Genomic DNA, 144,179 nt, shown 5'->3' with positions numbered 1-144,179 from the left:
GAACTAATTTGATGACAGCAGAGTGAACTGACGTTGATATAAAGTAGGTTGAAAATGCTTCACAGATAGCATGCTTAAAGTGACTGTTTCTTCTCGAAGAATAATAAGCATATATTGTTAGCTTTGAATTAATTTCTCAATAATAAATTAGAGTATTTAATTTGTGTGTATTTAACTGTGGCTGAAATGGAATATTTCACATCTTACTATGACACCTTCACTTTTTTGTTGAGAAGCAATCTAGGATTGATCACAGACTACTTCTTCGACATTCCAGATTCATAAAAGCATTTTCATTTCACTTTTGTTTGGGAAGAACAGTGATAAATGGCAATTTTTACATCTTAGACTAATATAAATAAACATCAAGATAGATAGTTACAGATTTTTCCCCGTGCAGAAATTTAATTCTTGCCAGTGAGAAGCAGGTCGCCTGTAGAGGTTAAGTGGGACTATTTCTATTCTAAGGAAATTTGTTTGATGAAAAACATTCTGCTTCACTGTCCTTTTTCCCACTCCCTCTGACCACCTTGCAGATGTTTCTTGATGATTATCAGAAAAAAAATAATTTTAACAAATGCATAATTAGAAGTAATCCTGCATAAACCTTTTCTACTTCTAAACTTTCTCTTCAAATGTGAGAAGACAGGGAATTGCATTCAGCCATTTAAAAGAGATTTTTAAAAGTATTCACACAGTATAAAACATTGGTTATGCCATTTATGGGGCTGAGCAAATCCAAGAGAGCAAATACTCAGTGCGTGAATATACAAAGGGATTGCTGGTTTGTTTGTTTGTTTGTTTTACATACACCTCTGTCTGTCAGTGTCTCTGTTTCTCTCTCTCTCTCTCTCTCTCTCTCTCTCTCTCTCTCTCTCTCTCTCTCTCTCTCTCTCTCTCTCTTTGTGCCTCTCACTGGCTCTGTGTGTTTTTTCCTTTGCATATTTTTTCTCCCTAAGAGAGAGTTTAGAGCCAATTTATTTGCATATGTCTTCATTACACATTTGACAGTGGTCACGTATGTTTATAATTCCTTCTGATTACTCTTTTTTCACATCTTCATCTACCTCCCTCCCATTTCCAACGTTCCTCTTTTCTATCACTGTTTTCTCCAAATTCACAAATTTACGTTTTGCTTTGTAACTCACTGGAGCCTGTTGGACTCACAAGTGGATGTAAAACTGACAGCAATGACTGTTCAAAGATGGCATTTGTGCCCCATCTAAGATGCAATACACCTTACATCCATACAACCTGTCCCCTTTCACAGTGATTCTTGAACCTTACACTGCATGGTATATTCCCCTTGTTTGGGGCTGAGCACTCATTTGTCACACATTCTCAACAAGCTGTGCATCTCTTTCTTCCTTCATCACCATTCACTGTGAAAGGTGGCTTCACTAATTAATCTGTGAGAAGCATTTGTCTATAGTTATGCAAACAAATATTTGGAAGGCAATTTGACATGATGCTACTTTAGATAAACAATGGTATTAAGTTTCCCTTGAAGGTCTGTGATCTCCGCTGTCACTGATTTTTCATCAGGGTTATATTACCAGCTAAGGATTAACTCCTGGAACAAACAAACAAGTACATTAAAAGCCATCATAAGGCAACCTATTAAAAGATACTTTGCTTGTAAAATAGAGTTTGAAGATCGATACTTGAAGGTCTGAGGAAAAATTCCTCCTAGTGATTTTTCTTATTCATTATCTTGTTTTTGAAATTTACTATTGACACTGAGGTTTCTCTATGCTATGAAGAAGGCTATAGTATAGATATGGTATGGAATAGATGACTAAAGCTTGATGTGGTAAAATGAAGCACATGCTCAGATTGTTAGGACAGGTTTCTAATAAGATAAGGCATTGATTGATATTTGAGTTGAAAATGCACACAATAATCTCTCATTGGTTTAGATTTTCAGAGGATATCTACCAGCAAAGAAAAACTGGTAGAATTCTAAATTATTTTGGAATACTGCCCTTTCAAAGAACATGAAGATTGTTATGAAAGGTGTTGCAGTGATACCCCTAGGCAGTTTCCTACTTCGAACTATAACACTGTATCATGTAAATTTTTTTTTGTGTTCCTGTGTAGAATGATTTCCATCCAGCAGCGTGCCTGTTCTGGCTAGGGATAACATCTGAAGAGCTTCTAGGTCCATGTGATCCAGCTGGAATGCAGACACATCCTGGATTAAAGTATGATCTGGGTCGAATACAGACACTCCCTTAGTACACACCTTTAATCCCAAGCAATCAAAATAAGACGTGCATAGAAGGAAGCAGAGATGGAAGGAGTGTGGGAGTGTGGGACCAGGAGCAGAGGATGTATGGTGATGTAAGGAGGATAAATAAATAAATTATCTTTAAAAATATTCCAAAAATGAAGTATAACTGAGGGGTAGACAAAGTGACAAATCAGAGAAACATTTGGCAGAATGAATCAGAGATAGGATATACGCAGCTCTCAGGTAAACAGGACAATAGAGGCTATTTAATATCAAGACAGAAAGAGAGCATGAGATTTTTAAGAATATTAAAAAAAAAAACAAGGACAGTTGTACAGACACATGTTTCTGAGAGTACAAACAAGAAATAGGTGAAGATAATAAGGAAATAGAAGATTAAAACACATTTCCAGAGTTACTTTGAGGCCATGCTGAGAAATTCTGTTTGAAGCCAAGTGAAGGCCAGTTTAAATCAGTTAGCTTGAAAAACAGTTTGGGCCACAAAATCTGAGCTGAAAGAGCCAGTAAGAATTCAGAAGGATCTAGAAAAGCCTGGGAATGGTGCTTATATCTTGTGCTCACTTGAGGAACTAAAAGCACCTTTTACATTCCCAATCAGAAATTGCCATACTTTTGCCAAATTTAACTTACAAAATAGTGAGTTAAGTCAGAATTATCCCATAGAGAGCAGAATGTCAGGGATTTTGTTGAAGATATATGAACTTGACTCAAGGCAGGCAAAAGTGGATAGGTTTGGGTAGGCATGTATAGGAGAAATAAATCACATTACACTTAGAAAAAATAAAAGGAAGATGGAATTTAAAAATGAAAAGTACTTGCTTCTATTAGATCATAAGTCAGGACTTCAATCTCCTATTTTTGTATTCTTTACTTAAAAAAGCAATCAGTTTCATACTTTGCTTCTTTTAACACTTAGGCTGTTTGGACTATTATACACAATATTTTATGACTAATATTCTATAACACATAAACTGATATATGAAAAAATTTGATGGATATAATTGAATGAATATATTGAAACTAATATTTAATGTAGTGATAAATTATAACGTACCTTGGCAGTCATCATACATGTTTTAAAACTTAATTATAATAAAATAGTAAATTATTGAGAACAGCTTTACAATAGTTTAATGATAAATATTAAATTCTGTGCCCTTGTTTTATGTTTATCATGTCATTTGGAACCTATCATAAAATAAAACACCTACCTTCAATAATGCTCCAAATATCCCATATTCATCTTGTATGTTATGTATTGATAATATATTTTTATATTCAATAATGATCTTTTCAATTGAAATCTACCTAATTTAGAGCAATAGACTTGGAACATGAGTATAAAAATAAACTTCAGAGAATTAGATACTTTGACTATTTATAAAATTAATCATTAGAAAACTTAAAAAACGTTTTTTAGTCTCTGCAGTGTCAATGAATAGTACCTCCTGCTCTTAGCAATAGTTTTATACATGTTTAGCTTTGAAATTGAAAGAAGATATTAAGTGGAATATCTATTATAGAGAAAAGAAATCCAATTATCCTTTGAGTTTCTTCATTTGCATATACAATTTATATCCATTCCTGTTTCAAATTAATGCTATGATTGAAAGGCAAATTACTTTGTATTATTCATTGCATAAATATTTTATAGAGAAATATTTATATGATGATATATCTTGTCATAGAATAAATAGTTCAAACCAATCCATATTAAAGACATTTTGTAGGTTTGGGATTGACAACTTCATTAATGTACATCCATCACTGTGAATGGCAACTTAAATGCCATGGCATGAGTTCACAAATTACTGTGATCTTTGTTATAAGAATTAACATTGAAGAGGGAACTGACAGCTTTCTCTATAGAAAATCTAATGCTATGAGATGCTGCTAATTAGCCTCTGATTTTGGTTAATGTTTACTTCTGTTTTATTAATGAGGGTCTTATATAATGGAATAAATTTTTAAAACCTTACAAAAGTGATATCTATTTTAGGAAACAAAGTAATTCAAATGAAAAAGAAAAGGATTTTTAATTCAAGCAAATTTGTGCAGAGGCCTTAAAAGTAATACTGTGTATGATTAATATTCATTATCTTTGAATTCTCCAAGAAAATGATAATAAATATGTATCAATTAAATACTGAAAAAAATAAAATCTTCATGATGACTTTTTAAGACAAACTAGAACAAAGGATGCTTGATAACATGGACTCTTTCTAAGGGTTGTTTTTGTGAAGAAATATTTAGACCAGCAAGAGAAAGATGGGGCAGAAATGTGTAAAAACCGTGCACGGTGAAAAGAGATGTTAAATGCTTACTGCTGGACATTGTAGGGCACGAACTCCCATTAATACAGTAACTCACATATCTAAACAAGACCTGTATAAGATCAAATAAGTAAAAATTCTGCATTAGATCACTGAGAGGACACCAGGACCCTCCCTCTTTCAGAAGAGTTATTTACAGTTAATAGCTTATTAAGCTGAGAGGTTCATTCTACTCTATGGAAATGAGCAGTTGTTTGTTCCCCAAATATCAGTGGCTTATCTCATAAATATGCAACTAAGGGCAAAACAATTGGACTCAGAAATCCTTTCCTCTTTAATTTTATTTTTATCAGAGTGGCTAATGTTTAATTAGGATGACCATAAAGTCCATTGTCCAAGCCAGGACAATTTTGATAAAGAAAGAGATGCTGTTTTTAATGGACCTAGAACAACATGCATGATACATGCCTGTTTTCTTCTGACAGATCAGGACATATGAACACCTGTTGATTTTTCTTGTGGGAGAGTTGTTTGTTTCCTGGAATGTACTCTGCAGGATACTGAAAGAGAAAAGTAAATACAAACCCAGCCACAAACCTTTGAACTACAGAGTGTCTCATCTGCTACAACAATGGTGGCACAAAGCTTGTGGGAATACCCTGTGAATATCTTATTTCTCATAAAGCCCACTCCTTGAGAAGAAACCCATACCTTACACTACATGGACAATTCGTCATCAGAGGATAGATAGGCCAGAGAACTTAGAACTACTGATCCAAAATGTATTAATACAAGAATTCATATTGATGGTATGATATAATCATAGAATAGTGCTGTGGTAGTTTGAATTGGTATGGCCCCAATAGATTCATATGTTCAAATCCTTGATACATAGAAAGGGGCACAACTAAGAGGTGTGACCTTGTTAAAGAATTTGTGACTTTGTTGGAGGAAGCTTGTTATTGTAGGGGATGGCTTTAAGGTCTCCTATGCTCAGGCTATGCTCAGTGTGGTACACAGGCTCCTCCCGCCTTCAGATCAAGTTGTAGTACTCCTTCTTCAGCACCATATCTGTCCATACACTGCCATGCTTCACTCCATGATGATAATGGACTAAACCTCTGAGACTGTATTCCTGCCCCAATGAAATGGTTTCCTTTATGAGAGTTGCCTTGGTCATGATATCCCTTTAAAGCATTAATCCTAAGGCAAGAGCCTAGTTCAGTCATCAGCAAAGACACTTCTACTAGTAACATATGCAGAAATGTACAGCTAGTTATGTAGAGAGAGAGTCCAAGTTGTAGGTTTTCTTCAAATTTCTTACCTAAGTGCTCAGAGAATGCTTCAAGAGAGGTAGAGAGGTAGAAAGAGTTCTATGAATAAAACTACAGGAAAAATTACCTTTAATAAATACTGTCAAGCAAATTAAACATATAGACAACATGCCTGAATTTGGACTATTTCCCCACAAAATAAAATTACAAAAAAATGAATAAGCTAATTTTATATAATATTTGAAACAATAAACTACCAGAATAAAGCATATTAGAAATCATCCCTAACACTGATTGTTTTTACTAGGCAGGATTCCAAAACACAGGATCAAAAGTAAAATTATAAAATGTTGTTATAAGTAATAAAATGTTCATAACACCAAAAAAAAAAAAAAAAAAAGAAAACCTCATAGTGAATAGACAAACAGTGGATGTGATAAAACAGTTTCTAATTACACTGTATATAGAAAATACCAACATAATATAAGAAATAAATATCAAATAATCTTGAAGTATGTAAATCAGAAGTTAATTACAAATTACTCAGCTACTCTAATGGTCACAGAACTATAAAGTCAACTTGAATGAGCTACCTTCTCCCATTAATAAAAGTGTTTATTATAAAGAAAATATGAATTGAAATATTTTGTCAATGATTTACATACAAGAAAATATGTTATTGTGGTTATAAATTTGTACAAGTATTTGAATATTGAATTCCCTTATAATTAGTAAATACTGTTTTTGACATTTTGTATAAAAAGTTAAAATGGATACATTAAAGAGATATCTGTACACAAAAGTATATTAGAGGATTATTCACACATATTCACGCATATGAGATCTGAAGGAAGAAGAAAATGTGTTCAAAACAAAGACAAAATATGAAAAGCTGCGGGGTCAAAATTGCACTATGGATTATAGCATATAGGAAAGTAACTGAAGAAACTACTCTTTAAAGTGTATGTAGTAAAATGTTAAAGGGCTTTGAAGCCTGCAAAAGAGAATCAAGTTTTCTTTGTTTAAAAGAAAAAAATGCTATCTTCTGTTTTTCCTAAGAGGTCGATTTTCTACCACCAAATGGAGTGGATATTTTTTTTGTCATTTCATTTTTTAATTGGAGGCCAATCCTGATAGATTTCACTAACAAGCCCCTTTCACTGGCAATTACAATGTATGTAGTTAATTGATGGCATTTGGGGGAAGGTAAGAAGAGAGGGTTAGGTATTTGTAGTCTGATAGGTCTATAGGTAGACCCATTCACCCTGGCATATAACAGTACTGCTATAATGACTTCCAATAACCCTTTATTCTTTTTCCTTTTGGCTTATGTGGTGATAGACCTAATGTTCCTAGCCCAGCATTCTGACCCATTCTTTCCAGTTTCTCTGTATTCTGGCCAGACCATTGTGTAAGCAACATTTCCCCAAACAAATGTCTCTTTTCAATTTGAGTATGCCAGCCATTTCCCATTAGGACTTTAAATAATAAAATTCAGTAAAGTATACTAAGTAGGTGAATGCCAATATCATGTCTTTGTTAATGGAAGAGCAGTGTGAGAATAGAGGTGGGAGATATTGGGAAGAGGTGCAGGCTAAGGACAGAAACCTATTCTAGAGTTCAGGTGAGATGTAGTGAGGGTTTATTTAATACAGGAGGTGGGGTGGAATAAGAATTAGAGAAGAATGCAGAATATAAGCCTTAGGTGATAGCATGGCTGACAGTGCTGACGAGACTATCCCTAAACTAGGAAGAAGTCAAACTTGGGCAATAGAAAAATAAAATATTTTAATATTTATCATTTTCTTATATGTTAAATGATGAAACTTGATTATCTTACCATTTAAAAGATATCCTCAAAATGTAAGCTACAGATGAATAATTTTTACACTTTTTTTCTACTGGAGTTAATTTTATTTTTTACTTAGTCATCTCTTGGGCAAAATTATCCATAAGGTCATAGATTTGATATTCAACCTACAACATTTTCTAATATCCTTTAGCATGAAATGGAATCATATAGTTACAACGTTTGTATTATTAAATTAATCTTTCATATCACTGGTGTTATAACAGTGACAAAGTGAGAAATTATAAATTCTGTCATTTTGATGTTCTCTTCCCACTTTGAAACTTCCTGGTTTATATCAGATATTAAGCTTAGCACTTTGGGGGGCCTAAGTATGCCCTGGCTGACATTTAACTGTGTTAAACTCTTCAGCTATTAAGGTGCCTTTTATTTGACAGAGTATTATCCTATATTTAACTTTACTTTGTGAGTCCCTGAAAGAACTGTACCCTGTTAGAAAAAAAACGTGAAGTAATCTAACTTACAGTTTAGGAGTAATTGATATACCTGCCAAATTTTCCTGTATAGCCTAGGTTTTGCCATGCAACAAGATGATGGACACAAACATGTAGGACACAATTATTTTAGTGCTGTTCCTTGACAAAACTAAGGTGGGGAAGGAAGGGAAAATAGTGACTACTTGTCTTGCTTTTTTATTAATGCACAATAAATATTTTATTAAATATGGTTAAGACAAAAATGATTAAACCAGTGATCCTACAACATCAAGCCATGGAGATACTAACACCCACTAAGAACAAAAAGAAGATTTTAAATCTGAGGTGATGAAAAAGATATAAGTCTTGAAGGCAGAAAATAAATTAGCACACAACAAGAAAATTTGCTCAACCATGTTCATAGCAGCCTTATTCATAATAGCCAGAACATGGAAACAGCCTAAGTGTCCCTCAGTAGAAGAGTGGATAAAGAAACTGTGGTACATATACACTATGGAATACTACTCAGCTATTAAAAACAAGGAATTCCCGAAATTTGTGGATAAATGGATTGAGCTAGAAATGATCATAATGAGTGAGTTAACCCAGAAGCAGAAAGAATCAAATGGTATATACTCACTTATATCTGCATACTAGCCCAAGGGGCATGTCCCACGAAAGCCTTCACTTACCAGGAAACTGGGACAGAAGGGAAGGCATCCTATGGGGACTCTAAATGAGAGACGCATGGGAGAACAGCAAAATAAAAGGATCCAGAGGGTCCTAGAAATCTACAAGTAGAACAATATGATAGGCAGATTTGGGCCCAGGGGTCCCGCTCAAACTAAGGCACCAGCCAAGGACAATACAGGAGGTAAACTTTAAACCCCTTCCCAGATCTAGCCAATGGTCAGAATATTCTCCACAGTTGAGTGGAGAGTGTGATACGACTTTCTCACGTACTCTGGTGCCTCACATTTGACCATGTCCCCTGGAGGGGGAGACCTGGTGGCACTCAGAGGAAGGACAGCAAGTAGCCAAGAAGAGACTTGATACCCTATGAGAATATATAGGGGGACGTAATCCCCCTCAAGAACAGTCATAGGGGAGGGGAATAATGGGAAAATGGGGGAGGGGGAGGAATGGGAGGATACAAGGGATGGGATAAACATTGAGATGTAACAAGAATAAATTAATAAAAAAAAAATTTCTCAAAGAAATACTGGCCAATGCATTCAAATAGATAAAGGAATTGAATAAACCCTACAAAAAATTACAGGAAAATTTAATCAAACAGGAAAAAGAACTGAATAAAACAATTCAAGACCTAAAAAAGGAATTAGAAGCAACAACAAAAAACATCTGAGACAATCTTGGAGTTAGAAAATGTATGTAAGAGAGCAGGAAGTGCAGACATAAGCAACACCAACAAATACAAGAGATAGAAGAGAGAATCTCAAGTAGAGAAGATAAAGTTGAAGTTATTGATACATCAGTTACAAAAAAGTTAAAAGGAAAACTTCCTGAAACAAAACATGGAAGATATATGGGACACTACAAAAAGGTCAAATCTAAGAATAATAGGAATAGAAAAAGTAGATCCCATGCTCCATACCCCAGAAAAAAATTTCAATAAAGTCACAGAAGGAAACTTCCCTAACCTAAAGAAAGCAATGCCATAAATGTACAAGAAGCTTATGGAACTCCAAATGGTTTACACACACACACACAAAAGACAACTGTCCCACCAAATAATAATCAAAACACATATTTACAGGAAAAGAATAGAATTTTAAAATCTGCAAGACCAAATGGCCACGTCAAATATAAAGGCAAACACCACAATGACACCTCACTTTTTAACAGAGATTATGAAAGCCAGAGGTGCCTTAACTGATGTCATGCAGTCACTAAGAGACCACAGATATCAACAAAGACCATAATGCATCAGTGATGAAAACTGCATGACACTGGTATAGAAACAGTTGGATTAAATGAATAAAATCAAAGACCCAGATATAAAGCCACACCTATGGAAAATTGATTTTTGACAAAGAAGCCAAAATTATACATTAGAAAATAGATAGCACCTTCAGTCTTCAAATTGTGCTGGTCTAACTGGATGTCTACATGTAGAAAAGTACAAATAAACCCTTATTTAATACCCTGCACAAAAATGAAGTCCATTTGGATTAAAGATCTCAATATAAAACCAGACACACTGAATCTGTTAGAAGAAAAATGAGAAAGAGCCATGACGTCATTGGCACAGGAGACAACTTTCTGAATAAAACAACAGTTTAGGCTCTAAGATCAACAATTAATAAATGGGACCTCACAAAACTGAAAAGCTTCTGTAAAGAAAAGGACACTGTCAACAGAAAAAAAAAATGACAGCCTACATACTGGGAAAAGATCTTCACTAACCCTAGATCTAATCCAAGCCTAATATCCAAAATACATAAATTATGCCAGAAATAAAATTCCACCAAACCAAACAATCCATGTAAAAAGTGAAGAACATAATTACATAGAGACTTCTCATCATAGGATAGCAAATGGCTGAGAAACACTTAAAGAAATGGTCAAAGTCCCTAGTCATCAGGGAAATGAATATCAAAATAACTCTAACATTCCATATTATATCTATTAGCATGGCTAAAATTAAAAACTAAAGTATCAGCATGTACTGGTAAGGATAGACAGAAAGTAGAAGACTTTGTCATTGCTCGTGGGTATGTAAACTTGTCTAATCACTTTGGAAATAAGTCTGTTTCTTTCTTAGAAAATTGGGAACAGTTCTACGTCAAGATCCAGCTATACTACTCCTGGGTAAATACCCAAAAGATGCTCCAATATACACAAGGAAATTTGTTCAACTATGTTCATTGCAACTTCCTTAATAATAGAATCTGGAAAAAACTAGATGTCCCACAACTGAAGAAACTGGTACATTTACACATTTGAATGCTACCTAGCTATTAAAAACCAGAAAATTGTGAAATTTGCAGGCAAATATATAGAACTAGAAAAGATTTTACTGAGTGTGTAACCTAGACCCAGAAAGACATGAGTGATATAAGTGGATATAAGTCTCTTATAAGTGGATATTAGTCACATAATACAGGCTTACCACACTACAATACAGAGAACTAAATAAACTAAATAAGAAAGAAGACCCTAACAATAATGCTTAATTCTCATTCAGAAGGACAAATAGAATAGACTCTGGAAGGAGTTGAAGAGAAGCAACAGGACAGGAGCCTACCAAAGAGGTCCTCTGAAAGACTCCACCCAGCTGTCGATTCAAGCAGATGCTGAGACTCAGTCAAATATTTGGTCATAACACAGGGAATCTCATGGAAGAATTGGGAGATATAAAGACCTGAGGGAGACAGGAGCTTCACAAGGAGATTAATGGAGCAAAAAATCTGGGTAGTGGAAGGGGTCCTGGTGAAACATCCAAGAACCATGCATGGTTCCTCTTTTAAGGTCTTCTGTTAAGATGTAATATGTAGGCAGCACAGTCTCCTTGTGGGTCTCATACTATGCAGAGCAGAGACTAATTCTGACATGTACAGTGGTGCCCACCAGCTGGTGACTTCCCTTTGGTAAGGTGACCTTTCCAGGCCACAGAAGAAGAGAATACAGCAGTCCAGATGAGACTTGATAGGTTGAGATCAGATGTTAGGGGAGCAGGGCTTCCCCTTTCTGAGGACTAGAGGATGGAGGGAAGATGTATGATGGAGGGAGGATGAGAATGGGAGGTGACAAGGGGGAGGACTTCAGTCAGGAAGTAAAGTGAACCAAATAAAAAAAGCTTAAAAAGCACAAAAAATGGTAGATGAACAAATTCTATGGGCTTAATACAACAATAGAAGATTTTCAATGACTGATGCTTTCAAAAGTCCTTTAAGAACATAGTACAAGCTAGGAAACAGTGGGGAACTGCTGGCAGAGGTGATTAGCATGGTGTCTAGGGAGAACTGTGGCAGAAAGTGGCTTTCAACAGGCACTTCAAGGGGCTGAGAGCCGCAAGTGACTGAGAGTGGAGACCTGTGCCCTGCCTCAGTGGTGGGCTAAAAACAGCAGGGAGAAATGGAAGGACCAAAAGCAAGCAGTGGCTACCAGCTGGACAACTCAGCGGACCACTTTCTAAAACACAAGCTTGGGGCTTCCCCAGTCTAAACAAATAAGGAAGATAAAAAGAAATCCCTCCCCAAATTTCTCCCAAGCATGGCGGGTATTCTCATGGGATTGGGAATCACAAACTCTGAGCACACTGTACTCTTTAGAGAGCTGGAACAGAGTGTCTCTCCCACAGAACAAAGGATTAACAAAACAGAAGCCACCTTGCATCTGACACCCAAACCACAGGTCTACTGTGTGGTAGACTCCTCAGAGGGAAAACAAGTAATGAGAGGAGCCCTACAAAACCATGGATCCTAGGTGGCAAAGCTTGGACAACTATAGATACAGGAAGACAGACTCTGAGAAGCCAGCATAGAAAGCTGCTGCCTCTCAAAGGTACGCATCCCTGTAACTACCCGGTCAGAAAGCCCAAGCCCTCTAAGCATATACCTAAAGGAATGAATAAAAGGTCAAATAATAAAACTCAGGTCATTATGGCTCCATCAGAAAGCTCAGAAACCAACAAATACCCTATTACAGCAGAGTCACAGGAAAATGACCTCAAAACCATGCTTATTCAATTATTTGAGAACTATAAAGAAGAAATGTATAAATTCGGCCAAGAATTCCAGGAAAAGAAAAACAAATGAACTGAGGCCATCCAGGAGAAACAAGAATTCACAAGCAAACAGGTGAAGGAATTAAATAAAACAGTTCAAGACAAGAAAACAGAATTAGACAATATTAAGAAATCATAAATTGAGAAAAACTGTGAAATGGAACCATCAAAGAAGGAAGCATGAATCCAACAGACAAGTATAACCAACAGAATCCAACACATGGAGGAGACACTATCAGGGGCTGAAGATACAATAAAAGAAATTGACACATCTGTCAAAGAAAACATTAAAACACAAAAATTGCTGACATACATCATCTAAGATGCCATGAGAAGGCATAACCTCAGGATTATAGGAGTAGATGAAAAGGAAGGTGCAAGACCCCAAGGACCAAAAATGTCTTCAAGCAAATCATAGAAGAAAATTTCCCCAATCATCCAAAAGAAATAACCTTGAACATACAAGAGGCCTATAGAGCACCAAATATGCTAGACCAGAAAAGAAATTCCTCCTGTCACATAATAATCAAAACATTATCTGCAGAATAAAGAAAAGATATTAAAGGCAGCTAGGGGAAAAGGCCAAATGACATATAAAGTCAGACTCATCAGAATTACACCTGAATTTTCAAAAGAGACCCTGAAGCCAGAAGGGCCTGGACTGAGGTCATACAGACTCTAAGAGACCACAGATGCCAACCCAGACTACTATATCCAGCAAACCTTTCAATCACCACAGACAGAGAAAACAAAATATTCCATGAAAAAAACAAATTTAAACAGTATCTAAACACTAACCCCACTCTATAGAAGCTTGTCATCACAATGAAGTCAACTACACCCAAGAAAATACAGCATATAGCTAATCTTACATCAGTAAAACTAAAACAGAGACTGCCACACACAATCACCACTTACTCCACAATACAAGGATCCAATAACCATTGATCACTCATATCTCTCAACACCAATGGCCTCAACTACATAGTAAAAAGGCACAGGCAAACAAAATGGATGTAAAAACAAGATCCATCAATATGCTTCATTCAAGAAACACATCTCAACAACAAAGATAGACATTATGTGAGAGTAAAGGACTGGAAAAATTCAAAGCAAATGGACTCAGGAAACAATAAGAAGTAGCCATTCTAATATCTGATAAAGTAGACCTTAAATTAAAATTGATCAAGAAAGATTGAGATGTATACTTTGCCATAATCAAAGGAAAAATCCACCAAGAGGACATCACTATCCTGAATATCTATGCCTCAATTATTAGGCCACTTGCATTTTTAAAATAAATACTTTTAAAGTGTAAATCACTTATTGATTCCAACACAATAATAGTTGAAGACCTCAACAGGCACTACCACCAATGGATAGATCCGCAAAGCAAAAATTAAATAGAGAAATAACCAAGTTAACAGCAGTCATGAATCAAATGGACCTACCAGACATTCATAGAACTTTTTACCCAAATAGAAAAGAATATGACTTCTTCTATGTGCCACATGGGACCTTCTGCAAAATATATCATATAATTGGCCACAAAACAAGCCTCAATAGTTACAAAAAATTCAAATAATCCCCTGTATCTTATCAGACCAACCATGGCCTAAAGCTGAACATCAACAGAAATAGAATTAACAAAAAGCCTACAAACACATGGAAACTGAACAATGTTCTACTCAATGACAACTGGGTCAGGGATAATATAAAAAAGAAAATCAAAGAATTCCTAGAGTTCAATTAAACTGAAGGCACAACACATCCAAACCTTAGGGACGCAATGAAAGAAGTGCTAATAGGAAAATTCATAACATTAGGTGACTTCATAAAGAAATTAGAGATATCACATACATGCAACTTAATGGAACACCTGAAAACTTTACAAAAAAAAAAAAAAAGAATCTGACACACCAAAGAGTAGTAGATGGCTGGAAATAAACAAACTCAGGGCTCAAATCAATAAATTAGAAACAAAGAAAACAACACAAAGATTAAACGAAACCAAGAGCTGGTTCTTTGAGAAAATCAACAGGATAGATAAACACTTAGCCAAACGGAATAAAAGGCAAAGATAGAGTACCCAAATTAACAAACTGGTAAATTGAAATGGAGAAATAATGGGTAACAAGGAAATCCAAAGAACCATTAGGTCGTACTTCAAAAACCTACATGCCATAAGAAAATCTGAAGGATATGGACAATTTCTTTGATAAATTCTACTTTCCAAAGTTGAATCAAGATCAGGCAAACAAATTAAACATTCCTATATCCCCTAAGGAAGTAGAAGCAGTCATCAAAAGTCTCCAAACCAAAAAGAGTCCTGGGCCAGATGGATTCAGTGCAAAAATACTCAATAAAATTCTGGCAAACAAAATCCAAGATCACACCAGAAATCTCATCCACCATAACCAAGTAGGCTACATACCAGGCATTCATATAAACAAACTGAAGGAAAAGAGCCAGATGATCATCTCTGTAGGTGCGGAAAGAGCATTCGATAAAATCCAACACCCTTTAATGTTAAAAATCTTAGAGAGATCAGAGAAACAAGGCACATACCTAAACATAGTAAAAGCAACATACAGCAAGCCCATAGCCAATATCAGACTAAATGGGAAGAAACTTAAGTCAATCCCACTGAAATCAGGGACACAAAAAGGCTGCCCACTGTCTCCATTTCTCTTCAATAGAGTACTTGAAGTCCTGGATAGAGCAGTAAGACAGCTAAAGGAGATCAAATAGATACATATAGGAAAGGAAGTAGTTAAAGTTTTACTGTTTGCAGAAGATATGATAATATGCATCAGCAGTCCTTGAAATTCTAACAACGAACTTCTACAGCTGATAAACAACTTCAACAAAGTGGCAGAATACAAAATTAACATGAAAAATCAGTAGCCCTCCTGTAGGGCAGAGGAAGAAATTAGGGAAACCACTCCCTTCACAATGGCTTCAAAAATATAAAATATCTGGGTGTAAATCTATCCAAGCAAGTGAAAGACCTATATGAAAAAAACTCAAGTCTCTGCAGAAGGTAATTGAAGAAGATATCAGAAAACGGAAAGATCTCCTATCCTCATGGATTGGGAGAATCAACGTAGTAAAAATGGGCATCCTACCAAAAGCATCCTACAGAGTCAATGCAGTCTCTATCAAAATAACAACACAATATTTTATTGAACTGGAAAGATCAACTCTCAACTTCATATGAAAAAACAAAAAAACCAACCCTCCCCCCAGGATAGCTAAATCTACTCTATACAATAAAAGATCTGCCAGAGGATGTCCATCCCTGACCTCAAGCTGTAATACAGAGAAACAGCAATAAAAACTGGATGGTATTAACATAGAAATTGGCCAATTGACCAATGGAATTGAATTGAAGTCCCAGATATACATCCACACACATATGGTCATTTGATTTTTGACAAAGAAGTCAAAATCTTACAATGGAAAAAAGACAGCATCTTCAACAGGTGGTGCTGGTCCATCTGGATGTCTACATGTAAAAAAAAAAATGTAAATAGATCCATATTTATCACCCTGTATGAAACTAATGTCAAAGTGGAAACATAAAACCAGAAATGCTAAATCTGTTAGAATAACGAGTGAGTAAGACCCTAGAACTCATTGGCACAGGAGACAACTTCCTGAACAGAACACCAACAGCTCAGGCTCTAAGGTCAACAATTAAAAAATGGGACTGTATAAAGCTGAGAACCTTTTGCAAGGCAGAAGACACTATCAAAAGAACAAAGCCACAGCCTACAGACTGGGAAAAAAATCTTTGCCAACCCCACATCTGACAAAAGGCTAATATCTAATATATATAAAGAACTCAAGAAATTAAACAATACCAAAACAAATAACCCAATTAAAAAATCGGGTACAGATCTAAACAGAAAATTCTCAATAGAGGAATATCAAATGGCTGAGAAACACTTAAAGAAATATTCAGCATTCCTAGGTATCAGGGAAATGCAAATCAAAATGTTGCGATTCCATCTTACACCTAAGTTAATGGCAAAGATCAAAAACTTGAATGATAGCACATGCTGGCAAGGAAGTGGAGAGTGGGGAACATTCCTCCACTGCTGGTGAGAGTGCAAACTTGTTCAACCACACTGGAAAGGAATATGGTGCTTCCTCAGAAAATTGGGAATAGTTCTACCAAAGACCCATCTACACCACTCTTGGGCATATATCTGAAAGATGCCCACCACACAACAAAGACATTTGTGCAATTATGTTATAGCAGCTGTATTTGCAATAACCAGAACCTGGAAAAAAACACAATATGTCCCTCAACTGAAGAACAGATAAAGACACGGTGGTACATCTACACATTGCAATACTATTGAGCTATTAAAAACAAGGAAATCTTGAAAATTGCAGGCAAATGGATGGAATTAGGAATGATCATTCTAAGTGAGATAACCCAGACCCAAAAAGATACGCATAGTATATACTCACTTATATGTGGATTCTATACCAATGAAGACATTCTTGGAGAGAATCCACCCAGTGGGGACAGGGACAGTTACAGAGAAAGGAAGCAGGACACTAGACAGAGTCACAAGAGTATAGGGTGGCCCTATCAGGCCACAGAGGAAGAGGTCATATATACTACAAGGAACACTGGATAAACTAAGGGCAGACATTATGGGAGTAAGCCTCCCCTTTCTAAGGACTAGGGGTGGGAGAGAAAGGGGACAAGACAGGGGATGGGACTGGGAGTTAATAAGGGAGGGAGGAGCTACAATTGGGATGTAAAGAATTTAAACTGCAGAACAAGCAGGTAATTTATATTCCTAATCCTACTACATTGGAATAGCTCTGAGACTGACAGAGATGCCAATGTAAAGGCATAGAGAGGCCTCATGTTGGCCACAGATTCCTTGTGACTTAGTTTTATAGGCCACTCTAAGTAAGGCATGAAAGAAGATTTGTAGATGCCTTAAGTTGATTCATACAATGAACAGAAACTAGCTTTAATTTTTCTCTATATCTTACACATTTCATATAATTATAATGTTAGAACTGTATAATACTTGTGATAAATTGTGTTTTCAGAACAAAATAACTGGACATTGATGCTGGATCAAACCTGACAGGGTTCATTCCTTTCAGCACAATGGATGCTGATATCTTGCATTCTCCTAGCTCCATCCCCGGATGACTCTCTTGCTGTTACCCATAAGATTTTTATAGGTTGAGGATAACATTGTAGAAAACTTCTGATCCAATTTGGACTACCATTTCAATCTCTCACTAAGCCTGGTATCTCTCAACATTTTGAAACTGGACCACAAATGCAATACATGACTTGGTTAACCATTTTCTCCTTTTTGTGCCTCTTCCAAGATATTATTTGCCCCAATTCAGCCTAAAGAAACCTTAAGAGAACAATACACTATTCCCTCTAAATGAGGTCATATAGGTTTCTGTTTGTTCTCTTGGTCTACAAATGTTTATTGTTATCGGGAGGTGGTCATAAATCATTATTGCTCTTATACAGAAAAAAAAAAACTATGTGAAACTGAGGTCTGTCTCTTTTCCTTTATCTTGCATGCATAGGTAAGGAGGTAGGAGCTGAAAAGAAGAAAGGGAGATATAAGAACATAGAGGGAGGATAGAATAAAAGCTAGATGATTGAACCCAGTCCTTAACTCAAGGCCTTAATTGTTACTCATAATGAAGTCATTGTACAGAATTTAGTATATTGATACAAAACATGGGCATGTCAAATACTTGTCAGATTTTAGTGCAAGAATATATATCCTAAGTCTAACAGATATAAAAAATCTCTACCAATATATGAGTTAAAAATAGTTGAATAAGATCTTCAAAAGCCTCAGAGAAACAAAGAATATGGCATTTAAATTTGTTTTTATAATGATAATTTTCTTTGAGAACAAGACAAGTTAACTCATGACAACACCCAGCAGACCTACAAGAAGATAATGAGCATCAAAGAGGCTCCTTATTGGAGATGGCTTCAAATGTGGCAAACCAGCCACTGGCAAAATGTCCTGTTCCTGCTACAAAGAGAATGTGCCTAAAAATGGGCAGTGTAGATGCAGGCAGAGTCAAAGGCTGTACTCTGCCAAGACAGCGTAAAAAGTCCTCAGTAGTTCTGTTCCTGCAAATGAGTCTGGCAGTGATATTGGACCAGAAAAGTGAAAATGAGGCTCCAATATTATAGAGAGAGTGTTGGGTGACTTTTCAGGCAGTAAACCAGCTAAGTCAATTTGTACATTTTGCAAGCTGCTAACCCACTTTGCTGGTTCACTCAGGAATTTAAGTTTTATTCCTTCTCAAGTCTTTGAGTTTGGCAGGATACTAGAATTTTACAATCAAGTTTAGTTGGCTAGGGGATAAGATCTTTTTATTTTTATTTTTATTTTATTTTTTTATTTTTTTTTTATTAATTTATTCTTGTTACATCTCAATGTTTATCCCATCCCTTGTATCCTCCCATTCCTCCCCCCCCCCCCCATTTTCCCATTATTCCCCTCCCCTATGACTGTTCCTGAGGGGGATTACGTCCCCCTATATATTCTCATAGGGTATCAAGTCTCTTCTTGGCTACTTGCTGTCCTTCCTCTGAGTGCTACCAGGTCTCCCCCTCCAGGGGACATGGTCAAATGTGAGGCACCAGAACACGTGAGAAAGTCGTATCACACTCTCCACTCAACTGTGGAGAATATTCTGACCATTGGCTAGATCTGGGAAGGGGTTTAAAGTTTACCTCCTGTATTGTCCTTGGCTGGTGCCTTAGTTTGAGCGGGACCCCTGGGCCCAAATCTGCCTATCATATTGTTCTACTTGTAGATTTTTAGGACCCTCTGGATCCTTTTATTTTGCTGTTCTCCCATGCGTCTCTCATTTAGAGTCCCAATAGGATGCCTTCCCCTCTGTCCCAGTTTCCTGGTAAGTGAAGGCTTTTGTGGGACATGCCCCTTGGGCTAGTATGCAGATATAAGTGAGTATATACCATTTGATTCTTTCTGCTTCTGGGTTAACTCACTCATTATGATCATTTCTAGCTCAATCCATTTATCCACAAATTTCGGGAATTCCTTGTTTTTAATAGCTGAGTAGTATTCCATAGTGTATATGTACCACAGTTTCTTTATCCACTCTTCTACTGAGGGACACTTAGGCTGTTTCCATGTTCTGGCTATTATGAATAAGGCTGCTATGAACATGGTTGAGCAAATTTTCTTGTTGTGTGCTGGAGCATCTTCTGGGTATATTCCAAGGAGTGGAATAGCTGGGTCTTGAGGAAGCCCTATTCCCATTTTTCTGAGATAGCACCAGATAGATTTCCAAAGTGGCTGTACTAGTTTGCATTCCCACCAGCAATGAAGGAGTGTTCCTGTCTCCCCACATCCTCGCCAGCATGTGGTGTCGCTTGAATTTTTGATCTTAGCCATTCTGATGGGTGTAAGATGGAATCTCAGAGTTGTTTTGATTTGCATTTCCCTGATGACTAAGGAGGTTGAGCATTTCTTTAAGTGTTTCTCAGCCATTTGATACTCCTCTGTTGAGAATTCTCTGTTTAGTTCCAAGCCCCATTTCTCAATTGGGTTATTCGGTTTGGTGGTGTTTAATTTCTTGAGTTCTTTATATATTTTGGATATTAGACTTTTGTCAAATGTAGGGTTGGTGAAGATCTTTTCCCAGTCTGTAGGTTGTCGCCTTATTCTCTTGGCAGTGTCTCCTGCCTTACAGAAGCTTCTCAGCCTCATGAAGTCCCATTTATTAATGGTTGACATTAAGGCCTGGGCCGTTGGTGTTCTGTTCAGGAAGTTGTCTCCTATGCCAATATGTTCCAGGCTCTTCCCTACTTTTTCTTCTAAGTGAGTTAGTGTCTCTGGTTTTATGTTGAGGTATTTAATCCACTTGGATTTGAGTTTTGTGCAAGGTGACAAATATGGGTCCAGTTGTATTTTTTACACATAGACCTCCAGTTAGACCAGCACCATTTGTTGAAGATGCTATCCTTTTTCCATTGAATGGACTTGGCTTCTTTGTCGAAAATCAAGTGACCATATGTGTGTGGATTCATATCTGGGTCTTCGAATTCAATCCACTGATCAACTAGCCTGTTGCTGTGCCAGCGCCATGCTTTTAAAATACCAACTCTAATAAAATCTGTACCAGGTTTTAGTCAGTATATGATATAGTCATTTGTATGTAGTTTTTACATTATCTAATTAAATTATAAGTGGCATATAATATGACATATAATATGAGTTTTTAATAATTCATCATATTTAGATTATTTCAATTGTAATATTTGTTTAAGAAAGTTCATTTTCATGGGACAGTAGATAATATTGTAGTCTATGCATCAACTAATAGTTATCTGGAATAACTGAGAATAACAGGATATAATAAACAAATTTTACTCACAGGAACCTACAATACCTGAGCATTCCTCCCAGAGTTGTCAAACATGTGTCATGATACTGATTCAGAAGGAAACTAAAAGGAAGAATTTGGAATTTTCATGTAAGCAGTTTCATTTTCATAACATAGTACATATTTTCAGAGTAAACATTCCTATTGAAATGTGTGAGAAAAGTTATTGCAAATATTATGATTTAAATGTCAGCAATTGATTCCATGTTAAAGCATGAAACTCCATGAAATATCTCAGAATACCTGTATGAACAAGTAAGAGTGTGGAAATGATAAGCTAAGCTTCCAAGATAAATAGGCTTCCATGACCAATATTATCATATAAACTAGTCAAACATAATATTATTTCAAATGATAATTACACATGACATTTCCCTATCTCAGAATTTAATATACTAGAAGTCACTTACTACCATTGACACTAATTGCAAAAGTTCTTCCCATGAGTGACAATCAATTCTTCAATTCACCTTCAATCAGTACCAGTGTGTCCACATAACAAATTTATAGTAAGGTATATGTATATCATAGTATATATAAACTTTTACATGTTTTACAGATTTACATAGTATGGCAAACGTCATGAAAATACTTTCTTACTGTGATCTTGAGCACCAGAGAATTTGGAGGATAGAAATACAATTATATACATACAGAGGCATGAAACCAGATTAGTATCTAGTTAGCATATAAAGCTTTTAGCCAGGAACAATGGTGCATGTCTGTAATCCCAGTGCTCGGGGAGACAAAGGCAGAGGCGGGAGGTCTCTCTGCATTTGAGGACATCCTAGTCTACAAAGTGAATCTAGTACAGCCCAGGCTGCACTATAAACCCTGTGTTGGGTAAAAAAAAAAAAAAAAAAAAAAAAAAAGAAGAAGAAAGAAAAGAAAAGGCTTTCATCATTTCCTGGTACCCAATATTACAAATTATATACACTCAGTTCTCCATAAATAGCTAGTGTGAAAGAAATAGAAGACTAAATTTGAAATATTGTTGGTGCAAAATATAACATCTCCTCAAAAAGAAATAAGCAAGGAAACATTGTGGGTGAAATAGGAGAACTGTGGTCCAGAACATGAGTTTTACTTGCTTGGTTAACTTGTACCAATCTGGAATCAGTGTCATGAAACTAAAGGTTACAGAAAAAGAGAAAGTTGTAAATCAAAGAATGTAGTCCTTAGATTGATGGAGACCACAGCTTGAAGTGTAATAGCATAGCAGGTAAAAGTTTCCTCCAGAATATATTTGCTATGTGATAATGGTTTGAACTTTGACATTGACTGGAGCTCATAGTCTTCTGAAGCTATATTACAGTTTTTGACATGAACAGAAAAAGGATGCATAAACAAACACGGAGGTTGACGATGCTTGATAACTGTTAGATTAGAGTTCACCACAATTTGATCTTCACTTTTCTTCCCTCCAAACCCTCTCCAGCAACAAGGAGAGTGGATGAAGTTGCTGCAGGAAAAGAAAAGAAAGGCTAAAATTATTTAATTGTACTTTAATCTAAAATTATAAAGATTATTTTTACAATATAAAATATGAATTGAGAAGGAAATTTATTAGGGATCATATTGGGAAATTTTGGGGGGAAATGGAAGGTGAATGTAATCAAGTTCATTATATATGTATGTATTAAATTAAGAAGAATAACTAAACATTATTAATAAAAAGTGAAAAAAGAATTGCTATAATTTGACTCTGTTATTCAGTATTTCAACTCTCCACATTCAACAATTTAGAAACAGTAGGGGACTTATTTATTCTTTAACATGGTATGATATTTTTCCTTTGTAGGAACTCAAGTTTAGACAGGCAAAGAATTGCTCCTGATATTGCTTTCAATATCAATGTTTGATCATTACACCATGAGCAGTTAATAGTGAAAAAGCAATCACAATCCTATGGTAGCCACTTTAAAAGAGACAAAAACAATTTTCTCTTTCTTACTTGAAAGTTCTTTTTAACAGTATTGCCTTTGCTATTTATTTGTACTAACTCAGGCCACATTTAGTATGGCTACACACTCCTATTTAAAACAACAACAACAAAAAAAACCATTGTATTTATTGCTAAAACCCCCTTTTTACTGTTCATGAATTTAAGTGTACTATTGAGCCCAAAAGTACACTTTAAAGCATACCCACTATTTACATGCCATGTTCAGGCCCTAATGCTTAAAGGAAAGAGGCAAGTGTTTGTTATTTCTATTAGAAGGAGGGGCTCATGTATTTCTGTGAGGAGTAGTAGACTTCAGAGTAAGTTACAATTTAAAATTTCCTACTGAGTTAATAGCAGGTAGCTAAAGTTCAGAACAGTAGCAGTAATTATTCTCCCCAAAGCAGAGAATTTTCTGGATGCATGTACATTGGAATTACACATAACCATCCTTCCTTTGTGTTTCTAAATACATGCAATTTAGTGTTTCTTCTAAAATAACCAAGCACCCTACCATAATCAGGATTTTAAGTTGAGATTTTATGAGAAAATTCACTAAAATGATACAATTATCCTTTCAGTTCATCAATATTCAGTGTCTCCCAACTTAGTGGTTTTTGTTCTCAGTTGAACTACACAGAGCTAAAATGAATCACAATTTGATGGTTCAGATATTATACATTCAATGGTACCAACTGTCAAACAATAAAGACTCTTCCTAAATTGGTTAAGGATTATAGTAACATATATTACATACATTGCAAGAAGATCTTAAGTAATGTTTTGTGACATAAATTTTTAGTAGCCTTGGTCATTTGGTAATAATGTTTTCACCCTGTGTTCCTTGGTCAAGCAGCATGATCAAACTCCCATTGGCCCTTTATGTCTCTCATTTAGTTTTGTATTCCACACAGTGTCAAGGCCTCTGCTACACTACCACTTTGTCCTCACCATTTGTTACTTTATTAAAGGACAGAATATTCCTTTTTCTTGGTTTTTATTTCATTAGGATATAGGTGACCATATGACATGTCTCAAGATCTTATAACCTACGTGATATTATAAGACACTATTTTTCTACTGTTATTTACCATTCACATATTATTGAAGGATATTATATGTTGATAGGGAGTGAAGGAGAATTCAGAATAGAGAACTAACAAGCAAATAAGGGCCATGGAGTATTGAACACATACAACTATTATTCTGGTTTTACACAAAGCATAACCATTTATTCTTTTTTCATGCAACATTAATCTCTGACTGATGATGCTAGACTTCCTTTGTGAGTAGAGCTAGGTTTGTTGATGGATTTTGCATACATTGTATGAGATGCTCTTTGGTTTCTGAGCATGAGGAGGCAATAATAGGATTATGGTATCTTCTTAAGATCACTTATAGGCTGGCCACGGTGGCACATTCCTTAGATCTCAGCACTCAGGAGACAGAACCATGTGAATATTTGTGAGTTCTAGGCTATCCTGGTCTGCAAAGAAAATGATCACTTAGAGAATAAAAATCTTTAAAAGAAGAAAAAGAGGAAGGAGCAGGTAGAGGAATCGAAGTACAATGTGAGTTTGCAGAATAAAGTGAAACTTAAGCATGACATTTGTCCACTTGTGTAATATGTTTTTCTGTCTTGCATCTTGCATAGTATTGATCTCTCCCTTGCCTCATGAAACAAAATATTGCAACACATGGAAAAAATAAGATTTATTATTTTAAATTAAATATTAGGTGTTTTTAAAAAATTAATTTAAATATGACAGCACTAACTTTATTTATTTTTATTACATTTTTTATTAATTTATTCATATTACATCTCGATTGTTAGCCCTTCCCCTGTTCCCTCCCATTCTTCCCTCCCTCCCACTTCCCCCCTTCTCCCCTCCCCTATGTCTGTGACTGAGGGAGACTTCCTCCCCCTATATATGCTCTTAGAATATCAAGTCTCTTCTTGGTAACTTGCTATCCTTCCTCTGAGTGCTGCCAGGCCTCCCCATTCAAGGGATGTGGTCAGAAAATGGGCACCAGAGTTGAGTTAAATTTAGTTCAGTTCTTTCTTAAATTCACTTAACCTTCTCACTGCAATGTTAATTTTTACTTTTTTATATAAGAATATGAGCTAGGGCTTCTTTTTAAAGTATAATTTTGGTTATTTTAAAAATGCGTATTGACAAAAAAGAGGATTAAAATTGCTAATTATGTAATTTAAAAAACAGAGAATAAGGAAAAGAAAAACCTGTCCAGCTGTTAGTGAATTATAGTTAGTAGTAGTCTAGTGTTTGCTGAGATCTCACTTAAAAGAGACTAAATATGCATTTTTACTACATGTGGTTTTAGTCAGTGTGATATAATTTTCAGTTCCTTTGATTAATGAGTACATCCTCAGTTCTCACGTGTTGCCTATTTGTTCAGAAGCCATAGAGTCCCTCTGACTTAACTGGCTTAAAAACACTTTTTGACTTATTTAATTAGCTTCTCTGGAGCTGCTAATAACCATACAGCCTTGACTGTGAACCATGTAATTATCTTGACATTAATTCTCTCCCTGGGATAGCGTACTCTTGAGGTCATCATTACTCCACTGCAGTGTCTGGTTAGTAATTTTTACAACAGTAATAAAACTAGTACTGAAAGACATTCATGAATATTATGCCTTACGGTTTTCCAGGAGAAATTGGTTTGCCTTTTGCTCTCACAACAATAACAACTAGATGCTGCATTTTATAGACTAGCTACAGAACAGGGAGGGAAAGAATCTAACCATTTTATGAAAGTTTAATCAATGACAATCTGGACAAGTCTGTGCAAAGTAATATTTTACTCTTAATTGTTTGTTTGTTTGCTATTTTGTTTTTCATGATACATACATATTTGCCTCATTTTTGTTACCAAGAAGTAAAACTATGACAAATATTAAATTAAATCATTTATTAGCAAAGAAAAATTAATTTTGAAAAACATACTGTACGTTTCAAGGAAAATTTAAGTGTGTGTGTGTGTGTATTTAAAATGAGAAAGACAGCAAGAATAAATGACTGTGGCAGACAGATAATACACCAGAGAGTTCTTTCAATTCAAATTTGTATATTAATTATGTTTTCAGGGAAAATAACCCTTTATTGGATGAAATAACATTCAAATAACACTAACAAAATGTTTCTGAATGAATATCACTAGTTTTGAAACAGATCAATTATGCTCACCATGTTGAACTTGTCATCCTGTGCTCAAACTTGGAGGAGTCATCACATTCATACTAATTACACACAACTTCAGAGTATCAGAAAAGACCATGCATAACTGTATTCTTTTTCTTCATTTGACACAAGAATATCTTCCTCAAGCCTCACTATCAAATTGGCTAGAAGTAACAATATACCTAGAAAACATCCGTTAATGGTTCCTTCCAACAGTAGTGGTCATGGCTTTCATCATGCGTATATCTTTTATAAATATCTCAAATTGCTTTAGAAGTATTGAGAGAAAAAGATGCTACAGTTACAGGAATTCGACTCACAAACCTACCTTAATAGTACCGTGTGAGATACACATGTGTAACCTCACTAAAACTTTTCATTGTCACTTTCCACTTGCCTGTCTGTTCTTGATTTGTCGACCTTAATCCTTAGAAATTATTCACCCTCCAATCTATTTTTTTCAAGCATTGTTATCTTGATTCAGCCTGCCACTTTGCAAACATATAACTTGGTAATTTCAATAGTTATAATCCTGCAACTCCTCTCTCTCCCTCTTTTGATTCTTCTCCCATTCTTCCTCCCAATCTTCTCCTCATGTTGCGATTATTCTCCTATAATAAATATATAATCTATTTTTTTTAACTCTAGCTGGGTAACACTTTGGAAATCCTGAGAAATATATTTTAAATTCAGAATCCGCTCATCACAAATCTGGAGATAAGGCATTTCACAGTTTAAAAGAATATTGATGAATTTCTAAACAATTATAATGCAGTGCTTCTACTTGTAAGGTTTATCTCTTGCATATAGTATATATTTCTTTTCTAATGGATATTGCAATAAAATGTGACAATTATTTAAAGTAAAATAGAAAAATGCCATGAGTTTCTCTTAATAACAGAATCAATGAGGTGTTTGAGAACACAAAATTAATAGAAGCAATATAGTCTTCACTGTTTATGCCAAATTATACATTGAATATTCTGAAATAACACATTGATATATCTCATAAAAAGAATGAAATTGAGAAATTATTGATATGCATATTATACTTTTTAACAATTCTGTAGAATAGAGTTTAAAAGCTAATTAATGAGAATATTTTATATTATTTTAAAAACAGTAAATGACAATATTTAAAACAAAATAAACTCCAAAAGCAAGAAAAACCTCATTTCATTTAGTTCTCAATATACAACATTTACACATCAGTTATGGTAATATCTTATCACCCTGTTTACTGTAACTTATGTTAGAAATACTCAAATTTGCCCAACATGTATAGATTATGTGTAAACAATATTTTCTGATACCATAGCTATGGCCATTTTGATAATTTGAACGGTAATGGGACTCACAAGCTTATATATTTGAATGTTTGGTTACCAGATCATGAAATTGTTCAGAAAGATTCGGCTCAGCTATGTGGCTATATTGGAGTAGGTGTGGCCTTGTTAGAGGAGGAGTGTGACTGGAGATGGTCTTTGAAGTTTCAAAAGTCTAGGCCAGGGCATCTCTATGCCTGCCTGCCTGCCTGCTTGCCTGCCTGGGGGATTATGATGCAAACTCTCAGCCCCATGAATGCCTGCCCACCATCATGTTTCCTGCTATCATGATAAGGGATTAATTATCTGAAACTTTAACCAAGCTCCCAGTTAAAGACTTTCTTTAATAAGAGTTGCCTTGGCTGTGGTGTCTCTTCATAGCAATAAAACATTAACTAGAACAGTTTTTCAAGTACAATTCTAAACTAACCTACAATGAACTTTCTTTTTTTAAAGTTACAGTGTTTTAATGTGTCCACAGTTTATAAGTGGCAAAAGTGATGTCACAGTAATAGCAAAACTTAAAATAGGAAAATTTGCTGGGGATACAGTCCATTAATGCAATAGAAATTAAATGATTTTCCCAGACAACAGTCAAAATACACGGAGTAAAGGTTTACGTGACAGTAACAATTGAGTATGGGAAGAATAATGAGATAAATATTTTAGGAGGCACTAGAGAAAAGACTAGGCTCAATAGACCAATATGAATTGAAATAAAATCATAATAAGAATAAAAAGAAGAGGAAGGCTAATAAAAGGAAGAATAGTAACTTATGAAACAGAAAGAAGAATAAAAATAAAAACAAGAAAGAAGGAAAAAAAGAAGCCAATCAGGAACAGTCTCATATGATGTTCTAAAAACAAAATAAGCTTTGAAAACATTTTGATTTTTTTTTTTGTGTATTGGAATCAGTCCAGCCAAGTATTTTATTTCAGGCTGTGAGAGTTTAAAATATGAGTTCAAACTCAGGAAAGACCTGGTTAAACTGTAAAATGACTTGGTTTTAATGATTTCTAAAAATAGCTTTAAATGTATATATGTATAGCATAAACTATTTATATATGTATGCTGTAAATTTTGTTTATATGTCTTTGAATAAGGAGATGAGATGAGGGCCCTTTCCAGACCTTTCTAGCTCTTTCTGCTCCCATTGGCTTGTTCTACTCACCTGTTCTGGCCTAAACGCCTCTCCACAAGACTGATTAAAACTAGCTTCTCTTTGTTTCTGACTGAATTGCTCTGCTGCCTAAAATTAAATTCTGGTAATATGTTTTAACCTTCTGGATCCTTCTCCTTCTTTGGCTCATTCTCTCTACACCTGTGTTTACATTGTTCTTCTCTTTGAAAAGCTGTTCCAGCAAGAATCTCAATGTAAAGTTCCTCTCTCCCTCTGCACTATTCATTTGTTAAAAAATTATTTATTAATTAATTCATATTACATCTCAATTGTTATCGCATCGCTTCTATTCTCCCATTCCTCCCTCCCTCCTTCCCACTTTCTACCATTTCCCCTCTTCTATGACTGTGACTGAGGGGGACCTCCCCACCTGTATATGATCATAGGGTATAAAGTCTCTTCTTGGTAGCCTGCTATCCTTCCTCTGAGTGCCACCAGGCCTCCCCATCAAGGGGATGTGGTCAAATATGGGGCACCAGAGTTCATGAGAAAGTCAGTTCCCACTCTTCACTCATCTGTAGAGAATGACCTGTTCCTTGGCTAGATCTGTGTAGGAGTTCAATGTTTACTGCACATATTGTCCTCGATTGGTGTCAAGGTTTGTGCAGAACCCCTGGGCCAAGTTCGGCTAGTCATAATGTTCTACTTGTAGGATTCTAGGACCGTCTGGATCCTTCTTTTTCCCCATTCTCCCATACTTCTCTCACCTAGAGTTCCAAAAGGATGTGCTCTCCTCTATCCCACTTTTCTGGTAGGTGCAGACTTTCATGGGACATGTACCTTGGGCTAGTGTCTAGCAATAAGTGAGTTTATACCACTTGACGCTTTCTGCTTCTGAGTTAACTCACTCATTGTGATCATATGTAGTTCAATCCATTAGTCCACAAATTTCGGGAATTCCTTGTTTCTAATAGCTGAGTAGTATTCCATAGTGTAAATGTACCACAGTTTCTTTATCCATTCTTCTACTGAGGGACACTTAGGCTGTTTCCATGTAATGGCTATTATGAATAAGGCTGCTACGAACATGGTTGAGCAAATTTTCTTGTTGTGTGCTGCTGCATCTTCTAGGCATATTCCAAGGAGTAGAATAGCTGGGTTTTAAGGAAGCCCTCTTCCCAATTTTCTTAGATAGCACCAGATAGATTTCCAAAGTGGTTGTACTAGTTTGCACTCTCAACAGCAATGAAGGAGTGTTTCTCTTTCTCTTCATCCTTGCCAGCATGTGGTATAGCTAAGTTGTCGATCTTAGCCATTCTGATGGGTGTAAGATGGAATCTCAGAGTCATTTTGATTCACATTTCTCTGATGACTAAAGACTTTGTGCATTTCTTTCAGTGTTTCTCAGCTATTCAAAAATTCCTCTGTTGAGGATTCTCTGTTTAGTTCTGAGCCCCATTTCTCAATTGGGTTATTTGGTTTGGTGGTGTTTAATTTCTTGAGTTCTTTATATATTTTGGATATTAGACCTTTGTCAGATGTAGGGTTGGTAAAGATCTTTCCCAGTCTGTAAGTTGTCGTTTTGTTCTGTTGACAATGTCTCCTGCTTTACAGAAGCTTCTCAGCCTTATGGGGCCCCATTTATTAATTGTTGACCTTAAAGACTGGGCTGTTGGTGTTCTGTTCAGGAAGTTGACTCCTTTGCCAACGTGTTCCAGACTCTTCCCTACTTTTTTTTCTAACCGGTTTAGTGTCTCTGGTTTTATGTTGATGTCTTTAATCCACTTGGATTTGAGTTTTGTGCAAGGTGACAAATATGGGTCCAATTGCATTTTTCTATATGTAGACATCCAGTTAGACAAGCACCATTTGTTGAATAAGCTATCCTTTTTCCATTGAATGGATTTGGCTTCTTTGTCAAAAATCAAGTGCTGTGCCAGTACCATGTTGTTCTAATTACTGTTGCTGTATAGTACAGCTTGAGATCGGGTATGGAGATTCCTCTGGAGGATCTTTTATTGAATAGGAATGTTTTTGCTATTATGGGTTTTTTGTTTCTCCATATGAAGTTGAGAATTGATCATTCAATGTCTTTAAAATATTTTGTAGGTATTTTGATAGGGATTGCTTTGAATCTGTAGATTACTTTTGGTAAGATGGCCATTTTTACTATGTTAATTCTCCTGATCCATGAACAAGGGAGATCCCTCCATCCTCTCATGTTGTCTTCAATTTTTTTCTTCAGATATTTAAAGTTTTTTCAAACAAGTCCTTCACTTGCTTGGTTAGAGTTGCTCCTAAATATGTTATATTACTGTGGCTATAATGAAGGGTGTAGTTTTCCCAATTTCGTCCTCTGCATATTTGTCATTTGTATACAGGAACACTACTGACTTTTTTGAGTTAATTTATATCCAGCCAATTTGCTGAAGGTGTTTATCAGCTCTAGGAGTTCTATGGTGGAATTTTGGGGTTCACTTATATATACTAACATATCATCTGGAAATAAGGATAGTTTGACTTCCTTCTTTCCCATTTGGATCCCGTTGATCTCCTTTTGTTGTCTTATTGCTCTGTCTAGAACTTCAAGAACTATATTAAAATGATATGGAGAAAGTGGGCAGCCTTGTCTGGTCCCCAGTTTTAGAGGAATTTCCTTGAGTATCTCTCTATCTCTCCATTTAATTTGATGTTGGCTACTGTCTTCCTGTATATAGCCTTTATTATGTGTAGGTATGTGCCTTGAATTCCTGATCTCTCCAGAACATTCATGGGTGTTGGAGTTTGTCAAATGCTTTTTCTGAATCTAAGGAGATGATCATGTGGTTTTTTCTTTCAGTTTGTTATATGGTGGATTACATTCCCTGCACTGTTCCTAAGTCAACTCTCTGACCTGTCCTGTTCCCCGGAGAGTTCTGCATGTCCTATCTCTGACTCATTTTGTCTCATCTTTCTCTGATTTGTTGCTTTGTCAGCCTCTTAGTTAGAAGTCACTTTAAAATAAGGTTGCTTCCTTCTAAAAACTAATCTTGCTTTCATTATTTGGGATTAATGGTCTGTACTGACCACATGTTTGCATTCTAGCTGGATCACATAGACTTAGAAGGTATTTGGAGGTAATCCCTTCGCAGAGCAGGCATGTTGCTGGACGAAAATTCCTCTACAGTATACACTGTAAACTTAATAACTCCATCTTGTAGACTATGCATTACCCTTCATGCTAGTCCGTGTATGATGAGATCATTTACATATATTCCCTTACAGACTATCATGCATACATAGTATATCCTAGAAGAGATATCTCCTGCAGGTTCATCCATTTATACTGTGTTCAACTTTGATGAAGGTATATTACTAAAGAAACCAAGAGCCAAAAAAAATCTATTAATACTGCCTCTGTCAATTTCATAGATGTATAAATGGGACAATGTATAAAGAAGTAATAATTTCTGACTGATATTTTAGCTCATGTGGGGACATATAGTGTGATTAAAATGTAAAACAAAGTATCTCATGTTCTTCAGTCATTAAACAAGTATAACAAGCTAAGATGAAAGACAATGACCTTTAGCTCGGATGAGTCTTTTATTTGCTTCAGGTTTCATTTCCTGATGTTTAATGAGGAAACCTTAAACTAATGAAAGAGTGAAATTGTTTCAAGGCTAAGCAATTCCTTTTTATTAAGTCAATTAACATAAGAGCCCCTTGACTTAGTTTTATAAAATTAGAATTTTTAATATAAGTCAACCTGTACTTAAATCAATAACATAAACAGTTTATATCAATATATGCAACAGCAAAGCATAAATTCTTTCCATATCAGAATAAACTAAATTTAATCAATAAATATGAATTACTAACAGCCTTAAATGATGAATAACTAATTTACTTAGTGATTTAATAATTTAGGATGTCATGAATTTAATATATTGATTTAGTTCATCTTTAGACATCAAAACTAAAAAGGGTCTTGTATTCAGTAATCTGTGTTTATTACATGTCTATAGTCTTGATTTTTTTCTCCTTAAAGTGAGGATTAAAACTTTTAGATATTTTCTGAGGATTACCATCCTTATGTACTTATCCTCTCCCAAAGTCATTAGCATAATTTTGGTTCTAAAGATATACATTTACCCTTAAGGAATGCTTATGCTATAAAAATAAGAATAGTGATGATGATTTTGTATTATCATCACAAAACAACATCATAATGAAATAAAAATAAAGTTTATATTAATGTGCCAAACTTGACTTGGACCATTTATTAAAACTTAAACAACACAATACTAAAATTATAAGTTGTGCCAAAATACTAAGAATGTAACATTTATATAAAACCTGATTGTGTCATGGTTCTTATTGCTATAGATAATCTACTGTATATATTTGTAACAATATAAATGTATTTGGTTTTTTGACTTTTTTTATTAATTTATTCTTGTTACATCTCAATGGTTATCCCATCCCTTGTATTTGTAAAAAAAAAAAATTTAAAAACCTTAAAATTAAAATTAAATTAAAACCTTAAAAACACAATGACATAAAAATTGTTCTTTATCTATCTTTAAATTCCAGTTGAGTGTTACTTCCATAATAGAAACTAAGAAATTATTCACAGTCCATTTTACAAATATTGAGTCATGTTGGGAAGAAATGGCTAGTGAAATAATTTTCAGTGAAAAGATACTTTTGTAGTGATCATAAACACAGGGAGTTTGTATATTTAGTGCTTGTTTGTCAGGTTGAGACAAACTTTTGAAATTTGAGGTGACTTTTATCATTTATGTCAGCTTAGTGATTCATTCAGCCAGAATAATGCCTGAGCCACCTAAAAATAACAAGCATAGCATAATATAATAATAGAATTTACAATAAAGCAAGTTTTACTTTTTATCAAATTGTAAGAAGATATTAACTGGTTTTAATGTTGTTCCATATTTCACTAAATATTTCATTAATAAAAATGTTAAAATACCAAAAAAATGTATTCTATTGCCATTTTAATATTTGCAGTATTATATTTTCCGGTTTTGTGATTAATTTCTCAGTGGGTTCCATAAATGAGTCCTAGTATAAATGTATGCCAAGTCTTGAAGTCCTTCCAATTTTTTTTTTCTAAATACAGCTTGGAAATCTCTTTATTAATGTTTCCAGTTGCTAAGCAACATCCACTCTTTCCTGGTTGCCATGGTGACCTTTAAATACAAGAGGACACATAGCCATTTATTTAGACCAGTAATTTTTTTTCCTTAAAATATGTCCTGCTTTTCTTATTCAACACTTTCTACAATGTAATAACAGGAGTCAGCATCTAAGTAGATATAAGTAAATGTTAAAAAATCATAATTCTTGTTTTATTTGAAATGTGATCAACCCTTGGAAGAATATAGCATAGAAGCCCTGACAAAATATTATATTCAAGACAGACTGTGATTGGTATATGAAGTAAAGACTATGTAACAAATAGTAAAAAAGCCAACCAAAATCATTTTTTCTTTTAAAATACTAGACTTTATATTTTATAATTTCCAGTGATCATCATTTAAAAATCACATCTTGAAATGTTATCTTAAAAGATGGCCATAAATCAGTAAAAAGATATGCCATTATTTTTAATATAATTAAATCTTTGGATGAGAAGTAAACACTTTGGTGGTAGGATCATCCTAAGTAACAATTAATACTTATATTTGTTTGTATTTCCCAATAATAATAAAACTATGTGAAATACTAAATATAAAATATCAGCATTCTCCGGCAATATTGTTTTATTGATGATAAGCATTTCAACAAATTTCTATTATAATTAAATATGGATAAAAATTGCCATTCTGAACAATTTTTGAGAGTCTGATAACTAAAAATATAAAGTAGATTCAGATTTATTATATTTTAATTTACTGGGCTATTTTTTCAGAAAACTAAATATAAGTACTTGTCTTTATTCATAATATTCTCTTCAGAATATAGTAAAATGAATCTGTCCCTTTTCTTTCTTTTCATTAATACTACATAATATGCCTATCACATCAATGTGATATGATTCAGTTTTTTTTTTGACAATGTAATTTTATTTTTTTAAATTTTTTTCCATCTTTTTTTTAAATTAATTTATTCTTGTTACATCTCAATGTTTATCCCATCCCTTGTATCCTCCCATTCTTCCCTCCCTCCCATTTTTCCATTATTTTCCTCCCCTATGACTGTTCCTGAGGGGGATTACCTCCCCCTGTATATTCTCACAGGGTATCAAGTCTCTTCTTGGCTACCTGCTGTCCTTCCTCTGAGTGCCACCAGGGGACATGGTCAAATGTGAGGCACCAGAGTATGTGAGAAAGTCATATCCCACTCTCCACTCAACTGTGGAGAATGTTCTGTCCATTGGCTAGATCTGGGATTCAGTTTTACTTATGCCTCATTTGATGACTTACCATGGCTTGCTAGGGAGATCACTAACTTGTAATATATGTGTATCAGAAACAAAACTTTCTTCCAAATCTGCTGCAATTTTTTTCCAAACTGTTTGCTTTCCAGTTTTCACTTAAATTATATCATTTGCCATGTTTAGGTGTGTATAACAACAATAATGATGATTTGACAACTTAAATTATAAACGTTAAATCTTCCTATGTTATCATGTTTTTTTCATTTATGTCTTTTAGAATTTCATACCTAAGGGCTTTGTATGCATTTTCACTCACCCTTCTCCTTTTGCAAACCTCTGATTTGAAAAAGAGAAACATTCCCCCGTTCCACGTTAACATGTCTGTTGGTGTCTTCCTTGTTGAGCTCATATGTAATGAGACATATTGGTGATATCACGGACGTACTTTCTCAGACACACTTTAGAAATGAAATCTCACACTGGATTTTGTGTACTTCACTGTTCTGCCTGAGCTTTACATACAGGGATTGTGCTAAAAATGTAGCATATGGGTCTGGGTACAATGGCTCTCAGAGACTGAAGGTTAGTTCCTTCTGCTGGAGATACCGTACACCTTTAGAAAATGACAAAAAGGATGAGACCCAGATCAGATGTATGACTTTCTCACTCAGATTTATCTTTCATGGTACCAAGAGGCATCATATCCTTGTAATGATGGACATCAAACAAGAATTCTACACAGATGCGATGACTATGAAATAAAGCCATGACCCAGAAGAGCACTGTGTCCATAAGGATGCAATAATAGGACATATACCTTGATAGTTACCAGAATCCAAGTAGACTTGAGAAGCCTACTTGCTCATTGTGAATGATATTTTTGATATGTACTTGGAATCAGTTTGCCAGTATTTTATTAAATATATTTACATCATTTTTCATGATATAAATTGGTCTGAAATTCTCTTTCTTTGTTGGGTCTTTGTGTGGTTATCAAGGTAACAGTGGTCTCATAAAATGACTTTGCTAATGCTCCTTCTGTTTCTATGTTGTGGAATAGTTTGAAGAGAATTGGTACTAGTTCTTCTTTGAAGGTCTGGTAGAATTCTGTGCTGAATAAATCTAGACCTTGGCTCTTTTGTTGTTGTTGTTGTTGGGAGAGTTTTGATGACAGCTTCTATTTCCTTAGGAGATATAGACTATGTAATTTGTTCACATGATCTTGATTCAATTTTGGTAATTGGTAGCTATCAAGAAAATTGTCTATTTTATTTAGATTTTCAAATTTTATGGCCTATCCTCTTTTGAAGTAAGACTTAATGATTCTTTGGAATTCCTTGGTGTCTGTCATGTCCCCATTTTCATTTCTGGTTCTATTGATTTGAGTATTCTCCCTCTTTCTTTTAGTTAGTTTGGCTAAAGATTTGTCTATCTTGTTTATTTTCTCAAAGAACTAGCCCTTGATTGCTCTCTTTGTTTCTAATTTATTGATTTCAGCCATGAGTTTCAATATTTCCAGCCATCTAATCTTATTGGGCTATTCTGCTTCTTTTTGTTCTAGAGCGTTCTTCTGTTAAGTGAATATTATGGGATCTCTCCAATTTCTTCATGAATGTGTTTATTGCTTGTTTTTACCATTTTACTCAATGGACTACTGGCTACATAATTGTGATTAAGATCTGAATGTGATAATAGAATTGAAATAGCTTAGGTTTCATAACATAATTAGCAAAGGATTTATTTTTTCAAGCCAAGCAATGTAACTTATAAAAAGTTCTGAGCTTTATACACATACAAACACACAAATGTATATATACACACATATGTATAAATACATATGCATTTTCATTTATAAGTGTATATGCATTTAAATTTCTGTATAAACAGGAATGTATATACTAATACTGTTGATTTCAGTGTGAATTTTTACATTAAATAATCAGTGTCATAGTATACACTTAATAAATGTCACTGCTAGATTCTTCCATGCTCCTATAATGTATTTCTACTCATCACTGTATAGGAGATAGGTTAGTTAGACTCTCAATGCATAATCCTTAAATGTGACATCATAAAATATAAGCAAATGAGATACAGTGTGTATTAAGTGGTTTCTTTCATAGTCAAAGGGATGTATTTTCAACATGCAAAAAAAGAAAGGAAAACATATGTGAAAACGTGATTCCCTAAATATTTAAATATATCTTTAAAGCTGTCTTCATGTAGATAAAATTATTTAGAAAAGATTATATTCATGCAGATAAAGTTATATTTATCTAGAAAAATTATACTTATGTATATATAATTTCAAGTTTTACAATATGTTTTTTCCTTAGGTAATTCAAATTATACTGTGAAAATTTTGTTTAAGTCCATTTATATCAAGAAATTTAAATACAATTCAAGTAAGGAAGACTAGGCCTTTGACATTAGTTTTATTTATATCTGTATCTTATGAGTTTAAATCTTGGTTCATTTTAAGGAATTTTTGTATATTTTATATTGTGTGTATATAAGTGTTGAACCATCTTCTATATGTGTGCCAGCTGCATGACTGATGTCCCTAGAGATGATAAGTTTTGTAACTCCTTAGCAGTGGATTGGCAAATTCTTGTAAGTCACTCTGTATGTGATGATAATGTAACCAGGTACTATGCAAGACAAAAGGTATTCTTAATCACTGAGTCATCTCTACAAACACTAAGTCTATATTCTGACTTATGATATGGGTTTAATTCTATGATATGTGTTTTGTTTATTCCTATGCATATTGGCACATGTTTGTGCACATGTAGAAATGAGAAATAAGTGCCAGGGCAGTTATAGTGCTCTTCAAGGAGTCCCTCTAAAGTAATGCTTTTCTCTGTACCTTTAGCTCATATTTTATTAATAGGCTGGCATCTTCTTGTAAGTCTGTCATGGGTGTATGAAGGGTTAAAATGGCACTGCATCCAAATTTCTGTGTAGTTCATGGAATTTGGACAATAACTGCTCTGGCTACACCAAAACATGCTTAATTAGTACGTCATAGGTCTATCCCTTAATTGTATAATTTCAGTTTAGCTTAAGGAATTATTTGGTTAACAACCTTATGCTACTTTCTAACTTATGCTATCTTTTTTTTTTAAATACTATTTGTATTTTAGTAGGCTTACAAGATGTGTTACCTGCCTGTGGTTTCTGGTAACAGATACTCTCATCCCTCAGTTAAAACAATGTTCAAGCATATCTAAACTTAGCGTAATGTTCTATTATTCTTCATTAATTCTGGGCTAGAAATCGATATTCTTCTGGATATGATATACATCATTGCTACAACTAACTAATGTTTTAACAAACAAAGGCTTATATAAAGTTTCTAAACTGAAAATGTAAAAGGTACCTTAGAGAAGATTCCAGTGTATAAATTTGACTTCCAAAAAATACACTATTGAATAATACTATATGATTATTTTGTGAGAAGATATTCACAGGATATTATGATTAAAAGATTAATTATGCCACAATTTTTTGAAAAAATTAGATCTGTTAACACACAAAGCAAAAATGAACATGAGGTAGAAATATTGTTCCAGACTAAATAAAACTATTTCTCACACACACTGACAAGTGAAGGAGAAACTACAGGAAATAATTCAATGTAACATCTGTCTGATCAATGTTTCCAAAGTAATGAATCAGCTCTCATAGGAAATTTATAGAGCCCATATCTGTGAGCATTTGGCACATACTAGCTCATTGGTTTTCCATCACCAAATTGGGCATTACTACATAACTCAGAGCACATATTTGGATTAAATTAAGGGAATTTTATTACCTTGGTATTCATAAGAATCTATAACAAAGGAAGGATTTGACAAAACTTTGTGGTGTGATATCTCCAACTAATTAGCACCTTAGCTATCTTTAAAACTAGGTAATAATAAATAATGTTGCGTTAAAGGTACCAGTGGTTTGGTTTCAGATTTAAAATGAGTTATCATTTAATTACTTGCAAAATGATGCCATTTAATTACTGAGACTGCCATTTAACCAAGATAAGTTTTCACATTGACAAGGAGTATAAAAAGAAGAGAGTCAATATTTCAAGACTTCCCATCTTGGCACAAAGACTGAGTCAATAAGAGACCCTGGAAAAAAGGTATGTGTTTGAATTAAGACATTATTCAAAATTGTGAAAAACTGTTATGTAAGGATTATTTTGGGGGAAATGTTTAAATAATCATTTGCATAATTTTAAATATTGACAACATAATAGTTTGATAAATTTACAAAGTAGAAAAATGACTGATACTTTAAAAAGTCTGTTCTGTGTTTCCTGAACATAATGTGAGAAAAACACATATTTTTACAATATATTTTGTTTTTCTTCTTCCTAATTCTCTGATTCTTTACACCATATTACACACCCAGTGTTATACTCTTTCTCTCTTCATATCACTCTCTCTCTCTCTCTCAGTAAAAAAGACAAAACATAAAATGAAAAGCAAAATGAACAAACAAAATCCAACAAGACAAAAATACCAAAGCAAAACAAAATGAAATAAGAATATTCTTACAATCCAAACAAAATATAGATTTTGTGTTTTCACAATATTTCTGAATATGTATGGTTTAAATACTCAATAAGTCTTTATTGAAATTTTTTTTTTTTTTTTACCCAGCAAGAATCAATTCCAAGTAGCTTCTCTGTTAGGGTTGTGACTTTTGGACTTCTTCTTCTTAGTGCTGGGATTAATTTTGATTGGAACATTTGCATATCTAATCCATGCTGTCAGGCCTTGTGAGTTCAAGTGTGCAGGAGGACTTAGTTGTCCTCTCTTATCCCTCCTCCCAAGACCCAGATGTGTAAGTGGAAGAAGAGACAAAAAGTTTATGAGCCCCCGTGGTGGTGGACCACTTCAAGAAAACAGTGTTCCATTCATATTAGTGCTTATAGCCATGTGAACTCACAGTTACCATTACAATATAACTATATCTATTAGCAGGGCAATATTTGCAAAACAAAAGAATTATGAAAAGTTTAATATTATAACCAGGGAAAAATGAAAGACACTATAAATATGAAAAGGAAATTTAAGTCTAGAGGAAAGATTCATTAAATTGGTCCTAATGATTCGTGCTGGCTGAAAACATGAGTCAGTTGTTTTTGATCCAACAAAATTAATTACATTTTTTATAAGATATATTTTACATACTAGTAAGATCAATGATTTATAATAACAAAACATAATTTACAACATATTTACATGTATAATAAATATTATAAATAAGCTCAAATAATATTTTAAATAGAATAAATTCAAAGAAAGTGAAACCATAAGTTTGGTTTCTTTGGAAAGGTGGATTGAAGCAATAGTAAATGTAAAATGGCAAAATGTATAAGTAATAGAAGGTAACATAAATTAACTATACATATATATATATATATGTGGATCTTACATGTTATTTTTTGAAATTACTTTACTCAACTTAGTTTAGTAATTTATAAATTAAGCTTAAGTAGATGAGATATAATATTTAATAAAAATGTGAAACATTCATTATGTTATTAGACAATGAATACAGATGTTTATAAGGTAATTTCATTTTCAGTCTTTTAAGATTTAGCATGTTATATCTCACAAAATGATTTAATATTTTATTTACAAATTTATTTTTGTGAGTACAGATGTTTTTTCTTAGCTGTATGTCTTAAAACTTGTGTGGAACTAGTGCTTATGGAGTCAAGAAGGGGGTGTTGGATCCCCTGGAACTGAGGAATGAGGAACATTGTTAATTGCCAAATGGGTACTAGAAATTGCATCCAGACTCTTCTTGAACAGTCAGTAGTCTGAATTTCTGAGCAGTCTCTGGCTTGTAAATCATTTTAGGTAATTTTATGCAGCAAGGAGAGTTGGAAGATATTGAAAATTAAGACAAATATAAGTAAAGAATAATATGTAGGTAAAACACAGAGCTAGCACTAGAAATCTAGATATACAATAGAAAGCAAGATTACGAAAAGAAATGAGATTCTCTAAAACACAGCTAGTAGAGATAAATCAACAAAGATAGGAAGTAAATTAGGAAGAAAGAAGTACACATGAGAAGAAAGCAAAGATGAACATTACAGGTTTTTCTTAAACTTGTTGTTTATCTCATCAGACATACAGGACATAAAGTGTTAATTTGAGAGAAAAATTGGACCTGTTCATCAAGGATATAATTAAGAGAAATAAGTGGAGCCTTATTATCACAAAAATAAAAATATTGTATTTTAGTAACTCTTGTAACTCATTAGTTGAAGCACTGAATCAAATATTCAACAATAAAAATTCTAATAAAGTATGCATTAAGATAAACTGGCTGTCATGGGAGCTGCCCCTTGGGCTAGTATGCAGACAGTTGAGTGGAGAGTGGGATATGACTTTCTCACATACTCTGGTGCCTCACATTCGACCATGTCCCCTGTAGGAGGAGACCTGGTGGCTCTCAGAGGAAGGACAGCAGGTTGCCAAGAAGAGACTTGATACCCTATGAGCATATACAGGGGGAGGTAACCCCCCTCAGGAACAGTCATAGAGGAGGGGAATAATGGGAAAATGGGAGGGACGGAAGAATGGGAGGATACAAGGGATGGGATAAACATTGAGATGTAACAAGAATAAATTAATAAAAAAAAAAGATAAACTGGCTGACAATATTTTGGCAGTATACGCTTCTATTCTGTAATGAATATGTAAATAGTTAATATATATCTTATACAATTTATATAGAGAAGATGAGACCTAACATAATTTATATTGTATCTTATTATAGTCTAGTAATAAAATCATCTCAAAGTCATTGAATACAACACAGAAAACCTTTTTGGTCTATAGACTTAAATTGGTCAAGCTATATATATGAATAAGTATTAATCTTACTTTTATTGAAAAAATTCTAAATCGTATAAGTTTCAGGATCCCCTGTGTTCACACACACACACACACACACACACACACACACACACACACACACACATATATATATATATATATATATATATTAAGTGTAACTCTCTAATATGACTGTATGGATATGGGTAATTTAATTTATAAGTACTTTCCACATGAAGGGATATGTCAAGTAGGCAAAAATCACATCCTGAAAGTGCAATATATGTTTAAGTTTTGGAGCTTATCATGCAAATATGGTGATTTGTTACACACTATAAGACAGCACAGCTGGCTACAGAATGATGTATTATGAGAGTGCCATCCAAGTACCAAATATTAAAAGTGATTCAATTCACATATAATCACAGGGTCTTGCACATTGTTGATGCACTGCAGCAGGATATTAAAAATGGGAGAAACAAGGGATTTTTTTGTAAATCCTATATTGACTAAAGTAAACAATAGACCTGTCTGTGAAAGAGGATTGGAACTTATCAAAGAAAATATATACATTTAGCTGAAGCCAGATTTTCTGTAGGACTAAAGCAGGAGCTACAAGTGCAGCCACAGTTTTATACTTGCTTAGCATCAGGTGACTTTTGTTTTCACTCTCTAAATTTTGGCTATCTGTGCTTTATTTAAAAAAAGGAATGATGATCTTAGCCATTCTGATGGGTGTAAGATGGAATCTCAGAGTTGTTTTGATTTGCATTTCCCTGATGACTAAGGAGGTTGAGCATTTCTTTAAGTGTTTCTCAGCCATTTGATACTCCTCTGTTGAGAATTCTCTGTTTAGTTCCAAGCCCCATTTCTCAATTGGGTTATTCGGTTTGGTGGTGTTTAATTTCTTGAGTTCTTTATATATTCTGGATATGCTGGCGAGGATGTGGGGAGAGAGGAACACTCCTTCATTGCTGGTGGGAATGCAAACTAGTACAGCCACTTTGGAAATCTATCTGGTGCTATCTCAGAAAAATGGGAATAGGGCTTCCTCAAGACCCAGCTATCCCACTCCTTGGAATATACCCAGAAGATGCTCCAGCACACAACAAGAAAATTTGCTCAACCAAGTTCATAGCAGCCTTATTCATAATAGCCAGAACATGGAAACAGCCTAAGTGTCCCTCAGTAGAAGAGTGGATAAAGAAACTGTGGTACATATACACTATGGAATACTACTCAGCTATTAAAAACAAGGAATTCCCGAAATTTGTGGATAAATGGATTGAGCTAGAAATGATCATAATGAGTGAGTTAACCCAGAAGCAGAAAGAATCAAATGGTATATACTCACTTATATCTGCATACTAGCCCAAGGGGCATGTCCCACGAAAGCCTTCACTTACCAGGAAACTGGGACAGAGGGGAAGGCATCCTATTGGGACTCTAAATGAGAGACGCATGGAAGAATAGCAAAATAAAAGAATACAGATGGTCCTAGAAATCTACAAGTAGAACAATATGATAGGCAGATTTGGGCCCAGGGGTCCCGCTCAAACTAAGGCACCAGCCAAGGACAATACAGGAGGTAAACTTTAAACCCCTTCCCAGACCTAGCCAATGGTCAGAATATTCTCCACAGTTGAGTGGAGAATGTGATACGACTTTCTCACGTACTCTGGTGCCTCACATTTGACCATGTCCCCTGGAGGGGGAGACCTGGTGGCACTCAGAAGAAGGACAGCAAGTAGCCAAGAAGAGACTTGATACCCTATGAGAATATACAGGGGGACGTAATCCCTCTCAGGAACAGTCATAGGGGAGGGGAATAATGAGAAAAAGGGGGGGGGGAGAAATGGGAGGATACAAGGGATGGGATAAACATTGAGATGTAACAAGAATAAATTAATAATAAAAAAAAATGGGACCAGCAACACCATGGAAACACATAAAGAAAAAAAAAAAAAAAGGAATGATGATTTGAAAGCACTATTTTATTGGTATTATTTTATGCTTTAATATGTAATGTTTTAATTTCCTAGAGAAATCCTAATCAGTCCCCTTTCAAAATGTAATAAGAACATAATTTTTCAGAGGCAGGTTTTGGATGAGAGCATGCAGCAATATTAAACATGAAACTATATCTGTTATATATGTGCACATTTGAAAGCACAAAAAAGAAAAATAATTTACCAGAGCATTAATAGACACTGCATTTACATTTCCGAAATCTAAAATACTGCAATGTCACAGTATGTTTTGAAATTGTAACTGGGATGTCTCCACAAGTTTGAGTTAGAGAAGTGAATACAGTGAGAATGTATGAGCATCTTCATCATTAAATCCTAATAGAAATTGCTATTTATTAATTATTTCTTTTCCAAAAACAAATATAGTAGGAAGATAAGCAATCTTATCTGAAATAAGATTGGTTTCATATCTATTTGTTTGAACAATTATTTCTTTTCATATAATCCATTCCTTTTTTCATTTATAACATGAGACTCATAACCTTTGCCTTCATTGAAAATGCATAGCTTATTGTGATTTCATATATACACTTTTTGGTGGTGTATTTTTTGTTTGTTTGGTTGGTTGGTTGGTTGGTTTTGTTTTGGTTTGTTTTCAGGTTTTAGAGACAGCGTTTCTCTGTGTAGCCTTGGGTGTCTTGGAGGATTTTTGTAGACCAATTGACCTCTAATTCACAACAATCCGCATGCTTCTGCCTCCCTGATTGCCTGGATTAAAGGGATGATTGCAGGTTGTGCTCCAGTAAGTAGAGAATAGAACCTGCATTTCCGACAGCTTCATAGGCAGTGCAGGTAGCAATTGGTCTGTGGACCACATTCGTCATAGCAAGGTGTTGTGTCGTAGTTATCATTACCGTGAACAGAAATACACCTGTTCTCACTGGTATTGTTCTTCATGTCCTCTAGTTGTTCCTTGTAAATGTTGTCCATTTTCTCCAACGTGCAAGAATAACCATTCTCCAGATATCTATTTATCAACCTATTGAAATTTATGCTATCTGTTGTGTCTCAAATAAAAGATGGCAAAACGTACATAAAAAATAAATAAAGGAATGATTAAAGGTGTGCACCAATACATTGGCTCATATACACCTTTTTTGAATGTTCCTTTTATGTAGCTGTTAAACCACTCCTTTGATATGTATATAATCAATAATCACATACTATATTCCATGTTTTATGATGATTTGTATCATGAAAATGAACAATGTAAAATATTAATTCTATTAAACCAGTAATTATCTGTATAAATTAAGTATAATGTATTAATATAAGGCAAAACACAGATATAATAGTGCAACAGAAAATTATAAATTAGAGAAAATGTAATATTTATAAACACTAGTGTGAAATGCCATAAAATTTAAACAAATGTCACTATTAAATATTTTATTAAACTTTTAATGTTTCTGACAATGTAATTTGTTCATATTAGCTCTTTGGTCCTCCTCTTACTACATGCCATATCCATAGTCGATCCTTGCCATCCCTCCATACTTCAAAATAATGTACGCTTTAAAAATAAAATAAACAACAAACACCCACTGACTTCAATCTGTGCTGCTCATATACTCAGCGTGAGTAGAGCCAGCAACTGCAGCAAAATAATACATGGCAACAGTAGTCAATACCTCCTCAGTGAGAGTTGTGGGCTAATGAGGCCTGCCACCATCCATGATCAAATACTGACTGACTCTTGCTCAAGTCATATGGAAAAAAAGCACAGTTACTGTGAGTTCAAATGCATGGGAGTCATGCCATATACAGAATATATTATTTCAGTCCAGTCCTTCCTGATCTTTGGCTTTTGCAGTATTTCACATCTCTTCCACTATAGACTTCTACTTCTCAGTGTATACAATGAAGAGTGAGGTTATTTAGTCACAAAGCAAGTAATGTTATTAAAGTTGAGGTAGAAAGGTATAAATGAGTCAGAGTTGATGGTTTTATACAAGTTCTTTAAAAGATTCATTGAAAGAGAAATATCAAATAGGGGATAATGGAGAACAAGAGGAATAAAAATAAAATTTAGAGAACTATAAAATATAAAAAATTATCTAAAGAAACTGAAAATAGTGAGAAATTTTAAAGTAACTATAGTAAAATTAGGACAGAGACAAAGATTGTAAACTATATCTCACCCATCTAAGATATATATTATTTTAGACATTTAGGAAAACTAATGCTGATATCCAACTATATATATTTATACCATACTTAATTTTCATATTAAGATAATAATTAGTTTATGATCTAATATACCTATCTCATAAGAATTAAAACACAATCATTCATTTCTAGACTATGGGTCAAATTTCTTTGAGCATTGCTTTCTCTTTTACTCATATCTTATAACTTACCTACACATTTAATAACACAGAATCAATAGAAGTTAATAATTGAGTATACTGAATGAATGCTTTATACTATTTTGTTGGGAAAGATCATCTGTGGAATGCTAAGAAAATAAACGATGGTAAATTTTTGAAAAAAAAAAACCTCTAAAATAATTGTGAAAGAATAAACTTATTTTAACATCTTTTTAAAAAGGATGTTTAGAGAAGAACTGGAGTTTGAAATCTGATGTGAACAAATTTTAACATTCTCTAACAGATGCTGGAAAGTGTCAAAACAGTAGAAAGGAAAGCTGCAGTTCTGAAGATAAAATTCTATCATTATTATTTTTCAGGCATCGTCTCTTAAGATGTGCCAATCTGAATTTCCTTGGACATGATCTCTAAACTTTCCTCCTCATCATACAATAATTGCAGGACAAATTACTGAGAAACCTGCAACTGTATCTAATAAGAAATACACAATTAAAGTATGAATAACATTCATAAAATAATGAAATCAACACTATGTTGATTTTGATGGACTGGAGTTACGGAAGGGTCCAGTTAAAACCATTGTTTATGTGGTCCACTTGGAAAACTAAGGCACTCTTCCCTTCTATGAAAATTTTGTGCACAGAATAGATTAAAAGAAGTTTATAATTCCTTGGTTATAGTTAAAGGAACACTATATGTCCCAGAATACCATAACTTAATAACTGTTGTTCCTGTAACTCTTGTTAATATTTTCAACCGATTACTACAAGGGTGATGTAGTTCATTGATCATTTTATGTATCTTATCCTTCCAAGCATCATGGATTCAGTTCATGCTAATTGGTTGAGACAGACCACAAATTCAACCCGCATATATAAATTTTTCACAGAATAATTTAAATGTTTTGTTCAACAAAAATATCCTTTAAAATGTATTGTCAACTTCTAGGAAAATCTAAACATCATGGAAAATCAAGCATTTTTTCAAACAAATTTTGTCAGAAAGAATCACTAACGCAATACTAAATTCTAAAGATTATTATTATTTTAATGAAGGGAGAAAGAACGAAGATTGCAATAGCACTCAGGAAACTGTTTCTAATATGTATATTTAGGGGAAATTACTCAGTCCTGATCTAGTAAATGCTTTTGTAACAGGGAAGACCATTGTGGAAATCCTTTGTGTGGCCAAGGAATATGAGAATTATAAAAGAGAAGAATAAAGACGTATGTAATCTTCCAAATATTGCTAAAAGATTTGCCAGTAAAGAGATATAAATCAATGGGTTTATTTGAAAGATTACTTTGGTATATAAAGTTTGCAACACAGGAAGAATATAGATTTTAACTTTTCAAGTCTGGTATTGATTAGTTTCAGATTGTACAACCGCTTTGGAAAGCTATCTGGCATTTTCTCAGAAAAATGGGAATAGGGCTTCCTCAAGACGCGGCTATCCCACTCCTTGGAATAAACCCAGAAAATGTCCTACCACACAACAGGGACATATGCTCAACCATGTTCTTAGCTGCTTTACACATAATAGCCAGAACATGGAAACAGCCTAAGTGTCCCTCAGTAGGAAGTAATCTCTTATAGGCATGTTTGTATGTTAATGACCTATAAAATTTATGATGTTAAATTATGGCTTAATTTTCCTACATTGTTTCTTGTTTTTCTTTTTGTTTTTGAGATAGGGCTTCTTTTCATGAATATTTTATTCATTATAAGTTTTAAAGAAAGATTGGTATGCAGAAAAGTTTGTTCCAACTTGCATTTTCACTCATATTTGAATACAAAGGGGAAACACTGCACCTAAGTGAGCATCCAATGTATTCCATTTTTCAAATTATGGAATCTCTGTAACCAGTTTTGATTGACAGTGATTTAATTGGAAGATGGTTGGCAAATTATTGCAAATACTTATACTTAAATTTCCCTTCTTTTTAATGAGGAACTAATGCTATTCTCTCTTTGTAGTTAACTTCTTGTTTAAATGTTCCTCAGGGCTTTAAAAACAGATGGTGGCACCTGTCTAAGCTGGTATGAATATTAACATTAAGAACATAGTTTGCCACTATTTAAAAGTTTTAGTGAAGTTGATATCTATTTCTCATACACTCAATTAAAGAAATTCCAGAAAGCTATTTTAAAAAGACATTGAAAAGTCTGAAATTAATATTTCTGCATTTTGCTTCTTGAATGACCTACAGAAAAAAAATGATTTAGAAAGGCTTAGTGAGATAGCTGGCAAAATTAAGAAAGAAGTGTTAAAACGTGTAACGGTTGCCCACTAGTGGAATGGCATTAGATTATTAGAGATATGTCCTTAAGAGATTTACCTGATTCTGAACTCTTTTATTAGTCTAAACTTGGTGGCTGAACAAATGAGCAGTTTTGCATCACTATGAATTTGTGTGATGATGGAGAATGGTAATTCAATGAACAGGAAATGTTAGACTTCTAACTAGAACTTTTGATTCTCTTTCAACATTCTTGCCGTTAGTGACCTATCTAATGAAAACTATGTTACACAGGTGCTTAATTTTCTATTTTTCAACTAGAAGCTTTGTGAGTTTGTGTTAATGAATGTTAATGAAATATAAAATCATTTTCTTGAAATATAGCAAGTAAACAATTTAGATATATTTCACTCCATTAAAGTATACAAATAGTGAGAGAATTTAAAATAATTTCACTTAGGCTGTTTCCATGTTCTGGCTATTATCGTACTCTGGTGCCTCACATTTGACCATGTCCCCTGGAGGGGGAGACCTGGTAGCACTCAGAGGAAGGACAGCAAGTAGCCAAGAAGAGACTTGATACCCTATGAGAATATATAGGGGGACGTAATCCCCCTCAGGAACAGTCATAGAGAAGGGGAATAATGGGAAAATGGGGGGGGGGGAGGAATGGGAGGATACAAGGGATAGGATAAACATTGAGACGTAACAAGAATAAATTAATAAAAATAAAATAAAATAAAATAAAATAATTTCACTTCAAATCTGAATGAAATTCCAACTTGAGGACTTTTGAACAATGCTCAAAACTATGATGCTAACCATTATCGCTTATAAACAATTCTGTTTTTGTGTTTGACAAATATATCAATTAAATTGAATAGTCTTTATTTTATGGTTTCAGAGCACTATTTATACATTTATTATATTACAAAAATGGGTTAGTAATAAAATTCAGTGATAATTGAAGGCCTACAGAAGTTTAGAACCCTAGAAACAATACGAAACCTTTTAAAATAAACTTTTGTTATGATATATTTATTATATTTTGCATATTATTGAATATGTTGTGTTCATATCCACTAGTACCATGGATACTCACTGCAGTATGTGGAAATTATAGTTTTTATGATACTTAAAATTATATGATTTTATACAATAAGTAAATAAGTCCTTTGCATTTGGATATCTATATATATCCCAATACATAAATACATATCAACTGTTTTTTTTTGGGTGGGGGTTCATTTTTCAACCAGGTAAAAGGAAACACACTAAACATTCCCACTTGTTCAACTATGTAAAAGGATTTTTTAGTCTGGAAACATCTAGCCTCTGTATAATCTATCCAGGCCTAGAATGCTTTCAGCCTCTAAGACTTACTCCTGAGTAAGCTCATCCTTTCTAGTTCTTTCTGATCTTTCCCTGGCTGGATCAACTAGTAGTTCTGGCTCAAACTGCTTTATCATGGCTGCTCCACTGATTATTCTAAATGATCAGCTCTCCTCTCAACAATGTGCAATAACGTCTACTCAATTGATGAGCAAGCCCAGTTTTTATTTGTTGCTAAGAAAAAAACACACTTTGGGGAATTCTCTCAATGTTGTCTTATTTATTTAATTATAAAAGAGTTCAGATTAATATCAAATGTTAGTTTAAGTCAACATTTTGAACTGCCCTTATCACATTTATCTATTTACTGTGATTTTATTCTCCTCTTTTGATTATCTTATATTTTTTTCATTTATCCACTTTATTCTTTGAAATTAACACAACATGAAATATGCTGATATTTATCCTTTGTACAATCATAATTTTCTAATCTAAGCATCTCGTATAATTTGATGTTTATGAGCTCCTTCTGATGATCTTTTGCAATGTTTATTCTACATAGTTTTTATTTTGTACTACCGTTAATTGATGAAATAAGACATATTTGAAAAACAGTCAAATACATCTTCATAAATATTTTAGTAGATTTACTAATTCAAGTAGAGTACATTGAGAGTGTTTTCTTTATGTTTAGTACTACTTGTTTATGTAAAAAAAACCATATATTATCCTCAATATATATATATATTTTCTATTCCCAAAAGAATGCCTAATGTCAAATAATTCCAATATTAAGTTACTTCAAACAACATTTCATTTTTTACACTGTTCTTCATGGTGTTTGGTGTTGGCAGAAAGACTGCTTTTCAATCCACATCTGTTGTTCAGCAGTATGCCTCATCTGCTGGCTTCAGCACGGTTGGGATGACTCTCTAAGTGCCTCTCATCCTTTTCCTAATTTGAGAAAGCTTGCGGGTGAATGCATTCTCCCAGGTGAGATGACAGGTGGGAAGTAAAACACTCAAAGTCATATACATGTTAAAATCACAAGTGGTACCCTGCTAACTTCTGGCTAATTTTACTGACAAAAAAGTTAAATTTTAATTTCAGTAGCAGAATGAAAGAATATAAATCCAGTTATTATGGAGAAGAATTAGCTAAATGACATTCTGAAATATAGTTTATAAATTCAAAAGATTGTAGAAATATTCTTATATTACCTAAAAGTTGTTGCTCTATTTTTGTTTTATATGTTTGGATGTCTGGTAAGTTAGTGATATACTATGTCTCCAGCACATATGGCCGAGAACTCAATAACTGTGACTGTCAGTAAAATCGAGGCAGTCCTTCTTCATCAGAGGTCGAGTCTGAGGAACTTTTGTTATTGTTTGTAACTATTCCATAGTGATTGGATTTTTTATACATTTTCTACAGTATGAATGTTTTTGATGCATTAATATATGTGCACATTTATGTATTACACACACAACACAAACATGTAACACACATATATGTATATATATATATATATATCACAATTGGTATATAAAGATAAGTATATATACTGTGCACAGAGTATAATATATGCAAAGTATTATATATATATATATATATATATATATATATATATATATATATATGATACATTTCTCTTGTTAGATCCAGATAAATTCATTCCTCTAAATTATTGACAAAAAACTTTGTACTTTCATCTGGATGTTTCCTATATACATTAAAATGTAGCAAATTATAATGCATATACAACAACATACAAAAATAATATGTCATATATATGACACACACACACATATATATATGTTATCACTTATAATTACTACTATACATATTGTCATATATATTCTGTGTTATGTGAATGAAACAATTTATTATATGTGTAAATTTTATTATACCTAGTTTATATGCCATAAAGTATATATTTCCTAAACATAAAACAGTTGATATGTGACTTAGTAATTTACGGTTACACACTAAACCTAATTAGTAAGACATGCTTATAGTTTTCACTCTTGATATCCTGATACCTTGAACAACATTTTGCATGCAGTATTACCATATAATCACAATTATTTAATATATTAGTACAAAAACTAAAAATTGTCATAATACAAAGACGTCTTCTTTTGAATAACCAGTGTGATTATAATTGCTAACTCCTAAGCAGAAATTTGAAGAGTAGCAATGACTCCTGAATTGTGTTATGCAACTTTGCAAAATTTTTCTCTTTTATTCTTTTTCCTTTTCCTTTTTTTCTTTTCTTTTCTCTCTCTCTCTCTCTCTCTCTCTCTCTCTCTCTCTCTCTCTCTCTCTCTCTCTCTCTCTCTCTCTTTTGAGTTAGAGTTTGTATGTCTAGCTTTGGCTGTCCTAGACTAGATATTTAGAATCTGCTGGTCTTGTAGTTACAAAGATCCACCTGCCTCTCTCTCCCTGACTTCTGGGAATTAAAGGCATGTGCCTCCATGCCTGGCTAAATGTTCCTCTTTTTCAACTGTAATCATACTACTGGCTTTGAAGGGTGTCATGGATAAATAAAATAAAAAAGTATTCATTATTCATTGGGTATAATTTTTTTATATATGGTATTTATAACATTACATATTTACTTGTGTTATTTCAAGAATGTAAGCATCATATCAGAAAAGATAATCAAGATGTAAATAAAATTCATTCATTTTCAAACATTTGTTGCTACTTTAGTTCAGCTGCCCTCATACGGGTCTCCTACTAAGAGGAATGGGAACTGGCTCTGACATGGACTCTGTTGCCTGCTTTTTAATACCTTTCCCCTGGTGGGTTACCTTCTAAGGCAACAAGGGAAGAGGATGCTCTCAGTCCTGTTGCAACTTGTTATGCTAGAGTGGATGCATTGGTGTTGAGGGGGTGTCTCCCTTTCTCTGAGTAGTAGTGGACGGGAGATGTGGAAAACAAGGACGGAGGGTGGGACTGGGAGGAGAGGAGGAAGGAGGCCATGACTGGGATATAAAGTGAATATTTAATAAAAAAAAGAAACTAATAAAAATTGAAATCACAAACAGTGAGAAAGACTAAAATTCATTGTACATACTTATTTTTAAAGTAATAAAATATAATTAAATTTAAAATTATCTCACATAAATATCAAATTTATAAGATAAAGTATTAACAGAGCTGTTTTAGAAAACAACTTACGGCACTACTTATAAAACCAGTGGCATCCAGTAATTACAACACTAACAGGAATAGTTGTATCAATCAATTTTACACCCTAAATAGGAAGACTTGAAATAAAATAATCCCACTCCATGGAAAAATGAATTTAAATATTATTAGAAACCTGTCACTGTAAAATTACTTGCCCAATGAAACCCCTCTGAACTCGGTGAACTGAACTGCACAAACTCAACCGAACCAAGTACACTCAACTAAACTGCACCAAACTGCTTGTGCACAGAACTCAACTCTACATTCTGTCTTCTAGAATAACTCTCTGCAGAATTCAACTCTCCTTTTTTCTCTGCTGCATTGTCTTCTCTCTGAACTCTCTACCGTTCTCTTGTCTACTGAATTGTCTTATGTACTCTCTCTCTCTCTTCTGTACCATACACTACTGTCAACTGACTGACTTCTAGCTTGATGTACCTCTCTTAATCAGCTTGTCTTGGGAGAGTTGGGCATATCTTTTCTCTGAGTCAATCAGTTAAATCTTTCTCTGGTTTGTCACTTTACCTTTCTCTCAATTAGATGATACTTTCAAAGTTGATGCTTCCTTCTGAAAACCAACTTTACACTCATTGTTTAGGACTAAATGTGTGTACTAATCATGTGTCTGTATTCAAGTTATATCATCTTGAAATCCAAGGACTGTTTTCATTCCATCTAGATAATAGAGACCTATCTACAAGGTCGTTGGATATAATCTTTTGACAAAGTAGCTGTGTTGCTGGATTAAAATTCCTCTACATAAAATTATTACAAAATGAAGTATCATTATAATACATCTACACAAATGAAAGGAACATTTCTAAGTATTTTTCTAATTAATTTATAATTATTAATTAATGAATTTATTTAATTTATATATCAAGATAATTTTAGTATTACTTTTTCTGAGCAATTCTTGACATAAACACCATAGAATATATGCAAAAGACAAGGATAATTCCCTGAAAAAAAGAATTAAAGACTGAAATTGTGCTTAGCCAATATGGTTCTTTCTGCACCTGTTACTCTTATTATTATTTAACTAAAACTAATTATCAGAACATTTTATCATTCACATGGATGAGCAGTGTTCAGTTGGTCTGCTTTTAGTCACCAATTCTAATGCTGTTAGTAGGATCTGTGGTCTTGGTATTAGATGGTATGGATACCACATCGTTCTCAAGAAAAGTGAATCAGTTGGAAATTCTCTGGAAGTTAGGAGGCAGAACTGATCACATCAAGCAGTAAAGTGAAATGGCAAAGCATGATCTTCTAGATGCATGAGGTTTTTTTTTCATTTCTCTCTTTTGTTCTCTTTTTCCAAACCCTTTCAACTTCATGTCCTTTTTAAGACTGAATAAGTTATCATATTACTGAGAAAATTATATATGCTTGTACATTATATGTGATTTTAATATTTTTAAAATTCTATATAGCTTTATTGACAGAAAAATATTATTACTCATTTAATTTTTCTTTCCATGAAATTCCAGGGAACAGACCATGCATACATAATGAAATGTTACCTCATTGGATTACTAAAACTTTATGTAGAATGAATCCTTTTTTTTAGACTCATGCAAATGCATAGAAATTAGTAATAAAGTAATGTATTGATACAAATAACTTTAAGCATGAATTTTTAAAAAAGAACATTAAGCAACATATTTCTATAGGTGAAAGAGTAATAATGTATAATCTTAGTCGATGCATTAAAAGGCATTTCAAGTAAAATTTAACTACAACAATGTTAAAGATTTAGCCTACTTTTATGGTTTCTTTACTGTAACCCTTGAATAAACATGGAAAATCATGAATTTATTATAATTCTTTGTAATGTTTTATTCTACTATATGTGTATACATGTCTGTATGCATGTGTGTATTTGTGTGTCTCTGTGTATTTGTGTGTATCTGAGTGTGTATCTTCATGATACTTTTCATATTTAGCTAATGACTTACAACAAATTTGAAATAAAAAGCTCTTAAATATATTCAGATATGCTCCATGGGGAGTCTCATAGTAATTAAAACTATTTTCACTATTGAAATAAATATGTATATATATGTATATATTTTGAAAATGGATTTAAATTTCAGATACTTTGTAATTTTTCATTATTTTATTTCACATTCTTATTGTATGTATGCCTTAAAAGTGGTTTGTTTTCTTTTGAAGAAGAAACTCCAAAATTTCTATATAGAGAAATGCAATTCTCATAAAAGACTATGATATAATAGGATGTTGGTTTAGTTTAATATAAAAAGAAAGAATTTTAAGGATATATATTGTATTTGAATGAATAAGTATATAATTATATACCTAAAGATAAACAGATACTATAGAGAAAATAAAATAATATTAAATTGGCTAAAGTTGATCAGAAAATAAATTAAATCAATGGCTAATCACACAGTTATAAAGCATCTTAATCTAAATTAGAAAATTTGTCTTGAGAAGTAACATAAAAGCTCACATTAAACTCAACATTTTAGATAAATAACATACTTCCTTGATATGTATTACTATATTAAGTAATAAGTGCAAATTGTCACCAGCATAGAAGAACAGGCAAAGTAAAAATGCCTTTGGGTCTGTATGCTACTTTGAGGGGAATGAAAATGACTAAAACCCTGAAATTGAATATATTTTTAAAATACTCCAATATCTAAAACTTAGAGGTTGTCAGATGGAACTAAAGGCAAGATTACTTCATTATCTTTGAAACCTAGAGACAGATCATAATTTTCTAAAAGCATTCAAAGTCAAAATATTCTTTTTCAAAAAGATTAATGATTTGACTGAAGACATGAACAACTTTGAGGATATGGTGCCTTTTTGTTTGTCCCTAAAGCAAAAATCTATAGTGTGTTAGAAGCTAAAAATTCTTGGAAACACAAAAATAATCACATTTTAGACTTAATGTATTTTGTCAAATTTTATTAATTCATAATTCATTTTTTCACATTTACTGTTTTATTTTTTAAGATTATATTTACATTATTTTGCCTTTCCCTTTTTCTCCTTACAAACCCTTTATGATATTTGATTTTGCTCTTTCAAATTCATGGCTTTTTTCATCATTAAACACTATTACATACATGTATATGTATTTATTTAGAAATATATTCATAATATTACCTGTTCTGTCTATGTAATGTAGCTTCTGTCCTGAATTTTGGTCTAAGAATTTGGCATTGGATAACCACTAATCTATTCCTTGGAAAACACCAGTTTTCAGGTTCTTAGCTTCCCTCAGACTGTATTTATTTGTGCTTTATTGTGGTCTCTTGTTATTTCTCTTAACCACTTTTCCTTGTCCATTGTTGTGGTCTTTGTTCACCTCATGGTTAGACATTATTTTGGTAAGACTTTATTGGTGTAGTTTCTGGAATTTTTACAGATAAAATTTCACAGAAAAAAAAAAAAGATTTTTTTTTTCCTCTTACAATCTTCTTTCACTGTGTTCCAAATTAATCTGTTTTAGTTGTGAGGTTTCTTTGTATATGTACCACTTTGGATGCTACCCATGACTCTGCATTTTGGGAGGCTGAGTATTCTATAATTGTATTCATCGTTTGTTTGTTTGTTGTTACAAATTTATTAGTTTACCTTACATCCTTGTCATAGCCCCATCTCTCCTCTCTTACCAGTTCCAACACCTCTCCTACTTCCCCTTCCCCTATTCCTTGAAAAAGCGGATTCCCCCTTTCGCAACCATTCCAGCTTATAAAATTGCATCAGGACTGACATGATTCTCTTTCCCCCTACACTGGCAAGGCAGTCCTGTCTGAGAGAAACAATTGAAGGGCAGGCCATAGACTCCGTGTCAGTGACAGCCTCCATTCTCCTTCTAATGGACTCTCATGAATCCTGAGTTGCACATTAACTACATCTATGTAGAGGTCTATGTGCAGTCCATGCAAGGTCATTGGTTGGTGTTTCAGGATACACAGGACCATCTGGGATTTGGATAGTTGGTTCAGTTTGCCTTCTTATAGAGTTGGTGTAATGTCTAGGTTCTTTTCATCCTCCTCCCTACATTTTCACTAGACTCTATGCTTAGCTTCTGTTTTGAAGCACCAATGGGTCAAGCCACTCAGAGGAAAACTCTGACATGCTGCTGTTTGGAAGCCTAGAAGAGTCTACTTAACAGTGCTAGGTGTTGTCTCTTTTCCATGGTGTAGGTCTTGTGTTTGGCTAGGCAGTGTTAAGACATTCCCTCCATCTCTGTTCTATCTTTATCCCTCAGTGACTTGTAGACAGGTGAGTTTTGGAACAAAGCTTTGTGGATGAATTGTTGTTCTCCTAACTCCACTAGGAATCTTTGCTAGTTAGAGAGGGTACTCTTGAGTCTCCATGGTCACTGCTACTGGAAGTCTCATATAGTTCTCATATCCTCCCAGAGACTTATTCTGAATTATTTCTCCAGCTTGTGACAGAGAATTTTCTACAGATGTTAATTCTCTCTCTGTCTCTGTCTCTGTCTCTCTGTCTCTGTCTCTGTCTCTGTGTCTGTCTCTCTCTCTCTCTCTCTCTCTCTCTCTCTCTCTCTCTCTCTCTCTCTTTCTGCAGGCCTTCTGTCCTCCTGTTTCCACTCTTAAATTTCACTCAGATGCAGAAATTAAACAGAGTCTTCATCTGTTTTCAAGACAGATTTTTTTTTCCACTTTTTAATGAGGAATGAGGACTACATTTATCTATAGATATAAAGGAAAATGTTTACAGTATGATAAGGCTCAAACTCTTTTAGAAAAATTAAGTGTTGATTGTAGATTCTTCCTCCAAGAACCATGACTTCAATATCTGTGACAGGGCTCCAAGTTACCAACATTATGAGCCTCATGTTAAGTGAGATTTGAGTACATTTAGAGAGTTGTTGGTTACTGGCCATGTAAGTATGAAATTAGTACAACATTATGGATATTTCATCATGCTAGGCATTGAGGAGGTTCATAGACATCATACATAAGTAAGAATGCTAATTATTTCCCTCCTATGAAAGTTTGCATTGTACCTTCTGGTACTATAAATGTTATGTCTGTTGGAGGAAAAATAAAATTCAGTTAAATCTAGGGATCCCCTGGACTCTGCATCTGAAATGCTTGGTGTCTGTAGCTCAGGAAACTTAACCTTCCACCTCTGGGGAGCAACCAAAACCAATAACAGTTGTTTCTAATATATTAAGTGTCCCTTATACAATACTGAACAATATTGAAATAAGGAATTCTTATTTGTTTTGTTAGGGTTTTTGATAGGTGTTAGAGAGCATTATCAGCCCAAATCATAACTCATTTAAGTATATGAATATCTTTACACAGAGTTACAGGTAATTTAGTTTTTTAGGAAAATATTAAATACATGACTCTGTATAACTTTTTTAGAAATCCTCACTATTATTCTCCTTCACCTGCAATAAATAAACATTGCCCTTTTTTTTTAATGTTCCAGATCAGATAATTGGTACCATTTTATTATACACTCTATTGTCCCTCCAGATCTCTGCCCTGACAATTTTTTCTTTGCTTTTTTTTTTCAATTATTCCAATCACCTGGCAGATGATGTCTTAATAAAAAGACTCAAGTTTAATCATCCTCGTTAGGGTCCTACTATTTAGCTTTTTAGGTCTGTGTATTATAGTATGGTTATTCTGTATAATTTGGCTTTTATCCATTTTTTAAGTGAGTATATACTATGCATAGCTTTTGGAGTCTGTGTTAGAATGATCTTTTCTAGTTCAATCCATTTGCCTGAAATTTTCAAGTTTTCCTTGCTTTTAATAGCTGAGTAGTATTTCTTTTTGTAAATGTACCAGGTTCGTTAACCATTCTTTTGTTAAAGGACATCTAGGTTGTTTCTAGATCCTGGCTATTAAGAATAAATCTGTGAACACAGTTGAGCAAATTTCCCTGTTCTATGCTGGAAGATCTTTCCAGAGTATGCCCAGGATTGGTATAGTTGCATCCTGAGATAAAACTATTCCCAATTTTTGGCTAACACACCAGGTTTATTTATTTATTTTATTTTTATTTTTATTTCTTTTTTCTTTTTTAATTTTTTACCATTTTATTATTTTATTCATATTACATCTCGATTGTTAACCCTTCCCCTGTTTCCTCCCATTCTTCCCTCCCTCCCACTTCCCCCCTTCTCCCCTCTCCTATGTCTGTGATTGAGGGAGACCTCCTCCCCCTATATATGCTCTTAGAATATCAAGTCTCTTCTTGGTAACTTGCTATCCTTCCTCTGGGTGCCGCCAGGCCTCCCCATCAGGGGACGTGGTCAGAAAAGGGGCACCAGAGTTCGTGTGAGAGTCAGATCTCACTCTCCACTTAACGGTGGAGAATATCATGATCGTCAGCTAGGTCTTCGTAGGGGTTCGAAGTTTAATGCCTATTTTCTCCTTGGCAGGTGCCTTAGTTTCAGGAGGACCCCAGGACCCAGATCTGCCTGTCATAAAGTTCTTCTTGTAGGTTTCCAGGACCCTGTGGGTCCTACTATTTCCTTATTCTTCCAATGTACTCTTGCCTAAAGTCTCAATAGGATGTCCTCTCCTCTGACCCACTTTCTTGGTAAGTAAAGTTTTTCATGGTACGTATCCCTTGGACTAGTGTTTTGATATAAGTGAGTATATACCATTTGTCTCTTCTCAGCAGAGGAATATCAAATGGCTGAGAAACACTTAAAGAAATGCTCGTCCTCGTTAGTCATCAGAGAAATGCAAATCAAAACGACACTGAGATTCCATCTTATACCTATCAGAATGGCTAAGATCAAAAACTCAAATGACACCACGTGTTGGCGAGGATGTGGGGAGAGAGGAACAATCCTTCATTGCTGGTGGATATGCAAACTAATACAACCACTTTGGAAAGCTCTCTGGTGCTTTCTCAGAAAAATGGGAATAGGGCTTCCTCAAGACCCAGCTATCCCACTCCTTGGATTATACCCAGAAAATGCCCTACCACACAACAGGGACATATGCTCAAGCATGTTCATAGCTGCTTTATACATAATAGCCAGAACATGGAAACAGCCTAAGTGTCCCTCAGTAGAAGAATGGACTAAGAAACTGTGGTACATTTACACTATGGAATACTACTCAGCTATTAAAAACTAAGAATTCCTGAAATTTGTGGACAAATGGATTGATCTAGAAATGATCATAATGAGTGAGTTCACCCAGAAGCAAAAAGAGACAAATGGTATATACTCATTCTTTTTTTTTAAATAATATGTTTAGTAATTTTTTAAATTTAATTTTATTTAATTTTATTAATTTATTCTTGTTACATCTCAATGGTTATCCCATCCTTTGTATCCTCCCATTCTTCCCTCCCTCCCATTGTCCCCTTATTCCCCTCCCCTATGACTGTTTATTTTCAAAATGGTTGTGGAAGTTTGCTGTTCCATCAGCAATGGATTATTGTACCCCTTTCTCCACATCATTGCCAGTATGTGTGGTTATTTGAGCTTTCCCTCTTAGCCACTATGATAGGTTTAAGATGGAATCTCAGAGTAATTTTGATTTGCATTTCCCTGATGACTAACGAGGACGAGCATTTCTTTAAGTGTTTCTCAGCTTTCAATATTCCTCTTCTGTGAATTCTCTATTTAGCTCTGTACCTAATTTTTTAGGGATTATTTGGCTTGTCGGTGTTTAATTTCATGAGTGCTTATATATTTTGGATATTAGCCCTTTTATCAAATGTAGGTTTGTGAAGGCATTTTCTCAGTCTGTAGGCTATCATCAGTCTCATGAGGTCCCAAATATTAAATGTTGATGATGGAGTCTGTGCTGTTGGTGTTCTGTTCAGGAAGTTGTCTCCTGTCCCAATGAGCTCAGGGTTCTTCCCCACTTTTTTTTTTTTTTTTTGTCTAACAGATTTAGTGTGTGGTTTTATGTTGATGTCTTTAATCTACTTGGAATTTGTTTTGTGCCTGGTGGTAAATAATGGTCTACTTGCATTTTCTACATGTAGACATCAAGTTAGACCAGCACCATTTGTTAAAAGATGCTATCTCTCTTCCACTGTATGGTTTGGTTTCTTTGTCAAAAATCAAGTGTCCATATGTGTATGCATTTATTTTGGATCTTCAATTAAATTATGTTCATCCAGCTGTCTGTTTCTATGCAATACCATGCTGTTTTATGACTGTTGGTCTATAGTACAGCTTGAATTTAGGGATTGAGACACCTCCAGAAGATCTTTTATTTTACAGGACTTTCTTAAGCTATTCAGTTTTCTTTTCCATATAAAGTTGGCAATTATAATACAGGGAGTCTTATGGAAGACTTATAGAAACACTTGGAGGGGACAGGAACTTTATAAGGTAACCAGTGGAGCCAACAAGTCTCAGACTGGTGAGGAGTAGGTAGTAAATATGGTACATAAACAAGGGACAATGCATGTGAGGACTCAGACTGACCCACTGCTCAGATGTAGTTAATAGGCTGCAGTCTCTGTGTGAGTCCCATAATATCTGGAGTAGGGCTACCTTTGATGATGCCAACTTTTTGATCACTTCCCCCAAGTAGGGCACAATTTCCACTCAACACAGGAAAAGGATGCAGGCAGTCCAGATGAGACTAACTGGTTGAGGTCAGAAGTTAGGGAAGAATGGCTCCCCCTTTCTGAGGACTAGGGGAGGGTGGAAGATGAATGAGGAATGGAAGGGGAGGGAGAGACAAAGGAGGTGTCTACAATAGGGATGTACAGTGAATAAAATTTTTAAAACTTCTAAGTTTTATACTAAAATAATAATTTCTCAATTTTAGTGTCAGTAGAATAATTATCTGCATAAGGCAATTCAGCTCTATGTGATTGATGTTTGTGGGCATTATGTATACAGCCTGTAAATATGAGTATGCATAGACACATTTGGAAAGAAATCTCTGATAGCTATTGCAATTTTTTTTGCCATACAATTTCAAAGCAATTTACTAAAATGTCTATGTAGAGTATTCTGTGAGGGCAAACCTCTACCTGAGGCAGAAAACATTTTGAGGGAATATCAGGCAGCTCAAGAATAATTTCTGTGGCAAACATGTTTCAGACTATTATATAAGATGCATAAAGATGACTCCATACTCTAGTGACTTTTAATCAAAAGTCTAATATCCATCTGCAATAAGGAAGAATCATTAAATCTTGTCAACTTCCAAAATAAAACATGTCTATTACCTTTGCAAATTATTTAATCGCTCAACAATTTTCCATTGCCAATTATGTATTATGTATGGATGCTAATTTTTTGCTATTGATATTTTCTTTAAAAATAGAATATATTAGTAAATATTTTATGTAATTTAGTCAAATATAAGCTTTTTAATTGCTTAATATAATAAGGACCAACTTCTATATCACATTAATGTGGCACAATAAGAACTTTATGGCAGAAAATATTGAAATCAATCATGAAATATCTACATAACAGCAACTCTTAGAAATAAAGATCTATTTAGAATACAGGTTTGCCTTAGTCCAACTATTATAAATAGAATTAGTAAGAGAGTAGGTTCTCTGGAAAACAGTGTCAGCAGAGAAATGATTTCTATGGAGCAAGAAGGAAATATAGCTCAATGTTGATTCTGAAACCAGTGTTGGTACCAACTTCTCAAATCTGATTCCATCAGTATATTTTAGGCATATTTATGTATTGTAGAGGTTTGGAAAGGGTTCCCTTCTCCCAATAATTCAAATTTCATGTGCAGAATAAAGCTTAAGGCATAATTACATCAGAACTGTTTTCAAAGTATATGTGTCCATTTTCATAAAAATTGCCTTTATAACTTAAGGCTAGTTGAGAATCCAGTGTGGTCCTAGTCAAATGAATAGTTTACAAGTCACCGAGCTATAAAGTGCATATGCCATCTCCCCAAAGGATGGGTTCTATTAACTGAAAATCAATGCACAAGATAAAAGGAAGAATATTCTAAGATAAGCATAATATTCTGGAAAATTCAGGTGTAGCCTGGCCATACATAGAGTACAGACAACCAGACAATTAATTACCTTCACTTCATGCCTCCTGTGGCAGAAACAGGTGTTCATCTCTTCCCTTGAAGAAACAACTCTTTGTATTTAATATTGCAAGTTTTCTTGGTGATATCCATTATCAAAAGACCTCATGCACTCTATATAACAAATTTTTCTTAAAAAAAAAAAATAAACATTAACAAACAATTGCTTCTTAACTCAGAGTAAAATAGCATATTATAATATTTTTTTGAATTTTATTCCTTTTACTGAAGATAAATTTTTGCATACAACATATCCTGATTAAAGTTTCTCCTCTCTCTATTCATTCCTGTACTTTCCTATACAAATTCACTCCCTTTCTGTTTTTTCCTAGAAAAAAAAAATTTCTAAGAGATAACAACCAAACATGACAAAATGAAATATAAAGTAAAGCAAAAGCCAGCACATTGAGGCTGGACTAGAAATTCTATTTTAAAAGACTAACAGCCATCTTAGTACAAGTATTATAATTTAAAATTATTTTTAATTTTTTATTATTTATTTATTTATTCATTCATTTATTCACTTTACATATTGGTCCGGTCACAGCTCCATCCTTAGTCACCACTTCCCAGTTCCATCCTGCCTCTCTCTCCTCCACTCCCTCTCACCTATTCCTCAGAAAAACAGACCTTCCTTTTCCAATCACCCTTCATCAAGTCATATCAGGTCTGAGCTTGTCCTCTTCCCCTCTGGCCTGGCAGGGCCTCCCCTTCTGGCCTGCCAGGAGGAAATTATTAAAAAATCCTGCAAGAGAAACCATGTCACAGAGAGCCCCTGTCTTCTTAATAGAGGACTCACTCACATGAATCTCCAGCTGCTCATCAGCTACATCTTTGTAGGTCCTTGGGTCCTAGGTCTTTGGTTGGGGTCTCAGCAGGCCCCTCTAGGTGCTGGTTAGTTGGCTCCATTGGTCTTCTTGTGACTCTCCTGTCACCTCCACATCCTTTGCTCCTCTTCACTTTTCCACTAGACTCCCTATGCTTCACTCAATGTTTGGCTATGAGTCTTAGCATCTGTTTCGAGGTGTCGCTGGATCAAACCTCTCAGAGGACAACTCTGCTAGGCTCCTGTCTACAAGACAAATTTGGCTTATGAATATTGATGCCAAAATACTCAATAAAATACTCATAAAGCAAATCCAAGAACACATCAAATATAATATCCACTATGATGAAGTAGGCTTTAAGATAATTTTAAGATATAATATTACAGTATCAACCTATGTGTAATGTATACAATATCTATTTTTATGTCTGTCATCTATTATTCCCTTCTACATTTTAAAAGTCAATAAGGATTGTCTATGTGTTTTTACATTAATACATTAAGTACTTTATTAGGTTAGAATTATACTGTCTAACCATCTGTTATGGCTAATAAATACTGTTAAGAAAAATATAAATTAGTTTGTCAGAAAACAAACAAACAGAAAACAAACAAAACAGCTGTGTGGGAACATTCTCTCAGTATATCCAGAACTAAAAGCCTATGAGTTTAATAGTAGTAATCATGTCTTTAAATAGGGTCACAGTTCAACAGTTTTGTTTATTCAGATATCTTACTTAGTTAATTGCATGTTATCATGAAACTATATCAACCCCTGTCCACTAAAAGGAACACAGACACCATAGTCTTTAATTTTTAAAGGGTGAATGTAAATAAATTCATTATGAATTTTAATGATGTTATATTTTAGAAATTAAAAATAATTTGATATTGTTATTTTAAAAACTCAGTTTATTTCAACCTGTGTAAATTTTTTTCCTCAAAAAACCTACACAATAATTTTAGACAGCAGAATCATTAGGTGGTAGGGGAACACATCCATCCTTCTTGCCTTGAGGCCCACTCCAGGCCTTGTTCTATTTAAACCTGGTAGATTCTATTATGATGTGTGAAGGAAAAGACCTATAAGTTTGCAGCAACTCCATAGTGCCAAATCACCCTACCAATCCAGCTGTCTTTAGTACTGCTGAAAAAAAAAATACTTAAATGGACTCACTTATTTCTGTCATTTGAAGTTATTTTACTTGATATTTTTTAAAGAATATAAGAAATAAAATTAAGATTCAGTCTAATTGGTCTTAATGGTTTAATTTACAGAGAAACCAAGGCTAGACTCAGATATCTCTGTTTTCCTTTATCTTACATTCTTAGGTTTGGTGATAGGTGTAGAAAAAAAAAGAAGGAGGAATATAGAAATATATAAAGAAGATATAACAAAAGGTCAAAAGATAGATTAGTGAATGTACTCCTCACTTAATACCTTAATTTACACCCACTGGGTTAATTTTAATTCACTGGTATAGAATTTCATATATAGATGCAAAATGACTTTACTTTTAGATACAGTAGTATAGAATTCAAATGTAAGTTTATCTTCACAAACAACATATATATATGTATATATATACATATATATATATATATTTCTACTGTACTATGAGGTATTATACCCATATATTTAAATATTTGAAAGTGCTATTTCAGGCTGCTTAGGATAAATAAGTCATACAAGTTAATTGTTAGTTGATCACATCGTTGTCCTATCAATTACTAGTCTATATTTATTTTTATCACAAGAATATACATCTTAGGTGCAACAGATAAACATGATCTATAGAAAGATAAGGTAAAATAGTTAGATAGGGTCTTCTAAAACCTCAGAGACATACAGAACATGGCATTTAAAAATGTTTTTATTATTTTTAAGATGTACTGAAAATAAGACAGATTAACTCTTGGCAACACCCAGCCTACCCGAAAGAAGATGATGAGCATCCAAAAACCTCCTTTTTAGATAGATTCAAATGTGACAAAAAAGCCACTGGGCAAAATGTTGTCATTTCTACCACAGACAGAATTCTGCCTACAAAAGGGCAAGCTTGGATGCTGGCGTAATCAATGGACAAAATGCAAAGACAGGGTAAGCAAGTTTTAATAGTTCCTACCTCACAAATCCATCAGTCAGATATACTGAGACAGAAAGCTGAAGTTCATGTTCTAGTATTATAGAGAGTTTGGGTGACTGTTCAGGCAGCAAATAGTCTCTGTCATTTTTTTTTTTTTTTTTCATTTTGGAAGCTGCCAAACTGCACTCCTTGTATACTCCAGTATTTAATTTCATTCCTTCTCAAATCTCTGATGAGGTTGAAGGCCAGATAGTTTAGTTTTACAACGGACCTTAATTGTTTAATGGTTAAGATTTTTAAGGTCTAGATAGATGTTTTAAGTTGAGAATGACAATGTGTGATGGAGATTGAGTCACATTCCGAATTTTAGACTCGTCAAGGTAGAAAAGATGTTGTCTTCAAGGCTGTAAAATACAAATAGCCAAAACACTAAGTATGTAACATTTATATAATTTCCTACTGTATAATGTTTCTTCTTGCTATAAATAAATGTGTAAGTATATAAAGGTATATGTAAAAATAAAAATGTTTAATAATAAAAAAGACTCAGTCCAATTGAAAGGGGAAAGGATATAAAGATCTGAAAGCTCACTTGTCACAATTTAGAGTTAATATTCTCACCATTTTATTTAGTCTACTTCATGTGTAGAGTAGTGCAATGTGCTACTAGTTTTGATACAATTCTGAGTATATGAAAAACTATTCTGAAGATTCTCAAGAATTATAGAAGATTAATATGTTGTTTAAGAAACAATCATCATGAAAGTGTAAGGTAAGAAAAAAATCCCTGACAAAGCGTTATGAGACAAAGAATATCCACTGAGCTTGTTTTGTGTTGGTCATGTATTGCTAGGAATGGAACTGTTCTTAACGCTGGTTACTAGTGAGACTGTTAGAGAGAATTAAGTGTTCATTTGTGAGCTGTTATCAACTGGAGACAGCTTCTGTGGTAGAAATATGGGCTTGTGTCCAATCCTCTCTCAGTGCTGGGGCTTTCATAGTCCCACACATCTAGAGGCCCCATGCATCCTGAAACACTGGCAGTTAGTTCATCTGTGCATCTATGTGCCTGTGTGTAGAAGGCCTAGTTCTTGTTCCGATGGCATTCTCCATGCCCTGTCTCTGACAATCTTTCTGCCTTCATGAGGTTCCCTGATCACTGAAGGAATACAATTGTTGGAGATATCCCATTTAGAGCTAAGGGTTCCAAGGTCTCTCACTCTGTGCACATTGACTAGCTCTGGATCTCTGTATTTGCTCCCATTCACTGCAGAAGGAAGTTATTTTTCTGACACTATGGTAAAATCCCATAACAAAAAGTAACTAAAACAAAATTATTTTTTATTCTTATTAGTCTAGAAGAATTGAGATCTGTAACATTGGGAAGGCATGACAGCAAGTATCAGGGATAGTGGCAGGAGATGGCTGCTGAAATGTTACATCTTAACATATAATCTTGATTCTAAGCCAATGCACTGGTAGTGCTGGGTGCCTGTAATCTCTCAAGCCTACCATTAGTAATGTACTTCCTCCAGCAATGTTAGATCATCTGAGTCTCCCTAAACAGCACCAGCAACTTGGGACAATACTTGAGCTACAAAGATGCATATTCCACTCAAACTACCACAGTCCTGCCTCCACTTTGATTGAACATAGATGCTCTTTTTTTTTTTTTCAGATAATATATTCTGATCCCTCTACACCTGCCAATTAGTTCCCATGTCCTTTCCCATCTGGGTCTACTCCCTTCTGTTGCTTAGAAAATAACAGGCTTTGAAGAGATAGCAACAAAAGAAAATACAATAATATAAAGCAAAACCTATCATGTCAAAGTGTGACAGGCAAACCAACAGAGGAAGAGATCCATAAGAGAAGGCACAAGAATCAGAAAACAACTTACTTGCACACTTAGGATTACTATAAAAATCATAAACAGAAATCTGTAATACATATGTAGAGGATCTATGCTTACTCCTCAGTAACAGTGAGTTCACATGAACACTGCCCAGGTAATGGAGAGGGTTTTGTTCTCCAGATGTCCTCCATTATTTCTGGCTCTGGCTTTTGTTCCCATTAAAAGCCTCTTGTGTGCAGATTTTCCTGACCTCTTAGATGCTATTTGTCAGAGACTGCATATTTACAGCTGTCTTCCAAGATGTGTGTGTGTGTGTGTGTGTGTGTGTGTGTGTGTGTGTGTGTGTCTAGCTGTGGGTTTCTGTCCCTGTATTACACTCCACTTAATGTTCATATGTATACTTCCAGAGAACTGAATATTTGGTGTTCAACAAGCAATTAAGGAGCTGTTCCCTGGAAAAGACTGACTCTCCTTTTCCTGACACACTCTCATCAATACACACAAAATAAAATTTAAATTTAAAAAAAAAGTGGCACCTAACTCTGTGAATCCAGAGGATTTTGGTCTCATTTATTAGTCAATAATTTCAGAAATAAATATAGAGAAGATTAAAACATGAATAGATATAGTGACATAAAAGCAGAATTAGTCTTACCAAGGCAGAAAAAAAGTCAACTTAGCCACCACATGCCTGAACTCTAGGCTGTTCATGAGTTAATATTTTGCATATATATTAAGTGTTTGGGGGAATTAGGAGAACTTTTTCTGGAGTTGGAGAAGGATAAATTGAATAATAAAACATTAATCTTTAAGAAAAGAAATAATTAAATATCAGGAAGTATATTTAAAACTTTAATTGGAATAACATTATTAGTAAGAACTGTGGCTGAAAGTTTGGCACTGCAGGTAACTCTTTCAGAGACCAACTGAATTCATTGGGGAACTTCATGTAACCTGTTTCTAAACACAGCCATAAAGCCTCCCATTACATTTACACTGTAATGCCAGCTGTCTCCTACCAGTGTATGTTATTTAAAGTGGGATAGAAATTTTATGGATTTATAGAAAGAATACTGTGTACAATATGAGTAAAAAAAATTATAGAAAACCTTCCTCTTGTTGCTGATATAAACATATTTGTTATTGGTGCTATGTACCAAATTGCTAACATGATTGATACTTTCACATGAGTATTGTCCATTATTGATTTTTATCTTTACATTACTATTAACCTTCTACACTATACTAAGTGTAATACCTTTAAATAAATATACATACTTATTATTGAAAATTCTGGGTTTTTTTATTAATTTATTCTTGTTACATCTCAGTGGTTATCCCTTCCCTTATATCCTCCCATTCTTTCCTCCCTCCCATTTTCCCCTTATTCCCCTCTCCTATGACTGTTCCTGAGGGGTATTTCCTGCCCCTGTATATGCTTATAGGGTATCAAGTCTCTTCTTGGCAACCCACTGTCCTTCCGCTGAGTACCACCAGGTCTCCCCCTCCAGGGGACATGGTCAAATGTGAGGCACCAGAGTACGTGAGAAAGTCATATCCCACTCTCCACTCAACTCTGGAGAATGTTCTGACCATTGGCTAGATCTGGGTAGGGGTTTAGAATATGTGTCTAATTATTATGCTTAGATTGGCAGCCTCATTCTTAGTCACCTATTTTGAATATTTTTTGGTTTTCATTCATAACAGTTGTAGCAATGCTTAACTTATCCCTAAGTTGTTTCTCCATCTCATTTTATGAATTATGAATTTGTCTCATCGTTTATTTTTAGGTACGATGCTTGATTAATTTTCTAAGATGAACGATCCATTATCGTCTCACAAGTTTCATAGTCCTATGTGTCCTACTATGTAAGAACAAGCAAGTACTGCAAAAAAGTTATTATAGGGGTATTTTAAACATATTGTTCATGTAAATATATATATATACATATATATGTGTATATATACACATATATACACATGTCATACTTTAGGAATAAGCATGAACTGTATTCCAACGGACCATGTGTTTGAATCTTCACTTCTGGCCGAATGGAAATACATATAGAATAAATTTAGGAAGTAGGCTATCGCTGGAGAAAGGTGGTCGCCAAGGGATAGAGACTTAGAGTTAGAGCCCACAATTACTTCTGTTCAAGGTCCATTTGTTTTCTTAGCTGTATGATGTAAGAAGCAGCTTCCAAAAACTCCCTCAGTACTCCTCCACTATAATAGATTCCACCCTCAAAATATGAGCCAAAACTTCTCTAAGTTAAGCTACTTTTTAAAAAATATTTTAAGATGGCAGGAAATGTTTATAGCTGCAAAATAAGTTTAATTTTTGAAACATTAGAATAAGATTCAAATTGAAGATTATTCTTCACACACATTGTATATATATTTCTGCTCTAGTATGAGCTATTATACCCATGTAACTCAATTATAATACAAGGTTTACTTCCAACAGTTTGACAGTGCTAATGGAGGCTATTTATGACGAGTAAGTAAAACAAGTTCATTGTTACTTGATCAAGTCAATGTCTTATCAATTACTAGTATATTTTTATGACAAGAATATACATCCTAAGGGTAACAGAAAGATATGATTCTATACAAAGTATAGAAAGATACGGTAAATTAGATAAAGTCTTCAAAAACCTCAGAGACATACAGAATTTTACATTTAAAGATGTTTTTATTATTTCAAAGAATCATTGATGATGAGACAAGTTAACACCTGGTACTGCCCAGCCTACCTCAAAGAAGGTAATGAGCATCAAAGAACCTCCTTATGGAGATGGCTTCAATTGTGGCTAACAAGCCACTGGGCAAAATGTCCTCCTTTCTATCACAGACAGAATTCTGCCTAACAATGGGCAAGCATGGATGCAGGCAGAGTTGAGATCAAAACTCTGCCAAGACAGGGTAAGCAAGTCCTAAGTAGTTCCTGTCTCACAAATATGTCTGTCAAGTATATTGCTCCAGAAGGCTGAAGTAGATGCTCCAATGTTATAGAGAGTTTTATGTGACTGTTCATACAGCAAATTGTCTCTGTAATTTTTTTTTTCATTTTGGAAGCTCCTACCCTGCACTCCCTGTATACTCAGGCAATTAATTTCATTCCTTCTCAAGTCTCTGATGGGGTGAAGACCAGAGAGTTTAGTTTTACAATTAAGCTTAGTTATTTAGGGGTTAAATTGGTTTTAGGTCTCGATAGATGTTTTAAGTTGATAATGACAACATATGATAGTTATTGATTTATATTCAGAATTTTAGGTGCACAAAGATAGGAAAGATATTCTCTTCAAGGATAACAAATAAAAATATCCAAAACACCATGAAGGTATCATTTATATAATTCCTGATTTTGTCATACTTTTTCTTGCTTTAGGTAGTTTATTGTATATATGGGTAATAATATAAATACATGCAAATAAAATAAATTAAAACAACAATAATAAAACATAAAAATGATTTTATCACAGCAATGAGATAAGTAACTAATAAAATTGTTAAAATAATTTGTATTAATATTTCATAATCATTTTGTGATTTCAGTGTATTTGTATGGATAATTTTCAAGAAATCTCAAATTAAGATTTCATTGCCCTTCAGGTTAGTAAGAGTACATGTGTAGCCTTTACTTTTGAACAGCGAAATATTCACATATACTCTGTGTTCACATTTTATTTTCTAGGACATCATGAATAATTCACTATTGTGTCCTGGCACAAAATGCTCATGTTGAAAAGAAGAATGGGATGACCTGCTAAGTTTAATTCAAACTTCTAATTGATTTGGTCCTTTTGCCTGACTTCAAAATGTTCATGTTGCCCTTTAAGATTTGGCTTCATTTTCCAAATATTATCTAATGAATATTAGTTTTCCGTATTGGTTTTGTCACACTATTTGTATAACATTTTAGGACTTGCTTTGGTTTCCTTCTTCAACAAACCATATTCATTATTCATATGGTTGATATTTGCCCTATGTGTCTACTTTGGGAAAATGGTGAACCTTTTCATTTTTGTTCTAATAGAACACTTTTCTTTTGCTTATAATCTTTCTGAAGATAATTCGTTGACATTATTCTGCATTTTCTCTTCTGATTTAATATAATTTAAATCTTGTACTATAATTTGAAATTTTTAAATTATTGAAATCATTTAATATAACTTTTGAATATTACTGATTCTGATTCATCCTTTTATCACATATTTCATGGTGTTTTCATGAATTATCCCAGTATTTTATCAATTACTAAAATAAATTAAAAGACAAATGTATTACTCTTATTTCTATATGAGACAGAGCTTGTATATGTGGTATATGTGTCTATGTATATATGTATATGTGTCCATATTGTTTATATATGTGTTGTCCTGTGTATATGCATGTGTAATTGCGTTTAAGTGTATGTGTCTGTGTGTGAAACAGTTTAAAAGTGTGTCTTTCTTCATGGTGGTTTATATGTATGTATGTGTGTAAATATGTGTATGTATGTGTGTAAATTTGTGTGTCTAAGTGTGTTTCTATAGTCTTTATATTTTCTGTTGCAAGCTCTCAAAAATCAGATCCACATAATAGAAATCCATTTTATCAGTAAAGAATGGTCACTTCTCTTGATAAGTTTCATAATCAAATTTAAATTATTCTGGAATTTATAAGGGAGAAAAATATCTGGAATAATTTTAAGTTCATTCTTGGAATGCTCAGTAATATAATTTCCATAAAATTACTCAAAGAGATGGCTTCAAATAACTTGAGAGTTCCTAAAACCTTCTAGTGTCAGATAGACTGTTTCATAGAAACATTTACCCATTTCTTACTCAGTATATTTCCGTTCCTTGTGTTTTTCCTTAAGCTGACAGAGCTTAACTCAATGATATTAATGCTCATATAACCCAGATACTGTCCACTGTTCTTCATTTTTTAAAAAATATATTTTATTAATTTATTCATATTACATCTCAATTGTTATCCCATCCCTTGTACCCTCCCATTCCTCCCTCTCTCCCATTTTCCCCTTACTCCCCTTCCCTATGACTGTGACTGAGGGAGACTTCCTCCCCCTTTATATGCTCATAGGGTTTCAAGATTCTTCTTGGTAGCCTGCTGTCCATCCTCTGAGTACCACCACGCCTGCCCATCCAGAGGACATGGTCAAACATGGGGCACCAGAGTTTGTGTAAAAGTCAGACCCCATTCTACACTCAACTGATGAGAATGTCCTGTCCATTGGCTAGATCAGGGTAGGGGTTCAAAGTTTACTGCCCATATTATCCTTGTCTGGTGCCATAGTTTGTGCAGGACTCCTGGGCCAAGATTCGCTCACCATAATGCTCTTCTTGTAGGTTTCTAGGACCCTCTGGATCCTTCTATTTCCCCATTCTCCCATGCTTTTCTTATCTAGAGTCCCAATAGGAAGGCTGTCCCTCTGTCCCACTTTCCTGGTAAGTGAAGACTTTCATGGGACATACCCATTGGGCTGGTATCCAGATATATGTGAGTATATACAATTTGACTCTTTTTGTTTCTGGGTTAACTCACTTATTATAATCATTTGTAGTTCAATTCATTTGTCCACAAATTTTGGGAATTCCTTGTTTTTTTACCAGCTGAGTAGTATTCCATAGTGTAAACGTACCACAGTTTCTTTATCCGTTCTTATACTGAGGGACACTTAGAGTGTTTCCATGTTCTGGCTATTAAGAATAAGGCTGCTTTGAACACGGTTGAACAAATGTTCTTGTTGTGTGCTGGAGCATCTTCTGGGTATATTCCAAGGAGTGGAATAAATGGGTCTTGACGAAGCCCTATCCCCAGTTTTCTGAGATAGCAACAGATAGTTTTCCAAAGTGGCTGGCCTTGTGTGCATTCCCACCAGCAATGAAGGAGTGTTCCTCTCTCTCCACATCCTTGACAGCGTGGTGTTGCTTGAATTTTTGATCTTAGCCATTGTGATGGATTTAAAGACATTGAAAGTTCATTTCTCAAATTCATATGGAAAAACAAAAAATCCCAGAATAGCTAAAATAATCTTGTACAAAAAAGATCTTCCAGAAGAATCTCCATACCTAATCTCAGTCTGTACTATAAATCAACAGTAATTAAAACAGCATGGTACTGGCACAGCAATAGGCTGGTTGATCAGTGGAATTGAATCGAACACCCAGATATGAACACACACACATAAGGTCACTTGATTTTTGACAAAGAAGTCAAATCTATTCAATGGAAAAAGAATAGCATCTTCAACAAATAGTTCTGGTCTAATTGGATGTCTATGTGTAGAAAGACACAATTGGACCCATATTTGTCACCACACACAAAACTCAAGTCCATGTGGTTCAAAGACCTCAACATAAAACCAGATACACTAAACCGGTTAGAAGAAAAAGTGGGAAAGAGCCTGGAACACATTGACACAGGAGACAACTTCCTGAACAGAACTCCAGCAGCCCAGGCCTTAAGGTCAACAATTACTAAATGGGACTTCGTGGGGCTGAGAAGCGTCTGTAAGGCAGGAGACACTGTCAACAGAACAAAATGATAGCCTACAGACTGGGAAAAGATCTTCACCAACCCTACATCTGACAAATGTCTAATATCCAAAATATATAAAGAACTCAAGAAATTAAACACCAGCAAACCAAATAACCCAACTGAGAAATTGGGCACAGAACTAAACAGAATTCTCAACAGAGGAATATCGAATGGCTGAGAAACACTTAAAGAAATGCTCAACGTCCTTAGTCATTAGGGAAACGCAAATCAAAACAACTCTGATATTCCATCTTCTGCATCTTGTGACAAGTGTACATGATGTGTCCATGGTCAATTTAAAGACAGAAATAGGCTTAAGCTCATAACAACATCTATCACATGTAATGCTAGAAAGTGTTCATGAATTTTTCTGTCATTTTGTATTAGATGTTTTAATAGCTTATCCAATATAGCTAAAACATAGAAACTGAAATTTTAAAGAATCTGTCATGTCATTTTCTCCCATATCAACATTTTGAACAGACACTTGTTGTCAAGTAATTGTGATATATTATGGGTGCAATAAAGTTTCCTCTCTTTCCTCTCTTAAGTATTTCTTTCCCTTTCTTTATTAATTTTATATTATATATTATGTACGTCAGACTACATTTTGAAACATTAAGTAACTGAGATTGGCAGCAAACAATTGATCCCTCAACTTCCAAATCTGGAATTATAGGTATTTCACCTGAACTAGGTCAAGGATATTTTTTTTTTATCCTACAAATTAACGTTTAGAGAAAAAAAGATAATTATTTTCTTTTGTGTAACTGATGACAAGCCTAACATCCTTCACATGTTAAACATTCTTCTGATACAAAGTAGTACCTTTATCATACAACAAGGAAAGAATCACGTTCAAATAGAAGATAATAATTAAACAGTGGAAATTATCATGACATTAATAATTACATTAATAAATATACTGGCTGTGGACACTTGCAGGCAGCAGCTCCAAACTTGAGAGAGTGCTTCCTCCATAATGCCTCACTAATGTCTGTCTCTTCTGGGTATTTCAGATGGTCTTCATTTCTTTTTTCAGGCAGGTATCTTGTTTGAGGGTCTTCTAACCCACTTGGTTTGTCTGAAATTGTCTCCCCTCATGGAGAGATCTAGTGAATCTGGTCAGTTTCAGGGTCTTCGTGATACTTTTTTATTTTTAAGCTACTGAGCTTAAGGAGATTGAAGTAGAGAATGTTTCAGATCCCTATAGCGCATTCTGTGTCAAAAGGTATTTTTCTCAAAATAGAATGATTTAATGCAGTGGAAATTGATACATTTCACAATAATATCGTCAGAGTACCAATATAAAAGCAATAGAAAAGAAGAAAAACTAGGACAATATAACAATTAATATGACAAGTGTCATCTGATGACACATGAGCCACCCTTTAGAACCCTGATATGACCTACTTCACACTACCTACCCCTGGATGCATGTACTATTTTGCAGAAGAACCACCTTGAAGTATGTTTTCACAATAGTCATGATTTATTTATGCAATTGTTTATTTTGAGTATGAAAATATTAACAAACATAGCAAAGATCTTTTAAAAGTGTTTTTTAAGTCTAAAGCTTATGATTGAATAAATCAACTAACAAGTGAGCAAATTGTCATTACTGATTATTTTAAATTAAACGTATTTAAATAATAACTTAATCTGACTTTATACAATACCAACTTCATTTATAGTTAATTTGAGTTATTATAACGTAAAATGCAATATGTTATATAAACAGCTATAACAAAAATTTTGTTGTTTTTAAATTGATTTTACAAGGATGTTAATCATAATCCATTTAAGTGCATTTCAATAAGTTAAATTAATAAAGAAAGATTTCAAGATTAAAGTTTTTAGTATTTCTCATATTTCATTATTTATAATATTCTTTAAATATTTGATAAATCAAGTAAGAAAAGATAAATTTTATGTATTGTGGTAAGAACATAAACTAGAATCTTGATCATGTTAGGTCAGCAATCTACCACTAAGGTACATCAAAAGCCTCTGCACAGTAAATTAAATAATTCTCTCTAATGCTGCCTAGACTTCTGATCCTTTGAAGAATTGCTGATGCTATAATTTGTAGCTAGAGAGTCAAATCATTTCTAATGAAATAAATGTATCCACTTGGCCTGTCCTCTTCAACTTTGTGTATTCTCCAACTTCCTTTCATCTAGTTATCCATAGGTAAACTATCTTGTCTGCTGACATCACATTTCTGTACTTAGAATATTATGTTTTTCGGTATACATGCAAGCCTTCTGGATTTTAAGAGGAACATCAGTGTTTAAAAACATTTTTTTCACAAATTTTTGAAGGATAAATTTAAGGTATAAAACAAAATGTATTATTAATGAATATTCAAAAGCAGGGAGGGCTTAATATTCTTATAATGTGTTTCATATTAAAGTTCTCTTAATGAAACAAAATTATACGTTTGGCTTGAGTATTGATGTCATTACACCACTTTATGTTATTTAAAGAGATGGAGGTCATTATGTAAAAATCACCTCTAATTCAATATACAGGTACTCCCATCTGCAAGAGAAAGGCTTTCTGATTACTCTGGACTAAGCACCTATCTGTGAGTATAGCAGGATATCATTAGGAATCATTAATTTATTAATTTTATTCTCTGTGCTACTCAGTCTTTAAGTCCTGTTCATCCAATACTGTGGCATGTGGCATTGGCCTCAAGTTAAACCAAATATTGTTTGGCCACGCCCAACCAATGATCTGCACTATCTACCTCAGCATATATTGCAGGCTGGACATACTGTATGGGGAGGATTTGTCAGTTGGGTTGGTTTCCAGGCTTCTCTTTCTATAGTCTGCAGACTAGAATGTAGAAGCAAAGACTCCAAGCTTGCACCAGTCTGAACTCTCTATGTTCAATGAACTAAGTGGAAGTTGCCTTCAACAATGGGTTCCCTATATCAATTTTCAGAGAGTTACTATCTATCCTAGCATCAGACTGGGTTGTTTAAGAATCTCCACAGAACCTCCTTAGTGAAAATGTATCACGGTTTCACCACCAAAGCCTTGACTGGCTATAAAAAAAAAATCACCAATTCTGTCTCTGTATCTTCCACTTCTAGGAGCCCATATTAGGGTCACATGCATAAATTTCAGAAAATTTCTACTGAACTGAGTTTCTACAGCACTCAGCAAATCTCTTCATCTCTCCTCCTAGCACCTGACCCTCCTGTGTATGCCTCCACCATCCCAGAGCTGCAGCAGAGAGTATTCCATTTCTTCTCTAGAAGATCCTTATTTCTTCCTTATAGCATTCCTCTTTACCTAACCTCTTTGGGTCTGTGGATTATAACTTGGTTATCATATTCTTACCAGTGAACCTGCACTTATCAGTTGATATATACCATATATCTCTTTCTTGGTTTTGGTTAGATTACTCAAGCTGATTTTTCTTTCTAGTTTCATCCTTCTGCCTGCAAATTTCACTGTCATATTTTTAACCACTGAGTAATATGTCATTTCTCTTCAGTTGAGAAAGACCTAGGTTTTTTCCAGGTACTGAGTGTTATGAATAAAGTCACAGTGAACATAGTTGGACAAATATCCATATCCGTGTGGTAGGTTGAAACATCCTTTGCGTATATGCCCCAAAGCGATATAGCTGGGTCTTGAGGTAAGTCATTTCCGAATTTTCTGAAGAATTGCCATATTGATTTCCATAGTGACTGTATGAGATTGCACTATCACCAGCAATGGAGAGATGTTCCCCTTGTTATACATCCTGGCCAGAATGTGTTGTCACCTGTGTTAATCAACTAACTCATTTCTGACAAATGTAAGATGGAAGTTCAAAGTAGTTTTGATTTAACTTTCCCTGATGGCTAAAGATGTTGGACACGTCTTTACATGGTTCTTAGTCATTTGAGATTACTCTGTTGAGAATTATACTTATATCTTCAAAACAATTTACAACAGTAAAAATTGTTAGTCTCTACAGTGCTGGTTCAGATATTTCAATGAGTTAATAGTTATTGTTTGTCCCAAGCACCTCACATCAGTAACTTATCTCCTGCTGAAGGTGGGGAAGTGTATCACTGAAAAATCTTCCTGAATTTCAGTATCTGGACTCTCTACAGTTAGGGTTCATTAAAGACTCTTCCAAATTATTGGATGTCTTCCACAGTCATTGAAAATGAAATTCTATGAGAACACCCATTATATGTCATTTGTATCACACATTTCATAACAAATTTAAAACTTCTAAAACATTATTTTTCAGTCTAGGAAGAGTAGGAATATTCTATACCAATTAAGCCATACCTCTAGTCCAATCATCACTATACAAGAGGAAAACTTAATGTATACTATTTGTACAATAATTTCATCATGATAAATTACCACCTTAATTTTTCTATTGAGTTCTGAAAATTATTTTGTTGTATTTGCTTTACTGCCAGTTATGTTTCCCTCATTATTAATTTGAGTTTCAAACACTTGTATTTTCCTTATTCAAATTTTATACGATCAAACTTCCAAATTTGACAATTTTATTGACTGACACTGATTACAAAAACTATACTTATAGTATATGATTACAAAAGAAATTTAAAATATTAAAGAAATTTATGCATTAAACAATATAACAAAATTATAAATGATAACTGTAAGAGAGATGAGGAAAATCCATATCCATATTAGCAATGTAATGAAGGGGACAAAACTCTTGTGAATATGTAACTTTAAACACTGTGTAAAACATTATCTCTTCTAACTCTCCAAATTAAATCATAGAGCGCTTATGAGGGTACATGCTCTGCCTGTGTGTAGCCATAAAATAATACTTGACAGTTATAAATTTTAAAATCTTAACTTCATGTATTTAAAAACTGATAGCAATTTAAGTTCATGTGAAAATATGTAGTTCCTGTCTCTTTTTCTTTCCTTTATTTCATTTGAACATTCATAGTGAAATAAAATGCTTCAATTAGGGATAAATTAATGTTCAAATTGAGTACTATTGATAACTAATAAAAATATATTTTTTGATTTTGATAATCAGTTTTGTCCAATTTCTTAAGCTTAAGTAATATAACAACACTAATTTTACAAATTTTTAAATTCTCAAGAGAATTGTCCTTTTTCCCATAAAACAACTACTTAAAATTTTTAAAATTTATAAATTATAAACATCAAGACACTTAAGTAGGTTATTTTAAGAATAAACATAACCTTAAATTAAAAAAATCCAAATACATTAGAAAACACAAAGTTTAAAATAATATGACTATTGTGTGAAATAAGAACTACGAAAAGCATTTCAATAATTTTACTTTCAAGTAGAGTGGTAACTAACCTAAAGGCATGTTGGAAAGCTGTATCAGAAAAAAGAAGCTCCTAAAATACATATGTATATAGGCTGAATTAAAATGAATACATTATATAACAGAAGAAATAATTACTCAGTTGCATATCTTATTAGCAAATGATGTCCAAGTTGACAGGAATTGGTTACACCCTTTCATGTCACTGGCCAAATTGGCTGCACAGATCCACCACAGTATTTCAAACTATGGCCAATAATACTGATGACCATCTACAAACTGATGCGAAAACACTATTGTTGAATATAGCAGAAACCTACGTTATCAAACAGGGAGAAATGGACCTGGTGCTCAATTATAAGCGTCACCATGCAGATAAGCATTCTTTACTAAACTATGCATTTCGTCAAAGTGAGAACTAATGCCAACTTGCTATGCTCACAAATCAGTGAATAACTTAAACATCATCATAGAAGATTCTACTTGCCCTGGAAGATAATTAACACAGAGACACATACCTGACAATTGTGAAAAGAATGAGACTTTAGAGCACTGATCACTCAGTGGAATTTATTTTCACATCCCTTTCTCCAAGTCCTAGAGATCTACGCAGAAGAAGAGGCAAAAAGATAATAAACAAGACATTACCAACAACTCCAAGGAAATAGCACTTTTTAGGTAAAACGTGGCTGATGCACATATCACCTAACAAAGGCTAAGAAAATATGTAAAAGCCCTGCATGAGCTCAAGCTGAGAAATGTTGGCAAGTAGAAGCCTCTCCTCTAGCAACTAAGATATTTTCATATGATAGATTATGGAGATGAAAATGTGTTTTCTTCAATTATATAAAACTGTGTAAATCAACAATAATCGAGGTTATGACTAAAGCTCAGAAATACTGACTAGACTAACAGACAATAAGCTCCAAACAAAGTTGGTTTTTTTTTTTTTTTGGTGTGTGTGTGTGTGTATGTGTGTGTGTGTGTGTGTATAAATTCATGCAAGGGTGCAGGTATGTGTGCGAGTGTGTGTTATTCTTTTGTTTGAATAGATTCTTTGTTCTTTGCTTATTGATTCTAAGAGAGAGAGAGAGAGAGAGGGAGAGAGAGAAAGAAAGTATATGAAGTTGTGAGGGTGGATGGGAGGAGGATATGAAAGCAGTTCTCAGAGGAGAAAGGCTATAATCACATATAATGTATAAAATATTTATTAATAAAATAAAATTTAAAAGAATGTACTTTAGTGTTCTCAAAACTACCTTTGATCCACCATTATTTTAAAGAATGGAAGATAAAATTTTCAGCCTCCACTATGAAATTCAAACCAGAAGAAAGGCAGTGTGTACTTACATATGATGTCAATTCATATGATTTTCAATGACAGCATTATTTATAGTCAAAAACTTAATATCCTTAATTTTTCTTTAAGTTTATCATCAGCTTAGAGAAAGAAAATGGGTATTGAATCGTATTGCTTCTCATTTAAATGCAATCTGATAATCCATTACCTTTGAAGTAACAGACATTTTTTAAAAATTAGAAAAATATTTCCTTTTTTTTTTCCTTTTTTAAAATTTTATTTTATTAGTTTATTCATATTACATCTCAATAGTTATCCCCTCCATTGTATCCTTCCATTCCTCCCTCCCTCCCATTTTCCCCTTACTCTCCTTTCCTATGACTGTCCCTGAGGGGGACTTTCTCCCCCTGTATACGCTCATAGAAAATATACTCTTTAAATTACTATAAGTGAAAGGAGTAATGTGTACAGCAAAAGACAAATTAATTAATGAAATGGAAAAAAAGTAATAAACAAACCATCAACAAAACAAAAATGCAGTCCCAGCAATCTCAAACCTGAAAATATACAGCAATATGATATAAATTGGACTAGATTTGTATTAAAATTAAATAAAAAGCAAAAAAATTAGGAAAATATTTGCTATATTTCCGTAGGTGTGCATGCATGTGCACAGGAATGAGTGTGCGCGCGCACGCGCGCACACACACACACACACACACACACACACACACACTTTCACTTCTAAATGACTTTGAAGAACATTTAAGTCAGCTAATATGATATATTTTAATTGTTAGGAGATTAAGCTAAATGAATAGTTGGAGTTTTAGAAAGTTCTGTTTAATTTTAATGCCATGTTAAATCTCATACATTTATGAATTTTTCAAAATTTACTATTTACAGTCAGGTTCTATAATATCATTTACTCTCATGTTTCCCCTATTTTATCTATCTACTAACTCATGGTATTCTGATAGCTAATATATTGTTTGTATATTCTTGGAACTATATGAATTAAGTCAGTGTGGATGTTTAGACTATTTACAGATGGGGTAAATATTATTTAAAGGGCAGGATCCAGTAGAGAGGTCAATGTCATAAGTAGCTTTTGGACACACAAGTGTGTCTTCGTATGCTGAAGAATTGATTATTAAAAATACTTAATCTTTACTGTAAATCACACAACAATTAACGATAATCTGGAAGAGAGCAATTTTAAAATTAATTGTTTCTATCTTTTTAACCAACATATAGTCCTCCCATTATATAATCAATTTCAATGCTTAAATATTCACTACTAAGTAGATTAATTTTGAAACTGTGTCTTCAGGGAAGATTTGTCATCATTTCTGTGACAATAAGTCTTTATGCTTATCAAATCACTATTTTTTACCCCAAAACAGCTTCTGTATCTAATGATGTCCAATTTTCTTTCCCATTCCTTATTTTATGAATATTTATCATCTTATTGTCCTTAGTTTACTCCACATTTTATATCTAATTTAGTGCAATAATACCTTTCAATTCTTAACTGAAATTCATAGCATGCACATCACCAAGGCTCTCTACTATTCCTTGTTATGCTGACAGGATTCTATTAAAATATCGCAGATGATACAATTCAATTATTTGTCTTTTTAAAAAAACTACATCTAGGAATTTTATGTCAATAACTCCAAGCTGACGGTTACTCTTGATTATCTCATGTAATATCAAACAGCTCAATCAATTTGTCCACAAATTTCGGGAATTCCTTGTTTTTAATAGCGGAGTAGTATTCCATAGCGTATATCTACCACAGTTTCTTTATCCATTCTTCTACTGAGGGACACTAGCTGTTTCCATGTTCTGGGTATTATGATTCAATGAATCAATGGATTCGATGAAAATGGATTCAATGATAAACACACAGACAGAAGAAAAACGACAACGTGAGACCTCAGAGAAGAAGGCGAGCAACACAGAGTTGAGCTTTTCTAACAGAATCCAAGAGATGCAGGAATGAATCTCAGGTCTTGATCTATAACTATTTTAATGAGAATTAAAAAAAAATTTTATTAATTTATTCTTGTTACATCTCAAGGGTTACCCCATCCCTTGTATCCTCTCATTCTTCCCTTCCCTCCATTTTCCCCTTATTCCCCTCCTTTATGACTGTTCCTGATGCTCATAGGGTATCAAGTCTCTTCTTGATAACCTGCTGTCCTTCCTCTGAGTGCCACCAGGTCTCCCACTCCAGGGGACATGGTCAAATATGAGGCACCAGAGTACATGAGAAAGTCATATCCCACTCTCCACTCAACTATTAATGAGAATTTTTACATCTTTGTTCAACAGAGATATTTTCAGAGGTTTTTAGTATTGGAGTAATACTAGCTTGACAAATGTAATTAAAAATGTTTCTCTTTTGTTCTAGTTTTTAAATAGTTTGAGGAGTATTGGAGTTTGTTCTTTGAATTGTTCCAGTCGAATTCAAAACTGAATTGAACTGGCCCTGGGCTTTATTGTTTAGTAGAGGGTATGCAACTGGAATACAAAAAAAATTAAATATCAAGAAAAAGAAAGCTGCTAACCTGTACTCCCGCTATACTAAAGTTATCAATTTCATTCCTTCTAAAGTCTCTGATGTGTTTGAAGAACAGATAGTTTAGTTTAACAATTAAGCTTAGTTGTTTAGGGGTTAAAATGTTTTCAGGTCTAAACAGATGTTTTAAGTTGATAATGATGAGATATGATAGATATTGTTTTATATTCAGAATTTTAGACTCACAAGGATGGGAAAATTGTTTTCCTCTAGGCTGTCAATACAAATGGCCAAAACAATAAAATATAACATATAATTACTGACCCTGTCATAGTTTGTCTTGCCTGAGGTAGTGTATTGTATATATGTGTAATAATGTAAATGTATATGTAAAAAATTAATAACTTTAAAAAAGAAATAACTTAATTGAAAAAGAGTCTTAGAAATATATATTAGGCTATAAAGATGAGACTCAAATATTACGATACATTTTTTAAAAGAGGTCAACCCCAAAAGCCACCAAGGAAATGCAAATAAAAGCCACTTTGAGATTTCATTTTACCCCAGCCAGAATGACTAAGATAAATTCAAACAAACCAAGAAATTATGAAAAAGGTTGGCATGGATTTGCTTTATTTACTGTTGGTTGGACTGCAAACTAGTGAACTTTCTCCACCCTGCAATATCCTCTGGGCAGGAAAAAGGAAAGTCAATTATGAACTAAGTCCTGAATCCACTCATGGTTAGACTGTGTGGCTGACCTTCATGGAGGGTGATATGTTCCGGAATACAGAGTATCTGAGAGATAAAATATGTACTCATACAAATGAATATTTCCAGAAGAATCAAATACATCTTGTCTGTGATTTTCTTTTTCTTTTTCTTTCAGAGCCAAACTACCAAGTGTGGCAAAACAGATTGAACCTACCTCTTCCTTGCAATAAAGCCTTACTGGATTTAGTCTCAAAGGTTTATTTAAGCTGTGATTTGGAGGCAGTCTTACTCAGCAGCTGGATCAGCTTCCTCACAAGGCCAGGCAGCATCCTGAACCATTGCAGAGAATTCTAAAAGATAAAGTCAGAAAAGGGTCCATTCAAATTAGTGACAAAAAGAAAAAAGTAACCTTGGCAACAAAAGCTACAATAGATTGACAGGAAGGGAGCCAGATGGCGGAGCATGGAGTAGTTGTGAATTGGAAATGAAGCAACTCAGACAGGCAAGAAAGCACATTTTAAAAAGGATAGAGTTTTTAAAAAGCAACCTTAGTGAAATGAGTTGTTTTCTCAACTTAAAATTGCATAACTGTCATTATCGCTAAGCTGCAGAATTAGTAGCAAGTATAAGTTTGTTTGTATTTTATTTCCAGAATGACTGAATTATACACACTGAATACATTAATTTCTAATTTAAAAACAAATACAAAAGTATTTTTGAACTAGCTTTTAACTACAAGGCCCAAATATTGTAAGAATAAGGTGAATCATTTCCTACTATGGGTTCTGGCATACACCCAAAAAGATGGACATCTGTATCCCCCAAAAGAAACATAGCTATGTACTTGGCCCTCTGGCTGCAGGGAAGACCCAGTAAATTTACAGCAGGGTTCAGGCTATACCCTAGAGCTGTTATGGCAAACTGTACATCTAATTGACAGCTTTTCAGCTAAAAACATCAATAATCTTTCATTGTGGGCTCCGAAACCCAGGCAAGACTCTGAGGGCTCATTTCAGTAAGTTATTGCTTTATAGGTCACCTTTGCAGCAGATTTTTATAAGAATCTCACAGTAGGAAGGGACTGGTGGTAGTGTTTTGGGACACTCTCTCACTCTCTGAAAACCTGGGTTAAAGTTCTATCTAAAATCAGAATAAAACAAAGACCAAAGGCACAAAACACATTTATCATATCATTTCTCTTCATTTCTAGAAGGTTATCAAAATAGTCTATGGACATTAATTATTTCATTCTCTAAATAAAAGGAAGCTAGTCATAAATAAAAATATATATTGGTTGGGTGCATTGGCATACATATTCAATCCTAGCACTGGAGGAGACATAGGCAGTCTGATTGCTGTGAGTTTGAGGCCAGCCTGTTCTACAAAGTGAGTCCAAGGCAGCGAAGGCTACACAGAGAAACCCTGTGTCAAAAAAACCCAAAGATATATAGTGAAGTAAGTCATAATTATAATTTTGATAAAGAAAGTGCCCTGAAGGCTTAATCTTGGAGGAACTATTGGCTTTTGATGTCTGCTTAGGAAAGGAGAGTCACTACTTGTGGACTTAGCCACTGCTGTTCTACTGATGTATATGATCCAACAAACTTAAATCAAGAAGAAGTTATTTCTATACTTTTATTCAATTCCATTTATGTGACACAGTGGAAAAGGACAGCCAAGGACTAGAAAGTGAAATTGTTCTATCTGACTCAGACATAGAGAACACAATGATTATACATTTCATATTGCAAACCTAAAGTGACCACAACACATCAGTCAGGTCGCATTTTGTGCTACAAATATAGCACCAACAGCTGTTTTATCCTATGTTTTGTTTCAGAATTCTTTATAATAAATTTCAGATTTCTTTGTCAGAGATATATATATTTCTTTTCTTGTATATTCAGTGCCTGAGATTCTTATATTTTATTGGTGAGGCTTCCCTCCATAGTTTCTGTTCACATTCCTAGCCTTACATTTCTCCAGAATTGCCTGTTCTGGTTTCTTTACTGCTTCTTTTTTCCATGTTCATATCTTCAAGAGTTTCACTTGTTTCCTTCAACAGCTTGTTCCTCCTACGTTGATGGATTGATAAGATTAATGTAATAAAAATGGCTATCCCACCAAAAGCCATATACAAATTCCTATCACAATTCCAACACAATCCTTTACAGAATGTGAAAGAATAATTCTGAACTTTATGTGGCAAACAAGAATTCAAGAATAGCTCTTAAGGCCATAGAGGCTCCCAGAGATAGAACCACCAATTAGAGAGTCTGCATGACACCGACATCGGCCCACCACAGATATGTAACGGTTGTATAGTTTGATCTTCTCTGGAACTCCTTAAATGGGAGAAAGAGCTGTCTCTGACTCTGCAGCCTACTTTTGAAACTATTTTTCTCCTAATATGTTGACTTGTCTAGTATCAACATCATAGGAGGTTCCTAGTCTTACTGCAACTTGATATGCCAGCCGTTTTTTGAAGAGAAACAGGAAAAATGAATGGCGTGCTGGAGGGGAAGTAGGAAGGAAAGTCTGGGAGAAGAAGAGGAAAGGTAAACTCCTGGATGTAAAATAACTAAACAAACAAACAAACAATATAGCTAAACAAGTTTTAATAATAATAATAATAATAATAATAATAATAATAATAATAATAATACTGCTGAAGTTATTACCATCTCTTTATTCAAATTGTATTACAACCAATAGTAATAGAAACCATAAAAACAAACAACAAAAACCACAGACACATTGATCAATGGAATAAAATTGAAGACCCAGATATAAATCCATACACCCATGGAAACCAAATTCTTAGATAAAAAAGCCAGAAATACACAATGAGAATGGAAACAACTTGAACAAATGGTGCTGGTCAAATTGAATATCTGTATGTAGAAGAATACAAATACAAATTTGTCACCTTTCATAAAAATCAATTCCAAGTAGATTAAATATTCATCATAAAACCACATATAACGAACCTAATAGGGGAAAGGGAGAGTATCTTTGAGTGAAATGACACAGGAGACAACTTCCTAAACAGAACAGCAGTAGCACAGGCATTAAGATCATCTGCTTGTTAATCGGACCTCAGGAAACTGAAAAACTTCTGTAATTCAAAGGAAACCATCAATGAGATAAAGTGGCATCTTACAGAATTCAAAAATATTTTTACCAAGTCCACATCTGAGAGAGGACTAATATCCAAAATATATGACGAAATCAAGAAACTAGATTTCAAAATACCAATTAATCCAATTTAAAAAAATATGGTACTGATCTACAAAGAATTCTTAATAGAAGAATCTCATATGGCTGAGAACCATTTAAAGAACTGTCTAACATCTTTTACCATAGGGACAGATATACTATTATTTACTTATGTGGATATTAGTTGTTAAATAAATGATAACAAAATTTAATCTGTAGCCCAGAGAAGGAAGGGCCTGGGGCAGCACAAATGGATCATCTGGAGAGCAAGAAATAAAATTGATTTTGCGGGTCATCTGGGCACTTTGAATTTTCTATTTTGTTTTATTAAGTTTCAATCCTTCATTTACCAGCCTGTATTTAACAGTAACAATAAATTGTTTAGGTCTGAAATGTAACTCATTGGTATGGAGAATACCAAGCATTCCAAAGAACTGAACTCAATCACCAGAGATAAAAGTAATTTCAGCAACAATATTAGTCTTTTCTCTTTGTGTTTCAAAAGAACTTGACAGTGGTGTCTCGATAATAATAGCTATAAGGAGATTGTGGGATTGGGGAATAAACTTCCTTTTAAAAATGTTTTGGATACAGAAATTGTGATACATTTGTTACAATGGAATGCACTACTAAAAAAAGGAAATCTTGAAATTTTCAATCAAATGGATAGAAGTAGAAAAGATCATCCTGAGTGAGTTAACCAAGACACAGAAAGGCTCACGTGGTATATACTCACATATAAGTAGATATTAGCCCAAAATAGATGTCCTTTGAGAACTCTGCCTAGCAGGGGATCAGGTGGATGCTGGCACTCTGCATGGAGCATTTAGAGTTTTATAGAAAAGGAGAGTATTGAAGGGCCTGCAGGAGTCGGGAGCCCTAGAGGGAGATCATTAAGGCCAGGTGGATCTTGACCCGGGGGGGGCCCTACACAAACGGATGCACCAATCAAGGACAATGCATGCAGAGAGCTAAAACCACTGTTCAGATGTAACCACTAGACAGTTCATTTGCCATTGCTGTGGGGGCAGGAAGGTGGTGGCAAGAGGTGGTGGGGAGCTGGGACTGCAACAGCAAAGGCAACAGCAGCCTTTTTTTCCTACTCTGTTTCCTCCAGGCACTCTTGTCTCAGTCCTCCTTTCTCTCTCTCTCTCTCTTTCTCTCTCTCTCTCTCTCTCTGTCTCTCTCTCTCTGGGATCTAACATTCATACCCTCTCAGAGTTTGCCCATAGATGTTTTCTAGTTGGTAAAGACCACACCCCTAGAACATGGCAGTTTCCTGTTGACAAAAATCACATGCCCACTCAAGAGGCAGTCTCACATTCCACACTTTTGATAAAAAACAAAAACATGTTTCTATCTCCTACGAAACCATGCTTGTCCCTCTCTTTTTCTGATGTTGTGAACTGATATATTGTATTTTAGTGTGAGAAAATCATGGTGTACTTGCCAACTGTAGAAAGTGATTATCCATGTTGTTACATAGAACTAATCCTCTTTTTCTGTTTCACTTCTGGCACCACCAGAATAAGCATTTCATCAAATATCATAAATGATGAAAACGAACCTTCTGCAGGCCCCTTACATTCTGTTTGATTTCTGTTCACTGAATTTGTAAGATTATCACATCATCAAAAAGCATTTATTCACATGCTTACTTGCTGTTCTAATTTCATCAGTATTCTACTTTTGTTTGTTTGACAAGTTATTCTTTTGGTTTTCAAGACAGGGTTTCTCCATGTAGCCATGACTTTCCTAGGCTCACTTTGTAGACCAGGCTGGCCACAAAGTCACAGCAATCTATCTATTCTGCCTCCCTGAGTGTTGGGATTGAGGGAACGTGCAACCATGCCCGGATCAGTATTGTGTTTTCTTAATACATTTTTTTTTAGGAATATATCATAAGTCATTGAAATGACCTTTGTCTATATTTTATTGAACTATGAAAGATTATGTAATTGAGATATGCCCACAAGATTTTAAAAATTTGTATTTAACTTTGACTACCTATGCAAAATGAAATATACCACTTAATTTTTATTTAAAATGTGTTGTATTTTCTATAATATCAGTATATACAAACTTGGTAAGCATGTCTCTCTAAAGTTTGGTTCTTTTAGGAGATAGGATATTCTTAATATTTACTAAAAGTTATAAATGTAAATATGTGAGAACATATAACACAACTTTTTCGAACCCTTACTTCTTTCCCACAAACTTTTATTCCCTCTCTAAAAGTCTCTTAATGTTTATTCTTCTAATTCTTAAGAACTCTTTTTATAATTTTTTGGCTGGTCTTTCCAGTTTTTGAACACATTATAAGGCTATTTTAAATTGTTGTACTTCCTTGATATCTCTGTGTCTTGCCCATACTGAACATACCTCTCCATAGTTCCATTTTTAAAATAGTTCTTAAAAGTAATCCCTCTTGCATATATCAGCAACTATGTACTATATTTAATTTCCTAATCACCTGTCCATTCTTTTTCATATTACTTTTGAGAGATGGTAATATTATGTCATATTTTGCATTAATAACCCAAGTTCACATTATTACTAAATACATAAAAATTATACTTCATCTCAATTCAAATTTACAACAGGAAAAGAAATAATACCTAGCAGTATAAGTCCATGCCTACACCCTCCTGTGGTTCACAGAAAGATTCCAAGATAGGTAAATGGAACATTTATTAGGAGCAAGACACACTTGGTTTTTCATATATTTGAAAGCTAAAATATTCTAAGGAAAAACAATTAGTTTTTAAAGTACATCATGTCATGAATGGCTTGAATCCTCTCTCTGTCTTTCTTTCTCTCTCAGTATGATTCTAAGTCAATATTTAAATATTTCTTTTTGTATCCTTCAGAGATCTATTTTTTAAAAACCTCCCATAATATGAAATAAGAGGATAATTCCGTTTACCTCTTATTCCAACTATTTATATTTGAGTGAGTGAGTGTGTGTGTGTATGTGTGTGTTGTGTGTGTTTGCCACCTTTTGAAAGAATATACAGAAACGTTTGAAATTCTGAAATTCTATCATATCAAAACTAGTAAATGATTTAAGTGTTATTTATTTTCCCATTCTTTTACATTACTAAGTGAATGATCCAATGCATTCAGTAAAATATTTTGTTATCAGCATTCAGCAAGGAAAATTAAACAAACTCAAACTTGCAAATTCTGAGCAGAGCAGGGTAAAGCAATACATTGTGATCAATGTGTAAGAAAATCAGGAGGCATAATTTGCAGAACTCTAAGTGATATAGTTAGCTATACCCTTCAAAATGTAAATAAGAAAATACTGCCAGAAGATACAAGACTAAGTATTTCTAGGTGGATGTGAAAATTTTGTAGAGTTGCCGTAGTTAGCCAGCATTACAACAGCCCAAAATAATAAATCAACCAACCAAACAACCAAACAAACAAATGAACAACAAAGCAAAGAAACAAACTAAAATGAAAACCCAGCACCACAGTATTTCTTTTCACATTTTTTAAATGTCTTAGTATTCTTAGTTGATTTACACCTTCAGAAACCAAAATTAGAGGATTTCATCAAATTAACATATGCTACCATTCCAGAAGATAGACATAAAAATAAAATATAAAATGAAGTAAACAGGTGTGTATATATAACCTCAGAAAGCAGAATATTGAACAAGTCACACATGAAATCCTCAAGTCAGCTTACTATCTTTCATCATTTACTCTATATATTAAGCTATTGACAATTTAATTTTTGCAACAAACAGAACTTAGAGTTTTAGTGCTAGCAACTCAGTATTAGCCTGTTGTAACATAGGTCATTGTCCACCTGAACTTGAATTTATTATAACTCAGTAATAAGACTAACATTATAGGAAGGCATAAATTTTAATATAGTATAGTATTCAGCTGATCTTTTGACTGATAAAAGGTAATGTATAGGCAAGTACTGTTCTTTGCTGATGTCAGCTATATCCAGCCATTTCTAGGACCCTTCAATGATTATTCCTTATCCTTTAAGGAAGGAAAGAAAATGAAGATGCATACTTTACATTTGAGCACTCCTCAGTCTCCCACCTTCTCTAATATTATTTTCAGTTGCAAATTTACATATTAATTAACTATTTCAAAAACCAGTAAGAGATGCACAAATCCATGCTAAAAAAGAAAGAAACTTAGGAGGCAATTTGTTTCTATGTATATTTAATGAAATAGTAGAACTGAGTTCTCATGTGATAATTTATAAACAAACATGCCACGAGTTTTGGCATCTATAACACTGCCCATCATGTGTTCTGAGTCCTTTGTCGATTAAGCCTTGAGTTCAGGTGTCACAAAGTGGTTGATCACACACAAAATATTTGTGCCACTATTGTATCTTTGGGGGTTGGTGGCAAGAAGTGAGGTAAATGATGCTTTATTGACTTCACATTTTCTTAAATGTCAATTAGGCAGGTAACACAGCTGCCTTAAAGAAACCCTGGATTTTAGAAAGGGCTGCTAAATTAAATCAGCTTATATTTCTTAAAGATGTGTTAACCTCAGAATAAAGGTTAAACAATGTACTGTGGTGAGGGAAAGGTTTTTCTCTTATTTCTCCAGAAAGCAAAAATATAAAAATTAATTTTGACCATGAAAGGCCTCATGGATCTCCTGGCTGCAGAAATAAAGGAATAGACACCCCTCCTCCCAAAAAAAGGTGATATAAATATTGTTCCCTTTACCTGGGAACAACTCAAAGACTGGCTGAGTCATGCATAGTTAATGAATATTTTTGGCTACCTGGTTCTCATGACATTACTACCTGCCATCCTTTCATGTGGCATGGATGGAAATTTTTATTTCAGTTTGGTTATGGAGTCCAAAACACACTTACAAGGTTGACAGATGCCTTTTCATTGCTCAAGCATAGAGCCGAGAATCACCATTGGATGATCTGTGCACACTTTACATACCATACGTGTCTTAATGGAGAAATGTATTTACATCTTTACCTTTAAAAGTTTGTGTTTTCTTCTGAGCAAAGTACAAGACACAACAACTAGAGCTGACAGTTTCTATAAAAAGTTTGGCCAGGCCATGGCTTCCACCATGCATGGCTTCAGTCCCTCCAGCAACATGGCGGGAGTTACATTGTGTTGGGGAACAATGTCTTTTCTATATCATTGAATCTGGACAAGTGGAATAAAAGATACAAATGTTCAAAGACCTCATTCAAGATCTCTGGGACACTATGTGCCCAATGCACTGATCCCATGGTAGTCAAACTCTCAATATCTTGACATATTCTCCTCCTTAGTATTATATTGGCCATCAGAGCCCTACTCCTCCTGTCATACTGTCTCATTCCTTTTCCAAGACAGCACCAGAAAAATCACTGAGTATCCAGTTCTGGTCAAGTACCGAACTGTTCCCAACATAGAGGCAGACACTATGATGACACCTCCCCTTTATAAAATAAAAATGGGAGTATATGGGGTTATAAATCTGTGGTCCTTGAGGAAGCTGGTAGAGAGCTAAAGTAAGGTCAAGATACATCCAAACCATGACTTCTTGTCCTGAGACTGCCTGGAGTAGGACTGCTTTCTACCCTCTTGGGTCCTGCATATCCCAGTCCACATGCATTACCTTGCTACACCTACCTCTTCCACACTTGAGGTAGTCACTCACCTACTCTGTTTGTCAGGTCGGAGGTGAAACTTCCTCTCTCCTTTTAATCAAGCAACTGAAAAATCCTGTTTCTGCAAAGGAATGATTCTCAACACCTTGTCCTAAGACAAATGATGTACACTCACGCCAAAACCCCTACCAGGTTTCCAAGGTTTATATTACCCTTGTACGTCCTCCTTCAAAACGAGAGATGTTTCACTGAAAACTCTCCTCAGAAGGCTTTACACTCTCACACAGAAACACACACAAACACACACACATACACACAGACACACACAAACACACACCCACAAACACACACACACACACACACACACACACACACACATACACTCCTACTGAGATTCTGCCTAACTCACCTGCCCCAGCTAAGGGTAACTCTCTCTACTCCAGCCAGATGTACTACTGCTGCATACCCTGAGGGAAAAGCAGACACAGGGCTGTGTGTGTGTGTGTGTGTGTGTGTGTGTGTGTGTGTGTGAGTGTGTGTGTGTATGTGTGTGTGTGTGTGTTTTACAATATTAGTAAAGATTATACAGTCCAGAAAATTTCAGTACAGTCAGAAATCTTCTAGATCTGAATATTAGGTCAGTATTTTTTATTTTTCTGTTATCCTTACACGTGAGGGTATAGAATATTTCATACTTGTGCCTACATTTTGGAATGCTCTTTCAATTATAAATACAATCATTTTATAATCAGGGACATTCTTCACTGGATTTGCCTTCTGTGAAGTGTTAAGCAATGGTAGATAGAGATATAGAAAAATAAAATAAGGTATTTTTTAATGTGACAGAAAATTACTTAAGCTTTTTTGGCTGAAAGGTGCACTGTCATTTCAATAGTTGTGTACCAGGTATCAAGACCTCTGTGAATTAGTTCCAAGGGAGGCACCATATCAGAAAATTCATCTGTGATTGGAGTCATAACCTAATTGTGCAAATGATAGTCAACCGTCTTTCTTTTTGACACATGTGGCTTTATTGTATCAAAATAGGCATGTTAGATAGGGACATAGTAAGAATTAACACTTTTGCAAAGTTGCATCATTGATGGTGACACTAGTCATTGCAATTTCTCTAGAGAGAATGTATTTTTGTTTTGTCCTGTTTTGTACACGGGAAGGTTAAGGGGGTTCAATTCTAGTGTCTTTTATAATGCTTTCATATAAAATATCTCTAATTCAATGAATAAGTAAACCACAGAAGGGGTGCTGGTAGTAGCTATAATTGAATATTTTTAAAAATTATTTTATTTTTGTACATATTAATTTATATTATTACACATTTATACAAAGATTATCTATGGCAAAAAGAACCACAACACAATCAGGGATTATATGTGAAATTCTTAGTGTTTTGGCTATTTGTATTTCACAGACTTGAAGAAAATATCTTTCCTATCTTGGTGCATCTAAATTTCTGAACGTAAATCAATGTCCATCACATACTGTCATTATCAAGTTAGAATACCTATCCGGACCTAAAAACATCAGCTCAATCCTCCCCTGCAAAACCCAACTGAAATACAACAGATGGAAGTTTTATAGTGTTTTTGTTTTTAAAATTAACCCTTGAATGGATCTAAAATTATAATAAATGTTAATAGGGCAAGTGTTCATTTATCAATGTCCTCCATACATTTCCCACCTCATTCTTAATTATCAGGGAAATGTAATATCGAGGATATGCAACTCCATACTGATTCCATCTTCCTTTAAACTTAAGAAATTTTAAAAAAAGATAGGTGATACATATTTGTGATTATGCTGCAATATTTTTTTCTTGAGAAGATTCTGATTTTTTCTCAATTAAAATATTCTTGCACTTTGAACAACTTTGCTCTCTATGTATTTGAAATTGTGGGTCTACGCCATAAGAAGTCAAATAGTGTTTTTTCCTTCTAGAACAAATAATTCTTCCTATGCATTAACTCTGTAGTATTTGGATAATTGCATCAACTTCTAAAATGATACTAAATAAGTGAGCACATTAAGTAAATAAATAAAATCAATCTCTGCATAGCTGCTCAAATAATCTCTGAATATGGTAGGGAAAAAATTTATGGAAGATAATGAATGGACAGTGTTAATCACAAGGATGAGTAAAACTTAGTACCCAAACTCAGTTGGTTTCATATATATATGGTTTCATATATATCAGATAACAACAAGTTCTCCCAAATTTATGACTATACCTCAGTAATAATGTTTTAAACTAGTCTTGAGTTTTCACAGAACTTGGCATTAGAGCTGGTTAAGCATGTAATTGAGAACAACATCTCAATTCTCATCCTCTAAAAGAAATCATTGCAGTATTAATAATCCCTCCAGAGCAGATATTAAACAAATAAAGTTAAGCCTTACATCCAGGAACCAACAGAATCACACAAAGTACCCAAGCCACTGGCATCTTGAGAAAACTCATGTAACATTAGAATTTTTTTCCAACTTGAATGAATTGAGAGATTTCTGAGAGTGGTAAAACACACTCATTATGAGCATTTATATAGCTTATTGAAATATGTAACTTTCTTGTTAACATCAATCATTACCATGACTGAAGCTCAAGTCATTTAGAAAACAAGCTTCTGGGTGTGCCTGTAAAAGAATTATGTGGAGTAGATAAATTGAAATAAGGAATCCTACTTTAACTATGAACTATGCCATTCTGTACAGTCAGATCCAAGGCAAAACAAAATGTTGAAACTGCACTGAGACTGATAATTCATTGTTTTCTGTTTCCTACTTGCCAGAGAGATGAGACCAGCAGTCTGCTCATGGTCCCACCACAGTGACACAGACAAACTGATGGCCAACATTTACTGTCCTTCCTTAAGTTTTCATTCTCAGACATTTTTCTGTAGCAACAAGGAAAGTAACAGTAAAAGGACAATGAGAAGGTTTACTTAGAACCAACACATCAAAGTAAGCATGTTGCAAAGACAGTAAATAAAATTTAGGGAAAAACAAAGCATCACACTTACGTATATTACATTCATGCGAATGCAATTCAATGTTTGTCTAATATTGTACCACTGGACTTAACATTACAGCTCTTTTAAGGTTTCAATATTAACTCAGATTTGTAGTGGCTTTTCACACAAGTACTAAAAGTTCAAAATTTAAGCTGGAGCTACCGAGTCCTACAGCTTCATTGACTGAATAGACATCATGATTTCTGCTTCTACAATATGTAGTTAGTCATTGGAAATCTATCCATGAACCTATTAAAATTATCAACCTAATACCATATGTGTAAGTGTCTAAAATTAAATATCTGATTATGCTGGTTCTTTTTATAAAGATCACCAATAAATATATATTTTGAGACGTATCCTAGCATCATACATAGACTACAATTTTCCATACCAGCAGCTTCTATTTACCTTGCTAATGGACATTGTAACAAAGTGAATGACATTATGCCACAGTCTTTTATCACAAGGATCTATAGATAATAAAATGAAAACAGACTTTCACGATCCACTGTGTGAGTACACACTATCTCCTTTGTTAAAGTGACTTAACCCCTCAAGAGGTATTTGTTTTCTCTTCGGCCTTCTCCTACAGCAATCTAAACAAGCAAAGTATGTACAATGAATGATAGTACAGAAACTGAAATCTGCACTCATAACTTTCCCCCAACATCTAACACTGAAGCTTCATAGGTAATTCCAGTAATTAGAAGCTTCAGAGGCTGGAAAAGAAGAAACACATACTCAGCCTGAATGAAACCCTGTCAAAGAAAGAAGAGAAGGTCAGTGAGAAAGCACACATGACCAATAAGCAGTAGGCAGAAATCAGGAGGAAATTCAGTGTGATGAAGGAAAAATATTTTGGCCAAGCTGCATAGGTGCAGAAGTAAAACAAATTTTATTATGTTGAGTCATACAAAGGAGATAAAATAAATCTGGTGAAACACACAGAAGGAATTCTTACTAGGTACTTGCCATAAAATATGGAGACAAAGAGAAAGGGCAGTCTACATTCTGTGAAGAGAAACAATATTGTAAATGTTGATATACCACAGCAAAAAGGGCAACTGCAAAGCCCTCTAAAAAATAAAAATAAGACATAATAAGAACAAATCAACTTCAGTGGGTATCCTATAAAAAAGGAGACCAGAGTGTTTTTCTGAGACACTATGCCTACTCCCAGGAATCATGGAGCATGTCTGATTAGATAATGTGGGAGCATGAGTAAGAATCAGGTTCAGTAAGAGACCATGTCTCAAAAACCAAAAGCTCAGAAGAGTAGAAAAAGACAGCCAATATTGACATCTACAATACATGTACACATACAAACACACACACACACACACACACACACACACCAGAGAGAGAGAGAGAGAGAGAGGAGAGAGAGAGAGAGAGAGGAGAGAGAGAGAGAGAGAGAGAGAGAGAGAGAGAGAGAGAGGACCACAAACATAATGCATTGTTCAAGAGCAGCACTCTATGAACTACACATGATAGATATGTTGGGATTGAGAAAATAGCTCAGATAAAAATTTTGTAGAAGATGAGAATGTGGTTTGTTGAATCACATCAGATACCTCACAAATATCTGTAACTCCAACTCCAGGCTATATACCACACTTTCTTCTGCCTTCTATGGGCACCTGAATGCTCTCTCTCTCTCTCTCTCTCTCTCTCTCTCTCTCTCTCTCTCTCTCTCTCTCTCTCTCTCACACACACACACACACACACACACACAAATTAACAATAAATATACTAAAAATAAAGGAATCACACATGGAAGCCTCTGTTCAAAAGCCATGAGAAAATGTTTTGGTATGAGGTACTCTGTGTAATTTGGGCATTACCCAATAGTATGTCTTCCTGTGCCAAAGCTTGAGTTTAGGCTCATATATAGAGAACCCTTCCTAATTCATTGCTAGAGCTCTTACCTCTGCTAAGTTTCAGATAATAATTATATGATACATTTATTAGCAACTAAATGTGATTCATTACACAGTAATATATTAATGCACAAAACAACATAAATAATTGCTAATTCTATTAAATATTAATAACTAACACAATTCATTTTCTCTGTAGAGTATGAATCACAATTTATTAAAGCCTGTAATGCTAACAAAATAGAATTAAAAAGGAGAGAGAATGGAATGTAGTTGCTTATTAAACTTGCAGATATGTAGCTACTTAAAGTTTATGTGTAACACCCAGCAATTGATAATGATGCTCAATACCACTTGCCCTTCATTAAAAGTCAAATAACATTTTATTTTAAATATATGGTATCAAATGAAAAAAACACTTCTAAACTCCCCCTTCTCTTCTATAGAAAAAATTGTAGAAAAGGGATGTAAAGAGATATTGATCGTCTATGGAAACTTAAGAACAAATACTTGTTTTATTTTATCATTAGTATCATCATTGTATTTATTTCAGTATATATCTCTTACCACTTCAGAATATTTGTGAATCATATCTATCCTAATATTAATTTATTTTAATACTTAACATATCATGAATAAATACAAAATAATTCCACAATATACTCTTAGAAAAACTACATAAGCAAGAAATGCAAAGGTTGATTTTTTAAATCTATAAAGAAATAAATTACAGGAAAATGCATGGGTTGGAGAGATGGATCCGTGGTTAAGAACATTTGATGCTTTTCTGAAGGTCCTGAGTTTAATTCCCATAACCACATGGTAGCTCACAACTGATTGATGCAGTCTTCTGGTCTGCAGATTTACTGCAAAGTACCCATATACACATTATACATAAATAAACAAGTCTTGCCTTCCTATACACAAATGACAAGCTTGCAGAGGAAGAAAATTAGGAAAACCACACCTTCACATTAGCCACAAGCAATATAAAATATTTAGGAATTACTCTAACCAAGCAAGTGAAGGACTTGTTTGAAAAAAATTTCAAAACTCTGAAGAGATTGAAAATGACATGAGAAGATGGAATGATCTTCCCTTCTCATGGATCAGGAGAATTAACATAGTAAAAATGGCCATCCTACCAAAAGCAATCTACAGATTCAATGCAATCCCTATCAAAATACTTACACAATTTTTCAAAGACATTGAAAGTTAAATTCTGAACTTCATATGGTAAAACAAAAACCCAGAATATCTAAAACAATTTTGTACAATAAAAGATCCTCCGGAGGAATTCCCATACCTGATCTCAAGCTGTACTATAAAGCAACAGTTAGAGTCCCAATAGGATGCCTTCCCCTCTGTCCCAGTTTCGTGGTAAGTGAAGGCTTTTGTGGGACATGCCCCTTGGGCTAGTATGCAGATATAAGTGAGTATATACCATTTGATTCTTTTCTGTTTGCTGGGGTTAACTCACTCATTATGATCATTTCTAGCTCAATCCAATTTGTCCACAAATGTTCGGGAATTCCTTGTTTTAAAGCTGGATAGTATTCCATAGTGTATATGTACCACAGTTTCCTTTATCCACTCTTCTACTGAGGGACACTTAGGCTGTTTCCATTGTTCTGGCTATTATGAATAAGGCTGCTATGAAACATGGTTTGAGCAAATTTTTTTGTTGTGTGCTGGAGCATCTTCTGGGTATATTCCAAGGCGTGGAATAGCTGGGTCTTGAGGAAGCCCTATTCCCATTTTTCTGAGATAGCAACCAGATAGATTTCCAAAGTGGCGGTACTAGTTTGCATTCCAACCAGCAATGAAGGAGTGTTTCCTCTCTCCCACATCCTCGCCAGCATGTGGTGTCGCTTGAATTTTGATCTTAGACATTCTGAGGGTGTAAGATGGAATCTCAGAGTTGTTTTGATTTGCATTTCCCGGATGACTAGGAGGTTGAGCATTTCTTTAAGTGTTTCTCAGCCATTTGATACTCCTCTGTTGAGAATTCTCTGTTTATTTCCAAGCCCCATTTCTCAATTGGTTTATTCGGTTTAGTGTGTTTAATTTCTTGAGTTCTTTATATATTTTGGATATTAGACCTTTGTCAGATGTAGGGTTGGTGAAGATTTTTTCCCAGTCTGTAGGCTGTCGCTTGTTCTCTTGACAGTGTCTCCTGCCTTACAGAAGCTTCTCAGCCTCATGAGGTCCCATTCATTAATGGTTGACATTAAGGCCTGGGCTGTTGGTGTTCTGTTCAGGAAGTTGTCTCCAAGTAAAACAATATGATAGGCAGATTTGGGCCCAGGGGTCCGCTCAAACTAAGGCACCAGCCAAGGAAATACAGGAGGTAAACTTTAAACCCCTTCCCAGATCTAGCCAATGGTCAGAATATTCTCCACAGTTGAGTGGAGAGTGTGATACGACTTTCTCAGGTACTCTGGTGCCTCACATTTGACCATGTCCCCTGGAGGGGGAGACATGGTGGCACTCAGAGGAAGGACAGCAAGTAGCCAAGAAGAGACTTGATACCCTATGAGAATATATAGGGGGACGTAATCCCCCTCAGGAAAAGTCCATAGGGGAGGGGAATAATGGGAAAATGGGGGGGCGGGGGAGGAATGGGAGGATACGAGGGATGGGATAAACATTGAGATGTAACAAGAATAAATTAATAAAAAAAATAATGTAAAAAAAAAAAAAGCAACAGTAATTAAAACAGCATGGTACTGGCACAGCAACAGGCTGGTTGATCAGTGGAATTGAATCAAAGACCCATATGTGAATCCACACATATGGTCACTTGATTTTTAACAAAGAGGCCAAATCCATTCAATGGAGGAAGGATGGCATCTTCTACAAATGGTGCTGGTCTAACTGGAGGTCTATGTGTAAAAAAATGCAACTGGACCCATATTTGTCATCTTGCACAAAACTCAAATCCAGGTGGATCAAGGACCTCAAAATAAAACCAGAGACACTAAGTCAGTTAGAAAAAAAAGTGGGGAAGAACATACTGGCAAAGGAGACTACTTCCTGAGCAGAACACCAACAGCTCAGGCCTTAAGGTCAACAATTAATAAATGGGACCGCATGAGACTGAGAAGCTTGTGTAAGGCAGGAGATACTGTCAAAAGAACAAAGCGACAGCCTACAGGCTGGTAAAAAATTATCCCCAACCCTTCATCTAACAAAGGTCTAATGTCCAAAATTTATAAAGAAATCAAGAAATTAAACACCACCAAACCAAATAATCCAATTGAGAAATGGGGCTTGGAATGAAACAGAGAATTCTCAACAGAGGAATATTAAATGGCTGGGAAACACTTAAAGAAATGCTCAACCTCCTTAGCCTTCAGGGAAATGCAAATCAAAACAACTCTGAGATTCCATCTTACATCCATCAGAATGGCTAAGATCAAAAATTCAAGCGACACCACATGCTGGCGAGGATGTGGAGGGAGAGAAACACTCCTTCATTGCTGATGGAAATGCAAACTAGTACAGCCACTTTTGAAATCTATCTGGTGCTATCTCAGAAAATTGGGAATAGGGCTTCCTCAAGACCCAGCTATTCCACTCCTTGAAATATACCCAGAAGATGCTCCAGCACACAACAAGAAAATTTGCTCAACCATGTTCAAAGCTGCCTTATTCATAATAGCCAGAACACGGAAACAGCTTAAGTGTCCCTCAGTAGAAGAATGGATAAAGAAACTGTGGTACATTTACACAATGGAATACTACTCAGCTATTAAAAACAAGGAGTTCCCAAAACTTGTGGACAAGTGGATTGAACTAGAAATTATCATAATGAGTGAGTTCAACGAGAAGCAGAAAGAGTCAAATGGTATATACTCACTTATATCTGCATACTAGCCCAAGGCGCATGTCCCATGAAAATCTTTACTTACCAGGAAAGTGGGACAGAGGGAGGACATCCTATTGGGACTCTAGATGAGAGAAGCACGGGAGAATAGGGAAATAGAAGGATCAAGAGGGTCCTAGAAGCCTACAAGAAGAACAGTATGATAGGCAGTTTGGCCCAGGGGTCTGACTCAAACTATGGCACCAGCCAAGGACAATAAAGGCCGTAAACTTCAAACCCCTACCCAGATTGAGTCAATGGACAGAACATTCTCCACAGTTGAGTGGAGAGTGGGATATGACTTTCACATGTACTCTGGTGCCTCATATATGACCACGTGCCCTGGATGGGGAGATCTATGGCACTCAGAGAAAGGATAGCAGGCCACCACGAAGAGACTTGATACCCTATAAGCATATAAGGGGGAGAAAGTCCCCCTCAGTCACAGCCATAGGAGAGGGGAGTAAGGGGAAAATGGGAGGGAGGGAGGGAGGAATGGGAGGACACAAGGGATGGAATAATCATTGAGATGTAATATGAATAAATTAATTTTAAATAGAGGGAAAAAAGAAAAAATTCGTTCATGTCCCTATGTCTAATAAAAAGATATATAATAAAAAATAAACAGGTCTTTAAAAATGAAATAGTTTTGTTGAGTTTAAGAAAAGATAACACACACATATTTTATTATAAGTAATTTATTCTATTCTAGAATGTTAAAAGCAAAGAGAAAATAATAAATCCTCTTAAAACAATATTTGGTGAGGCAGACATATATCAGCATTAAGTATTTAGACATTGTCTAAAAAGGCATGTGATACATCATTTTCTTCAGCATAGTATGGAATATTCAGCTAACAAATGTGATTGTCAAAAGTAGACTGAAATTCCTTAGAATATATGCAAAATATTTCTATGGTTAAACTTCTATAATTAAAACTAAGTTTTCATCACTTCACAAGCACCTTTAATATTTTCAAGTTCTGTAAATTAGAATAGAAAGTCCTTTGCAATTCTGTCATAAACCTGACAAGACTATGAACAACAGCTCAAGCATATAAGGCTTGAGATTCTTGTAGTATCCAGTATATCCTTGCAAACACAATTTCTCACATATTTTCATGAGAAGAAAAGAGCATGAAGACTTTGTCTACAATCAGTAAATACATGGAGATGGAGCAATTCAATACTGCAACTTTCTGTATGGGCAATAAACTTCAAAATACTCACTTTGCAAATAAATAGAAACAAATGGGACAGGAAAGACATTCAATTCCACAGAGCATCAAGCCACACTCCATGGCAAACCCCATTTCCAGGAATATTTATCCAGGCTTCTTGATTGTGTGTGTGTGTGTGTGTGTGTGTGTGTGTGTGTGTGTGTGTGTGTGTATGTGTGTGTGTGTGTGTGTGTGTGTGTGTGTGTGTGTGTGTGTGTTGTGATTTTTCAGAGTAGGATTATTTTGCTGCTTTGTTTTGGTGTTTTTGTTTGCTTTTATCGTTTTTGTTTGTTTGTTTGTTTTTGGAGTTAGAGGAAGAGAAAGCAGACATAACATGACATTGGGACACTAGGGAGGAGTTCAGGTAGAAAAAAATCATCAGTATATTGCATAAAATTAAATTCTAAAAAGCCATTAAATAGAGAGAACGGAAAGAAGTACTGTGTAAGAGTGTCTTAATTTGCTTTTGGTAGGCAAATAGTTACACCAAGGAGAATTTTCAACATGGGAAGGGAACTGCTATATTTAAGAGGCTAACACAGGTTTGAATAGTAGTGAATGACCATGAAACAGGTAAGAAATTTTGCCACAGTGTCATAAGTATAGCAAATTTCAGGACACTTAAAAATGTAGAATTACAGTAGGATATTTAGCTCCTCAACTTGAGAATCCAGAGATATTTCACCTGCTTGTTATTTTAAAATTTAATGACAAAATTGGAGTCTAAACATTCTGCTCTAGATAGAATTTTCTATGCCATTTCAGGAGGTGTGTATTCATAAAATCCACATGCTATAAAGACATTCTCATTTATCATCAGATAGGAGGTAACTATTTTGTGGCAAATCTTGAAAGATCCTTTTGTCATTCCCTCTTTCTGAGGGATCCACAGTAAGAGATCACTCAAATGCCAGTACCAGAAAAAGAGTGTGGCTTCATTGAAGAAAGAGTTATGTGGAAAAATATTGTGCAGGAAAATGTCCAATAGTAGGTTAACTTTTGCCCTCTACACTCTCTAATTCTTGAAATATATATATATATTTGGAACCAGAAAATATATGTTTGTTGTATCTCAGTTTTATCAGTTACAAGTTAGGATGTTAGGTGAGTGATAATGACTAATTTTGTTACTTGGAGTCTATACTCAAACGTGGCTCTGTTAAAAGTTCTCAAGTATTTATGTACTTTCAGCAATTTCTAAAAAGATGCCGTGGCTTCTGAAAAAAGATCTGTGACTCCAAAATCACAGAGAAAATTACTGGTTTGTTTAAAGGAGAAACAGAAAGCTGAATTAAATTGCTTTTCCAGGGGACAACACTATATAATTACATATTAAAAGGTTAAGATGTGGAACACATGTAGCAGATATCGTACTTTGATGCTTCCCACAATTATGATATTGGTGTATTAAGATAAACGTAAGTCAACTATTATCTATATTTGTTAACTTTCTAGAAAAGAAATGGAGGTTTTCTATGCCATTAGTTCAGTACAAGTGTTAAATTTATTTTACTGTTAAAAAAAATTGTGGCTAACGTTTGAATCATCTATATATGATGATTTTCTTCAAAATTCTCAAATACCAATGAACTAAACATTTTTAATGTAGCTTTTACATATGACTTTCCTGATTTTTCATTACTATTTTTACTTTATTTAGTTTTAATACATCAAGTCTATATGCATTTGGATACAGAGGGTCCTAGAAATCTACAAGTAGAACAATATGATAGGCAGATTTGGGCCCAGGGGTCCTGCTCAAACTAAGGCACCAGCCAAGGACAATACAGGAGGTAAACTTTAAACCCCTTCCCAGATCTAGCCAATGGTCAGAATATTCTCCACAGTTGAGTGGAGAGTGTGATATGGACTTTCTCACGTACAATGGTGCCTCACATTTGACCATGTCCCCTGGGGGAGACCTGGTGGCACTCAGAGGAGGACAGCAGGTAGCCAAGAAGAGACTTGATACCCTATAGAATATATAGGGGGAGGTAATCCCCCTCAGGAACAGTCATAGGGGAGGGGAAAAATGGGAAAATGGGGGGGGGGAGGAATGGGAGGATACAAGGGATGGGATAAACATTGAGATGTAACAAGAATAAATTAATAAAAAAAAGAAAAAAGAGAAAAAAATTAAAAAAATTTTATGTAGATATATTTTAACTCTTCTCTTTTAAAAGGTGTTTAAGATAAACAGTGAGAGACCATAAAAACAGTTTAAGATACAATTTTTAATGAAACTAATATATTTTAAGTTTTTTACATGGAGGTAAACATCCACATGTATACCATTTAATAATATGTTATAATTTAATTGAGCTTTTTAAATTAGTTAAAATATAGTAGATTAAACAGTTGATCTTATATTTAAAAATATAACTGGGAATCAACCACAATATTTATTTATGTCATATTACTACCAATTAGTAATTTTTTTCAATCTATTAGTAATCTCCTCATTAAAGGGTTTATCATCCTTTCTATTCTTGTATCTCAAAGATCACTCTCATGATGAAAATGGAAAAATCTTGATCTAAAGTCTTTTAATTCTGATGCATTTTTCTACACAACACCTACTTAGTCTTTAGGCTAAAAACAAGAGCGAAAGAGAGAGAGAGAGAGAGAGAGAGAGAGAGAGAGGAGAGGGGCGAGAGAGAGAGGGAGGAGAGAGAGAGAGAGAGAGAGAGAGAGAGAGAGAGGAGGAGGAGAGGAGAGAGAGAGAGAGAGTTGTTTCTGTGGACAGTATCTATGCACTTAATGCAAAAGTGCAAGTGATAATTTTATCCTTCAAAAGTGATATGTGTATTCTGTTATTCCTCTGAGTAATAGCATGCTTTTGATGACACAATAAAGCTCTCATAACATAGGCCCATCATTTGGTATAGTGATCTCCTACCTACTGTGTAAGTGATATCAAAGGGTTGGGGATCACTGGGCATTATCAGTTTTGTATTAATCCTAAAATTTTTCTGTGGAGGAAAATCCCAGTTAGATAGATAAGAAGAGTCCCAGATTCTCCTATTTCTTCTTATTCATCTTAGTTAATTTGAGTGACTATAATTAGTGTACATAAAATGAAATCAGAAATCATTATATATATAAACACCTGTAAGAATTAAAAAAAGAAAGAGACAAGAAAAAAAAAAAAGACAACAAAGCATTATAAGATAAAAACAAAATCTCCAAAAGTGCCATTGAGTTTGTTTGTGTTAACTATCTTCTGTTTGATATGGAGTATTACATTAAGTGAGATTTGTGTACCCAATCAGAGTCTTTAAGAGAAAACCATCTTTCCTTTGCAGACAGTTGTCAATTGGAGATAACTTCTGTGTTAGATAAGGAGAGGCAGGTCTATTTCACTTCTCAGCACAGCAACACTATCCGGCCTTGACCTGTGAATGCTGCCACAGTTTCTATCTAGTATCAGGTTCTTGGTCACCAAGACAGTGCCCATCATGTGTTCCATCTTATGAAAGAGGTTTTAATTCCATCCCAATAGTGGTTGGTTACTCCAACATGAATTGTGTCACTATTGTTCCAATATATCTTGCTTCTGGGACATCACTGTAGATTGAAGGGTTTGTACCTAGATTGGTGTTTACCTAATTCCTTTGGTAATGTGAAGAATAATTTTCAATACCATGAACACTAGGTCAGTAAGGTAAAGGCTCTAGGTAGGCAACAGATCGACCTCTCCATATTCAATAGGCTTTGCAGCTGTTGATTTCAGCAATAGAGCCTAGTAGACTTAGCAATAGCTGAGTTGTTTGAGGAATTGCATGGAGCGCACTTGGCCAAGAACTCATTTAGATGTATCCCATTCCCCAAACTGAAGGTTCCATTTTTTTTTTTTTTTTTTTTTTTTCACTTGATTCCTGATTTTTTTTTTTTTTTTTTTTTTTTTTTTTATTAATTTATTCTTGTTACATCTCAATGTTTATCCCATCCCTTGTATCCTCCCATTCCTCCCCCCCCCCATTTTCCCATTATTCCCCCCCCCTATGACTGTTCCTGAGGGGGATTACGTCCCCCTATATATTCTCATAGGGTATCAAGTCTCTTCTTGGCTACTTGCTGAAGGTTCCATTTGAGATTAGAGATTAGAGAGATTACTTAAGGCTTTGCTTTTCAATTTACTTGGTAATTTCATTAAGGTTTCACTTGCCTGGAAATTTTTAGGGTAATTATTTTAAATAATAGATGTCTTCAAAATGCAAAATTAAACTAGTGATCCATAAATAAAAGAATTGTCAACAATCATTTGATATCATAATTAATATTAATATATTTATTACTAACAGAAAAATTACTAGAAGACCCAAGATAAATTAAACTACTATTGCCAGGCAGTGCCAGCTCATTACTAATATACTGTGAATTAAACACCAAGTTTATACTTGGCTCCCAAAACAGCTTTGAGATGTAATTTTTCACCTTGAACAGTGCATTTAAATGAGTTCAAAGTGTGGCAGTAGTGATAACTCTTGAGAGTGGAAAAAATGCAGTGTGGGAGTCTGTGATGGTAAAATATACTGGAAAATCAGTTTATGTATAAAGAATATTGAGAGCTTCATTATACAACATGCTTTATATAAAATATATATATTCATTTTTACTGTGTATATTCTTCTTATTGTGGGATTGCTTTACATTAAATCTTTAAATCAACTTGCATTACATAAATGACCACATATAATTCACTACAAGTTATCAGTTTTCTAAATTATTGCCTTTTACGTAGCCACATTATTCTTTAAGTAGTGAGTTCCTTACAAAACGAATCCTTGTTCATAACAGATGCTAAGGCAGTTAGACAGAGAATATTATTATATAAATGCAATTTTAAAATGTTGTTGCTATGATCAGTTTGTCCATATTAACATCTGTTCCTCAATGGAAAGACTTTCCTCCTGGCTAGAAGGGAAAATGTGTGTAATGTCTTTCAACCCAGGGCAGACTGTGTAGAAATCCACTAATAGAGTTCATCACTACACACCTGTTCAGTCCACACAGTTTATATGTGAACTTAGGTATGAATACAGAACGGTGCAAATCATGTCAAACTACACAGGAGTAAGCTGTCACACTGTTTCTTTGTTTGTTCAAAAGGTATTAATAAATTGCATCATGTTAAACTACACAGGAATAAGTTGTCACATTGTTTCCTTATTTGTTCAAAGGTTATTAATGGATTGCATCATATGTAAGTATGAAAAATAATGTGGTCAAAATAATGCCATTAACATTTTCAAAAGTGAATTTTTAATACACATTATTTTATTGCATGTGCATAAAACAAACTACATACAGCAAAGAGAACCATGTGACAATCATGAGTCCTATAAACATTTTCATAGTGATTTGGCTATTTGTATTTGTCAAACTTGAAGTAAACATCTTTCCTGTGTTGTTGGGTCTAAATTTCTGATTGAAATTCAATATCTATCCTATCTCATCTCTATTTTAACTCCTTTATCTTGATCTAAAAAGCTCTTATCCCCTAATAAGCTAATCTTGATTGTAGACCTAAACTGTCTGTTCTTCAACACCCCTCAGAGACTTGAGGAGGAACAATACTAAAATACCTGGGTGAACCAGCAGTGCAGGTTAGCAGCTTCCAAAATGAACAAAATGACAGAGACAGTTTACTGCCAGAACAGTCACCTAACACTCTCTATAACGTTTTAGCCCCATCTTCGTCCTTCTGGACCAATGTCTCTTCCAGACTTATTTGCAAGGCAGGAACTGTTGAGGATTTGCTTGCCTTGTTTTGGCAGAGTTTGGCTGTCGACTCTGCCAGCATCTAAGCTGTGCATTTTTTAGGATATACTCTGTTTATGGCAGGAATGAGGACATTTTGCCCAGTGACTGGTTTGTCACATTTGAAGTCATCTCCTTAAGGAGGCTCTTTAATACTCATCATCTTCTTTGAGGTTGGCTGGGTGTTGTCTGGAGTTAACTTGTCTTGTGGTCAAAGAAACTTTAGATGCCATATTCTGTGTGTTTCTGAGGCTTTTGAAGGCCTTAGTTTACTATTTTACCTCATGTGTATTTAGAGTTACATTTATCTGTTAGACTTAGGATATATATTCTAATGCTAGAATCTGACAGGTGTTTGACATGCCCATGTTTTGTATAAATATATTAATTTTTATACTAATGACTTAGACATAACCTTCATTATGACTAATAATTAAAGCTCTGAGTTAAGGAGTAGATTTATCAACCATCTACCTATTTTTCTAGCCTCCCTCTATATTTCTATATCTCCCTTTTTTTCTTTTCAGCTACTCTCTCCTTACTTCCAGATAAAAGATAAAAGTAAAGAGAGATGTCCCTGAGTTACACCTAATTTTTCTCTGTATAAGACCAACAATAATTTATAACCACCTGCCAATGAAAATAAGCATTTGTAGACCAAGAGAGCAAACAGAAACCTACCCAACCCCCTTAAAGTTAATGGGATGTCATTCTCTTGAGATTTCTTCAGGCTGAATAAGGGCAAGTAATACCTTAGAAGGGGCCCCAAAAATGTGGAAAATGGTTAAGCAAGCCAGGGATTGCATTTGTGGTGCAGTTTCTAAATGTTGAGAGCTTTCAGGCCTAACATTGAGGATGAATAATATCAAAGAAGTAGTTTGAGTCTATAGCTAAAGTCCAACAAGATTCAATTTTAGTGATATGACACAATTCATTGAGCTCTTAAAGGCTATATATGAGCTCTCCAAAACTTCAGTGTCTACACTAATCTTTACTCTATACCAGTATTCTCAATTATGAGCATGAAAGTAAGATCTCTTCCTACTCTGAAAGCAATTTTGTTCTTTAAAAATATAAAAACACCATCACTATAGAAGTAATAAAGTTTATTATATCTGAGAAATAATTCGTCTTGTAAAACCTAGTTTAAGATGCTTGTGTTATAGAGGAATGTATTGATTAACAAATAAATAAGATATTATTATATTTATAATCTTTTCAAGATAAATTGATGTACACATTTCAAAATTTGACTATTGCTCTTGACAAAACACAAATTTAATAAAAGTTTAGTCACTCTTCGTGTGCCTCTTTATGTACACTAGAAAATATGAATTCTATTTTGTGAGTGAATTTTGAACTTGTAAACTTCATAGAGATGAAGTGATATCTGATAATAGCTTACCCCATCCAAGTGAAAAATGGTTTCATTAGTATGATCAATCTACATACAAGTAAACTACAACTTTCTTATAACATTCTTCCAGTGGACAGAAAATATAAATTGATTGAGGAGAGATATATTCTCTGCTCCAAAAGTACAGAGGTTTATTCCGGAATCTGTGTACAGTAAGTGTTCAAATATAAAATACTATTACATATCATCAGTATCATTGCTAAAGATATGTAACCAAGTAAATGACTGTAAATATAATACTCAGATAAGTACTGTAAAAAAAAGGATCTGCATTTTTAATCATGTTTCTTTTTTAAACGTATACATTTTTATAATTACCAAATAGAGAAAGCACTATGAATGTAACATTTATATAATTCCCTATCATCTCAAGGAAAGTTATTTAAAATCTATTACCTATCACTTTTCCCCCCAAAAAAGAACAGTATTTTTAGTAGACAATTGGTTCTGATATATATTTTTTTAAAGTTTCATTGTCCTTAGAGAATATTTAAATTGAATAATAAGTGCTATACAATATTTATATATAAATATATGACAAAATACTCTTGCCATAATGGTAAATACCAGTAGCCACAGTACTAAGAAGACTGATGTAGAAGAAGCATGCCATCCTGTACTGTAGGCTATTCTAATCCCTGCTCAAACTTCAAACCCTACCCAGACCTAGCCAATGGACAGGATATTCTCCACCGTTGAGTGGAGAGCGAGGTCTGACTTTCACATGAACTCTGGTGCCCCATTTCTGACCACGTCCCCTGGATGGGGACGGCTGGTGGCTCTCAGAGGAAGGATAGCAGTTTGCCAAGAAGAGACTCAATACCCTATGAGAATATACAGGGAGAGGAGGTCCCCCTCAGTCACAGACTTAGGGGAGGGGAGTAGGGGGAAGCAGGAGGGAGGGAGGAAGGGGAGGAGGCAAGGAATTTGCTAACAATTGACATGTAATATGAATAAATTAATAAAATAAAATTTTAAAAAAGAAACATTTACATATTTAAATGACAGAGAAAATGAAACAAACACAAAACATACAAACAAAAAAGAATGGACGGTATAATATGAACTTGAAAAGTTCATGTAAAAGAGACTTTTATATGTTTATGTTTCTGGACTTTTTAAAAAACTATATATCTTCCTCCAGAAGGTAAATGTGATGGCATAATTGGAAAATAACATGAGAGTAGAAGAGAAGAACAATTCTAAATTGATCAAGGTGTCGATGAATACTTTTCCACAGTGTCTGGCACATGCCTTCTCCCAGCATAGAACTCCTAGATGAACTTATAATTTTAATTGATGCTTGTATCAACAGCACATAAATAAAGGTACAAAAGTGGCTGTTATTATGTATTTGTTTGTTTCGTGTTTGTGAGGGGGTTTTGTTGTAGTTTTTTGTTTTGCTTTGTTTTTCCATTATACTCAAACATTCCCTCTGTTTGGCAGATTTCAGTCTTTATGTTCTCTCACCACACAATTTCTAGATTCTTAGAGAAGATTCTTCATTCCTCTATGTTCTACATTCCTCATACCTTGTTTCAAAGGTATGGAGAGCCACAGTGAGGGATATAAATATCCTTTTAGAATATTTTCAGTCTTTTGAAGCACCTAGGTTATATTTCCCAATTTCCTGTTTTAATACATCAATTGTGAAGTGAGATATTTCTGTGACTCAAAAAAAAAAAAAAAAAAAAAAAAAAACCCTATAAGTAGAACACAAATAAAAAAAAAAAAGATTTGAAAGCATTCAGTTGGTGTCAGGTGGCCATCATTCTTGGCTTAGTGGCTGGATTAACTTAAGGTTTCACTGTGTATAAAGTAATAAAGTAATGCTGACCTTCTATGGACTTGCAGATTTGAAAAGAGGAGAAGGAGTGCAGAGAGATATGAGGTGGAGATCTGACTAACTTGTCTATTGTTATAAGCAACTATGACAGAAAATATTGTATTTAAGTAATTTAGTTATCCTAATTATCATTAAGATAGAAAAATAAAATCAGCAGTAATGGAATATGACTCTTGGTTGATAATAATAATACTCTAATGAAAGATGATAGTGATTTTTTAAAAAGCACTTGAGTATCTAAAATTCCAGTTGTAATGCTATAAAAGTAAATTCCTGTAACTGTGGAAAAGCCTACATGGTCAACAATAGAAAACATGGTTTATGTTGCATGAAATCATAAATTTGATGATAGCCTTGTTTGTTTCCTGGTGAGCTAATAACCATGCATCCATATTTGCTATAATCTTCATTTACAGGTCAGTAGGTGAGAGCAGTCTCCTTCCATATGCCTTCTTTATTTTCTACAACATTCATTTTATGGTCCACAGCTTTTGAAAACATATGGCCACTTGAAAGTACTCTTACTTTCCACTCTTCTCTCAGTGATAAATAATAATTTTTACTTGATTTAACAACTAGCCACTACCTGATTTGTTTATATCATCAGGTACAATTTTAAACTCATGCAGTGTGAGAAGGCTACTACCATGAAATTTCTATTTTAAAATGTCTTATACATGTAAAGTGTCTCCCTTTGCATAGCTGGTAGCTTCCTTTACTTAAATATAAAATGTGCAGGGTTTTTCTCTCTATGAAGAATTCTGAAAGTAAACATCTGAAAGGAAGAGGCTCTAAATGTGGTCATTTCTTTATTGTTCTGCATAATTATTTAAAATAATATTAAAGTCAATTACATATTTTTAAAATTTATGAGTACATATGTATAAATATATTTGTGTACATGAATATATGTAAGTATAGAGATGTATTTTATTTTATTATGCTGTAAAAATTACATTGAATGATGATTTAATATATGAAAATTTGTTGAGTTCTTGAGAAAGAATTTAGTAAAAATTTAAAGAAAATTAAGAGACATTGTGAGTAGATCATCATGAAATATATAATGTCATAAGTTATATGCACAAGAAAAGTTTCTTCTTTTGATAACAGTTTTAAATGCTATTGTCCTTTACTATAAAAGGTTATGATCATGCTGCCAATTTGGCTACTTTCCCCCTACTTCTTCAACAACATGGGACTTTTATTTTATTTCTTCAAATCTTCTTTACAAATGGTAGATATGCTGAGAAATATGAGAATAATTAAAATTAAATTTTAGTCAAATGGAGGAGGAGCTTGTATTTTATTCTTGATTATATTACAGAATTGTGTATTCCTGTTAAAAAGATGAGTAGGATCTCTATTTCCCCATCTAAGTGTTGCATTGTTAATTCATTTTAAGAATGCTCCCTGTTTAGGGTGACTAGTAGGTAAGACTTTGAAGACATCCAGGCTGTTATGATGAAGAGATGTCACTGGATTACTTTTCAATTAATGTAGGTGCAAAAAGAGATACTGCTCCAGTGTAGTATAAGTGCTGGGGTACTGGTTGGCTTATCAGGTTTACATGTTTAAGCTATGAAGATAAATCAGGATGGTGGTAATAGCAACAGAAAATAGAAGAAATAAACTGTGAATAATTACAGAGATATAACCATATGGAAGAGTGCTGGTACTGGAGTATCAAATATAAAGGGAGAAAAGAAGATGGGGAAGGTAAAAAAGACAGATGTAGCTAAAATTAATAGGCCATTGAAGGGATAGTATGAAAATGAAACACTGTGCCAGGTTCCCAATATATAATCCTATATGAAGGAGATCTAAATGAAGATATAAAATAGTGGGGGTGGTGTAATTCCAACTAGACATCACTTTTGAACCTAGTAATCTTTGAGTACCAAGACTGAGTTACGTATAACTGAAGTTTTGCCTAAATGGATCTTGTAGGAACCCACAGACAATCCAATCTATTACCAAGACTATAGGTGGCTCTCCATAAACTGAGGTCAGTGTTCCATTGTTGAAATGAAACATACACCAATCATTGGACATGGAGACGTGAAGCTGATATCTACATAGTACCTTCACTCCTATGTTCAAGTATCTTTGCTACAGGAAGGTACATTGCATGCTACCAAAGGAGAAACATAACCGTCAATGCAGCCATAAACCCTTGAACTACAATGGTGTCATGCCTACAAGATATGCTAGTGAAATGGTAGCACAAAACTTGTAGGTGCTACCAACCAATATCTGATATGAAGCCACCCCATTATATGGAACCAATATTGGATACTGTTTGAATGAGCAATAAGCTGAGACTATACAGCCCAGTACTTGGGGTGAAACTAGACACTATCCTTTTTTTATAGTTAATTTTTTAATAATTATTAAATTTTTGTACATATACATTTATATTATTATGCATATATCCAATAGATTACCTTTGGCAAGAAGACAGTGACAAAAGCAGGAATTATATAAATGTTACATACTTACTGTTTTGGCTATTTGTATTTGATACCCTGGAAGAAGACATCTTTCCTATCTTGGTGCATCTAAGTTTCTGAATGTTAATCCATTTCAGTCATATATGGTCATTTTCAACTTAGATCACCTATCTAGACCTAAAAACATCTTAGCCCCTAAACAATTAAGCTACATTGTAAAACTAAGTTACCTGGTCCTCAACTCCTTCAAAGACTTGAGAAGGAGTAAACATGATTCTTAAGAAAAAATTTTAAAGCTATAAATTGAGTACTAAAGATATTATGCTATACTCAGATGCCTTGTTCAGCCATCCTCAGAAGAAATTGCTTCCACTACAGATGAGAACAAATATAGACAACAGCAATTCATTAAACAGAGAATGATTGACCTTGGAAGACACTGTTTAAAATGGTTGTCTCTATCAAATCCCTACACTCAGGGCTCATAAAATCTCTCAGAAGAGAAGGAAGAAAGAGTGGAAAAGCCAGAGGGAAAGGAGGACACAAAAAATACATGGCTTTCTAAGCCAATAAGCTTTGTGTCCAGACAAACTAACATAGAACTAAGCAATATGTGTATGGCCTCCACAAGTCTGCACCAGATGAGATTGCAGACATGAAAGGAGAAGAGGATCCATATCCCCATCCTTAATCCAAAAATACTCTCCAATTGTTGACCACTTGAAAATTAAAATTTACTTTCCTCTGAGGTAGTTTTCACTGGCAAAACAAAGCATTCCTAAGAGCATGTTACATGCCCAGCAGAAGATGGCCAATAGTAAATGTACTAAAGACATCCTTGGAGTTTTCTTGTCTCACAATGTCATATTATGTCGCTAATTTCTTTTTAATCTCTTAACTTTTTATTTTGTTTTATAATATGTTTTTCTCTTGCTCTTCATGTGTGTATTGTGGTTTTCAATTTAGTGTTTTTATGAGATTCCTGAGTGTGCAAAGTAGTTAGTCTCTCTGTCTTAGCATCTTAACCCTCTTTTTTCCCTTGTTTTAATTTAGTTTTATCTTTGTATATTTTAGTTTATTATTATTTATTCTATTTTGTTTTATTTTATTACCCTTTAGAAGCCTATTTATTTCTTAATTAGAGGCAGAAAGGAGGTTGATGCAGGAGGTAGGGGATGTGAGAAAGACCTGAGGAACATGGAGCGATGGGAAAGCATAATCAAGATATATTTTGTGAAAATATATTTTAATTAAAGAAAAGACATATATTACATGCATGTATGAAGTTCTCCAGACAAAAGTACAAATCTAAAGAATTAATAAAGCCTTAGATTGTATTCTACAATATTGAGGATATTAAAATCTAGGATAGAATAGAGGTAGTTAGGGTTAAAACATAATTGAGAACATGTAATCCTAAGCTATTTCATGATTGTTTTCAGATGCATATTTGTTATCTTAAAGGGTCACTCATCCAGCTTTATGTACTATCTGCATTGGGAATGATACCCAGATATCTACTAGATTATAAAATGTATCTGATAGAATGAATCTACCTGCACACATGATTGATAAATACACTGTGCTTTCTGACTACTAATGTCCTTTCTAGGCTAGTAACTAGTCTTGACTCAACACTGAAGTGGAAGTCCTGGTTTCTTTAAAAACTCGGTTGTGTTACGTGATTTATTTTTCTAGAAACTGTCTTATGAGGGGGCATATGATGTTTTTCTAGAATCTGCCTTCTGAAATGGCATGTGTTCGCTGGAAACAGACATGAGAGAGGCCCTGTGATGTTTGAAATAATATAAGTAGAACCGCACAGACAATGACACCTTGCTTTTGCATTGCTGGGCCGTGTGATGCTTTGCTGGTCTATGTTTTCAGTTCACAGAGAGAAACACTTCAAAGACTTTCTCTTGGTACTCAGGCTGTGTCTGTCTCCATTGATGCCTGCTGATTTGGTAGAGCCTTGCTGTTTCTTCTGGATCTTGCCACCACTGCTGAGTCATGTTGCTGTTTGGTATTTGCTATTGGACTGCTGGTATTCTGACAACACCGAGTGATATTGGCTCAAAGAACTACTTCTAAAAAGGTCCATATCATCTGCCCTTATTAATCTTTGTTCTCTCTTATCTCTGGCTGGTGGGCTAGAAGGAAGATAAAAGTGTTTGGTAGCCCTAAATAAAGTAGTTTTTTTTTTTTAAGTTAAGCCTACAAAACACTATACAGAAAATAAAAAAGCAATTATATTGCCACTATGTAACAACTGAAAGAGGGTGGCATTAGCATACAGAGGAGAGGATGATATGTGTTCTCAAAGTGGAAATATTCAGGGAATGAATTTGTATACTTCCTAATGTCTAACCACAAAGGTGTGTAGCCCATCTAAGATATGTGGAAATGTCAAATATCCCATTGATTTCAGTGAAAGTAATTCCATATGAAGAGGCTTTACTTCTCTGGAAAATATATTTTGTCACAGGGAACCTTGAATATTTTTGAATATTCACTTCTTGTTGTTGTTGTTGCATTTTCACAAATATAATCAGTCTGGATGTCCATTAATAAATGGATAGTTAATAAAGTATTGTTAACTCATACAGTGTGCTATAATTCAGTTTTAAATTGGTGATTTTCTATGAAAATAATAAAAATGAAATATTCTGTTAAGTGATACAACTCAGATACAGAACACAGACACTGTGTATCTTTTCTCATGTGTGGATTTAAGTCTCTAACTTTTCTGTATACACATTTATAATAAAGTTGGTAACTGTGTAGGTCAGAGAATTAAAATAGAACTTATATGAAGAGGATATTCCTTATTAAAAATTGGGAACAGCAAAATATGTGTGCTATGAAAGTATAAGCGGGACACAATATCGAAAAGTTCAAGTGTGGAAGGGAAGTGGTGGAAAGAAGGTGAGAGTCAACCAAAATTGCTAGTGTATGAAAAGCTCACAGTGAAATCTAGCACTTTGTAACTGATAAACAAACAAACAAACACAAAATTGACTGTAAGTACTTAGTGTAGATGGATACAGTTCCTACTAAAAGCGCTGGCTTCTTAAATGAAAATTTTAGATTTAGCACCCTATGAGTTGTACACCAATGGAATTCCTGAGACTTTTCCTAACAGCAAAGGCAAGAATTACCACATTTTTCTTGACCACTAGATGTAGTTATTAATATACCATTGTTTAAGATGTCCCCCATATTGGTAGAAGGAAGAAAATCAGGCCAAGCCCTGGGCTGGGATCTTCTGTCTAGCTGCTTAACATGACAGTGCTGGAAGATGCTATGTAGGTACCTTAATGGGAAAATTTGTCATCAAAAGTCTCATATATGAACCAACATTCGCCCACTGGCATCATATATGTAAGTCTCTCATAAGGGGTAACTTAATCAACAATTTATAATTATGTATGATAGTCATTCCACAGAGGAGAATTCATGTTTGGTGTTATAGCCTAGTGAGGCAATAGACCCTCGTGGTGAAGGTAGTAGCATTGCCTTCCTAAATAAATATAATCATCTGTTCAATAATCTTTCCAATAACTATATTATGCCCATAAATAGAGTTGCCATTAGCTTTAATATCAGTTGCCTATATTTGCAGTTGTCAGTCTTGACAGCAGAAAATCAGACTAGTCAAAGTATAGAAAATAAGTAGAGGCTAAGTGTACATCCCCAAATGGAACATCTATAAAATTCCCTTCTGGTCTCAAGGAACCTAAGAAAGAATCATTTATACAAGAGCCTGGGAAAAAGAAGAGATCAGTGTGCAACAGTGACTTCTTCATATGACAGAATTGATCCCTGTGTGTCCTGCAGTGGAATGTGGATGAGCTAATGTAAAAATCCTCAGGGATGTATTGGGTTGTGTGTGCCTTATTCTGTAGTATAGCAGCCATTGGTGACATAAAAATAGCCCTGAAAAGAAAGTCAAGCTGACACTCATATAAACAGTTCTGATTAAACTCATTGAATCATGCAGATACACATAAAGAGAGAGAGAGAGAGAGAGAGAGAGAGAGACGGAGGGGAGGGGGGGGGAGGAGGGGGGGGGGGGGGAGGGGGGGGGGAGAGGAGAGGGGAGAGGAGAGAGGAGAGAGAGAGAGAGTGAGAAGAGAGAAAAGAGAGAGTTAGTTCCAAGAATGCAAGGAAGATATGGACAACGATGACTACCATGCAAATATAATATGTACATATATGAAGTGACATAATAAACTTATTATTATGTATAATTAATATATTCTCATAAATGAAATGTTGAAAAATGTTTGATGATATGCTAGTATTTATGAGTTTATTTCAATGTTTAACAAGGTCTCAATGTGTAGCCAGGTTGGCCCCAATCCCTGCATAGTCCTGTTTTACTCTCCAATATTCTGAGATTAAATGCATTTGCTACCGCACTTGGCACTTAACACTAGCTCTAAGAATATGAGAATATGTATTAATGAGGCTCTCTAGGCTTCTCTCAATAACATTCTATAAAGTAAAGAAGTAGCTTTTTAAAAGAATGCCTGCCCCCGAATCTCCATTGTCTGAACATTTCTGCCGATACGTAATTATAATAGAATAAATTTGGAAGTGAATATCAATGACACCTCCAAAGCATCAAACTCAAAGAAGGTTCTTCAGGGACATAAGAACTGGAGTAAAAATTATCCTCCCATTTTCATCTGTTATTCTTTTAGAATTCTGGACTAAAACAATTATCTTAATAACAGGAAAGATATAGAAATTTGCCACTTTCCGTCAGCCTTCAACTACATGACAGTCTGTTTACACAGTCTCATTGTGTCTAGTTCTATAAAAAAATCACTCAGAAGATTTTCTTTAATGCATTTACCTCATTATTTGCTTCGTATTAAAGATGGAAAAGCTATAGATCTTCCATCAAAGCCTTCTATCCCCACCTTTTTTTCCTTATAATTTTCCCTAGCCATTATGGATTTAAGTATGTGAAAAGTCCTGCTCACACTCTGGATGTAAGTTAATACAAAAACTCAATTGTTACACCTGGCGTAAGTGAGTAACCTTACCTAACACTAAATTTTACTAAGAATCCAAAGGGTGCAATTATTCAAAAAGCAATGGAATAGGAAGAAAGGACTAACATTCTGCCTGCTTCTTCTAGTAATTTGCTCCAATTGAACACATTTCTTATAGCATTGACTATAGATGAGTCACTTGCCCTACTCCATAGGGAGATATTACACCACAAAAACCAATTACTTAATTCCCAGATGTCTGCAGGGAGTATTGGACAACTTTCTTGGAGTCAGGTCCAAGAACGCCATAGATTTTAGGTGTGTTTGCCATGGGCAATCCCAACTGTACTCGTTTTGCTAAGACTAATTATTACTTGATGTTTATCTTCTAGGACATATTCATTAGTTATAGACTAGAAAATCAAGGTAGTAACATGTCTACATGGAGATAAGACAAAGTTACTACTTCAGAAAAATGGTGCTTTGTATCTTTAAAAGAAATCAATCCAAGATTGCTGTAAAACTGGCATGCCCCCACAGGATGAATAGGTTTATGCTACAACCATAAAATCTAAAATTCAACTGAAAACATTTCGAACTAAATGAAAATAATGAATTGTAAATCATGCATCTAAACATGAATAAATGCTGTACAAGAAAAATAAATAATACATACTCAAGAATAAATGGAAGATATTGTCATTTCAATATATTTGTATGCCTGTGTGCATGCATGTGTGTGGTGTAGTTCATGAATGTAAACATGGAAGTATTATGGCTTTTGGGGAGCATAATAAGGCTACAGCAGAACGTTGGATAGCTGCTATTCCTGTCCTACTGCCTAAAGACAGAGTCAGTTTAATAGAAGCTCACCATTTTGGGGTAGGCTTGTTGTGAGTAAGCACTTGAGATCATCTACCATCATCAGCTCATCAATACTGAGATTAGAGTGATTTAAAGCCATTTCAGACTACCTCAGTTCTGCGAGTTAGAAATCAGATGCTAATGAATGCAGAGCAAATGGATTTCCCAACAAATTCTCTTCCCTAACAAGGGCCTACCCATCTATGAAACCTATGAACCACAACAATGGATAGACAGCATGACACAATAACCTTAAAAGTGCAGATAACCTTGGCAATAACCAACAGCTTTCCACGTGGACTTAAGGCCTACTCAACAAGAAGAAAAATATTTCTGGTACTGGAAACCCAGCCAGCAACCTAGGGCTACTAAAATCATGAATCTTGTAGAATTTATGACCGCAACTTTACTATCCAAGCATAGACCCTGGCTAGAGTCTAAATATTCATCCTTAAGATAAATGTAGTTCTCCTGCTTCCTCCAGGAATTTCTCTTTGCCACAGATAAAGAAAATTATAATATCTGACAGACATTCAAAATGCAGAGATGTGGAGTCAAGTGGGGTGGATAAATGGAAGAGAAAGTGAAACAGGAGGCTATGGGCATAATGGAGAGGCAGAACTGAAACCTCACCTGACGGTATTGAGGAACATCCTGACATGAGGAGCCAGTGATACTGCATAAGACCATGGCTTGGTCTTGGAATGTGCTGCCACTGGGGAAAATGTCTGCATCCATGGCCCTGTAGTAGTAGGCAACAGTTAACAACAATGGCCAGGTCAATATCCCTGTACTGGTCTGTGTAGTGCATGTACACATGTGTTTGTTATGAGCCCAAGTTTGGGTTGGGAAACAAACTTGGAGAAAGCAGGTGATGTTTATATACTAGAAGATTAGCCACCTTGTGCGGGGGCTTGTTTTGTTGTTGTTGTTGCTGTTGTTTTGTTTTTGTTTTTTCCATTTTTGGAATGTTAATTTTTATTAAATATTTTTTTATCTTTTACATATACACTTACATCATTACACATATATACAATAAACTACCTAATCAAGAAGAACCATGACACAGTCAGAAGTTATATAAATGTTACATTAGTGTTTTCACTATTTGTATTTGGCAGCCTTGAAGAAAATATCTTTCTTATCTTGGTGAGTCTAGAATTCTGAATGTAAATCAGTATCTATCATATCTCATCATTATCAACTTAAAACATCAATCTAGACCTTAAAACATCTTAACTCCTAAACAACTAAGCTTAATTGTAAAACTAAACTATCTGTTTTTCAACCCCATCAGAGACTCAAAAAGGAATAAAATTGATTACCTGAATATACCGGGAGTGCTGGTTAGTAGCTTTCCAAATGACAGGATAACAGAGACAGTTTGCTGCTTGAGCAGTCACCCAAAACTCTTTATAACATTGGAGCATCATCTTCAGCCTTCTGGCCCAATATATCTGACAGACATATTTGTATTTGTGAGTCAGGAACTATTTAGGTCTTGCTTACCCTGTCTTGGCAGAATTTGGCTGTAGACTGTACCTGCATCCAAACTTGCCCTTGTGTAGGCAGAATTCTGTCTGTGGTAGAAATTAGGATATTTTTTCCCAGTGGTTTGTTTGCCACATTTGAAGCCATCTCCATAAGGAGGTTCATTGGTGCTCCTCATCCTCATTGAGGTAGGCAGGGTGTTACCAGGAATTAACCTGTCTAATTGTTAGTGAATCTTTAAATTAATAAAAACATTTTAAAATGGCGTATTCTGTATGTCTCTGAAATATTTGAAGACCTTATCTAACTATTTTACCTTATTTTTCTATAGAATCATGTCTGTTTGGTCGAGCATTTCAGACTGTCCCACATGGGGCTATAATTAACCTGGAATTTCTCAATATTTAGAAACGGGACCAGAAATGCTATTCCTACCTTGTTTAAAAATTCCCCGTTTTATTTGGGCCTCTATAAATGTATTATCCATCCCAAATCAGCTGTAAGAAACCTTAAGGGAATGAAGCCCCATTTCCTTTAAGGGGAGTTGAGTAGGTTTTTGGTGATTTCTTGGGCTATAGAGGGTATTTTCAATGGGAAGTGCTTGTAAGTTTTTATTGGTCTTATTCAGAGAGAAAACAAAGTTGGTCTCAGAGATGTCTCTCTTTCCTTTTGTCTTCCATTCTCAGATTTGAAGATAGGGGTTGAAGAGAGTAAAGGGGAATATAGAAATATATGGGAAAGATAGAACAAACAGAAGATTAGTGAAAATCTACTCATCAACTTAATGCCTTAATTGTCACTCACAAGGATATTTTAATTCACTGGTAGAGAATTTTGTATATAAATGCAAAATAAGTTCAATATTAGGCACAGTGGTATAGAATTCAAATGTAAGATTATTCTTCCCACACATTATATATATTTCTACTCTAATGTGAGGTTTTGTACCCATATAACTCAATTATAATACAAGGTTTTCGAATACTTTCAAAGAGCTATTGCAGGCTGTTTAGGATAAATAAGATATACAAGTTAATTTTTAGTTGATCAAATCATGGTCATACCAATTACTAGTCTATTTTTATCACAGGGATATACATCTTAGTGTCTTGACTTTTGCAAATTGAAACACATCTTCGTACACACTCTGAGAGGACACACACACACACACACACACACACACACACACACACACACACACACACATGGCTGTACATTGCTGCACTTCTAGCCACTCCTAGACAGACTACTCCAGAGAATTTCTAGAGCTCCAGGTTCCAGCTGGTGTTCCAGGTTCCAGGAGCCAGTTTGGTAGAATTGCTGGTCTGCTGAAATCCTGCCATTTATGCTAGAGGAATCAATTCCAGGAACTGAGACCAAAAAGGCCTACTTTTCCCTTTCTCATATACCTACTTTCTTTCCTATCTATGGTCAGTGGGTTGGAAGGGAGGTATAAGTATTAAAAAACCTCCAAATAAAGTAGGTTTGGAAAAGTTCAAAGCCTACAGGCCCCTCCAGGGAAATGTTGATGTCTGAGGGCTGTAAAGAACTGGACACACCTCTCAGCTTGGCATAGAGGAAGAGCTGTCCCTGGGATCATGAGAGCAGGAGAGGTGTCACTGCCACCACCAGCTGTGCCACTAACAAAGTGGGTTTTGCACCTTGCCTGAGCAGCACAGTGGCACTTACTCTGGTGGTCATGGAGCAAGTGAGATGGACCCAGAGTATGAAAGCATGGGAGAACTGGATCTGCAATTTGTTTTCTGTGTGACATCATGGGAGAGGTAGAAATGTTCTATCCCACCTTCGACCTTGCCACTGGGACAAGAGAGTGAGAAAAGTGGCCATATCCCTTACCAGCAGCAAAACTTGGGAGATAAGTCCTTGTGTATAGCCTGTGCATCAGTTCAGAGCTGGCCCTGCTTGCAAGGGGTTGCCGGTGAGCTGGAGAGCTGGTAGGCTGATCAGCTAAGACATCTCTCAGGCCCAGGTCCAGGGCTTTGAATTGGCTCACCCCAACTTCTACCCCATTGATGAACTGCCTGAGTGCATGAAGGAGCTGCCCCTATATTTAGAAAATTATGGGATCTCCATGACACACTGCAACAACAAAATATCTTACAGGATCCCCAATAAATTTCAAATATTGATAGAGTAGCAGACGCCAGAAGCTTCACACCAGACCAATGATACATTGCAATAAGCATTAGAAATCAAAGAAGTGTGGGCAAAATGGTATACTGTGGGGCATACTCTGACACATAACAGCTTCCACAACAAGTTTTTTTTTTCTCCTTTGTTGGAGTGTAAGTGGCTAGGGTGGATGGCAAGGGTATGTGAGTTGAGTGGAATTAGAGTGCAAGTACATGATGTAAAATTCACAAATAACTAATAGAAAGGTAAAAAAAAAAAAAAAGACAAAAAAAAAAAAAACCCAAAAACAAAACAACAAAGTACATGATATTTCCCCTTTAGTATCTCAATGCAGGAAAGGAAATCCACTCAAGGAAATGTAGACTTAAAATAGGCAAATAGAAGTTCAGACTGTGATGTAACATTTTCTTAAACTAATGAGAAAGTTTAAAGCAAAGAGAATACTAAAGAATATTCATGACTCCACACTTCCACAGTTAAGATGAATTATAAAAGGTTATGGTTTCAATTTTGGAACAAATTAATTATATGTTTGTGATGGTTATTAGAATACTGTTTTCTTTTATCATGAATAAAAGTAAAGACATACTCAAGAGAAAAACTAAGTTTTAAACTTCAGCATCCTCTAAAGGCACATCTCTGCTTACTGATGAAATGTTTTCAGTGCCCTTGACATGACTTCAGCACTTCTCTGATGTTGGTTGGACACATATCTGTGCTCACACACTCTCTTGACAGCTGCTATTGTTTTCAGTTTTCTCCTGTTTTTATCCTGAGTATTCTCTAGGGAGTTCTCTGGATGTGCCAAAAAAATACATCCAGAAACAAATATCTTTACAGACAATGCTCAAAGAAGAGGACTAAGGTGGTAGACAAATAGTTAGATAATTCTAGGAAGTCTTTTGACATAACAAGAAAAGCCTTTCTATATTTTAATATCTCATCTTCTTCGATTCTATGTCCAGGAATGAATGTGCATAATTTTATATCAAGCTGCATTTAAAAGCCTCAAATTGAATTGGTACTAAATGTAGAACATGAATTAGCCTTGAAGGAAATTCTGATTCATGAATGAAAAAATGGCTTACAATATACATAAATAAACTTATATTGCAATCACTGATAAAACAAGAAGAGAAAAATATAGTTCATAAAAATTAGAATATATAAGTTGTAGCACCAGGCCTGACTATGGTTTTTTAGTTATAATTTACAATAATTCATAAGTGAAAATCAATCCCAATAGTGAAACAGTGATAGCTTTGTCTAACTGATGTTGTTAGGCCTATGGTACAAAATTTCAAGACGTACTGTATCCAGCAGTGACCCTGAAGCTTGCTAGTGGCAGTCACTGTAAAACTTCCTTGTTGCCAAGCGTTGCACTGGAGGAAAAAACAATCTGACCAGCTTCCTTGAGTTCCTGAGTCATGCTGGGCTCAGGTGAGTGAAATGGCTGAAAGCTGCTTTTATTGTCTTCTTCAAGTCCCTGAGACATGCTGGGCTCAGGTGAAATGGTGGTTTCTCTAAATGGCTTCTCATGCTTAGTAGACAATTACTCTCCTAATCAACTTCTAACCCTACAAGAAAAGACTAGAGGCATTTAATTAGAAGTAAAGTTTCATTTAGCAAACAGAAACTCTACATTTGGAGGCACAGTGGTTAGGATTTTAATGGAGTCAGGAGATGGCAACAGAAGAGAGCATGCTGTTTATATGATATTTTGAATATTTAAATTATTTTCTAAAGATAGGTTACTACACAAGCATGGCTATTCTGTTCAGTAAACTTTCATTAACTGAACTATTGTATATTGCATGGATGTTATATTTAATTTTGTTTCAACTTATCTGACACAGATATAATAAGCATGTCAGCTTTATGAGATGAAGAGCATTTAAATAATATTGCTAATTGAAATAGATTGCAAATTTTCAATTTCAAAGATATTTCTTAATTTAAGAGTCTTAAATAAAACAAAATACATCATGCCTTTTTGAAGAAGAAATTTCTACTGACTCACTACTTGGACTAAGGAACTTGTTTTTCAAACTGAGACATTAACTATTTGTGAGTCTCAAAAATATTACTTCAACCATTATCTTTTCACCTGGAATGTACCAATCATATGTTTTTCTGCTTCTGTGATGACATAGACATCTGTGGGTGACATCTTGAGTCACATTTCTCACAATACTTTGGTGACAGGAAAATTTTCTCCAAGGACAAATTCCAAAGTTGTTAGCCGTACACACCTATATGCAGGAACAAAAGTAATTATGTCCTGTATGTTGTATATTTATTTCTATCAATCTGTCTGTCTTTCTGTATGCTTATTATCTTTCTATTTATCTATCTATCTATCTATCATCTATATATCTACTATACCTCTCATCAATTTACTGTATTTATACATATTTCATCTATTTACATAACTATAATCTATATCAATGTAATCATTTATATGAATAACAACTAAAGAAGCAAATGTCTTAAAATTGACAGGAACGGGGAAACATAGGAAGAAGTGGAATTGGAAAGATTAGCTGAAATAATGTTAATATACTTCTAATGTATTAAATTCTCAAAAAAATGGCATAAACATTTTCTAAAATATATCTGAGTCTATATATATTTTTATTGGGTTGTTTCATTGGGTAATCTTGACCAGTAAAAGACTTTTCTACAAATAATTAGGATATTATTTTTCCATATATCTCAAATTGTGGAAGCCACATTGGAGTTTAGATCTGGATAGAATTTAAAAGAGTTTTCAGGCGTTGGGAAGCACACTGGTGTTAAATGTCATAGCATGAGGCCTCTAATCATTGCTCTGATAAGTAGGGAAAAAAACTCAACTAAAATAGCAATTGCTTATTCAAAGTTGATATACTGTGTTCTAGCCCTAAAATGTATCCTAGTCTGTTTTGTGGAAAGGCATAAAACTATAAGAGAATTGTAAATATGATCATAATAGGCTGAAGGATTAGTTTTTTGGCTGAGTTTTGAAGGCTGAGTCCTCTGTCCAGCCCCGTTGAAGGATTAGTAACATTTACTACTGAATTTTTATTTCAGTAAAATTAGTGCTTGTTCCTTAACAAACTTTATACCCAAATAACCAAAAGTAAATACTAGGATCTATTTTATTGGCCTATTGCACAATGCTGAGCAATAATTACCCTGCCTTAAAACTTCATGCCAGTATAGTTTCCTCCCATACTTATTTCCAAATTAATATTTTTTTACTCATATTCCAGGTCCAGCTCATTCCTCCTGCTACTTCCCAGTCTTCTCCTAGTGGCTCCACCCTGTGCTTTCTTCTCTTTCTCCTCTCCTCACTGGATCCCCATGTCCCTCTGTGTTCCTTGTTATTGCTCAGCATTGGGTAGTTGTTTTTTTTTTTTTTAATTGGCAACAGAGAGAACAAATGGTGACATGTTTACACAAACTTGAAGCAGTAGATACTTATATTAAACATCACAATGCAACGTCTAGACAGTAGGGTAGAGAAATCAGCATCTGAATGAGCAAGGATAAACTGTACAGAGTCCACAGGAACATTATGCCAACAGTAATATAAAGAGAATTTAGAAATATATTGGATATTCAGCATTGTGCCTCTCAATTGCTTATGTAAAAGAAAGAAAAGAAGAAGGAAACACTTAAAAGTTAAATGTAAATGAAAATTATAAGTAAAAGCAGTAAAGAGAAGCTTGAATAATTGAAAGCAATGTCAACCTATATCTACGATATATGATAATAAGGGTACTCTAAAATATTCACCAAAGCACTAAATATCCATTTTACTAAGTTACCCAGATAACTTCTCATGGACACAGACATCCAGTTCAAAGGAAGGGAAGCATTAGAGCGCACACACTGAGAGCAAATGCATTTGCAGCTACAATTAAGAAATATGAGTAGAATAAGACAAAATACAAGAAGGCTGCTTTTCTTCCTTGGACTGTATAAAACAAGCAAGAATAAATCGTGTTTTTTTGGGGATGCTAACAATTAAACATAGGATGTTCTTCAAAAAAAAGTGATACTATAGTAGATTCAATGATCATCAAGCAACCCCCTTCCACCCCCATTTCACTGCAAGCTTAGCAGTAAAAATTGTCAGCTCTTTAGCTTCATAAGACAGGAAAAGAACGAAGAAGATGAAGAGAAAAAAAAAAACTATCAATGCCTTCAGTTGATGTTGCCATCACTTTCTGCCTGGAATATAAAATATGCAACTAAGGATGATACTTCGTGACATGTTTCCTCCAGTGGACTTTGCCTTTGCTTTTACATGTAATTTTAGACCTCTTTTCTTACAGAGGTACCTTTATGTCACTTTGTTCTACCCTTCTGAATTCATTTAACCTTAACTGATATTTCTGAATATCAGAAGTCCATTCACTTGAGAGTCAGAGCGTTAAGTTAAAAAATTAAAGAGGAACAATACAAGTTCACTGGGTGGGTCCTGGTCCAAGGCCCAATGAAAGGCATTTTGTTTTCATATACTAAATAGAATTTTACCATTCCAATAATACTAAAAATATGTTTATTTAAATATCAGTTCTAACTTATAATGTCTATATTACCATGTAAATATAAATAATGAGACATAAGTGTCTTTTTTTTTTTCTGGGATGAGTTCTTCCTTTAGCTGAAACTGAGAAAACAAGCTACAGAAATTCACAAGTACATATATGGATAGGTCAGAGATAAAACTACCTATTACTTTTACAGACTTGTTCTTATTACTACATGGCTGTGTGTGAGTGTGAGCCCTGGATGTGTGGATACTTGAGAAAGCCAAAGGTAGTTTCAATTTGCCCAGAGATGGAATTACAACAGATGGTGAAACACCAAATGTAGGTGCTGAGGACTGCAAGAACTTCTAGTGAACTTAGTTACTGAAGATTCTCTCTGTTCCTCAATCTGCCTAGGTTTACTTTGAAAAATTACAAAGAAGAAGCTATAAGAGAAGACTTCTCTCTCTCTCTCTCTCTCTCTCTCTCTCTCTCTCTCTCTCTCTCTCTCTCTCTCTCTCTCTCTCCCTGCTTCCTTCCAATCATCTGTCCATCTATCTGTCCATTCTTCTACCTTTCTAGGTTTCACTGTCTTTCTCTTTCTGAGCACACCAAGAAAAGGCCTCGTGAAATAATAGTACAATGTTGACAATATAAGCATAATAGAAGTGAACAAAAGGGAGTGTTGTTTCTAGAAACTAAATAGGTTGACACCTAGAATGTGAGAGGGGAAAGAAAGTCTCTTTCTTGGTCATAAAATCTATGGTAGCTTGTTACATAAAGTCAAGCAAATTTTGATGATAGTTTCTACAGTGATGTGAAATTTCTGTCCTGGAATCCACGAGAGATTGACTCTGCCTAAGTGTATTATCAGAACAATGGTAAGGAGGTAAGGCATTACTCAGAAACACTATTCAACTCAGGAATAATTTAAACTTTCCTGACTGCTGCCAGAAATTTCCACTTAGAGTAGGTGCTGACATTAACATAAGCTGTCACTGTCAGTTTCACCAGCTGCCAGGAACTCCTGTCACTAGCAGGGTCTGACGGTTGATGGAGACTGATGGCTGGCCTAGCCATTGAGGCTCTGCCTCAGGATCCATTTCTGTCAAATATGTGCACATTAAATGTCAAGAAGGGCCTTGACAATACTGTGGATTCCGCAGCTTCACTTATCAGAAAACGTGATGAGACAGTGAAGTTAATAATATCCTTTCATGTGATAAAACCTGAAGGAGTAGAGAATCTTTACGTTAGAAAAGTTAACATTTCAGAAAGGTGGTAAGTCCATTCAGATATCTGAAGCACTCAATTACAGTGAACGTGTTACCTCTGGTAGGTTCTCAAGGGACATGACTGAAATATATTAGGAGAACCTTGGAAAACAAATAATAGCTCAGCATATATATTTTCTAACAAGAGCTGTCCAAATTATGAAAGAATTTTTTTAAAACATGTTGTGCTGAAATCAATTTAGACTTGCAGGAAGATGTCAAGTGAATATCAAAAAGCTCTGGACATTGTTTCCTGGGATGACAAAACTGCGTCTCTTACACCACCGTACTACAATGAGGAAAGGAAAGCAATATCAAAAGCACTGATAGATAAGCACTTCTGGAGATCGACTTTTTTCTAGATTAGGTATATGAAATTCATTTTCTGAACCTGTATTACTTTAACATTATGCATTTTGTGTTTCTATTTAATGACTTAATAAAGTAAATTAAAATTCACTTGAATAGACCAGACTAAAATTTTCAATGAATGACATTTTAAATGATTAAAAAACTTTTACAAATAACTATTTATATAATATGTAACTATTTTTATATTTAATTTAAAATATAATTATATAATATATGCTTCATGACAGCTCTGTTTTGCAGGAGAACTGGTGATTAAAAGAGCAATAATAAGAAAGTGTCTATGCTCAGAATTATACAACAGCGTGAGCACATCCAGAAATATGGCTTTAGTATTAATTCTAAATATCTTTGTGGATCGAAAATTTGTTTTTTACTTTCAGTGAACAACCTAACTGTGTTAACTCTACCAGGGTTATATACTTGAGTAATAAAAAAGGGGTAAAGAAGGTTATATCATGTTTACAATGTATTTAGAAGAATCTTTGTGTACTATTTATATCCATTATCTATTACCCTCTAGCTTTTATGATGGGATTTTGCATATCTTTTGTTATTTCATGTGATTTTCAGATATCAGTACCTTTTATATACTGCCTGATAAGTGAAGATTTTCATGGGATATGCCCCTTGGACTAGTGTCCAGATATAAGTGAGTATATATCATTTGACTCTTTCTGCTTCTGGGTTAACTCACTCATTATGATCATTTCTAGTTCAATCCATTTGTCCACAAATTTCGGGAATTCCTTGTTTTTAGTAGCTGAGTAGTAGTCCATAGTGTAAATGTATCACAGTTTCTTTATCCATTCTTCTACTGAGGGACACTTAGACTGTTTCCATGTTCTGGCTATTGTGAATAAGGCTGCTATGAACATGGTTGAGCATATGTCCTTGTTGTGTGCTGGAGCATTTTCTGGGTATATATTCATATTGGGACTCTAGATGAGAGAAGCATGGAAGAATGGGGAATAGAAGGATCCAGAGGGTTCTAGAAACCTACAAGAAGAACATTATGATGGGAGGATCTGGGCCCAGGGGTCCTGCTCAAAATATGGCATCAGCCAAGGACAATAGGTGTAGTAAACTTCAAACCCCTACTCAGATCTTGCCAATGGACAGGACATTCTCCACAGTTGAGTGGAGAGTGGGGTCTGACTTTCACATGCAGTCCTAGACCATATCCTAAGGATGAGGAGGCCTGGTGGCACTCAAAGGAAAGATAGCAGTCTACCAAGAAGAGACTCGATACCCTATGATCATATTCAGGGAGAGGAGGTCCCCCTGAGTCACTGTCATATGGGAGGAGAGAAGGGGGAAAGTGGGAAGGAGAGAGGAATGGGAGGATACAAGGGATGGGATAACAGTTGAGATGTAATATGAATATATATATATATATATATATATATATATATAATGAATAAATAAAAATAGAGGATCTCTAATATTTTAGTTGAAACCTACAAATTGTCTTTTGATAGGAAGCACATCAATTATCTACTGAGGACTTAAAATAAATTAAGCTTCCTGAAACATTCTCATTTTCGGATAAACTGAATATTCAATATAAGTACATCCTTTGAATTAATCCTGCTATGTGTAACAACAGAATGAATGATTCTCTCCAGTTGTATGAAAGAAAGTCCTTTCTTCGATGTGATAGAAATACTAAATAAGCTAAAACTACTCAGCATATTTTTGCGGAACAATTAGGCCATGATTGTAGAGGCTTGATGAACTGCCTATATGAAATGCCAGAGATCCCCTTGTTCTCTTCACTCCATTAGGGTTACAGTGAGAGACTAAAGTTAGAAGGTGGCTGACCTCAGCATGAGCTTACGCATACCTAAACTATGTGAGACAGATATTTCGCATGTAATGGAAGTTTTTTCTTTCCCCACAGAAGCAACTAACTTGGTAATCGTTCAAACAACTGGGGAATGCTGTTCCCCCTTTACCCAACAGGACATACAAATGACCTATCACAATATGATATAGTTTCCAAAAACAATGTTAATTTATGAATGGTATGCAATAAAAACATCCATGATTGAGAGGGTCTTTTCTTTCTTGTGAAATGTAGGTAACACTTCATATGTTGGTTTTGAGTAGTCTGACATTAGTAGTCTTGGAATTATGCATATTTTTATGTTTTTTGATAACTTGCTATCTTGAATGTGCCATTAAAATATCTGAGTGTTGTAAGTGTAGTGTAATGATCTTATCTGTGGGTTATGTCTCTCCTGTGAGTTTTAATAAGTAAACTTTAATAAGGAATCAGTGATAAAAATTATAGAGAAATGCTTTATTTGACAGTAGTCTTAGCAAATTTAGCTTCTCTAAATTGGGCCTGCTTTCATCTTGCTTGCAGTGTATATATGAAACCTATACTCTATGAAGCTAAGGGGTTAAGTATTTAGAAAAATTTAGGTAAAAATATAAATTTGTTCTAGCCAGGAAGAGATTTCCCTTAATTGGTCACTTTTCCTTGAATTGTTCTTAACAATCATATTAACTATAATATATTACCTTAAAAGGTTGCATTTCATATGGTGGGTAATACGACTAAGAGAAGGTTAAACATTTAAAAACTCAAAGCTATTACTTAAACATTAAAGATGATGATTTCATACTTAAGTTAATATGATTTTAATAAAGAGAATGAATCATAGAAAACATCTTAAGAGTCTATAAAAAGGTTAACCACATGTAACTTTAAGAGAGTTCTACATTCCAGTCACTGTATGAATGAAATTTTTATATATTTCTTCATGTCTTTGAGCTAGAATACTTGCCAAAAAATTTAAGCCATTTTTCCAGATGTAAAAGTGTACTTGACATTCAGACTCATGAATAGAAAAATTACTGATACTAAAGATACTAAAATAAATCATTTCTCACGAACTTTAAGAAGTAGGAATCATTCTTTGTGTCCTTGGATTCCCTGATTTTGAAATTTAAGTACATCTTTAGTTCAGTTAATAACAAGGGGTTGAGTGGAACTTAATTTAATTGTTTAGTATGTATTTTATATATAGCATATTTCACTCCTGATGTAGCATGTCTAATTATATCATATCCTTGCTGTAGTGTGACCCCAGGCTACTTCATGCTACAATTTCTTGGTAATGGAATAAGGGGTAAGAATTTATTGACATATTATATAACTGAAACCAAAGCTCAGAGAATCCTGTAGTCTTATTTTGAATGTTTTTTGGCAGATCTTAACTCCTTGTCATCTTTCAGAAAGTTATTTACATCCAAAGATCCTTGTTTCACAGATATCTGTCATAAATCCTGACAATAAAATGCCTCACTTCATTTTCAGTGCTATTTATAGAAGTAACACAGTTCTAGTAAGAAGATGAGTATCCAACAGCATATATGATACTTTTTCCTATTACCTCCGTAGTGTGCTTATACATCTGAAACAATTTCAAATTCAAGCTTTCCTGTTTAAAAACATCTTGTATGAAAAAAAAACAAACCCTAACTAAATAACTAAATAAATAAATTACACCTTCCTCAAAAGTTCCTGACAATTAACCTATTTTAGTATTTGGAAGGACATAATTATAGTGGTTACGTTATTTTAGTAGCTTACTGTATATAATGGGGTGGAATCTGGTGTAACCTCTTTGCAAAATAGTTTATCTATTTCAAATATGATAACAGATATAATATTCCAAGTAACAATGGTAATGCCCAATATTATATTAGTCTGTGTTCTGTTGCTGTGAAAGAGACATCATGACAATGGAAAGTCTTATAAAAGAAAGCATTTAATTGTGGCTTGCTTACAGTAACGGAGGATTAGTCCATTCTCTTCACACTGGCATGCAGACAGACATGGTGTGGGAGAAATAGCTGAAAGCTTTACACGTGGTTCCACAGGAAGGAGGAAGACAGTGACATGGGACCTGGGTTGTGCTTTTGAAATCTCAGAGCCTATCTCCAGTGACACACTTCTTCCAACAGGGGCACATAACCTGTTTCTTCTAAAATAGTGCGCATATGGTGGCTATATTCAGACTACTTTATTCAAACCACCACAAACATATTGTCCCAGTATGCATGAAATTTGTCTTTCCATAGAAACACACAAGAGACCCAGTGCCGTTTATTTCAGTAGACACGAGTCAAACTGCTGTAGAACTAATAATATTTAATAGTGATTCATAAATTATTAAAGCCTATGAAAAATAATTAATTGAATTAATATTTATTAATGCTGGTTAGTTATATACTGATAGTCATTCCTTAAGCTGCAATTATAAAAATAAATGGCACAGAAATATGTTAGATTTATTATAAGCCTTAATGCACTGGGGCTGGGCTGATATTAACATGGTAAGCTATCTTGTCGGCTTCCCCGGACTCCTCCCATGAATGCTTGCACAAGTTTTATTTTGAGCTGTTTCTCTCCATCATGCCAGTCTTCACATCAAGCTTCTGTCTACCACATGCTTCTAGTTCATGATAACCCTTTCTCCCTCCTTCCTTTCTCTTCTCTGTGACCTCTTTGCCACCTCCGCCCCCAGGAACCTTGGATCCAGCTATCTCTCTTCTCCCCAGTCCAGGTTGTATGCAACTTTGTTTAGTCAATCAGGAATAATTTGGGAGGCGTAGTTCACACATCATTTTCAATACATGAGAATTTGATGATCTTGGGGGATAAGCAATTAAGAGTTGAATGCATAGTAGCTCCAGGTCAACTCCAATGTCATAAAATTCTGATTTGCCCCTGAAATGAAAGTAAGTACTTAGTATTAATATAACTGTGTTAATGGGCTGTATGTAACCTGTTTCTTTTCTTGATAAGCTAATTCCAAATCGTAAGGTATTCAACAAGATACATCTGTGTAAATAATGCAAATTTCTTAACAACTCTTTTGTACTGTATGCTATCCAAGAGCCTTCATTTTTGTACCACAGAAATGTTCTATTCTATTTTCTACATAGAATTATTTTCCTTAATTATGAATTGAATTGTGGATTTAAATCCATTAAGACATCAGATAAGCTTCAGCAAGGTCATAAAACTAGTCTAAAAGTAGCATTCTCCCATCTCTCTCTCTCTCCCTCTCTCTCTCTCTCTCTCTCTCACACACACACACACACACACACACACACACTCACACACACACACACACACACACACACACACACACACTTGGACAAAGACCAAAGACTATTCATTTCTGGAGGCATTCTGTGCTGTCTAATTCTTTCTCTCTGAAGCTCCATCCATATCTATCTGTTGCTCTGCTATTGGTCCAGTATGTGTGTGCTTATTAGTGAGGACTTTCTTCTTTCCCATTTCTCTCCCCTTTGGCAACAACTCAGACTTAAGGCTTCAGTGACCTTTTGTTTTCCTCTCAACCACTAATAAAGTTGTCCCTTAGTGTCCTTCTGAGCCCTTTTCTAAATAATCTTATTAATGGTAATTAGACCCTGAAGAAGGAAAAATTTTTCTGGAGGAATGTGAAAAATAAGGATTAGGACTGCAGGCTGTGACATCCCTGCAATGCTGGAGTGGGACATAGTGGTAGAAGTCTACCACTCCTCATCCTCTTTGCAATGAGCAAATACAGAAACATACAAACAATGTAGAGTTTGGTAAGGAAAGAAGTATTGGATATTTAAAATGCAGAAAAAGCGTGTATAATTATTATAGGGGTTAATGCCAATAAAGAGAAAACTATTTCAAAGAGATAATAGGACACACAATTTCAAGGTAAGTCCTCACCTGACTAATGCTTCAATTTAATACAAATTCACCTGCATAGAGAGGGGCTGAATGGAAAATTTAGGTAAAAGAGATACCTTTTCAGGAAAAAGTTTCTTGAGAACTGCTACCAAGGTTCACAGAAACCAACAAAGCACTAATAAAGTGAGACTGGCAATATCTGGAAGGTCCTAGATCGTATCTACATGATTTACTGAGAGCTGCTTTTGTTATGAATGTATAATGTAAATGTCACAGGGTCACAGAAGTTATCCCAAGTTCCAAAGAGCTGATGAGGCAAGACAAAGCGTGGCAGGATTGAATTAACTGAAAATGTTAAAACAGAAATAAGGGACCATTGAGAGAAAAGGACTGGGTAAAGAATGTCACCTCTGGCCAGAGTGGAGACCTGATACTCCAGATGAATGTTTGCTGATTCCTAGATCAGTATACAAAAGCAGAACAGTCGTGACGTTCAGATGACTTTGTCCAGCTCAGAAAGGTGCAACTTTCATCTCCCTTTTTCCAAATCCTGGTCTCAATCTATGCATACTCACTGATAAATTCAGAGTCTTTACTCTTTTTCTAAAGCATACCCCCATTCTTCCTACCATTCATCTGCCTGCAGCTATGTGGTGGATGTCCATTCTACAAACTCAAAAACCATGGCTTTGCTTTCCTGCTTGTGGATTTTTCCTTTGAACACCTATGACATTGTCCTTGAGCTGTTATTTGTGTTCATTCATAAATTATTTGTTAATGTGACTATAAACAAAAAAGAGAGTCTCAGAACTCCCACTTTCACATTGATTCCGCCAATAGGCCAAATGGTAGGAATCTATGAAGGTGAAATACAGAGTCTACACTCAGAAAGTGGGAACGTCCAGGATGAATAGTGTGAAGTCAGTTGAGGGAAGCTACAGGCATGGGCTAGAGTCAGTTAAAGAGGAAAAGTATGCACCTCACAGGCGGATTTGAGTGTGGAGTTTCCTAATAGGATAGCCAAAAAAGCCAGATAAATAAATAAACCTGGAAGCTGTCAAGTTTGCTTTGGTCCTGGTTTTTGTATTGCTTCTTGTAAATCTTCTATTGGATCATAGATAATTGCAGTGTTTATTCAGTGATATTACATATTATTAATTCACATTACTCTTTTGAATTTTATAAGTATTCTCAAGTATGCCATGATTCTCAGAGAATCTATATTTGGATTCTATATATTTATTTATTTATTTATTTTTAATTTTTTTTATTGATTTATTCTTGTTACATCTCAATGGTTATCCCATCCCTTGTATCCTCCCATTCTTCCCTCCCTCCCATTTTCCCATTATTCCCCTCCCCTATGACTGTTCTTGAGGGGGATTACCTCCCCCTGTATATGCTCATAGGGTATCAAGTCTCTTCTTGGTAACCTGCTGTCCTTCCTCTGAGTGCCACCACGTCTCCCCCTCCAGGGGACATGGTCAAATGTGAGGCACCAGAGTACATGAGAAAGTCATATCCCACTCTCCACTCAACTCTGGAGAATGTTCTGACCATTGGCTAGATCTGGGTAGAGGTTTAAAATTTACTGCCTGTATTGTCCTTGGCTGGTGCCTTAGTTTGAGCAGGACCCCTGGGCCCGAATCTGCCTATCATAATGTTCTACTTGTAGGTTTCTAGGACCCCCTAGATCCATCTTATACCCATCAGAATGGATAAGATCAAAAATTCAAGCGACACCACATGCTGGCGAGGATGTGGGGAGAGAGGAACACTTCTTCATTGCTGGTGGGAATGCAAACTAGTACAGCCACTTTGGAAATCTATCTGGTGCTATCTCAGAAAACTGGGACTAGGGCTTCCTCAAGACCCAGCTATTCCACTCTTTGGAATATACCCAGAAGATGCTCCAGCACACAACAGAAAAATTTGCTCAACCATGTTCATAGCAGCCTTATTCATAGTAGCCAGAACATGGAAACAGCCTAAGTGTCCATCAGTAGAAGAGTGGATAAAGAAACTGTGGTACATATACACTATGAAATACTATTCAGCTATTAAAAAAAAAGGAATTCCTGAAATTTGTGGATAAATGGATTCAGCTAGAAATGATCATGAGTGAGTTAACCCAGAAGCAGAAAGAGTCAAATGGTATATACTCATTTATATCTGCATATTAGCCCAAGGGGCATATCACATGAAAGCCTTCACTTACCAGGAAACTGGGACAGAGGGATTCTATATATTTAAACAGTGTTAAAACTATTATAATTTTTTGGGGCCTCGAACACATTTTGCATTATGAGATGACCACATGCCTTTGTGGCCATGAAAAACACAATGTTTAGCTATTGTCAACACTCCTGAACTATATAAGAGACATAGCTCTCTCTATCTCTGTCTCTCTGTCACTCTGTCTCTCTCTATCTCTCTGTCTCTCCCTCTCTCTCTCTCTCTCTCTCTCTCTCTCTCTCTCTCTCTCTCTCTGTGTGTGTGTGTGTGTGTGTGTGTGTGTGTGTGTGTGTGTATGTGCGTGTGTGTTTTAGAGTTTAATCAAGTAATGGTGATCAGTACATGGACTAGTATGTTAAAAGATTAATGATTACAAAGAGAAAGAGCAAGAAGCTAGCTAAGCAGCAGGGTCCTCTTAGGTCTCACTTCCTATCTGCAGGCACACAGTAACCAGCTGCCTCACTGTCTCCCAGAGACAGTTGCTGCCTTTAACCACAATGTCTAGTCTATCTGGTTGGAATGAATCATCAAACTCTGGCTCAACATAAATCCTTGCTGTATTAAACTAAATCATTTTTGTGAGTCCTTGGTTCACAGCAATGACAACTATAATTAATATAGTAATTGCTGATGTCCAAAATTACTTCCTTGTTCTTGTGCTGAATCTGCAGTCACCCACTGAATGCTGATTGTTGCTATGTCCTTTTCATGACTTTAAGATTTGTACTGGTGATTGCTTGACCTCCATGTGTGATAGAACTATGAAGAAACTATATATATATAATGTAGTTTCACACCTATGTCTTCAGACTATGGCTACAAGTCTTGACAATACAATAAACCTTTTTTTTTCATTTCAAACCTGAAACTTTTTAATATGTCTTTTATCAGTGAATATATATTCAACGAAGTGGTTTTCTAAAATCTTAAGTACTAAAAAGTAAATATTGTAATTAAACAAATAGCTCATAAAATAGAGACAAGGAAATAGTTATAAAAAAAGATTAAATATTTTTAACATTTTAATAGTGCCTCAACAACAAAAAGGTAAGAAAAGGGAAGATAAATTCATTTAAATGACAATTTTGGAATATAATTAGGTCATTTCACCATAACTCCACTGATTCCTTAGTATTATACATTTAAATAAAAACAAAGTGCTTTATGTCATTTTCAGAGTACATAACAAAGAACAATTTTCCACCTGGAATTTTACAAGAAAAATAAGTGTGTAGCATAAGTAAAGAGAATTCATGGGCTTTAACATTCCTTATAATAACAGAATAAAAAAATGGGCATGTATGGATAAATGTAGAATAGAAGAAATAGAAGAAGGGGAAAAGAAAAATAAAGAAGAGACTGCATGTTTATAAGAATCTGGCTTGACAGTCTCCAGGGAACACAAGGAATAAAGCAAAGCAGTGAATGTTGGTATTATTTACATGTGGTACTGTGGCTGCCTGGCATACAAAACAAAACCACAAAAATCTAAAAAAACAAAAACCCTACTCAGTAAGTAGAGTCTTACTTGTTTGTATTTTCAGAATGGACCAATTGGTTTTCTGTGACTAATTGCTGTACTCTTCTCTGAAGAAGACTATGTCTCATATATGTAGAAAATTATTCATTGAAAAAAGGTTCATGAATTTTAAAGAAAGAATAGATAAATATATGGAAAGAATGGTTAGAGAGAGTAAAGAAGAAATTATGTAATTATATTATCATATCAAAATTAACTAAAAGAAAAAATGTTGAACATATTTTTATCATCTCTGTCTCCTTAATTGCTAAAATGTGACTTAAGTTAAAACCACAGGGGTAAAAACTTTACCTTATTTATCAGAAGCGACAGCTTCTAAATCTAGCAAATGGATTTTAAATGTATTTGACCAAAAGACAATGGATATTCTAAAAACCACTTTACATCCCTCATTTACACAATTTCCTTCCTGGTTAAGGTGCCTTGAACTGATGGTCAGCAGGAGTATGGTCAAGTTACTAACACCACAGTATAAGAGGCAAGACAGTTGCTCCTCCATAGAAAATGCCTGAGGATGAGGAAGATCTGAGTAAAGTACATGCTATGATCAGAAGCATGCAGGTGTAGCATGAACGAGTGTACATGACAATGTTCATCTTGTAAGTATGCAAATTAGTTCAATGTGCCAAGTGCAAAGACTCCTTTTGCTACTTCTGCACATATTCCCATCAAGACTAAAGGAAATAAGAGAAACTCCAACAGTGGGAATATTTCGGAGAATATGGAACTATAATGATGAGCCATAGTCATGTTTGGGTAGAAACTAATGCTCATAACATTTAGTGATGTTTGGACATAAAGGTCCAAGCCAGAGTAATCCTTGTGAAACCTACATTCAAAACATCCCATGCTCTCAGTGGAGCTTGAAGATGACTTTTTGATCATTAATTCTGAGTAATCTACCCAGTATCCCTTCCCCCAAGAAAAGAGGAAATGCACTATCAGATTTATTTTAAATAAAATCAAGTCTTCTGAGTCATTTTGAGTCAAGGGATTTTGCTAAAGATTTCTCAGAAAATATGTCATATTTACATTATAATATTATAGGCAAAGGTTCAATTGAGTCTTATAAGCATTATTAAAAGCCACATATTTGCTTCTTCCTCAATTCATATTGAATGTGTGAGCTTCTAAAGGAAGTATTTTTGTCATGAGATTAGTGTCATTAGGGAGACAGAATAAGCTTTACCCCCCCCCCAACAGACAGACACAGAGACAGACAGACAGACACACAGAGACACACACACTCACACACAGACACACACACACACACACAAACACACACACGTAATTTCCCTGTACCTTTATCTCAACTGAGTCTATAATGGTATAGATCACTTTCCTCTAGGAATTTTAATTAATTGTGCCTTAAGTCTAAGTTTTCTAGTCTACCACTTCATTTAATTATAACTTTCCATTTTATTTAATTATAAGAGCCTAACTGTAAGTTCCAAGATTTCTTGACTTTTGGGTCCTCCTACCCTACAGTCTGAGGAGTACCACACAGTTCAGAGGTCTAGGGGAGGGGAACCGATGGGAAACTGGAGGGAGTGTATAAGCAAGAAATAAGAGCAAGGGTATAACAATCCAGATGTAATATGAATTAATAATAATAGTAATAACTATAACTATAAATATAAATGAGACTTCCTGACAAGCTATTTCTCATAGGAAATAGTTTATCTGTTATATTTATTTTCTTTGTATATATAGTAGTATTTGAACTAGAGGGTACTTGGGAATATCAAGAGCAACTTGATGGAGTCATCTACTTGCTTTATCTGCCATCCAGTGCTTGATATCATATCACAACAAGCACCCTGAGCCATTTTTCTGGACCACAGATCATAATTATTTTTGTAAATAGTCATCTAAATATAGTAGTGATTTATGCATATTCTCATTTTTATAAAAATTGCAAAGAAAAACAAAAGTTAAAATATAAAACATTTGTATGATATTTAATTAAAATTCCCTTTCTAGCATGTCAATAATAAGGCCATGCTAGGGAAGAAATTGACTTAACACAAATTTTGAGCTAAAATTTATTTTATTAAATATATAATTTATATATTATATCTAATATCTATTATACAAGCAAAAATAGTTTTCACACATACAATATATTTTTCAGGGATAAGTATAAACACACAATAAATTATACATAACAATTAAGTGCATGATCATTTAAGGCACTTTTAGAAGTAATGGTAGAAAAATGCTAAAAAGTATGTAAATGATTATGAATTAGAGATATAATCAACTGATAAGATTCAAAACTTAGAGAAGCTGAGCAATCAGTACATAAATGGATAAACTTTTCCAGTGAGAATATATAAAATCTTTTTTAAAAACTTTTTAAAGTAAACTGTAATCTTTTTCTGATTATTTCAGGAATCCTTGAAGGAACATTAATTAAGCAATAGATCAAACAGTATACAAGTCTAAATAACTGTTCTCATATACAGTAACTCAAAGACATTTTGAAAGGCTTTTTGCTATTATAATAACCTGAATAATAACTTTCAGTAAAAATAGGATATTATATAGAATTTGGAATAGTAATATAAGTTTACTCTAACCTAAAAATATAACTATTTATTAATATTATTATTTTCTTTTTCACTTAAGAACTCTAGCTCCATTGGTCTTCTATCATTTTTATTGAGTGGAAGCAACATGGCTAAACTTAAATTTTACTGTATATTTTAAATAATTATTTAGACTCTTGCTCCAATATTTGATCTATTCATTACCTAGCTAAACATTAAAACAGCGAAGCAAGCTTTAGCATTTTATCTAGAAGGCTCACATTTTTCCGTTTATTTTTGTGTAACTTATACATATTAGCATAGGTAGTAAAAACAATTCAGTCTCCTATGTTGGTTGCTGATGGGCACTGAGTAATGGGCACTCCTGCACTAAGTAAAAGTTTATATGACTTTTGGTTTAACCTATCTCAGAGATTGCATGTGAGTATCTAACAGCACCCATCCCTCATCCCAATCTGTGTCAAACCATATCCCATAAATTATAGCTTACTTTTTATAAGAGTATTCAGCATTTACATGTTTAACTATTTTAACATGATTAGAAATGCAATAACACTTAGAAGATCATATAGGTCTTATATTATTTTTCAAATTCAATAGGGTATAAAAAATGCATTAGTGTGACTACATATGAAGAGTAGGGAAGAAATGAGAACATAGAGGAGATAAAGTAGAAGGTTTTGAGTAATTCCCATTCATCTTTTGCTTTTCACCTCAATTTCAGGTTCTCTATGAGACTTTCTCTGTCTAACCTATGTTCTGGGTAAGCTTGGTTATGTACATTATGTTATTTCTAATTATTATGGGAACAAATGCATGACCATGTGTATGAGGGCTGTTTACAGTAGGCTAATAAAGGTGAGAATATATATATATATACACATGTATATATATATATATGCATGTGTGCAGATTAAGCACTATGAGTGGGGATCATATGTGCTAAAGTCATAATAAGTAATCAAAACAGAGACCTCATCTTACTATAATTTACCAGGAACATATAAAAATATCGAACATGATAAAGTAGGATTCATCCCAGGCATGTAAGGTTGGTTCAATATATGAAAACCCATCAAATATACAAACAAACTAAAAGAAAAAAAAAAAGCAAACTAAACGTGATCATCTCATTATATGCCAAAGTAGATTCTACATAATCCAACACCCCTTCATGTTAAAAGTTTTGGAAAGGTCAGTGATACAAGGTGCATATCTAAAGAAAATAAAGGTAATATATATCAAGTCTATAGCCCACATCAAATTGAATGGAGAGAAGCTTAAAGCAATCTCATTGAAATCAGGAAGAAGAAAAGGCTGTCCACACTCACTGAAGCTTTCAATATAGTACTTGAAGTCCTAGCCAGCACAAAAAGCCAGCTAAGCTGATCAAGGGACACAAATTGGAAAGGAAAAAGTCAAAGTACTGTTATTTATAGATTTTTATTTTCATGAAAACATGAATCCCCTACATTGTTTCTCCCCATGATGTTCTCATAAGAACAATCAATATTTAACAGCATGAATGGAATCCACCATCTCAGTGAGTATTAATCTTCCCATAGCACATTCACATTTCTGAGAATTCTAGCATATTTTTATTTACATCGATCATTTAGAAAAACAATGTTTTTACCCAGACTGAACATATGTCTTCTCAGTAGTAATATATCCTAAAACATCAATTTTTAATACCATATTATATTTCCCATCATATGACCATATATCATACATGT

Source organism: Acomys russatus, chromosome 9 (assembly GCF_903995435.1).
Source record: "Acomys russatus chromosome 9, mAcoRus1.1, whole genome shotgun sequence".
NCBI classification, from domain to species: Eukaryota; Metazoa; Chordata; class Mammalia; order Rodentia; family Muridae; genus Acomys; species Acomys russatus.
Note: the sequence above shows the minus strand (reverse complement) of the source record.